This window comes from Heterodontus francisci, chromosome 17 (assembly GCF_036365525.1).
Source record: "Heterodontus francisci isolate sHetFra1 chromosome 17, sHetFra1.hap1, whole genome shotgun sequence".
NCBI lineage: Eukaryota > Metazoa > Chordata > Chondrichthyes > Heterodontiformes > Heterodontidae > Heterodontus > Heterodontus francisci.
Window position 1 is genome coordinate 65706629 of NC_090387.1, and position 144179 is coordinate 65850807.

At 44.3% G+C, this 144179-nt stretch overlaps 2 protein-coding genes across 5 annotated transcripts in view; both read left to right on the forward strand.

The window, feature by feature from the left end:
* The first annotated feature begins 17334 nt into the window (after nt 1-17334).
* Nucleotides 17335-83270, forward strand: LOC137379210 (tubulin polymerization-promoting protein family member 3-like). Of its 2 annotated transcripts, XM_068049926.1 has the most exons (4): nt 17335-17355; nt 22589-22740; nt 55602-55755; nt 83082-83270. In XM_068049926.1, the coding sequence occupies exons 1-4, from the start codon at nt 17335-17337 to the stop codon at nt 83268-83270; spliced, it is 516 nt and encodes a 171-aa protein (XP_067906027.1). The 2 variants fall into 2 exon arrangements, with proteins under 2 accessions (XP_067906027.1, XP_067906026.1); XM_068049925.1 differs by lacking the exon at nt 17335-17355 and having other exon boundaries at nt 22550-22740.
* Nucleotides 83271-107248: 23978 nt separating this feature from the next.
* LOC137378993 (leucine-rich repeat-containing protein 36-like) overlaps nt 107249-144179 on the forward strand; it is a 114284-nt gene continuing 77353 nt past the window's right edge. For 2 of the 3 annotated variants that reach the window (XM_068049558.1, XM_068049560.1), the window contains exons 1-3: nt 107249-107532; nt 116713-116840; nt 124156-124348. In XM_068049558.1, coding sequence (XP_067905659.1) covers nt 107460-107532; nt 116713-116840; nt 124156-124348 — 394 coding nt within the window. In that variant the 5' untranslated portion in view covers nt 107249-107459. The remainder of the gene's footprint in view (nt 107533-116712; nt 116841-124155; nt 124349-144179) is intronic. The other variant, XM_068049559.1, reaches the window with a different exon arrangement.

A 144179-nucleotide genomic window follows, 5' to 3' on the forward strand; every position in this document is an offset into this window, starting at 1 on the left:
AGGAGATCAGACAAATTAGAAAGCTCTATCAGGAGAAAGTTTACTTCAATAATGGGGGCTTGGAAGTACCTCTTGGGCTGCAGCATAACTTGGAAATGGAGCACAGGCAGCAGAGAGAGAAAGCTGTGCACAGAAGGAGGAGGAGGAGAGCTCTCAATGGAAGGCCCTATCCATCAAAAGTCTTTCGGGAGCACTTCCCCTATCTCCACCTCAGCTAGGAGCAGTGTGTGAGGGGCCTGCATTTCACCACGGAGGTGGTATCTGAATTGTGCCATCTCCTACAACCGGACCTGGAGCCGCACAACAGGGTGAGGATGGCACTGCCAGTGGCCATGAAGATCACCATGGCCCTTAATTTCTACTGGTGGCAGCAGGCAACATTGCCAACATTTCGCAGTTCGCCTTGCATCGCTGCATCAGGGAGGTGACAGAGGCTCTGTACAGAAGGAGAGGGAAATTCATCGTCTTCTCACTTATCAGAGAGAAACAGGTAAAGTGAGCACATGGTTTTGCCAGGCCTAACAGGATTTCCAATGGTGCAGGGTGCCATCGATTGCACGCATCTTGCTCTGCAGGCCCCACAAGTTAACGCGGAGATGAACCGCAACTGTAAGGGCTATCTCTCCATTGATGTGCAGTTCACGTGAGACCATGTCCAGAAGATCCGACCAGTGAATGCCCTCTATGCTGACAGCAGCCACAGCGTATTCATCCTGTGCCAGTCAGCCATACCCGCCATCTTTGGGCCACCATGAAGAACCAGAGGCTGGCTGCTGGGTAATAAGGGATACGCACTACACCTGGCTCAAGACTCTGCTCCAGCACCAGACTATACATGGACAGCGCACCTACCGTGAGAGCCATGCAGCCACCAAGAATGTTGTGGAGCAAACCACTGGCTTCCTGAAACAACGGTTCCACTGCCTGGACCACTCAGGGGGAGCCCTCCAGTACTGGTAAGAGTGTACCTCCAAGTTCATGGCAGTCTGTTGCATCCTCCATAACCTTGCTCTCATAAGGGCACAGCCTTTGCCACCAGGCATTCAGAGGCCACCTTGGGAAGAGGAGTAACGGGAGGAGGAGAAAGAGGAGGAGGATGAGGAAGGGAGGAGGCATGATGTCTTGCCTCAGGACGAGTTGTCCGTGAGCAGATACTCAGACTCCGGTTCTCCTGAGATGTCATCCCCACATCACAGTTGCCCCACAATTCGCCACCTTTTATTCCCTCTGCTACAGAACAATCAGAGCGTCCTCTTGGCCAAAATCCTGAAATAAAGCCACCACCAAAGAAAATTCCATAACAACTTTATCCAACGTTTCCAATAATGTATAAACACTGAACTAGTCACCTTATGTATTCCCTTAATTCCTGTCTTGCAAGTGCCTTTGCCTGTCCTAGTGCTCCAGTGCAGTGCTACTCCAATGGCTGCAGCAGGGCTGCTGAAAGGCTGCTGGTTTTAACTGAGGGAGACTGCAGATTGCCTTGAGGATGACCTTTAGCAGCTCTGGGGCTTGATAGCTTGGCTTAGGATTGCTCCACCTCAGGGTGGGTAGCAGCAGTCTGGGCTGGCTCCCTGAGCGGCAACAATAGGGGCACTGGAGCACGAATGCTGTCATCCTGAGAGAGGACAGCAGGTTCGTGCACAATGGAGCCACTGCCACGCTCCTCGACTGGCACCTCAGCAATCCTAATTACCTACGGGAGCACAGATTGCTGGATTGCTGAGAGACCCTGCAAGCCCCTTTGAGCACTGGTATCCTTAGCCATGACGGCAGCAGTCAGAGCCTGCAAGGCACCGAGCAGGACAATAAGCATGGATCTCATGATCTCTGTCCAAACTTCTGCTGCAGCACGTAGATGTTGGATGGCTTCTACCTGTGCTGCAATGGAAGCTGAGACATTGGCCATCAAATGCTGCATCATGGTTGGGGCCAGAAGTGCTGCCATGGAGTTGGTCACTACTTCCACACTGGAAAGGATGAGCTCCAAGCTCTGCATGAAGCCCTGTGCCAAGTTGGAGCCAGACTCTCCCATGCTCCATCAAGCTATCTGGTAGGCCTGCCAATGCAACAAGCATCTCGGTGTACATACCCATCAGCATTCTCCTGTACGCTGCCCCTTATCAGTCCTCATCTGAGTCTTCTGCAGCAGAAGTTGCCTGTGACTTCGCCCTCCACTGAGCTAGCATACGTGCATTCCTTCCCCCCAATCTTACTGCAACCTACTCCTGCCCGGTGACTCACCACATGCTGGTCCCAACTCTATACTACCCTTTAAAGTGTGCAAGGGTGCCAGTATCTGAGCTGGTGGCTGTGAGTGTCAGATCAAGAGATGGTACTTCCTCATCAGACGTTTGCTGTTGCTCTTGCCCTCATAGCAAGGCTACGCTGGTTGGCCAGGCCACAGATTTTGGGTATCTGAAAGTGAAAATGCAGAAGGGGAAGGTTGTGTGGATGCAAGCAGGCTGGGGTGGAAAGCATAGATCCATGGTCACACCATCTACAGCTTGTCCTTCATGCCAGACAGCAGGATGAGGGTGAAGTGAGATCTGAAAAGGGGCATAAGGTAAGAACATACTATCATTCTGAATGTTCTCTGTGGCACCAGATGCAACAGCCTTAGTTACTGTAGGCCCCATGATGCAAAGCACTGTCTCCTCCAAGGGGCTCAGGAGATGTAGATGTGTCTGTAGCCCCACCAGTTCTTTGTAGCTCCCTGTAGTTATGTGTAACCTTATCCTGCAAGAGAGAAGGAAGAATGTCAGTGAGTATGTGTTTGGGTGATGTGCCTGCCTTAGCTGAATATCTGGAGATATGTGGAAGCAGCGAGAGGTGGTTTTGTGGCTGGCAGCATTGGTAAGTGCTTGAGGGTGAAGTGGAGTATCTGAATGTTAGGCATGAGTACTGAATGCAATGGGTAAGTGATGGGCTATGGTGCATTGAGCAGCGTGAATGATACAGTAAGTGATGTCCTTTGAAGGTGTATTCACTGACCTTGATTGCCTGTGTGAGGTCATTGACCTTTTCCCAGCACTGCAACCAAGTCCTTGGGGCCAGACTCCAGGAATTGACCTCCTGACAGGGTATGCCTTGAGGGTCCCATGGTCTTCTGTGAAACATGATTTTTCCCCTCCTTTTGCTCTCCATCACTAAGGCCTCTAACGCTGCATCCAAAATCTGGGAACTCTCTCTCTGGCCTCTTACTCCATTTGCAGTCCTCCACCTTCCACCAAAGCCTTCTTGAGGCTGTTCAAATGGTTCTTGTAGCATGAGTGCAGCTCATGTTTAAGAGGGAAGGTTGCCTTTAAGAGGTACAGGCTAATTCTGTGTTGTGCTAACCAAGCACACACTTGGGCCCACTACTGAGCATGCACCCAGTCAGCACTGATCTGTACGTACATGTAGATGAGCAGGCAGCACGAAGTTTGCATGCTGGCTTCCTCAGTGGGGCCGGGCATAGTGTAATCACGCATCACAAACCTTGCATCCAATGGGCCTAATCAAATCTTTCCCCTTCTGAGTCTACTCTGTCAAAACTTTCCATAGTTTTAAAGACCTCCATTAGGTCACCCCTCAGCTTTCTCTCTTCAAGAGAACAGACACCCAGCCTGGTCATCCTTTCCTGATAGGACTTAGCAGCAACACAGAGCAGGAAGCTGATCTCTCATACATTTGCTAGCTAAGCCAGGAAGCAACATTTTTGAAAGTCAACCAAACGAACAAGTCCTCAGTCTTAATTACAATGGCCTCTTTCCATGCCATTATAATTCTATGACATAATCCCTGCTCCAGTACATTATGCTTCTCACAACTGCTAAGTGAGCTGGTTTAATGACATGACTGAAGCACATCAACATTAAAATATTAATAAACTAGCAGAAACCCGCAAAATATTTGCAATTTAGTATCTTTATTGCAAGAGCACTTCTTTAAATACAGAATTTCTAGTTATTCTTTCATCAAAGATATTAACAGAATCAAAACTTCCCACTTTGGGAAAAAGCTACATCAAGCTGCCCATGTGTAAAAACAGGCCGAGAAATATAAACACAAATGTTGTCAAGAGTCTGACCTTGTGACTTGTTCATGGTCATAGAATATGAAAGTCTAATTGGAAACTGTTGTTTTCTCCTGAGTTGAAAAGGCAGCTTTGTATCTGATGGTCTCAATGTTATTCAAGGAATAAAAACTCTATTTCCTTCATATTGGCCTGTTATAAAAGCTACATATAGCTGTCGACATGCAAAAACAGGGCCAGGAAAATAATGCAAACTTTGTCCAGAGTCTGGCCTCGCTGTGTGCTGATTGCTGTTTTTTATTCTTCACCAAGACCCCCCGACTTTGCCGCCACCACCAGCCGTTTGCACTCAGCAGAAAGTGTAAAGGCACCATGTTCGACTGCGACAGAGCATCTCCCTCGACTCCCATGCCACCCCCTGCTCCCCTCCCATTTCATCCCCCCCCCCCCCCCCACCCCGTCTCCCATGTCAAAATTTCTGTCCCAGCTTTTTAAAAAAAACATCATAACTACCTACCTACAATAAGACATTTCCAGCATCAGCCTGGCATGGCAGGGGTGGGGTGGAGGTGGGGGGGCCGAGGACAGCATGAATTGCGGGTGGGTTGGGGGGAATCAGCATTGGGGGGACCATGCAGGGGAGCGCTCTGTTTAATACGCACTCGAGAATTCAGCCTGCACCTGCGGGATGTCAGTTGGTTAATTAGATATTTTAAAATTTAATTATAACATTTGGGTTCTGAGAGTACCCGATACAGATTCTCCCTGACAGTTATGGAGGTCGGTCATCTTTTCAAAGCTGGCGTGGAAATTTCCACATGTCAGAAACACTTCTTGGTCTTCTCGGCATTTCAAGGTGAAGATTACAACAGGACCTCTGTTGGGTTCTTATCTTACCAAGAATAACACAGGACACCAATTGTAGGTGATTTCCAGGACAGTTTACTGTGAGAACCTCAAAGCTAAAAACAACTGGTTCCAACTGGACACACATCCAAAGATCCCTGGATCAAGGACTGTGCTCCATTAAATACAGACACTGTTGCAATGTAGGGAACTGTTAACCACATGACATAGATTCTTAAAGTGATATCTAAATACACAACAATTCTCCCCTACCAAATCTATAGTTATCTTCATAACAAATCTGGCTACATAATGCATATTTACTTCAAAACCTTTACTTTTGTATTGTTTTAAATTACAGGATATAAATAACACTATATGATGTTTTGTATGCTACTATCATTAACTAGAATATCTTTCTGCTTTATTACATAGGTCGCCTTAAAACCAATATTACCCAAAACTTTAAAAAAAGATAGAAATAATTCTACCAAACTCCATCAATGGAATTGAAGTGGTGCACATAATTATATAACAAAACTGTTTACACATCTCACACTTAGTTTACAAAGAAAGTCTATCAGGAGGTTTTCTTTTCCTGTTAGATCACCCTCCTAGGAGACTCAGTGATGGGTGAACCCTCACATTTCTGACCTATCCTTTCCCTCCAGATTTGCTAACAACTCTACCTCAACCGGCTCTCCAGTGAGTCATTAGTATCAGCATCTAGACTCTTATGAGAAGTGGAAGTGTGTGTAGCAATCATCAGGGTATCTCTTAGGCTATCAAACCTCTCACTATTAGTGCATGTATCATTAGCCTGAGAAAGTGAAACTTCAGGTTCCCTTGTTGGTATGAGCTCTGGCTTTTCTGATATTTCTGACTTTTCTGACATTTCAGATATCCTAGATAAGAGTTGCTCTACATTGCATTTCCAGATTCCTGTTTGCATTTGAACCTTGTAATTGAGTGGCCCTCCTCTGCCGACAATAGTTCCTGGGATCCACTTCTGCTTCCCTATGTAATTCCTAAAAAGAACCAATGCTCCTTCTGAGAACTCAGTTTGCCAATCCCGCGTTGCTTATCTTGACTGCATGTCTGTGCATATCCTAGGCCCAATCATCTGTAGCTGCTTCATCCCTCACCTTCCCTCCATCATAAGGTCAGAGGTGGGGCTGTTTGCTGATGATTGCACAATGTTCAGCACCATTCATGCCTCCTCAGATACTGAAGCAGCAAATGTCCATATGCAGGAAGACCTGGACAATATTCAGGCTTGGGATGATAAGTGGCAAGTAACATTTGAACCACGCAAGTGCCAGGCAATGACCATCTCAAACAAGAGAGAATCTAACCATCTCCCCTTGACGTTCAATGCCATTACCATCACTGAATCCCTCACTATCAACATCCTGGGGGTCACCATTGACCAGAAACTGAACTGGACCACCCACATAAATACTGTGGCTACAAGAGCAAGTCAGAGACTAGGAATCCTGTGGGAAGTAACTTACCTCCAGACTCTCCAAAGCCTGTCCACCGGCGACCTCTACCAACTAGAATGACAAGGGCAGCAAATGCATGGGAACACCACCAGTTCCCCTCCAAGTCACACACCATCCTGACTTGGAACTATATCGCCGTTCCTTCACTATTGCTGGGTCAAAACCCTGAAACTCCCTTCCTAACAGCACTGTGGGTGTACCTACCCCACATGGACTGCAGCGGTTCAAGAAGGCAGCTCACCACCACTTTCTCAAGGGCAATTAGGGATAGGCAATAAATGCTGGCCAGGCCAGCGACACCCACATTCCATGAATGAATTAAAAAAAAAATCTACAAGGCACAAGTCAGGAGTGTGATGGAATACTCTCCTCTTGCCTGGATGGGAGCAGCTCCAACAACACTCAAGAAGCTTGACACCATCTAGGACAATGCAGCCCACTTGATTGGCACCCCATCTATCACCTTAAACATTCACTCCCTCCACCACCAACGCTCAGTGGCAGCAGTGTGTACCATCTACAAGATGCACTGCAGCAACTCACCAAGGCTTCTTCGATAGCACCTTCCAAACCCGCAGCCTCTACCACCTAGAAGGACAAGAGCAGCAGATGCATGGGAACACCACCACCTGCAAGTTCTCTTCCAAGCCACACACCATCCTGACTTGGAACTATATCGCCGTTCCTTCACTGTTGCTGGGTCAAAATCCTGGAACACCTTTCCTAACAGCACTGTAGGTGTACCTACACCCCAAGGACTGCAGCGGTTCAAGAAGGTAGCTCACCACCACCTTCTCAAGGACAATTAGGGATGGGTAATAAATGCAGGCTTAGCCAGCGATGCCCACATCCTAGAAAGGAATAAAATAAATTGCTCTTCATATCGAACATCTATGTTTGGGCAGATGTTGTCTAGGCAAATGCGAAGGGATCTGCCCATGACCAAGGTGTATGGAGATTCCCTTTGACAGAATGAGTAGCAGTTCAGTATGCTAACAAGAACATGTCTACCCTAGTGTGGATTGGACCTCTGTCCTGACTAGCTGCTCACATTCCCTGCTTAAATGCTTGAACAAAATACTCTCCCTGTTCATTTGTACTTGAATGATCTGGCGCACTGAACTTGTGCTTTATACTATTCATGTGCATGGACTGTTGAAATTCTTCCGATGTGAATTGACTACCATCGTCAGACACTGAAATTGAGGTAATGCATATCTACTGAACAGACCACGCAACGTAGCAATGGTGTATTCTGATGTCAAGCTCTACATGATGAACACATCTGGCCATTTCAAAAAAACATCCACTAGTACCACACTGGTACCATGTACGTGACACCTTCAAATGGACCTGCAAAATTAACATGGACACATTCCCAAGGTTTGGAAGCAGGGATCCAAGGGTGTAAGGATTCCTGTGTAGGGTTGTTCTGTATGACTTGGCATGATCCACATGCTTTATCATAGAATTATAGAATGGTTACAGCACATGGTCATCAATCTGGGGCCACCATACATAACTTTGTGCAATGGATTTCATCTTCACGACTTCCAGGTAACCTTCATGTAGCTCAGTTAGAACAGCACTGGGTAGCTAGAGTGGAATGATAATTCTCATTGCCCACATGAGAATTCCTTGCTCAATTATGATCTCTTGCTGACGATTATGAAGAGGTTTCAAATTTCCTTCTTCTTCCAAGAGCTTGTTCGGCCATCCATCTAAGGTATACCTCATGACTTAGAAAGGACTGTGTCCTTGCGCATTTGATGGTGAATTTCTTCCCTGGTGCATAGCAACACATCAACTTGGCATACCGACACATCTGATTCACGGGTCACCTGATCTACACAAGTATCAGGCAACCTTGACAAGCAATCCTCATTGGTGTTTTCCTTTGAGCTGCAGTATTTAATGTCATAATCAAATCCTGCTTGGAGAGCTTTTTGAGCCAGCACATAGAAAGTCCTACAAGAGAAGGGGCGGCACTGGACTTAATCCTAGGGAATGAAGCCAGACAAGTGGTAGAAGTGTCAGTGGGGGAGCTTTTTGGGGAGAGTGACCATAACTCTGTAAGATTTAAGGTAGTTATGGAAAAGGACAAAGAGGGACCGGAAATAAAAGTACTGAATTGGGGGAAGGCCGATTTCAATATGATAAAATAGGATCTGACCAAAGAGCAGCTACTTGTAGGAAAGTCTACACCTTTCAGTGCAGCAGCTTTTTCGGGAGCAGCGTGTGAGCGAGTGAGCAGCTGGGAAAGTCCGTTTGAAAGTAAATTTAATTTCCTTTTGTTTTTCAGCGGAGGCCAGGGGGCTGCTGGGTATGTAAAACACTATATATTTGGGCGGTTTAAAATAACTTTCCTTTCAGTGCAGCAGCTTTTTCGGGAGCAGCGTGTGAGCGAGTGAGCAGCTGGGAAAGTCCGTTTGAAAGTAAATTTAATTTCCTTTTGTTTTTCGGCGGAGGCCAGGGGGCTGCTGGGTATGTAAAACACTATATATTTGGGCGGTTTAAAATAACTTTCCTTTCAGTGCAGCAGCTTTTTCGGGAGCAGCGTGTGAGCGAGTGAGCAGCTGGGAAAGTCCGTTTGAAAGTAAATTTAATTTCCTTTTGTTTTTCGGCGGAGGCCAGGGGGCTGCTGGGTATGTAAAACACTATATATTTGGGCGGTTTAAAATAACTTTCCTTTCAGTGCAGCAGCTTTTTCGGGAGCAGCGTGTGAGCGAGTGAGCAGCTGGGAAAGTCCGTTTGAAAGTAAATTTAATTTCCTTTTGTTTTTCGGCGGAGGCCAGGGGGCTGCTGGGTAAGTAAAACACTATATATTTGGGCGGTTTCTGAACCCGAGACACCACACTTGTAGTGTCTCCCACCCGCCCTCCTCCTCTAACCAAAAAAAAGGACTCGGTGGGGTGTTTATAAGGTAAGGCTTTTTCGATTTCTCTGGTTTTATTGTGATTGGTAAAAACTTTTCGTTCCTTTTTCATTTAACTAAGTTTAAACTTAAGATTAAAAATGGCAGGAGATCTCAGACCCGTATCATGCTCCTCTTGCTCAATGTGGGAGCTCAGGGACATGGCTGATGACCCTGATTCCTTCACGTGCAGGAAGTGTGTCCAGCTGCAGCTCTTGTTAGACCGCATGACGGCTCTCGAGCTGCGGATGGACTCACTTTGGAGCATGCGCGATGCTGAGGAGGTCGTGGATAGCACGTTTAGTGAATTGGTCACACCGCAGATTAGGATTGCTGAGGGAGAAAGGGAATGGGTGACCAAAAGGCAGAGAAAGAGCAGGAAGGCAGCGCAGGAGTCCCCTGCGGTCATCTCCCTCCAAAACAAGTATACCGTTTTGGATACTGTTGAGGGAGATGGCTCACCAGGGGAAGGCAGCAGTAGCCAGGTCCATGGCACCGTGGCTGGCTCTGCTGTTCCGAAGGGCGGGAAAAAGAGTGGAAGGGCTATAGTCGTAGGGGATTCGATTGTAAGGGGAGTAGATAGGCGGTTCTGTGGTCGAAAACGAGGCTCCCGAATGGTATGTTGCCTCCCAGGTGCACGGGTCAGGGACGTCTCAGATCGGCTGCAGAACATTCTAAAGGGGGAGGGTGAACAGCCAGTTGTCATTGTGCACATAGGCACTAATGATATAGGTAAAAAACGGGATGAGGTCCTACATGCAGAGTTTAGGGAGTTAGGAGCCAAGTTAAAAAGTAGGACCTCAAAGGTAGTAATCTCAGGATTGCTACCAGTGCCACGTGATAGTCAGAGTAAAAATGAAAGAATAGTCAGGATGAATGCGTGGCTTGAGAGATGGTGCAGGAAGGAGGGGTTCAGATTTTTGGGACATTGGGACCGGTTCTGGGGGAGGTGGGACTATTACAAATTGGACGGTCTACACCTGGGCCGGACTGGAACCAATGTCCTTGGAGGTGCTTTTGCTAACGCTGTTGGGGAGGCTTTAAACTAATGTGGCAGGGGGATGGGAACCAATTGAGGTCAGTTGACAGTAAGGAGGTAGTAACAAAAGCCTGTAAGGAACTAGATAATGAAGTCAGTGTGACTAAGGGGAAGAGCAGGCAGGGAGCAGATGATGAATATAAAGGGACTGGTGGTCTGAGGTGCATTTGTTTTAATGCAAGAAGTGTAGTAGGTAAGGCAGATGAACTTAGGGCTTGGATTAGTACCTGGGAGTATGATGTTATTGCTATTACTGAGACTTGGTTGAGGGAAGGGCATGATTGGCAACTAAATATCCCAGGATATCGATGCTTCAGGCGGGATAGAGAGGGAGGTAAAAGGGGTGGAGGAGTTGCATTACTGGTCAAAGAGGATATCACAGCTGTGCTGAAGGAGGGCACTATGGAGGACTCGAGCAGTGAGGCAATATGGACAGAACTCAGAAATAGGAAGGGTGCGGTAACAATGTTGGGGCTGTACTACAGGCCTCCCAACAGCGAGCGTGAGATAGAGGTACAAATATGTAAACAGATTATGGAAAGATGTTGGAGCAACAGGGTGGTGGTGATAGGAGATTTTAATTTTCCCAACATTGACTGGGATTCGCTTAGTGTTAGAGGTCCAGATGGAGCAGAATTTGTAAGGAGCATCCAGGAGGGTTTTCTAGAGCAGTATGTAAATAGTCCAACTCGGGAAGGGGCCATACTGGACCTGGTGTTGGGGAATGAGCCCGGCCAGGTTGTTGAAGTTTCAGTAGGGGACTACTTTGGGAATAGTGATCACAATTCCGTAAGCTTTAAAATACTCATGGACAAAGACGAGAGTGGTCCAAAAGGGAGAGTGCTAAATTGGGGGAAGGCCAACTACACCAAAATTCGGCAGGAGCTGGGAAATGTAGATTGGGAGCAGCTGTTTGAAGGTAAATCCACATGTGATATGTGGGAGGCTTTTAAAGAGAGGTTGATTAGCGTGCAGGAGAGACATGTTCCTGTGAAAATGAGGGATAGAAATGGCAAGATTAGGGAACCATGGATGACAGGTGAAATTGTGAGACTAGCTAAGAGGAAAAAGGAAGCATACATACGGTCTAGGCGGCTGATGAAAGACGAAGCTTTGAAAGAATATCGGGAATGTAGGACCAATCTGAAACGAGGAATTAAGAGGGCTAAAAGGGGTCATGAAATATCTTTAGCAAACAGGGTTAAGGAAAATCCCAAAGCCTTTTATTCATATATAAGGAGAAAGAGGGTAACTAGAGAAAGGATTGGCCCACTAAAGGACAAAGGAGGAATGTTATGCTTGGACTCAGAGAAAATGGGTGAGATTCTAAACGAGTACTTTGCATCGGTATTCACCGAGGAGAGGGACATGACGGATGTTGAGGTTAGGAACAGATGTTTGATTACTCTAGGTCAAGTCAGCATAAGGAGGGAGGAAGTGTTGGGTATTCTAAAGGGCATTAAGGTGGACAAGTCCCCAGGTCCGGATGGGATCTATCCCAGGTTACTGAGGGAAGCGAGAGAGGAAATAGCTGGGGCCTTAACAGATATCTTTGCAGCATCCTTAAACACGGGTGAGGTCCCGGAGGACTGGAGAATTGCTAATGTTGTCCCCTTGTTTAAGAAGGGTAGCAGGGATAATCCAGGTAATTATAGACCGGTGAGCCTGACGTCAGTGGTAGGGAAGCTGCTGGAGAAGATACTGAGGGATAGGATCTATTCCCATTTGGAAGAAAATGGGCTCATCAGTGATAGGCAACATGGTTTTGTGCAGGGAAGGTCATGTCTTACCAACTTAATAGAATTCTTTGAGGAAGTGACAAAGTTGATTGATGAGGGAAGGGCTGTCGATGTCATATACATGGACTTCAGTAAGGCGTTTGATAAGGTTCCCCATGGCAGGCTGATGGAGAAAGTGAAGGCGCTTGGGGTCCAAGGTGTACTAGCTAGATGGATAAAGAACTGGCTGGGCAACAGGAGACAGAGAGTAGCAGTAGAAGGGAGTTTCTCAAAATGGAGACGTGTGACCAGTGGTGTTCCACAGGGATCCGTGCTGGGACCACTGTTGTTTGTGATATACATTAATGATTTGGAGGAAAGTATAGGTGGACTGATTAGCAAATTTGCAGACGACACTAAGATTGGTGGAGTAGCAGATAGTGAAGGGGACTGTCAGAGAATACAGCAGAATATAGATAGATTGGAGAGTTGGGCAGAGAAATGGCAGATGGAGTTCAATCAGGGCAAATGCGAGGTGATGCATTTTGGAAGATCCAATTCAAGAGTGAACTATACAGTAAATGGAAAAGTCCTGGGGAAAATTGATGTCCAGAGAGATTTGGGTGTTCAGGTCCACTGTTCCCTGAAGGTGGCAACGCAGGTAAATAGAGTGGTCAAGAAGGCATACGGCATGCTTTCCTTCATCGGACGGGGCACTGAGTACAAGAGTTGGCAGGTCATGTTACAGTTGTATAGGACTTTGGTTCGGCCACATTTGGAATACTGCGTACAGTTCTGGTCGCCACATTATCAAAAGGATGTGGATGCTTTGGAGAGGGTGCAGAGGAGGTTCACCAGGATGTTGCCTGGTATGGAGGGCGCTAGCTATGAAGAGAGGTTGAGCAGATTAGGATTATTTTCATTAGAAAGACGGAGGTTGAGGGGGGACCTGATTGAGGTGTACAAAATCATGAGAGGTATAGACAGGGTGGATAGCAAGAGGCTTTTTCCCAGAGTGGGGGTTTCAATTACTAGAGGACACGAGTTCAAAGTGAAAGGGGAAAAGTTTAGGGGGGATATGCGTGGAAAATTCTTTACGCAGAGGGTGGTGGGCACCTGGAACGCATTGCCAGCGGAGGTGGTAGATGCGGGCACGATGGAGTCTTTTAAGATGTATCTAGACAGATACATGAATGGGCAGGAAGAAAAGAGATACAGAACCTTAGAAAATAGGCGACATGTTTAGAGAGAGGATCTGGATCGGCGCAGGCTTGGAGGGCCGAAGGGCCTGTTCCTGTGCTGTAATTATCTTTGTTCTTTGTTCTTTGTAGACCAGTGGAAGTCATTCAAAAAGGAAACAGTGAGAGTTCAGGGCCAACATGTTCCTGTAAAGGTGAAGGGTAGGACCAACAAGTCCAAGGAATCCTGGATGTCAAGGGATATAGAGGAGTGGATAAGAAAAAAAAAGGAAGCTTATGGCAGATCCCAAGCGCTGAAAACAGCGGAGGCACTAGAGGAGTATAGAAAGTGTCGGGGGCTACTTAAAAAAGTAATTAGGAGAGCGAAGGGGGGCATGAAAAAACACTGGTGGGCAAGATAAAGAAAAATCCCAAGGCATTTTATAAGTATATTAAGGGCAAGAGGATAACCAGGGAAAGAGTAGGGCCCATAGGGACCAAAGTGGCAATCTGTGTGTGGAGCCGGAGGACATAGGTGAGGTTTTAAATGATTACTTTTGATCTGTGTTCACTATGGAGAAGGATGATGTAGGTATAGAGATCAGGGAGGGGGATTGTGGGAAACTTGAACAAATTAGCATTGAAAGGGAGGAGGTATTAGATGTTTTAGCAGGCTTAAAAGGGGATAAATTCCCAGGCCTAGATGAGATGTATCCCAGGCTGCAATGTGAGGCAAGGGAGGTGATAGCAGGGGCTCTGACACAAATTTTCAAATCCTCTCTGGTCACAGGAGAGGTACCAGAGGACTGAAGGACAGAAAATGTGGTACCATTATTCAGGAAGGGTAGCAGGAATAAACCAGGTAATTACAGGCCAGTGAGTCTAACATCAGTGGTTGGAAACTATTGGAAAAAATTCTGAGGCATTAATCTCCACTTGGAGAGGCAGGGATTAATCAGGGATAGTCAGCATGGTTTTGTCAGGGGGAGATGGTATCTAACAAACTTGATTGAATTTTTCGAGGACGTGACTAGAAGTGTAGATGAGGATAAGGCACTTGATGTAGTCTACATGGACTTCAGTAAGGCTTTTGATAAGGTCCCACATGGGAGATTGGTCAATAAGGTAAGAGCCCATGTGATCCAGGGCAATTTGGCAAATTGGATTCAAAATTGGCTAAGTGGCAGGAGGCAGAGGGTAATGGTCGAGGGTTGTTTTTGCGATTGGAAGCCTGTGACCAGTGGTGTACCGCAGGGATCGGTGCTGGGACCCTTCCTGTTTGTAATGTGAATATACATGTGAATATAGGAGGTATGATCAGTAAGTTCGCAGGTGACACAAAAATTGGTGGTGTCGTAAATAGTGGGGAGGAAAACCTTAGATTGCGGGACGATACAGATGGGCTGGTAAGATGGGCGGAGCAGCGGCAAATGGAATTTAATCCAGAGAAGTGTGAGGTGATGCATTTTGGGAGGACTAACAAGGCAAGGGAATATACAATGGATGGTAGGACCCTAGGAAGTACAGAGGGTCAGAGGGACCTTGGTGTACTTGTCCATAGATCACTGAAGGCAGCAGCACAGGTAGATAAGGTGGTTAGGAAGGCATATGGAATACTTGCCTTTATTAGCCGAGGCATAGAATTCAAGAGCAGGGAGGTTATGATGGAGCTGTATAAAACACAAGTTAGGCCACAGCTGGAGTATTGTGTACAGTTCTGGTCGCCACACTGTAGGAAGGATGTGATTGCACTGGAGAGGATGCAGAGGAGATTCACCAGGATGTTGCCTGGGCTGGAGCATTTCAGCTGTGAAGAGAGACTGGACAGGCCAGGGTTGTTTCCCTTAGAGCAGAGAAGGCTGAGAGGGGACCTGATTGAGGTATACAAAATTATGAGGGGCATTATAGGATAGATAGGAAGAAACTTTTTCCCTTAGCGGCGGGATCAATAACCAGGGGGCATAGATTTAAGTAAAAGCAAAATACTGCGGATGCTGGAAATCTGAAATAAAAACAAGAAATGCTGGAACCACTCAGCTTCCGGTTGCTTGCCATTTCAACACTCCCCCCTGCTCTCATGCTCACATCTCTGTCCTGGGATTGCTGCAGTATTCCAGTGAACATCAACGCAAGCTCGAGGAACAGCATCTCATCTACTGATTAGGCACAGCCTGCCAGACTGAACATTGAGTTCAATAATTTCAGAGCATGACAGCCCCCCATTTTACTTTCATTTTTAGTTATTTTTCTCTTCCTTTTTTTTTACATTCTTTTTTACATTTTTTACAATCTTTTTTTTTTGCATTTAGTTCATTTCATCTTAGTTTGTTCAGTTTGCTTACCCACTTTTTTTTTCAGGTTTGCACTTGCTGCTGTTCAATATTCAGTGTATTAACAGCTAATCTGTACTAATGCTTTGTCTTTCGACACACCATTAACACATTGTTTGCCTTTGCTCCGTGACCTTTTGGTCAGCTATGTGGCCTGGTCCAATCTAGACCTCCTTTGTTATCTCTTGCCCCACCCCCACCTCACTTGCTTATAACCTGTGACTTTTCTAATATTTGTCAGTTCCGATGAAGGGTCACTGACCCGAAACGTTAACTCTGCTTCTCTTTCCACAGATGCTGCCAGACCTGCTGAGTGGTTCCAGCATTTCTTGTTTTTATGGCATAGATTTAAAGTAAGGGGCACGAGGTTTAGAGGGGATTTGATGAAAACATTTTCAGCCAGAGGGTGGTTGGAATCTGAAACATACTACCTGAAGGGGTGGTAGAGGCAGGAACCCTCACAACATTTAAGGAGTATTTAGATGAGAACTTGAAATGCCATAACATACAAGGCTATGGGCCAAGTGCTGGAAAATGGGATTAGAATAGATAGGTGCTTGATGGCTGGCACAGAAACAGGCCCTTCAGTCCATCGTGTCTGGCCAGACACGATGGGCTGAAGGACCTGTTTCTGTGCTGTATAACTCTATGACTCTAAATTGCATTCTCTCTGCTGCTAGTTCTGGTCACCTTTTGTGTAGGTCTAGCAAAGCAGTTAGCGGTTTATCATCAGTAATAAGCGTGAACTTGTGTCCATATAAATGCATGTAAAACATTTTCAGTGCAAACAGGATGGCTAAAGATTTCCATTCTATCTGTGCGTATTTCCGCTCAGTCTTTGATAATGGTCTTGACGCAAACTGTATTGGTCTTTCATCCCCATTGGGGTGCTCCTGCCCCAATCGGACTTGCATCAGTCTCAATCATTATCAGCAGTTCTGGGTCAAAGTGTGTCAAATATCCTGACTTTCTAAGTAATTGCTTCGATCACACAAATGCATTCTCTGATTCTTGTGACCACTCATATTTCCAAGTCTTTTCTAGCAGTCAACGGCATGATTTTGTGTGCTAAATTCAGTACATACTTCTGATTATAACTAAGCATGCCCAGGTAGGACCTCAACTGTGATACATCTGTATATCTAGGCATGTTTTCAATTTGCTGTACCCTCTCTTCTAACTTGTCTACCCCTTGTGTATCTATCCTGTGTCCCAAGCAATTAGGAAGGCAAATGGTATGTTGGCCTTCATCGCAAGGGGTTTTCAGTACAGGAGTAAAGAAGTCTTGCTGCATTTGTGTAGAGTCTTGGTGAGACCGCACCTGAAATATAGTGCACAGTTTTGTTCTCCTCATCTAAGGAAGGTTCACCAGACTAATCCCTGGGATGGTGGAATTGTCTTATGAGGAGAAATTGAGGAAACTGGGCCTGTATTCCTTAGAGTTTCGAAGAATGTGACGTGATCTTATTGAAATTTACAAAATTCTTACAGGGCATGACAGAGTGGATGTAGATAGGATGTTTCCCCAGGCTGGTGAGTCTAGAACCAGGGGACGTAGTTTCAGAATAAAGGAGTAAGCCATTTAAGACTGAAATGAGGAAGAATTTATTTACTCAGAGGGTGGTGAATCTTTGGAATTCTTTACCCCAGAGGGCTCTTGAAGCTCAATCATTGAGCATGTTTAAAACAGAAATGGATGGCTATCTGGATACTAATGACATCAAAGGATATGGCGATAGCGCGGGACAGTGGCATTGAGGTAGATGATCAGCAATGATCTAATTGAATGGCGAAGGAGGCTCGCCGGGCTGAATGGCCTACTGCTGCTTCTATGTTCCTATGTTCCAAGAACTCTAACAAGTCATGCATAAATTCGGACTACTCTTTCTTGAGCTTCAAGCCTTGCTTCTCTAAGCGTGTTAACACTCCATTAGGTTTGTCATGTGCTCCTCTTGCAACTGACCTGTAACCAAAATATCATCCAAGTCTTCAGCACCTTGCTCTACGGCAGCGAGGCCTGGACAACGTATGTCAGCCAAGAGCAACCTCTCAATTCATTCCATCTTCGCTGCCTCCGGAGAATCCTTAGCATCAGGTGGCAGGACCGCATCTCCAACACAGAAGTCCTTGAGGCGGCCAACATCCCCAGCTTATACACATTACTGAGCCAGCGGCGCTTGAGATGGCTTCGCCATGTGAGCCGCATGGAAGATGGCAGGATCCCCAAGGACACATTGTACAGTGAGCTCGCCACTGGTATCAGACCCACCGGCTGTCCATGTCTCCGCTTTAAAGACGTCTGCAAACATGACATGAAGTCCTGTGACATTGATCACAGGTCGTGGGAGTCAGTTGCCAGCGATCGCCAGAGCTGGCGGGCAGCCATAAAGGCGGGGCTAAAGAGTGGCGAGTCGAAGAGACTTAGCAGTTGGCAGGAAAAAAGATGGAAGCGCAAGGGGAGAGCCAACTGCAAAACAGCCCTAACAACCAATTTTACCTGCAGCACCTGTGGAAGAGTCTGTCACTCCAGTATTGGCCTTTATAGCCACTCCAGGCGCTGCTCCACAAACCACTGACCACCTCCAGGCGCTTACCCATTGTCTCCCGAGACAAGGAGGCCAAAGAAGAAGAAGAAGAAGAAGATCCAAGTAAACCTGTACCCCAGGTAGTCCTTGAAGAACCAGTTCTATTGCAATCTCCCAAATAGCTGGTGCAATAGTAAAGCCAAATACCAATCTATTCTGTTGGAACAGACCTTCATGGGTGGAAAGGACCAAGTATTCCTTTGACTCTTTATATAGTTATAACTGATTGTAGGCATGCGCTAGGTCTAACTTGGAAAATGCTACTCTTTCATTTAAACTTGACAGTATGTCTTCAACATTTATGTTTGGGGCTGCCTCTGGGCTCAATACCGGGTTAACGGTATTCGTTTAATTGCCACACAGCCAAACTGTACCATCCTTTTTTGGGACCACAACAATACCTGAACTCCATTCACTGGCTGGGATTGTACTGAGGTCCCGACGTCGGGTTTTGTGGCAGGGAGGGGGCCAGAAGATTGTATTGACAGCGGCCTGCGGGAGTGCCGGTCCCGATCTTCCCAGTGCCCAGTGGCGGCGAATCTCCATGGCGGTCCCTTCACAGCTGGGTGACGTGACCTGGCTTTACATATTTAAATGAAGTAAATGAATATATTTGAATAAAATTTTAAGCTACTTATCTTCTGCCCAGGATCTTCCGAGCAGTGGCTGGCACTCATACGCCTTCACTTTTCTGTCCAGGGAAAGCAGGCCACTGATGGGGAAGGGGGTTATTTAGGATTTTTAGTGTGGTTCCGTTCATCATTAATAGTGTAGGGGAGGGTGGGAAGGGGTGTCCTCTGCAATTTGACCAGTTTGTGGGGGGAGAAGGTCAAGTGTTGCAAGTATTTTGTAGGGGAGTGGGCAACTATTGCATTTAATTGTTATGGGGGGGAAGGGGTGATAGTTTTTATTGCGATACATTGTGCGGGGGATAGGACTTCAAAAATTTTCATTTGTGGGCTGCCATTATGTTGCCCGCCAGCGGCGGGAGAAGAGAATTCAAGCCACTGTGTGGGACTGGTGTCAGGACTCCGCATTTTTGCAGACAATCCAACTCCTGTTCCACTTGCCTTTTCATTGCATAAGAAACTTTTTATGGCTTACTTCTGACTGGAAGAGCATCCTCTTTCACAGTCACCTTTGGCTTGACATGCAAGAGCTTACCTAACTTCCCATCAAACAACTTTGAATGTTTCTCCAACTCATACTCACTAAGCTTATGTACTTCTCCCTTCATCATAGACTTCTGATCTACTGACTTGACTAGGCACTCCCACTTTGAAGGAATTATTTCCAACCAATCTCTGCCCAGTAATATGCACTTTGTACACTCTACAACATACAAACTCAGCTCTCCTTTGAAGTTAGCATATCTAACCTTCACCTTTCCAGTGGGCTTGATACTTTCCCCTGTGAAGCTGACAAATGACTTATCCACCTCCAACATAGGTAAATGAGCTAAGTTGGTTTCATAGAAGGCCAAAGGTACCATCGTTACATTTGACCCTGTATCAACTTCCATGGTAACAACCCCACACTCTATCTCTATTGAAGCTCCTATTGCCCCTTTGTTAAAACCTACATCATCATACAACTTCAACATAATATAGGCATTTGCATCTGTATCATCATTTTCGCTCACTACCGCATGTACCTTCATTCAATTTGTGAATGTCTTTATTTGTACTATGTCTCTGTTTACTCTATCTTTGCCTCTGATTAATTGTGTGGTTTTGTTGTGTCTGTGAATCTTTTCTTGGGCTTCGGCATTTCCTCTCAATGTGTCCAGTTTTTGAGTACCAACTGCAAAAAGCTGGTTTGAACCAACAAACATCAGGGTGGTGGTTCTTTCCACATCAAAAGCTTGATTTTTGCTTGTCACTGCTCTCTGCCTTGATCTGAATTCCTTCGTGGCTTTCCATACATGGATTTAACTATGGTGTCTGATGCTTCCTGCGAGCCCAACTCCTGTCCACAGTGGTTCAGTTCTCATCGCTCATTTCTCCCCACATGCAAGTATGAGGTCCACTGCCACTCAAAACGTTAGCCTCGGGTCCTCACTCACTTTTTCCATAAGCTCCAATTTGTCCCCGTAAATGCAGTTTGGAAATAAGTGTTTTAACTGCACAGCAGAATTGCTGGTAGACTGTGCCTGCCCTTGATCTCAACGAATAAATTTTCATCTCTCTGCCACTGTCACTGCCATTTTTTTCAGGTGTTTCAAATCGTCATTCAGTTTGCTGCTGAGTTGCCTGGTAAAACCAACTCTCAGACTATTCCATAGTAGTGTGCTCCTATCAAATTCGAAAGAATAATCACTACCTGCGGGTTGTTTGCATTATTGTCTGCACTAGGTCCCCTCAAGCCATTCATGATGAGATACAACTTGAACCGTTCAATGTAACAATCCCAGTCTTCACTGTCATCGTAATTTGGTGAAAATAGTGGCAAAAACTGATGGATTTGCACCAGTTGCTGTGAACCTGCTGTGCCCTGCATTTTGTCCAATTCCTTATATGTCTATTTTGAATCCCAATTCATCAGCAATTTGTGGGGTTCGTCTCTTATCAAGAATGACACAGGACACCAATTGTAGGTGGATTCCGGGACAGTTTACTGGGAAAACCATAAAGCTAAAAACCAGATAGATACATACTCAAAGATCCCCCCGGCCTGTTGCAATGTAGGGAACTGTTAACCACGTGACATAGACTCGTAAAGTGATATCTACATATAAAACAACCTCCTCAAATACAGGATCTCAAATTAGTCTTTTACAGTTGAAGTCTTGAGTTGTACCAAATTCACCTTTCAGTGCAAAGCTGGAACATATCCACTATATACCTGATCTCTTGCTTGGAGCGAAATCTAAATATTTCCATGCTTGGTTTTTGCCGGATATGGTTTATTGTAGGTAAGTAGATTTATGGCTGAATTCCCGAGTGTGAACTAAACTCACCTCTGACTGTACGTGTGAAAATGTTGAACATATTTGGAGCCAAATCTAAACACTAAAAAAAATTTGCATTTCCACAACTGACCTCCATCGTAGTGGAAAATGGCACCGATAAACTTTCCGCTGTGTGCTGAGTGCTGGCTCCGCCCACCAATTCAACCCACCAACCAATCAGAAAAGTGCGGACAGACAAAAACTGTGTATAGTTTTTATAGGTTAGCTGTTTAGTTGTTTCCATCGTGATGATCTCAAAATCATACAGTGTGGAAGTTTATTGTGTGAAAATGGCATCATCACATTTATGGAAATACCATTTAGCAAATCAGTTTTTAGTATTCAAATTTGGTATAATTCAATGATGACAGTAGACATTTTTATTTATTACATCGCTTTGATGTCACACTAGGTGTTGCCATGGCCACAACAGCATTTGTAATATGAATATTGCCCTTTAAAACATCAAGGGAGAAAAGACATCTTTCTGTAGACGCTTTAGGACATTAGGTGAGCCACATCAGAGCAATTAAAACAAAGAATGATTCAAGTTTATCTGATTTAAAATTAAAATTTTAAATTATAGGTACTTTTACCATTAGTTTTACAGTGTTTGAGAATTCCCATTACACCCCAGAACATAAAAGGGATTGAAAGTAAAAAAAAACACATTCATGTAGCAGCCAGTTTTCTTTTCTAATGCATTACTTTTTTAAAGCCTACTTTTGTATGAAGGGTATGGTAGCATGGTTTTGCTGAACTAGTAATCCAGAGACCTGTACTAGTGATCCAGAGACATGAAGAATTCCAGCAGCCATATCCTAGCTCTTTTGTATGTGTCAGTTGTGACTCCAGCAATTGGAAGGTTTTCCTATTGACCTTAGCTAGGGTTCCTTGGTGCCATGCTCAGATGAATGTTGACTGTGATTTAATATCAAGATCAGCTACTCACCACTTCTTTGATATTCAGCTCTTCTGTCCATGCCTTGATTAAGTCTGTGATGAAAATGATGTACACCACACATAACAGGAATGAAATAAATGACCAGATCATTTGTTCTAGGTATTGTCCATATATAATTATACTGTGGATAAATGTTGGCTCAGACAAAAGGGAGAACTCCCCAGTTCTTCCATAAAGAATGCGTCCATCTCAGAGAGTAGACGGGGCCTTGGTTTAATGTTTCATCTGAAAGTGAGTACCTCCGACAGTACAGCACTCCGTCAGTATTGCACAGAAGTTCCAGACTAGATTATGTACTCAAGTCTCTGGAATGGAGCTTGAACCTACAACCTCCTGACTCAGTAACACTGTGTTACTATAATAGCCGTAAATAGTTATCACCATCTTCAATCATTACATGTAACCCCGTTTCCCCAGCTTATAATAGAGCTCATTGCCTAAACGTTAAACCCTCTCTTCCTATTGTACACAGGACAACTTGAGCAAATTGTGGACCTCAAAAATGGCAGGAACTTCAAGTAATATGGGAGCTCTGCATGAGTCATTTAAAAGGTTTGCAATGCATGGGGATACCAGCTCAAGTGGCAATGAAATGACAGGGAAAAACTGGTCCAAAGTCTGCAAAGATTGCAAAGTCATCGATGGCAAAACAGTCACCTCAACAGACGTGGACATTCTCTTTTCAAAAGTAAAGTAGGTACCAGACAGTGTTTCACACAATAAAACTGCGTGTCTGTAGTGAGTAACAGTTGGGTGGAGGCAGTGGCATAGTTGTAATGTCACGGGACTAGTAATCCAGAGGCCTAGGCTTATGCTGTGGGGACACGAGTTTGAATCCCACCATGGCAGATGGTGAAATTTGAATTCAATTAATATATCTGGAATTAAAAAGCTAATCAAATGGTGACCAGGAAACCATTGTTGATTGTTTTAAGAACCCATCTGGTTCACTAATGTCCTTTAGGGAAGGAAATCTGCTGCCCTTACCTGCTCTGGCCTACATATGATTCCATACCCACAGCAAATGGCCTCTGAAATGGCCCAGCAAGCCACTTAGTTCAAGGTAAATTAGGGATGGGCAATAAATGCTGGCCTAGCAGCGATGCCCACATCCCATGAATGAATTTAAAAAATTACTATCTAATTTATGCCTTCACAAAAAAAAGCATTGTAAGCCAGGTCATTGACACATCAATGCACTAAGACATGAAATGGTGTTACATTATCATGAACTTCCACACAGCAAATTCCCAATCTTAGCTAGGCTATCAGAAAGATAATGATTACTGATCTATCCTCATACAGATCAGAGATCATATTGATGAAGGAGTGCAGTAACAATTCAAATGGCGGGGGTTCTGTACCATTGTTTTTTATTCTTCCATGGGATGTGGACATTGCTGGCAAGGCCAGCATTTATTGCCCATCCCTAATTGCCCTTGAGCAGGTGGTGGTGAGCTGCCTTCTTAAGTCACTGGAGTCCTTGTGGTGAAGGTACTCCCACAGTGCTGTTAGGAAGGGAGTTCCAGGATTTTGATCCAGTGATAATGAAAAAATAATGATATATTTCCAAGTCAGGATGGTATGTGACTTGGAGGGGAACTTGCAGGTGGTGATGTTCCCATGTGTCTGCTGTGTTTGTCCTTCTAAGTGGTAGAGGTTGTGGGTGTACGAGGTACTGTCGAATAAGCTTTGGCGAGTTGCTACAGTGCATCTTGTAGCTGGTACACACTGCAGACATGGTCCCACAGGGGTGGAGGGAGTGGATGTTAGAGGTGGTGGGCTGCTTTGTCCTGGATTGTGTTGAGCTTATTGAGTGTTATTGGAGCAGCACCCATCTAGGCAGGTCTTGCTGTATGCAAGCATGGACTGCCTCAGCAACTGAGGAACTGAGAATGGAATTGAATGTGCAATCATCAGTGAACATCCCCATTTCTGACCTTATGATAGAGGGAAGGTCATTTATGTAGCAGCTGAAGATGATTGAACCTAGGACACTGCCCTGAGGAACTCCTGCTTCCTGATGCTGAGATGATTGGCTTCCAACAACCACAACCATCTTCCTTTGTGCTTGGCATGCCTCCAGTCAATGAAGAGTTTTCCCCCTGATTCCCATTGACTTCAGTTTTACTGGTCTTCCTTGATGCCACATTCTATCAAATGCTGCCTCAATGTCAAGGGCAGTCACTCTCACTTCACCTCTGGAATTCAGCTCTTTTGTTCATGTTTGGGCCAAGGCTGTAATTAGGTCTGGAGTCATGTTGTTCTGGCAGAACCCAAACTGAGCATCAGTGATCTGGTTATTGCTGAGTATGTTATATGTTCGATTCTGTATGCTGCCACCGTATTGAGTCTAGCTAGATACGTTCTTAGACTGTAGTATTTAAACATTAATATTTATTTCATAACAACTATATACACTTCACACTAGCCTGTTTGACTTCTTCAAAATCCACACTGTATCTGTTCTCGAGTCTCTCCCACATGATCTCTTACATCATCATGGTGGGCAGTATTCTTTACACTCACTCAAGATTAGCACTTGCAGACCCCAAAACTACATCTCCCCCAAGACTTCATCCAAATATATATATTTACATACCTTCACATTTTTATTTACATACTACCTCCATCTCCTCCCAGTCCCTGACTTCAAATATTCAATCTGTCAGGAGGCTTCACAACTCCCCCTGATTTTGTTATCATCAGAGGTGGAAGATGGGCAGTCTTTCTCTGATCTCTTGTATCTTGACTTGGACAGCCTTCATTGAGGTTTGTAGTATTCAGTGTTTTCTGAATTTTCAGTTCAACATCTGATTTGTCTAAATGTATAACCAATTGACATCTTTGCTGTAAAGGATAAAATTCCTTCTGTTTCTCCATATAGTACCTTCTTGAGTTCATAGTAGATAAGATCACTGTAGATTCTCCTCTTTCTGGAGAGCTACTCCTTTTCTGTTTTGATCTCGCACCTATACCTTTTGTCCTTCTGACAATTTTGGTAGGTTTCTGGTACGGTATCTCCTATAATAGTTATGGATTAGTTTCTTTTGATTGGACTTTCTTTGTCTTGTACTCTCTGATAATCCCTCCTTTGTAACACTGGAAGTAATTTCTTGGGTAGAATTGGAAGTTGTGTTCAAAGTTTTCTTCCTATTAAGAGTTCTGATGGTGCTAATCCGCATAATAATGGAATAGCTCTGTAGGTCAGAAGTGCTAATTGGAAGTCCTAATTTTTCTTCAACAAAGCTTTAATGGTTCTGACTGCTCGCTTAGCTTCTCCATTTGATTGTGGATACTTAGCAGAACTTGTTAGATGAGCATATCCACATTTCTATGCAAAATGCGTGACGTAATCATTTGCAAATTGTGGTCCGTTATCGGATACTATTTGATCAAGGTATATCATGTGTTGCTGAAACTTCTTGTAAAACTCTGAAGACTGCTTCAGTTGTTGTTGTGTACATTTGTTTAACTTTGATCGATCTTGAGACGTAATCAAGTATAATTAGATAGGCTCTCCCCTCAAAGAAGAACAAATCCATCACCAACCATTCCCACATTCTAGTTGGGAATTGGCTCGAAATTAGAGGTTCTCTTTTCATATACATCACAACTCAAAATCAGTTCTTCGATATCCTATGAGATTCTTGGCCACCTGACCCCATGCTCTACATTTAGTTATGCCTATATGACCCTGGTGTATTTTGTTCAAGATGTCTACTCTGAGTGACTCTGGAATCACCAATCTCTCGTCATTTACCAGCAAATCATCCACTATGGTAAAGTGTCTTCTGTGTTCGAAGAAGATTTTCATCCTCTTATCTTTGGGACTCTGTTGTGGCCAACCTTACTCACAATTTTAGCGGATATAGATGCATTCTTCATCTTGCCTCTGCACCTGACAAATTTGTTGGAGTATATTTGAACTTGCCTGATATTGAAGCAGTGACCTGTGACTATTACTCAATTTCAATAATAAAGTTAAGATTCTGCTGAGTAGGATGGTCGACTGTCGCTTGTGACAAGGCATCTGCTGTCGTTTGTTGCTTGCCTTGAATGTACTGTTTCATAGGTGAACCTCATGAGCCTTGACCGGAATCTCTGGATCTGTGGTGGCATCTAGCGAGTTCCTTTTCATCGAGTAAGGAAACTAGGGGTTTGTGGTGTCTCTCAATGGTAACATTTAATCCAATAATGTTGTCTGAAAATTTCTCACAAGCCCAAGTGACTGTGAGAGCTTCCTTCTCTATCATGGCGTATCTCATCTCCATGTCAGATACTGCTCGTGAAGCGCAATAAACAGGTCTTTGACTTCCATCAGGCTATTCTTGGAAAAAGACTGCCCCTATTCCTGTGGATCTGTGGATGAGGTGTCAGCTGCGATTGTATTTGTAAGTGAAGAGTTATTATGGGGTAAAACATCCGGCAAAATCAGCATCTCCTTGATCCATTGGAATGCTTGTTTCTGATGTGCATCCCAGCACCATGCCTGAGCTTTCCTCAGCAGTTGTCTCAAAGGTTCAGTAACTTGGGCTAAGTTAGGCAGGAATTTTGCCGACTGATTGACCATGCCAAGAAACCGTTAAAGATCATGAGTTGAAATAGGAAGTGAAAATTCGCTAATGGTTTTCATCTTTTGTGGGTCTGCCATTATGCTGCTACTGCTGGCAATGAGTCCCAAAAAAAGAATGGATGCTTTAGAAAACTCGCACTTTTTATTGAGTGTTACACCTTTGTCCTGCAGACAATTCAAAACCACCCTAATCCTTTGGTTATGTTCTTCATTGGACTCCCCATGAATTATAATGTCGTCCATGTGGCAGATTACACTTTCAAGGCCCTGTAGACTATTTGACATAGTTTTCTGTAATATTTCTGATGCTGATATACCAAATGGAAGATGGTTAAAACAAAATCTTCCAAATGGAGTAATGCAGGTCATCAATAACCTTGAATTCTTAGCTAATGGAACTTACCAAAAGCCACCATTCACATCAGGCTTTGTGAAGACAGTGTTTCTGGATAACTTTGCCAAACCTTCGTCCACTGAGGACATCGGATGGACTTGTTGTGCCACCGCCATATTAAGTTGAGTTGAGTCGACACAAATGCAAAGGTGCCCATTTGGTTTAGGAATTGGAACCATTCCTGAACACCATTCTCACTAACAGGAGAAATGACTCCCAACCTGGTCATGTCTTCTAGTAGATGTTGAAATTACTTCATTAGTGGGTGTGAAATCTTCCTTGTGTGAAGAGACAAAGTGGCTTAGTGTTTTTTCGCAATGTAATACTATATTCAGTCTTCAGTCTCCCTGGACCTGTGAGCAATTTTGGGAATTCCTCTTGAAAGTGACTTCTGGATTCATGCTGTTTAACTTCTACTTTATAAGTTGAAGGTCAATACAAGCCCTTCAACTTAAGAGTGAGAACTCCTGATTTCGTAGGATGTACAGTGTTTCTAATATCTGCTTTCCCTTGGACTGAAGTGTTGCTTGTAACTTTCGCTTTACTTCAAGTTCAACCCCTCCTGGGCCATGTAACCGAGTTTCCATTGGTTGCTGACAGTGAAAGCCATGCTGTTTGTCTGATAAGACCATTACACTTGATCCAGTGTCGAGTTTCAAATTAGTGATATGTCCATTGACATATATGTCTGCTGACCAAAATGCCTGATTTTAATCATTGATCTCACCAAGAAATTTTTTTGGTTGGTCTGTTGCAGGAGCTTGTTTAACTTCATTAACCTCTCCATTCTTAAATGCTGTCTCTTTAGAGTTTCAGATTGTTGAGATTTTATTTTGGCACATTTTACTGAAATTCCCTATTTTTCTGCAATAAAAGCATTCTGCTCTATTGGCAGAACGTTGTTCATGCCTCTGGGTACTTTTGACGCCACATCGCTGGCAGCATTTACTGGCATCTTTCGCTTCTCCCCGCACCCCACTGCCAGGTGTAACTTTTCTCCTGGTGTTGCTTTTTCAGCCCACTGGTGAAGGAACTGAGCAGTTGCAGGAGGTTTCCTGAACCAAGATCTTTCTTCACCTCATAGGATTTGTCTGTTGATCTTCCTGTTCTCAGCTTCCCTCACCAGCTGAATAACTTTGTCTCGGTGAGATCTTCTTTAGACTGTAAAATGTCTGATATGGAATCATCCACAGCACCCACAACAATACAATTTCTTATCAATTCATCTTTAAGGTCTCCATACCCACATCCCTCTGCAAGTCTGTAAAGGTCATTGATAAAAGCATCAACCATTTTGCTCGGTTTCTGGACCCTTTTGTTGAATTTTGCTCTTTCTACAATCTTATTACTCTGCAAATTGAGATAGGAATCACAAGATTTTAAAACTTCGTCAAATTTGGCAGATGTTACATTAATACCTTGTCTTGCAATTATGTAATCAGCTATAGTACCAATTGAATATAAGTGTATTCACTTGCTCTGCTTCAGACTTGCTGTCTAACTTAGATGCAATTCTATATCTCAGAAATCTTTTTCTCCATAGTACCCAGTTTTGCATCTGATTGAGTCCCTTGTGACTTTTGAAACTTTCCAGCACTCCCAATTTTTGATCCTGTTTTATTGTATAGACTTTTTTTAGAGGGTTCGCTTTTAAGAAACTCTGTTTTTTCAGGCTAGCTTGCTTTAATGGAGTGTAGCATGTGCTTTCAAGTGTCCCCGGCTCTCTTTAATAGGTTGTTTTTGAGTTTTTCCCTTTGCTTGAGCACGTCACTTTATTTGTTTATTCAGCTTGCCTAATGGAGTTGACACAACTGTTTGAGTGTTCCCTACTGTTTCAATAGACTGTTCTAGGGTTTCCCCTTTCTTTGAGAGATGCAGTTTATTTGTTTTTCTTCTTCAGGCTTGGCTTTATTAATGGAGTCTCCCTGCTGTGTTTCGGGGTTTCCCACAGTTTTTGGCAGTTCGCGTGCTTTTCGGGGTTTCCCGCTTTTCAACCTCGCTTTCAGCCCAAGTGAAGGATTGGATTTGCCCCTTTTTTTTCTCTAGCCCGATGCCATCAGAAATAACTTAAAGCTCATCAAAGGCTTTTTTATTACTGTGATTCCTCAACCGATGGCACCATAACTCACCAATCAGCGGAATTGATTTGCAGGCAGCTATGCTTCCGTTCTGTGGAGCTTCTCTCTGTGTCTTAAGGTCCGGAGTCTTTTTTTTCTCTTTTCAGCTCGTTGCTTTAAATTTTCTCTTCTGGGTGTAGGATCTGACCACTGATCACCATCCCACTGCTGTTCACCATATTATATGTTTGGTTCTGTATGCTGCCACTGTATTGAGTCTAGCCAAGTAGGCTCTTAGACTGTAGTATTTAAATGTTAATATTTATTTTATAATAACTATATACACTACACACTAACCTGTGTGAATCCTTCAAGAGCAACACTGTAACTGTGATCAAGGCTCTCCCACATGATCTCTTACATCATCATGGTGGGCGGTATTCTTTACACTCACCCAAGGTTAACCCTTTGAGACCCTTATACTGTAGAGTAAGTGCTGCTTGATAGCTCTGTTAATGACACCTTCCATTACTTTACTAATGATTGAGGGTAGACTGATGGGGCAGTAATTGACTGGATTGGATTTGTCCTGCTTTTAGTGGGCATGACATACCTGGGTAAGTTTCCACATTATCAGGTAGATGCCAGTATTGTAGCTATACTGGAACAGCATGGCTAGGGCCGCAGCTTGATCTGGAACACAAGTCTTCAGCACTACAGCCAGAATGTTGTCCGGACCCATAACCTTTGCTGTATCCAGTGGACTCAGCTGTTTCTTAATATCACATGAAGTGAATCAAATGGGCTGAAGACTGGCATCTGTGATGCTGGGGACCTCAGGAGGAGGCTGAGTTGGACCATCCACTTGGCACTTCTCTCTCAAGATGGTTGCAAATGCTTCAGCCTTGACTTTTGCACTTATGTGCTGGGCTCCACCTTATTTGAGAATGGGGATGTTCATGGAGCCTCCTCCTCTTGCTCACTGTTAAATTGTCCACCACAATTCATGACTGGATGTGGCAGGACTGCAGAGCTTTGATCTTATCCGTTGCTTGTCGGATCACTAGTTCTGTGCATAGGATGCATGTACCTTCACCAAGTTGGCAGCTCATTTTTAGGTGTGCCTGGTGCTGTTCCTGGCATGCTGTCCTACACGCTTCATTGAATCCCATGGTTTGATGGTAAACGTAGATACTTCACTGCTCTGCCTGTTTACCCCATCTTCCTTTTTGCTTTGGTCTCAATGAATTGTTAACTCTGCTGTTACTCCCATTTCCATTTCTAAACCTCTCCATTCTAATTCTATTTGATTCATAGTCATTATGACATGCCACATGAGAGATTATCACACAAAATTAGGGGTCATGGGGTCGGGTTAATATATTAACATGGATTGATGATTGGTTAATGGACAGAAAACAAAGAGTAGGAATAAACGGGACCTTTTCAGGTTGGCAAGCTGTAACCAATGGGGTGCCACAAGGATCAGTGCTTGGGCCTCAGCTATTTACAATCTATATCAATTGCTTAGATGAGGGGACTGAGTGTACCATATCCAAGTTTGCTGACAATACAAAGTTAACTGGGAAAGTAAGCTGAGGAGGATGTAAAGAGGCTGCAAAAGGATGTCGACAGGTTAAGTGAATGGGCAAGAACATGGCAGATGGAATATAATGTGGAGAAATGTGAAGTTATCCACTTCGGTAGGAAAATAGAGAAGGAGAATATTTTTTAAATGGTGAGAGACTGAGAAATTTTTGTCTTAAGAGGGACCTGGGCGTCCTTGTACACGAATCACAGAAAATTAACATTCAGGTGCAGCAAGCAATTAGGAAAGCAAATGGTATGTTAGCCCCTTTATTATAAAGGGGTTTAAGTTTAAGAATAAATAAGTCTTACTGCAATTGTATAGGGCCTTGGTGAAACCACACCTGTAGTATTGTGTATAGTTTTGGTCTCCTTATATAAGGAAGGATATACTTAACTTCAAGGGAGTGCAACAAAGGTTCACTAGACAGGTTCCTGGGATGAGGAGATTGTCCTGTGAGGAGAGATTGAGTAGATTAGGTCTATAGTCCCTAGAGTTTAGAAGAATGAGAGGTAATCGCATTGAAACATACAAAATTTTTAAGGGGCTTGACAGGGTAAATGCTGGCAGGATGTTCCTCCTGGCTGGGGAGTGTAGAACAGTGGGTCACAGTCTCAAAATGAGGTGTCAGTCATTTAGGACTGAGATGAAGAGAAATTTCTTCACTCGAAAGATTGTGAATCTTTGGAATTCTCTACTCCAGAGAGCTGAGGAAACTCAGACGTTGAGTATATTCAAGACAGAAATCAATAGATCTTTGGATGCTGTGGGAGCCTAGGGATTTGGGAATAGTGCAGGATGTTTGAGTTGAGGTAGATCAGCCATGATCTTACTGAATGGCTGAGCAGTCTCAACAATGGTGTGGTTGCCCTTACTCATTGAGTCATACATGACTGTTATTGTTTGGCAGGAGGCTGTATGCAAATAGAAAGGAGTTGAACAAGATAATCGCAACAAATAAATGTTTAGAAATTTGTTAGAGAAAGAATGTTATCAAGCGGGGAAGATGTAGGTAACTGAGGGTCATTGGCAATGCAGTGTTTAAGTATTGACTGACACAATATTGCTTGCCAAGCTGCTCTCTGTGCCTGCTCAGTAGGTACATTGGCTGATGGTGGCCTAGCTGGGGTTTTTGGTTGAGAAGCCAAATGATGACAAATGTTGGATGACAAATTGCTGAGAGGTCATCTAAGTACTGTTGGGGAGGGTTTAAGCTAATTTAATGGGGCTAAGGAACCAGAAATTAACGGAAAGGAGCAAAAGTGAAATTAGAGGATAGAGGGTTATAAATACAGGGCGGCACAGTGGTGCAGTGGTTAGCACCACAGCTTCACAGCTCCAGCGACCCGGGTTCGGTTCTGGGTACTGCCTGTGTGGAGTTTGCAAGTTCTCCCTGTGACTGTGTGGGTTTCTGCCGGGTGTTCCGGTTTCCTCCCACAGCCAAAGACTTGCAGGTTGATAGGTAAATTGGCCATTGTAAATTGCCCGTAGTGTAGGTAGGTGGTACCTGGAGGGCATGTGGTAGGGAATATGGAATTAATGTAGGATTAGTGTAAATGGGTGATTGTTGGTCGGCACAGACTCAGTGGGCCGAATGGCCTGTTTTAGTGCTGTATCTCTCTATGACTCTATAAATAGCAGCAAAATTAGAAATATCCTAAAACTTACAGGGACCAGATTGAGGACAATAGCAAACAAAAGGCAGTATCAAATTGTGCACACCTCTAGGTCTGTAATATAAATAATAAGGTTGGTGAGCTGCACAAATTACTAGGTGTAGTTATGAAGTGATCACATTATCAGAGACATGGCTGCAACAAAGGCAAGAATGGGTTCTTAATATTCCTGCTAACCAAGTATTCAGAAATGATACAAAGGAAAAAGAGGAAGGGGCATGGCAGTATTGATTAAAGACAATATTTGGCTTGAGTTGAGGAGCAAAGGGGGAACTGTTACATTGTTGGGAGTTTTTAAATAGAGTTCCAAACAGTGGGAAGGAGAGAGATGAGCAAATTTCAAAATTTCAAGTGCTAAGGGTAGGGAAGGAGAGGAATTTCTGATATGTGTACAGGAGAATTTTCTCAATCAATATTTCTCCAGTCCAACAAGGAGGAAGCAGTGTTGGATCTGGTACTGGGAAATGAAGTAGGGTAAATAAATATGTTACAGTAGGAGATCCATCTACAGTGACCACTACTTAATTCAGTATAAAGTAATTAAGGAAAGAGACCAGAAGATATCGAAATTGAAAATGCTCAACTGGCGCAAAGCCAATTTCAGTGGTTTAAGAAGGGACCATTCACAGGTAGATTGGAAAAGGCAATTGTAGAGTAAAGCAGTAACAGAACAATGGAAGGCTTCAGGGAAGAGATGGTGCAGGTACAAACTACGCATATTCTTTTGAAGGGAAAAGGTTGGTGCAGCCAAAATAAATATGCTCTGCTTAACAAAAGAAATAAATATTAAAACAGGAAAAGGAGGCTTAATACAAATGCTAGGAGCAAGATTCGGTTAATAACTAGGAAGATTATGGAAAGTTAAAGAAGGGAATTGAAAATGTTAATACGGAAGGCAAAGAAAGGTTGTAAGAAAAAAATAGCAGGAAACATTACATTGAACCCTAAAATATATTATAAACACATAAAGTGTGAGAAGTTAGCTAGGGAAAAAGTTGGGCCTACTGAGGACCCAAAGGGAAATCTTCATGTAGAAACTGAGGTCATGGCTAAAGTATTAAATTACTTTGCATCTGTCTTCACAAAGGAAGCAGATGATGTGAATGTTACACTAAAAGAGGAGAGGGAATGTATGGGCAGGATAATAATAGGTAGAGAAGACATACTAGAAAGATTAGCATTACTGAAAATTGGTAACTCACCCGGTCCAGATTGAATGTATTCTAGGTTGCTAAAATAGGCAAAGGTAGAAATAGCAGAGATAAAAGCAAAATACTGCGGATGCTGCAAATCTGAAATAAAAACAAGAAATGCTGTAACCACTCAGCAGGTCTGGCAGCATCTGTGAAAAGAGAAGCAGAGTTAACGTTTCAGGTCAGTGACCCTTCTTCGGAACTGAAATAGCAGAGACATTGGTCACAATCTTTTAATACCTATTGGATGCAGCAGTAGTGCTGGAGGACTCAAGGGTTGCTACAAGTATACCAATATTGAAGAAAGGGGAGAGGGATAAACAGGAAACTACAGACCAGTCAGCTTAACATCAGTGGTGGGGAAGTTACATGAAACCATTATCAGGGACAAAAGACTTTGGAAGGAATGGGCTAATCAAGGAGATCCAGCATGGGTTTATTAAAGGCAATAATGTATGACTAACTTGATTGAATTCTTTGATGAGGTAACAGATAGGCCAGAAGTTTCTGCACCGCCCCCCCACCCTACCCTTCCAGGGAGCAGGCTGGGAGGTAGGAGGAGTAAAATCAGGATGGCGGGGAGTTGGGTGGGGGTGGTGCTGCGTCCATTATCTAACCATCTCTGCTGGTATTTTACCAGCAGTGGGAGAGGTGGTGAGCGCCCTGCCTGCCCTTAGGCCAACTGATGGCCTTAAGTGGCCAATTAATGACCTCTTCCCACCACCACTGGCATTTTAACAGTGGCGGATGGGCGCCGCCACCTAGGGAGCTGCCCAGTAAAACTTCATGGCCTCCTTGCAGGCTGAGGGCTACCCATCTGATTGGGCACCCTGTGCCCCATGGAGAGGCCCCCCAACAGCATGGGCTGCCCCTGCTAGCAGATCCCGCTCCAGAAAGCTTGTTGTGGAAGGATAAGCTGGAGCCTGTCTTTACTTGGGCATACCTGGGATTAATTTGCTTATGATTGCTGTTCCAATTCCGTCTTCCACTGTAATAGTCAGACCTGCTAACGGCGCTTTCATCCTCATTCCTCCTGTCTTTAACTATTCCATTGTACTTATGCCTGCATCCAGTATCTGGACCATTTTGAAATCCAGTAAACATTGGGTCCTCCAGTCTTTGCGTCACTGCAGAATGCTCTGTTTGTTCTACCAGGCCTGCAGGAAATGACTGTTTCCTCAGGAATTTCTTTAAGGCAGCAGACATCTGATCTAAAAGGGGGTCTTTTGCCAAGAACTGAACCACAGTTAGAACTAAAAGCCTGTCCATATGTGACACCTTAGCACAATCTAGCAATCTAAATGCTAGCACTGAACCAGGGATCTCCAGATTGAAGTTCCTCAATTTCCTATACAGTCTGTTAAAGTGCATGATATATTCCTCCATTGAATAAACATCTGTTTTCCAAAATCTTTCAAAGTCTGACCATGCCTCATACGTGTTCAATAAGTTATCTTTCTTGTAAATTTCAGTCAAGAATTCTGACAGAAGATCCAAACCTTCATCAGTATCCCAACAGAAGAGCATCCAGTTCACAAAACACTTTACTTCTGATTTTCATTTTGGTAGGAAGTGACAATGCCAAGGCCGTACCTTGTTTCCTCTTTGGTAGGGATGTAACCCGAATCCACATACCCACTTCATTCTTCCACTGGTCATATGGTTCATACTTAGAGGACATAGGAGGGTAATCATATCCTGACAATTTACACTTGCTTCCTGCCATTTTTTCCACAATAGTCAGTGGGATTTTAGTTTTCTATGTAAAAAAAAATTCCTAATCTCCAACCTTCAGCTTTAGGCAACCATCCTCTGCTACCATGTTAAATTCCAGAAAGCTTGTTGTGGACGGATAATACTGGAGCCTATCTTTACTCTGTTTCATATTTATTGTACAGAGCAAAAGGGTAATAAACATGTAGCTCCTCACTCAAACCCTCCACCAGTCTCAGTAAGAGTCTCCTTATAAGTGCTCAAGTAAGACCCCAGTTAACATCCTCTACCTGCATATAATTAAACAATTGATACACAATCAACACCCCTAAACATGCCATTCCAAATAACGTCATGGCTTCCACGGCCAGCAAAAGTGGGCTCGCACACTTTCCAGTCAGTGGGCACGGCTACTGCCTCCTCATTAAATCCTGACCATAATGTTGATCAAGGTGGTTCAGTAGATGTATATGTGGACTTTCAGAAGGCATTTGACAATGTGCTGCACAGAAATTTTATTAAGAAGGTGGAAGTCCATGGAATTAAAGGGTAAGTGGTGACATGGATACAAAATTGGTTCAGTGACAAGAAGCAAAGGGTGGTGCTAGATGAATGTTTTTCAGACTGGGAGGTGGTTTGCAGTGGTGTTCCCCAAGAATCAGTTTGGGGTCCAATACCCTTTGCAGTTTTTGTAAATGGCTTTAACTTGGGCATAGGGAGCAGCATTATAAAGTTTGCAGATGATAAACAACTTAGTAAAGAAGTAGCTAATGATGAGGATGGTTGTAGGCTTCAGATGTCATAGACAGGATGGTGAAATTGGCAGAAGCATGGCAGATATAGTTCAATGCTGAGAAGTGTAACATGATGCACTTTCGAAGAACTAATATGGAAAGACAATATAGTATAAATGACATGATTTTGAAACATGTAGATAAACAGAGAGATCTTAGTGCCCAGATCCTTAAAGGTGGCAGGGTAAGTTGATAAGGTTGTTGAAAAAAGCATATGGGTTGCTTGGGTTTGTAAACAGATGAATAGAATATAAATGCAAAGAGATGCTAGAACTTTATAAGTCACTGGTTAGGCCTCAGGTGGGGTATTGTGAACAATTCTGTGCACCACACTTCAGGAGGGATGTAAAGACCTTGGAAAGGATAAAGAGATTTACCAGGATGTTACCAAGGGATGAGAGACTTCAGTTATGGGGAAAGGTTGGAAAAGTTAGGACTGTGTCAGGAAAAGTCTTCTAACTATTTTGGTACAGGGGTAATTATTATCTTGTTCTGATCACCAACAAACAAACGGAGCCATTCGAATGTTGGAAGTAGTATAGAGAATAGCGATGAGGTTGATCCATGATATTAGGGGTCTGCGTTGTGAAGAATGACTGGGGAGATCAGTTTTTCAGCTTGAAAAGGAAACATCTGAGAGGATTATTAACAAAAGTATATAAAATAGCAAATCAAAAAGATTAATTAATTTAATACTTCATACTAAGCTTGTCAAGGGGTAATTACCTTAAAGTAATTAAAGGTACTTTTAGGATTGACATCTGGAAATTCTTCACATAGAAAGTGAGCAACAATGGGAATGGACTTCTAGATAGAGTGGATGGGAAAACCCTGTAGTATTGAAAGAATTGAAAGATTTGCATTTAGAGTCATAGAGTCATTCACAGCACAGAAGAAGGCCATTCAACCCATCGAGTCCATGCTGGCTATCCGTGGAGCAATCCAGTCAGTCCCCTGCTCGATCCCCATAGTCCTGCAAGTTTATTTCCTTCATGTGCCCATCCAATATCCTTTTGAAATTATTGATTGTCTCTGCTTCCACCACCCTCGTGGGCAGCAAGTTCCAGGCCATTACCACCCACTGTGTAAAAAAGTTCTTCCTCACATTCCCCCTGCATCTCTTGCTCAAAACCTTAAATCTGTGTCCCCTAGTCCTTATGCCATCAGTTAATGGGAACAGTTTTTCCTTGTCTAACATCGAAGCCTGTCATAATCTTGTACACCTCTATCAAATCTCCCCTCAATCTCCTTTGCTCCAAGGAGAACAACCCCAACTTTTCCAACCTAACCTTGTAGCTAAAACCCCCCACCCCTGTAACCATGCTGGTAAATCTCCTCTGCACCCTCTCAAGGTCCCTCACATCCTTCCTAAAATGTGGTGACCAGAACTGGATGCAATACTCCAGTTGAGGCCTAACCAGAGTTTTACAACAGTTCAGCATAACTTCCCTGCTTTTGTACTCAATACTTCTATTTATGAAACCCAAGATTCCATATGCTTTGCTATGTTACGGCCACGTGGTGAAATTTGGCTGGTTCCCACTGTTCAACTCCCGCCTGACCGCAGCAAATGTTTTTTGTTATTAGGGTTTAACTCTTTTGTGTTTTATTTGTCAAATAAACAGACAGTGATAGGTTCTCTTGTAGGTTTAAAACTGACGATTAATTATTTATTGAACAATATGTCCAAAAGTGACACAACACCACTCACGCACGCATTCACTCTCACACGCACCCTCAAGAGAAGATAGATAGAAAAGTATAAGGTAAGAGGTGTATAGAATTCAGGTTGTAAAAGTCTGTTGTTTCAGGAAGAACCTGTGGGAACCTCCTCGGAAGGTGTATTTTTAAAGCTGCAGGCCTGTTTGCTAGTTGTCTGGTATTTGTTGGGCCGTTGAGGTCTCCTGGCATTCACTTTGAAGATACTGCTGATGTCTTAGGTCAATTCTCACCAGTAGAAAAGTCATTTCTTGTCTCTGTTGTTGCTAGCTCCCAGTTATCTCAGCAGGGTTCAACTGTGTTGGTTGGAAATGATTTTTCCCTCTCTCAGCCTTGCTGGAATTCAAGATGGTTTTTGTTGCACTGCGTGGCTGAGGAGAGACCTTACTGACCTTGCTGTCTCTAGTCCTGTCCTGCAAAGACTCCACCTTTGTTCCTCAAAACAGTTATCTTTTAAGGCGAATATTTTTACAAGGTTGGCTTCACCCATGTAACTTCAGGTTTCAGTCCTGGCTGGGCTGTATAATGGCCTTGACGATGGTCCCATTCTGAGGAGATGAGGGTGGTTCACATTCCATTGCAATGAAGGTTATTCAGAGATGAGAAGTCTGTGAAGGGCCTTGTCTTATTGTGTTTGAGTATAGCTTACATCCTGGTATGATTATCTGTCGCGCTTCCATACTGATGGGACTTAATTGATTTTCAGTCTTAGTAGACGCGGACGTGGATATGACGGCAAGCGATGCTGAGGATCAAGTGTTTTTTCCTTCATTTTGTTGACAGCGCATTGTCCACTTTTTAAAAGAAAAGTCAATTTTTATATCTCTTCAGTTTGAGTTCTTTAGTTTCAACTGCTGTTTGTTTTTTTTTGGTTTAAAAAGAAAAAAAAGTAAGTAAAAAAAGTGGGGCGGTACAGTGGCCTCACAGTTCCAGTGACCCGGGTTTGGTTCTGGGTACTGCCTGTGTGGAGTTTGCAAGTTCTCCCTGTCATCGTGTGGGTTTCCGCCAGGTGCTTCCTTTTCCTCCCACAGCCAAAGACTTGCAGGTTGATAGGTAAATTGGCCATTGTAAATTGCCCCTAGTGTAGGTAGGTAGTAGGAGAATGGTGGGGATGTGGTAGGGAATATGGGATTAATGTAGGATTAGTATAAATGGGTGGTTGTTGTCAGCACAGACCCAGTGGGCCGAAGGGCCTGTTTTAGTGCTGTATCTCTCTATGACTCTAAGAAGGAATTGTACACATGGCACTCACAACTGCTACAGCTAGCATTGTTTGCTTTTATGACCAACCGCTCCAGTCAAAGCTTCCAATCAAAATATACGATTCTGATTGTGGTGGGAGAAACGCACTGTTAATTCAATCCCATCTCTCCACAGTCGCCTAACATATATTTTAAACTTAGCAAATTAAAGAAAGATCCATCCAAATTATACCCTCTATTAACCCCCGAATGAGGCTAACCAAACCAGGTGCCTTTAAATCAACAAATTAACTTTGTAATTAGGAAAACTAAATTCTTAAACACGACTAAGATATCAACAACATTTAAAATAGAAAAATAGAACAGTCCGTAGTCTAATTCAGAAGTCGAAATAGTTGCTCCTTCTCCAGCGATGAATTTCAACAATTAACAACTTGCAAACACTTTTTTTTTAATGAATCAATTTGGCTTTAGAATTTATTTTGAGGGATAAAAGACTGTCACAGTCTAACTTTCCTTCGTTCAATTTAAATTATCAGAGAACTCTGTTTTGGCTTGGCTTTTTGAATTTTGAGAGAGAATAATAAATAAACAGACTAAATTCTCTTCTTCAGTTTAAATGGTCTGAGAGCGCTCCTTTCAGGTGCTAACATATAGCTGTCAGTCTGTTTCTCAGTTAGAACAGTCTGTTTCAACTAAAAAGCCAGTTCAAAAGATAATTGCAAGATTGGAGATCCGGTCCTTGGTCTCTGAATGGCTGTTGCCAGGTAACCAGGATGCATTTTTGAAGCGGGTTGGTTCCCTCTCCATATGGTTGTATCCAATGGCAACCAAAATGCACTTTCTCTAACTCCTGGCGCTTGCTGGATCTTAAAGCAGTACAGCCCCTTTTCCAGCCTTAAAGGCACACCACATTCTTCCTGAAAAATAAACTATAGGATCATAACACCTCCGACCCTGGTGGAATGAAACGCCAATCCTGGAATGCGTTTCATTACAATGGGTAAAAAAAAACAAATTTGGAAAGAAAACACTAACACTTTTTTTTTGCATTTACAGGCATACACTTTTCTAAAATGTTAAGACTACAGCAACAAGTTCCACCAGAACATATTGGCTTTAAATTTTTGAAAGGTTAACCTATTTCAAATTTACAAGCATAGTCTTCCAATTGTTTCATGTTTTCCTTCCAAGGGTCCCTATTGTCCATCACCTCAGCCAGCTAGGAGCACTGAACGCTACTGGGTTCACTATTCTTTGAGAAGTTTCTTGAGTACCCCTTAACCTATGTGGATCACTGGACGCTGGAAAACCTTGTCCGGTATAATAGAAGCTGATTTTTTCTTACCCTGGGGTGTCAAAGGAACTTGACAGTATCCTCCAACACCTGTCTATTTAAGACACATGGTGTTGCCCACTCTGTCCATACAGTCCTTTAAATGAAAATTTGGGTAGAAATCTGCCTTCTTTATCGTAGTGGCTTTTCTCTCGTCTATGCCACTTTGAGCCGCCCCACAAGGTTTAGACATCAGGCCCATCTGCGAATTCCACCTGTCCTGACTAGGTTCAACTAAGCTGCTCTTCAGCATGCATTGTACCTCTGCATCCACTTGGGCCTGTCTGTCTGGACCTAAACAACAAGGATGATGTTTTAAAGGAATGGTTCCCCCTATACCCACATCATGTGTGGCTAAGGTTGTACATCCTGGCTTATCCCTACAAACTTTCTGAAAAGTTGTGAAAACCCTGGTTAGGACTTCATGCTGTTTTGCCTCTAAGTGTAAAAGCCTATTGTTTAATTTTCCTGGCCATTCTGTGTTCACTAATCGGATAGTTGGAGGTTCAATCTGAGAATTTCCTAGGCCTGCTTCTGCCTCATCCTCACTATCCTTTTCCTTCTCAACAGCCCCGATTACCTGACATACCTGGACTGGCTTATTCTCCTCCCTGCGGTAATATTGTTTGAGCATATTAATGTGATACAACCGGTTCCTTTTCCAGCAATCAAAGGTGTCAATCAAGTAATCTACTTTACCCACTCTTCTGATCACTCTATATGGGCCACTGAATCGTGCTTTTAATGGTTCTCCCTGTGACGGTAACAACAATAATACATCATCACCTGGTTTTATGGTAGGTTGTGGTTTTTCCACCATTTGACAGGTGTGACACACCCTAGAAAATTGTCTCACATCCTTTGTAAGACCTGGTCAGTAATAATGTTTGCTTATGTGTGATTTGGTCTTCTGAATTCCCCTATGTCCTGCAAAAGGAATGTTGTGTTCTAACCTTAATAATCCTTGTCAATATTTAGGCGGTACCTATCTATTCAACAACTTCTTTTTATTCGTTCATGGGATGTGGGCATCACTGGCTATGCCAGCATTTATTGCCCATCCATAATTGCCCTTGAGAAGGTGGTGGTGAGCTGCCTTCTTGAACCGCTGCAGTCCATGTGAGGTAGGTATACCCACAGTGCTGTTAAGAAGGGAGTTCCAGGATTTTGACCCAGCGACAGTGAAGGAACGGCGATATAGTTCCAAGTCCGGATGGTGTGTGACTTGGATGGGAACTTGCAGGTGGTGATGTTCCCATGCATCTGCTGCTCTTGTCCTTCGAGCTGGTAGAGGTCGCGGGTTTGGAAGGTGCTCTCTAAGGAGCCTTGGTGCGTTGCTGCAGTGTATCTTGTAGATGGTACACACTGCTGCCACTGTGTGTCGGTGGTGGAGGGAGTGAATGTTTGTGGATGGGGTGCCAATCAAGCGGGCTGCTTTATTCTGGATGGTGTCGAGCTTCTTGAGTGTTGTTGGAGCTGCACTCATCCAGGCAGATGGAAAATATTCCATCACACTCCTGGCTTGTGCCTTGTAGATGGTGGACATGCTTTGGGGAGTCAGGAGGTGAAATACTCACCGCAGGATTCCTAGCCTCTGACCTGCTCTTGTAGCCATGGTATTTATATGGCTACTCCAGTTCAGTTTCTGGTCATTGGTAGCCCCTAGGATGTTGGTAATGGGGGATTCAGCGATGGTAATGCCATTGAATGTCAAGGGGAGATGGCTAGATTCTCTCTTGTTGGAGATGGTCATCGCCTGGCACTTGTATGGCGCAAATGTTACTTGCCACTTATCAGCCCAAGCCTGGATATTGTCCAGGTCTTGCTGCATTTCTACACGGACTGCTTCAGTATTTGAGGAGTCACAAATGGTACTGAACATTGTGCAATCATCAGCGAACATCCCCACTTCTGACCTTATGATTGAAGGAAGGTCATTGATGAAGCAGCTGAAGATGATTTGGGCCTAGGACACTACCCTGAGGAACTCCTCCAGTGATGTCCTGGAGCTCAGATGATTGACCTCCAACAACCACAGCCATCTTCCTTTGCGCTAGGTATGACTCCAACCAGCAGAGAGTTTTTCCCCTGATTCCCATTGACTCCAGTTTTGCTCGGGCTCCTTAATGCCATACTTGGTCAAATGCTGCCTTGATGTCAAGGGCAGTCACTCTCACCTCACCTCTTGAGTTCAGCACTTTTGTCCATTTTTGAACTAAGGCTGTAATGAGGTCAGGAGCTGAGTGGCCCTGGGGGAACCCAAACTGAGCATCACTGAGCAGGTTATTGCTAAGCAAGTGCTGCTTGATGGCACTGTTGATGACACCTTCCATCACTTTACTGATGACTGAGAGTAGACTGATGGCGCAGTAATTGGCTGGGTTGGACTTGTCCTGCTTTTTGTGTACAGGACATACCTGGGCAATTTTCCACATTGCCGGGTAGATGCCAGTGTTGTAGCTATACTGGAACAGCTTGGCTAGGGGTGCGGCAAGTTCTGGAGCACAGGTCTTCAGTACTATTGCCAGAATATTGTCAGGGCCCATAGCCTTTGCAGTATCCAGTGCCTTCAGTCGTTCCTTGATATCACGCGGAGTGAATCGAGTTGGCTGAAGTCTGGCATCTGTAATGCTGGGGACTTCAGGAAGGGGCTGAGATGGATCATCAACTCGGCACTTCGGGCTGGAGATTGTTGCAAATAATCCAGTCTTCATCGGCAGGCCTATGAGGCAGTCTCCATTTCCTCCTCAAAACCCCATTTGCCATATAATAGCCTTCCAGAACTCCTTTCGCCTCAGCCTCTGTCAGAGCCATCTGTGCTATTCGATATATCTCTGGATCAGCTTGCAGTGCTGCAATAATAGATGATCTGTTAAACAACTCATTTGGATTATCTAAATGCCCAAATAAGGATTCAGATACTTGATTATCTATTTGTGGTGCTCCTTTTACCTCCAACAGTGGATCCTGTTTAGCCATTGCTTGGGTAACTACACATGCAGGAAATTTTCCTGGAACTTGTTCCTTTAATTGCTCCATTTCCTTAATTTCACTTGGTTCCTTTGTAACCATAGGAGAAACTGATACTTTTGATCCAGCCAAATTTCCTAGGAGTAGATCAATTCCCTTTACTGGTAAACTGTGGACAATACCTACAGTTATTATCCCAGATATTAAGTCACTCTCTGGACATTCTTTATACAAAGGTACAGGTATATACACCCCGCCAATTCCATTAACTAAAACTTTAGCATTCAAGGGGCTCTCTGGTGGAAACCTTACATCTTTCCCCAGCAAGAGTGTTTGGGTTGCTCCTGTGTCCCTGAGTATAATGACAGGTTTTCCTGCCTCACTACAGGATACAGAGTTACTCTCCCCTTTCACAAAAATTCATTATAACTCTCAGGTATTTTATTCTTAACCTCTACACTCCTTTTAGTTTTAGTATCTGGTTTCACATTCACAGCTGTCGTTACAGCTATAGTCTGGTCTGCTATACTCTCAGTCAGAGTCTTTTCCTCTGCACTAACTTTGCGTACCCCAACAAGTCCTATGGGTTTACTTCACAATTTCCAGTACTCTGAACGAAGATTACCCATTTTGTTGCAATGATAACCTCATTTCTACCCTCAGCACATTCCTTTCTGACCTCAGGAGGTGATCCTGGGGCATTCCCAGCTGTTCCTTCTTGTCCCCAGCTACTTGCCTTCCTTTCACTCTCCCACTTTCTATCCTCGGGTTTATGGGAGTGGTGGACAAAATAGGTTGACTTATTCACAAGCTCAAAATCATCAGCAATCTCTGCTGCTTGCCTAGCTTTCTAAACTTTCAGGTTATCTATATGAGTTCTCACTACTGAAGGACTGGATTTTTTAAACTCTTCTAAGAGAAACAATTCTCGAAGGTTCTCATATGTGGTTTCTATCTTTAATGCCCATATCCAACGGTCAAAATTCATTTGCTTCACCCTCTCAAATTCTAAATATGTCTGCCCAGCCAATCTCTGTAAATTCCTCTATGCTATATGTTTATGTTTATATGCTATGTGTTTAATTCTTTCGAACTCAATCTAAGTATGGGTGGGTCTTTTCCTGATATCTCTGAATTTCTGTCTATATGCTTCAGGTACTAACTCATATGCATTTAGAATTGCAGTTTTAGTTTGTTTCTAAAACCTTATCCACCACTGATGTTAAACTAACTAGTCCGTGGTTGCCAGGACTGTCCTTACACTCTTTCTTGAATAAGGGTGTCACATTTGCCACTTACCATTCCTCTGGCACCTCGCCTGTATCTAGGGAAGATTGCAAGATTATGGCAAGCCCTTCAGCTATCCCTCCCTCCATTTCCTTTAGCAATCCATACGGACCAGGTGACTTATCTACTCTATGCATAACCAGTCTTTCCAGTACCTCCTCCCTCTCAATTTTTACCCTATCCATTGCCTCTACTCTTTCCGCTTCTCCCAATATTTTGTCGGATTCCTCTTCCTTAGTAAACACTGATATAAAGTACACATTAAGTATTCTAGCCTTGCCCTGGGCCTGTAAGCATATATTACCCTCTTTGTCTCTAATAGGCCCCATTCTGCCTCTTACTACCCACTTCCTATTTACATGCCACTTGGGTTCTTTTTTTATGTTAACTGCCATTCTACTCTCATATTCTCTCTTTGCCAGTCTTATTTTCCTCTTCACCTCCCCTCTAAATTTATTGTATTGCCCTGGTTCTCATTTGAAGAATTCATCTGACATGCATCATACACCGTTTTTTGTTTCGTTGTAATCTCTATCTCCCTCATCATCCAAGGAGCCCTGTTTTTGGTTCTACCTTTCGCCCTTGTTGGAATATACCTAGCCTGTAACTGAAGCATCTCTTCCTTAAAGAACCCATTGTTCCATTACAGTTTTTCCTGTCAGTCTTTGGTTCCATTTTACCCAGGCTAGATTCCTTCTCATCACATTGAAATTCACTATCTTCCAATCTACATTATATTGTTTCTTGCTTTTCTGCATTACTAATCTAAACCTTATGAATACAATGATCACTCTTACCCAAGTGTTCCGCCACAAGCACTTGATCCACTTGGCACACCTCATTTCCCAGCACCAGATCCATCAATGCCTTCTTTCTAGTTGGGCCGAGAACATACTGATCAAGGAAGTTCCCCTGAAATCATTTCAGAAATCCCTCCCCCTCCTTATCCTTTACTGTAACGTTATCCCAATCGATATTTGGGTAATTAAAGTCCCCCAATATCACCACTCTATAATTTTTGCACATCTCTGTGATTTCCCTGCAGATTTGCTCCTTGATCTCTCTCACTATTTGGAGGCCTATAGAATATGCTGAGTATGATCATCCCCTTTTTGCTTTTCAACTCTACCCACATGGATTCCGTCCTTGCCGTTTCTAAAAGACATCCCCTTTCCAACACTACAATGTCTTCCCTAATCAGTATTGCCACCCAACTCCCTTTTATCCTTCTCTATCTTTTCTGAACACTTTATATCCTTGTATAGCCATCGCCATTTTTAAACCACGTTTCCATTATTACCACTACATCATCACTACTTCATATTCCCACACAGCTATTTGTGCTTCTAGCTCACCAAACTTATTCATCATAGTTTGTGAGTTTACATACGTGCATTGCAATCCTGTTTTGCATTCCTCGTAGTCCTTCTCAGTCCGTACCAATCTAATGTGGAACTATTCCCTTCTCTGGTACTGTCCAATACTCTCACATTATGCACCTATTCCTCTTTTCTACTTCTATTCCCCTATTAATTTAGTTTAAATCCCCCCCAACCAGACTATTGAAGCTCCCTGCAAGGACGTTGGTCCTAGTCCTGTTGAGGTACAATCCATTCCCTTTGAATGGAACTTCAAAAGAACTGGTCCCAATGCCCCAAGAACGTGAAGCCCTCCCTCCTCCATCTTGCTTCAAGCAACGCATTGATCCACCTTACCTTCCAATTTCTACCCTCTCTAGCACATGGCACTGGGAGTAATCCAGAGATTACCAATTTTGAGGTCCTACTCTTTAATTTCCTCCCTAGCTCCTGAAAATCTGACCGTAGGACTTCAACAGCTGCCCTCCCTACGTCATTGGTACCAACATGTACCACAACTTCTGGCTCTCTCCTCTCCCCCTGCAGAATATTCTGCACCCTCACCATGATGTCCTTCTGCACCAGGGAGGCAACACACCATGCCGGATTCCCGATAACGGTTACAGAAATGCTTGTCTGTTCCCCTGACTATAGAATCTCCTATAATAACTGTATTTCTACACTTTGTTGCTCCCTCCTGTACAGTCCCTTGTCCATTGGTGCCATGGTCTGGACTACATTGTTTCAAGGTATCGCCACTCCCAGCAGTCAGCAATGCTGAGTGCCTGAGAGTGGCACACACCCCAAAGACTCCTGCATCTCCTGCCCCTTCCTACTCTTCTGGTTGGCCATTCACCTACCATCCTGAACTCCTACTACCTGTGGGGTGACCACCTCCTGGAAAGTATGATCCAGGAAACTCTCCTGCTCCCTGATGCTCTGCAGTGACTCCAGCTGCCTGTCAAGCTCAAAATTCCTGAGCTTGAACTGAAGGAACTGGACACACTTCCTACACATGTGATAGAGCCTTCCATAACCACTGGATGTCTCAAAGCACTTTACAGCCAATGAAGTACTTTTTGAAGTGTGGTCACTGTTGTAACGTAGGAAATGTGGCAGCCAATTTGCACACAAAAGCTCCCACAAACAACAATTTGCTAATGACCAGATACTCTGTTTGTGTGATGTTGATTGAGGGATAAATATTGGCCAGGACACCTGAGATAACTCCCCCGCTCTTCTTTGAAATAGGTGCCATAGGATCTTTTACATTCACCCAAGCAAGCAGATGGGGCCTCAATTTAATATCTCATCCAAAAGGCAGTACCTCTAACAGTACTGCACTCCCTCAGTACTGCACTGGAGCCTTGATTTTTGTGTTCAAGCCCTGGCGTGGGACTTGAACTCAGAGCCTTGTGATTTAGAGGTGAGAGTGCTACCAAGTAAGCCACACTTGACATGCTATTATAGGCACCGCAGGGTATTTCTTCATGGGTGGGTCAAATGGCTTTGCTCCTCCATAAGAATTTTAAACACTACCTATCTGTTAACATCAGTAAGCCAAAGGCTTTGATAAAGTACATAGCCAGAAAGAACAGGAGCAAATTAGTTGGGCAGTAAATGCGGAAAATATTAAAGTAAAATAATCCACCAATGCAACCTGAAAGTTTTGTCTTTTTTTGATTAACATGTCCCTATGCAAGATTTATATACATCACATGACGAGACCAAATATTTGTAGCCCTAATGCTTTATGCTGTTTCACTGCATTGCTCTCCCTTTTTGAGATCATGCTAACTCAAGACCACTTGCTACAGTCCTGAAAGTTTTTTCATCATTTCAAGCACCTTGTTCATCATAAATAGATAATCATAATCTATTTCTACTGGATCTTTTGCTTCCACTGCAGCTACTTTCAGACATTCTGTCACTATGTCATATTCTGGATGCTTCATGTGCTGATTCTGTCCCCCACCCCTCCCGCACTTGTGGGGTAGGTTTATAACTTGTCATCTGGACTAAAATTGACATTCAGCATCAGCCATCCTTTAGAGCAATGAAAATTGGGTTGTTTCAAGAATGGGCGGCTGATCCGTCACACCAGTCCTCCGGGCAGTGTGTTGAAAATCCACACCATGCCTACATCAACCTGATTTACATTGGACCGGATTTTGTACTCATCCCAATGGCAGATTTCATGGCAGGGGGCCAGAGAAGCGGGGCAGAATCGCCCACCACGGAACCCAACGCTGGGAATTCTGGTTCCAATTCTCCCGGGGGCGGGATAGACCGATGACAGCCTTCCCGCCCAGAGGCCAAATAAGGACCTCTTCCCACTGCCGCTGGGATCTTACCAGTGGCACGGGGGCCTCTGCCACATGGGGAGGGCACCTTGGAAAATGAAGTGCCCTCCGTGCAGGCTTGGGCAGGGGTGGTACCTCCTTTGTGGGCAATTTGTGGCCTACGGAGGACACCCACTGGGATCCCCCCTTCCTGGGCCAAATGTCCAACACCCCACACCTCCCCGCTTGCCGGGGCCTTCCAGAATGACCCCGGTAACCCTGGCACACTTACCTGGGGACCGGGTTTCCAACGCTGGGCCTGAATCCGAGGCCTCAGCAGTAGCAGCAGTGGCCACCATTCCCGGTGGCAATGCCAATACTGCTGATCTTCTTGCTCTATGATTAGCCAGCAGCTCCTTGGGCAGGGTGTCCGTCCCTATTGTGTTTAAAGGGACGAGGATCCCACCTCCTTAAACTTTGACCCCAAAAGACCAGAGGATCGCTCCAGGGGGTCAGAAAAACTGCAGAGGTGGGGTTCCCCCTGACTTTTCCACCTGACGCCGGAAGCCCCACCTCCTGCATAAAATCTAGTCCATTATATGTGAGCACCAGATGCATCTCGTGGAGCGATGCTGTATACAGTATCATGATCCTTCTTTTTTTTCTCTGCGGGAAATATGTGGTGTGTCTGTAAGACAGCAAATTATCAGTACTGCTTTTAAGAACAAGCAGCACCGAGAAGGTGCATTCTCATTCTGAGACTACAATTCAAAGGGTGCATTGGATATAGCCACTTGGACTGAGCATTGAGAGATATATTTGTTGGAATTTAATTTTGAACTGGCTTATAGTGAAAACAGTCTGTTTTAACAGAGGAAACAGACAGACAGTTGTGTGTTAGCACCTGAAAGGAGAGATCTCTGATAATTTAAATTGAAGGAAGAATTTAAACTGTGACAATGTTTTTTAAGCCTCAAAATTCTAAAGCCAAATTGATTCATTTAAAAAGTGTTTGCCAGTTGTTAATTGTGGAAATTCATCACTGGAGAAGGAAAGCATCACTTACTGCTGGAATTAGACTATGGACTGTTCTACAGTTGAAAAGCCTTTTCTCCCCATCGGATGGCTGTGAGGACTTCAAGCAACATTGGACTGTAAATTTGCAAGGACTCTAATTTTTTCTATTTTAATTGTTGTTTATGTCTTAGTAATATTTAAGAATTTAGTTTTTCAAATTAAACAGTTAATTTGTTGATTTAAAGACACCTAGTTTGGGTAGCCTCATTCAGGACTTAATAGGGATGGTAACATTTGGCTGGGTCTTTCTTTAATTGGAAAGTTTAACATAATATGTTAGGCAATCTGTGGAGGGAAGGGATTGAATTAACAGTGCGTTTCTCCCACCACAATCAAAATCCTATATTTTTATTGGGGGCTTTGACTGGAGTAGTCAGTTGTAAAATATTAATTGGGGGCTCGTCCGGGATTTGAATCATATATTAATTGTGTTTTCCATCTGGGATTTGAATCATATCTTAATTGGGCACTCACTTGCATTTGAATCATATCTTAATTCGTAGGCTTGCATCTGGGATTAGAATCAGACTAACTTGGAGGGCTTGCATTTGGAATTATATTAATTACTCATCACTGGGATAACATATTTAAATTTGGGTCTTGCCTTTGGCATCATATTAATTGCTCCCGAGTCTGGGGTCACATCAATTGGAAACTCGATTGTTGGGATCTAAATCTAACGCCAATTACAAAGAAATTAAAAGAACCAGGTCTCTTGTATAATAAGGTACAGTCTATACCATCGTAATGGCATTAGTGGTTGTGGTAGAATTTTTGGGAAAGCAGAATGTTTCCCTAAGTGACTTGATAACTTTAAGTAAGAACAAATTAAAAGAATTGGCAGTGAAATTGGGGTTGGAATTGAAATTAGGTGCCAAAAAAGCAGGGATAATTGGCATGATAGCCAAACATTTGGAATTAGTAGAAGATGATGATGATAAAGATGAAGGGCAATACGAGGAACAAGAAAGGGAATATGAGAGACATGAAGGTAGTAGGTCCAAGAGTGATGCAGTGGTATTGGCTAGGATTCAGTTAGAAATGAAAAAAACTTGAAGCAGAAAAAGAATTAAGAAAACTTGTATTGGAAAAAGAGGAAAAGGAAAAAGAAAAAGCAATAGCATTAAGAAAACTTGAATTGGGAAAAGAGAAAAGGGAGAACGTGAGAGCATTTTGGAGAGAAAGTGAAAGAGAAGACAGGGAATTTAAGTTAAAAGAGATGGAACAAAGACAAAAGGATAGTCTTGAATCCAGGGAAAATTCGGGTCAGGAAGAATTTGAGTTCAGATCAGGACCCAGCGAGAAGTTGTTTAAATTTATACAGGCTCTTCCTAAGTTCAAGGAATGGGATGTAGAGGCATTTTTCATATTTTTTTTTAAAATAGCCAAACAGATGAAATGGCTGAAAGAAAGCTGGACATTGTTTATTCAGGGCAGGCTGGTAGGCAGAGTTCATGAAGCTTATGCCATGCTTCCTGAAGAGGCTTATGCAGTTTAAGAGATGGCAAAAAAGGCTATTCTCGCTGCATATAAGTTAGTCCCTGAAGCTTACCGTCAGAAGTTGAGGAACTATGGAGATTGGCTGGGCAGACATATTTAGAATTTGAGAGGGTGAAGCAAATGAATTTGCTTTGGATACAGGCATTAAAGATAGAAACCACATATGAGAACCTTCGATAATTGATTCTTTTAGAAGAATTTAAAAACTCCAATCCTTCAGTAGTGAGAACTTATATAGATAGCCTGAAAGTTTTGAAAGCTAGGCAAGCAGCAGAGATTGCTGATGATTTTGAGCTTGTGAATAAGTCAACCTATTTTGTCCAGCACCCCCATAAGCCTGTGAAGGATAGAAAGTGGGAGAGTGAAAGGAGGGCAAGTAGCCGGGGACAAGAAGGAACAGCTGGGAATGCCCCAGGATCACCTCCTTAGATCAGAAAGGAATGTGCTGAGGGTAGAAGTGAGGGTCACAAGCCAAAGTGTTATCATTGCAACAAAACGGGTCATCTTCGTTCGGAGTACTGGAAATTGCGAAGTAAACCCATAGGACCTGTTGGGGTATGCAAAGTTAGTGCAGAGGAAAAGACTCTGACTGAGAGTATAGCAGACCAGACTATAGCTGTAACGACAGCTGTGAATGTGAAACCAGATACTAAAACTAAAAGGAGTGTAGAGGTTAAGAATAAAATACCTGAGAGTTCTCTTGAATTTTTGTCAAAGGGGAGAGTAACTCTGTATCCTCTAAGTGAGGCAGGAAAACCTATCATTATACTCAGAGACACAGGAGCAACCCAAACACTCTTGCTGGGGAAAGATGTAAGGTTTCCACCAGAAAGTGCCTTGAACACTAAAGTTTTAGTTAATGGAATTGGTGGGGTGTGTATACCCATACTTTTGTATAAAGAATGTCTAGAGAGTGACTTAATATCTGCGATAGTAACTGTAGGTGTTGTCCACAGTTTACCAGTAAAGGGCGCTGATCTACCCCTTGGATATGATTTGGCTGGATCAAAAATATCAGTTTCTCCTATAGTTACAAAGGAACCAAGTGCAATTAAGGAAATGGAGTATTTACAGGAACAAGTTCCGGGAATACTTCCTGCGTGTATAGTTACCCGAGCAATGGCTAAACAGGATCCATTGTCGGAGGTAAAAGGGGTACCACAAATAGATAGCCAAGCATCTGAAACCTCATTTGGGCATTTAGATAATCCAAATGAGTTGTTTGACAGATCGTCTATCATTGCAGCACAGCAAGCTGATCCAGAGATATACTGAATAGTATAGACGGCTCTGTCAGAATCTGAGGTGAAAGGAGTTCTGGAAGGTTATTATATGGCAAACGGGGTTTTGAGGAGGAAATGGAGACTGCCTCATAGACCTGCTGACAAAGCCTGGACAGTTGTTGAACAGATAAGTAACCACCTAAATATTGACAAGGATTATTAAGGCTAGCACACAACATACCTTTTGCAGGACATAGGGGAATTCAAATCACACATAAGCAAACATTATTACTGGCCAGGTCTTACAAAGTATGTGAGACAATCTTGTAGGGTGTGCCATACCTTTCAAATGGTGGGAAAACCATAAAACCGGGGGATGCAGTATTAGTGTTGTTACCATCACAAGGAGAACCATTCAAAGCACGGTTCAGTGACCCATATAGACTGATCAAAAGAGTGGGTGAGGTAGATTACTTGATTGACACCCCTGATGGCCAGAAGAAGAACCCACTGTGTCACATTAATATGCTCAAACAATATTACCGCAGGGAGGAGGAGAAGCCAGTACAGGTATGTCAGGTAATCGGGACTGTTGAGAAGGAAAAGGATAGTGAGGATGAGACAGTTGTAGGCCTAGGAAATTCTCAGATTGAACCTCCAACTATCCAATTAGCAAATACAGAATGGCCAGGAAAATTAAACAATAGGCTTTTACACTTAGAGCAAAACAGCGTGAAGTCCTAATTTTTCATAACTTTTCAAAAAGTTTGTAGGGATAAGCCAGGATGTACAACCTTAGCCACACATGATGTGGGTATAGGGGGAGCCATTCCTTTAAAACAACATCCTTGTTGTTTAGGTCCAGACAGACAGGCCCAAGTGGAAGCGGAGGTACAATGCATGCTGAAGAGCAGCTTCGTTGAACCTAGTCAGGACAGCTGGAATTCTCAGATGATCTTGATGTCTAAACCTGGTGGGACGGCTCAAACTTGCATAGACAATAGAAAAGTCACTGTGGTAAAGAAGGCAGATTTCTACCCAAATTCTCATTTAAAGGACTGTAAGGACAGAGTGGGCAACACAATGTGTCTTAAAGATTCAGATGTGTTGGAGAGATACTGTCAAATTCCTTTGACACCCCAGGGTAAGAAAAAATCAGCTTCTGTTACACCAGATAGGGTTTTCCAGTGTCAAGTTATGCCACATAGGTTAAGGGGTACTCGAGAAACTTCTCAGAGTTTAGTAAACCCAGTAGTGTTTGGTGCTCCTAGCTGTGCAGTTCACCTGGCTGAGGTGATGGAAAATAGGGACACTTGGAGGGAAAACACAAAACAATTGGAAAACTATGCTTGGAAATTTGAAATGGATTAATTGGGACAACGTTTTGAAAATTTAAAGTTGAAATTTTCTGGTGGAACTTGTTGCTGTAGTCTTAACATTTTAGAAAAGTATATGCCTGTAAATGCAGAAGAAATGTGTTAGCATTTTTTCAATTTATATTTGTTTTACCCATTGTAATGAAATGCATTCCAGGAATACCATTTCATTCCTCCAGGGATAGGGGTGTCATGATCCTGTGTTTTTTTTTTCTCTCCGGGAAATATTTGGTGTGTCTTTAAGACCACAAAGGATCAGTAATGCTTTAAGAACAAGCAGGCCTCAGGAGTTACCAAGAAGTTGCATTCTCATTGCCTTGGATACAGCCATTTGGTGACTGAGATTCAAAGGGTACATTCTTGTTACCTTGGATACAGCCACTTGGACTGAGCATCGAGAGATAAATTTGTTAGAATTTAATTTTGAACTGGCTTGTAGTACAAACAGCCTGCTGTTCTAACAGAGGAAACAGACAGACAGCTGTGTGTTAGCACCTGAAAGGAGAGATCTCTGATAATTTAAACTGAAGGAAGAATTTAAACAGTGACTATATTTTTTAAGCCTCAAAATTCTAAAGCCAAATTGATTCACTTAAAAAGTGTTTGCTAGTCGTTAATTGTGGAAATTCATCACTGGAGAAGGAAAACATCACTTTCTGCTGGAATTAGACTATGAACTGTTCTACTGTTGAAGAACCTTTTTTCCGCATCATACGGCTGTGAAGACGTCAAGCAACATTGGACTGTAAATTTGCAAGGACTCTAATTTTTTCTATTTTAAATGTTGTTTATGTCTTAGTAATATTTAAGAATTTAGTTTTTCTATTTAAACAGTTAATTTGTTGATTTAAAGATACCTGCTTTGGTTAGCCTCATTCGGGGGTTAATAGATGGTACAATTTGGCTGGGTCTTTCTTTAATTGGAGAGTTTAACATAATATGTTAGGTGATCTGTGGAGGGATGGGATTGAATTAACAGTGCGTTTCTCGCAACATAATCAGAATCGTATAGTTTGATTGAGGGCTTTGACTGGAGTGGTCGGCCGTAACAACAGCAAGTTAATGGGCTGTATCTTTAACTCCCAAAAATGGGTAGGTTGAGGTCTGGACAGAGGGTGGCACAGTGGTTAGCACTGCAGCCTCACAGCTCCCGCGAACAGGGTTCAGTTCTGGGTACTGCCTATGTGGAGTTTGCAAGTTCTCCCTGTGACTGTGTGGGTTTCTGCCAGGTGCTCCGGTTTCCTCCCACAGCCAAAGACTTGCAGGTAGATAGGTAAATTGGCCATTGTAAATTGCCCCTAGTGTAGGTAGTGGGAAGGTAGGGAATATGAGATTAATGTAGGATTAGTATAAATGGGTGGTTGATGGTTGGCACAGACTCAGTGGGCCGAAGGGCCTGTTTCAGTGCTGTATCTCTCTATGACTAGGTTAAAGTTCAAAAATTTGGAAGCGGGAACCCAACCCACCCTGAATCCATTCAGTTCTGATTTTAACAGAGGCAGGATGGAAGGTGGGAATCTAATCTGCTGGTAGGAAGCAGGTTGGTTATTTACGTATTTTAGTGAGGCTGCATGCCTTAATTTTAGCAGTGATTCTATCTTTAACCTCAGGAAGCTGGGTTTCCCAGGCCTTGGGAAACCTGACAGGTGAAAGGAGGTCAGAAGGACTTAATCCATGAGATAACTGCCTTTACATCACTGCTTGTGGGCCAGGAGGAGCAAGATTGTTTCCTCCAGGCCCAATAAGCTATCTAATAAATGCCTCCTGCAATCTGTCTGCTCTCCCCACACTATCAGAACCCATAACGAACTTCTGTCTCTCCCTCTGGACCACCATGTACTCCATCCCCTGATTAGAATTCTTGGACCCCACCCCCCCCCCCACCCCCAATAATCTCTCACAAACCCCCACCAGAACCACTTGCTGTCAGCCATTCTCAGGTGCAACCTTGTGTTGTAGGATTTCCTGCCCGCTAGGCCTTCATTCAGGCTGGCTGTGGGCAGGAAACTGGCAGAAAAAAATCTAAAGCCGTCCCGCAGTTAAAATCTGCAGATGTTCGGGATGCTCATACTTCCGGGATTCCCAATTCCAGAAAAGCATCCCAGGCATGGAATGCAAAAGATACCAAAAATGTGCCATAGGTCACATGCTGGTGCTAAGAATAACGTTAGCCCAGCTTGTATTATTTAGAAGGTGAATAGAGGGGGTTAATCAACTCATATTTTAATTTCAGATCCAAGTCAGCTCGAGTAATCAACTTTGAAGAGTTTAAAATGGCTCTGGCAGAACTCGCTCCAAAGAGATTTAAAGGCAAAAGTCAAGAAGAGGCACTCGAATCAATTTATGCTCTGATTGCTGGAAAAGATCCATCCAATGTTGGAGTGACGGTAAGCATGTTAAGCCAATCTGAATCCATACCTCAGATCTGGAATCACATCATTTGTGTTTAAAACTTCCATTCAGATTCCATCAGTTTCCTTTGTCTATTTTCAGTGTACTGAGTTGCTCAACTTTGATTTAATATTCCTGAACTCAGAGGGTTGGATCTTTGGGTCCAGGCACCAGCCATGTTCACAAGGGTGAGGGGAGGGTGGGTTCCCAGATTAAGGCCAATTAACACGATTGAGGAGCTTATTAAGAGCTCATTAATGGGGGAGTGTTGAGATTTTTGTTGGGCCGCATGGACTGCACACATTGTCTGGAGCAGACCAGGTGAAGGGAGGTGGGTACACAGCGGGGAGCCAGTCATGGCTGCCCCAGGGAATTACCTCAGCCCAATAAAAGGGCAGTAAGTGATTGGGCAGTGTGAAGGGTCATCACCCTCCTGGCATCATGGGGGCATATGAGAGGGGGCAATGCTTCAAGGAAAATTGGGCCAGAGGCCAATTGAGGAGCTTAAGTGGACTATTAATTGCCAATTAAAGGCCTCTTTCTGCCACCGCTGGGATCTTTCTAGTGGCGGCGGGGACCTCCGCCACACAGGCCAGACGACTTGTGAAACGAGGCCCCCTCCCTGCAGGCTTGTGGGGAGGAGGGTCCCTCCTTTGTGGGCAATTTGTGGCCCATGGAGGAATCCCCACCGGGAACCAATTCACCCCCCCAGGGCTCCCTTTTCCTGGATCGCAAGACCACCCCTAAGCTCCCCCATGCTGGGGCCATCCAGACTGGCCCTGGTGACCCCACCTCACCCACCTCTTGTCTGGGGTTCCACCGCTGGGACTGGGTCCGAGGCCTCTGCAGTACCAGCAATGGCCACCGCTCCCAGTGACGCTGCCAATACTGCTGAGCTGCCGGCCCTCTGATTGGCCGGCAGATCATGGAAGCAGGATGCCCTTCTTTACAGGGACAGGGGTCCCGTCTCCTAAAACTTACATTTAAAAACACCGGAGGATTTCTCCGAGGGGGGGGGGGGCCATGAAAATGCAGAGGTGGGTTTTCCTCTACCTTTTCAGCCCGGCTTCGGGAGCCCTGTTTCCTACACAAAATCCAGCCCAACATCTCAGTTCCAGACTTTCACTGGGCTCTGGTGTATGGTCTTTTCATTCATCAGGGATCAGGGAGGTAAAATTGGTCTGACCACCAATCTGTGCTCACCATACAGCTAGGACATGAGCATATGTACAGAATCATACAAACTAATGTTTTCTACCATGATAGCTTCAGTATTCCTTTAGTTTTTAGCAATCAATAGTTCTGTTTCTATTTCAAAAACCAGAGGACTTTATAGATAGCTACCAGAAGAGTAAGGCTTACTATTGGAACTGTGTTATAATTGTATATTATTTGTGTTTAATTTTATGTAGGTCGTGGGCATTAACCAGGGTTTCACTTGAGCATGTATAAAGAGACACTACTTGAAATTGCGATGTGGTTGAGTTAGGAGGTATATGCTTGTAATGTTTAACTCTGTAAATGTAAGACTGAGTAAAGATTGGCTCCACTACTGACTATCTGGCAAATCACACTGTGGCCCATGATACCTTTGAGATACCCTCCAGCCAACAGATTAGGGTTTCTCCAGTCCCTCTCCACTTGCTCCTGTGCAGTTTGCAATGATTTACCAAATGTTCCTGCCTGCCACTGAATCACCTGGAGTGTATTGCCACTGTGGGAGTGTAAGACTCAGGGTCCCTATGGGTTGCTTGATTCAGGGCAGACTATGGGCTATGGACTATGTCCACCAAAGCTACTAAGTATCATCACCTCATTCCATGACAATATGAAAGGCACAATTCAGCATAGCGGTGCCTCATCAGACCCCTTTCCTATCCTGAGTGGCGTGAAACAGGACTGTGTTCTTGCACCTACACTGTTTGGGATCTTCTTCTCACTGCTGCTCTCACATGCGTTCAAGTCTTCAGAAGAAGGAATCTTCCTCCACACAAGATCAGATGGCAGGTTGTTCAACCTTGCCCGTCTTAGAGCGAAGACCAAAGTACGGAAAGTCCTCATCAGGGAACTCCTCTTTGCTGATGATGCTGCATTAACATCCCACACAGAAGTGTGTCTGCAGAGACTCATCGACAGGATTGTGGCTGCCTGCAACGAATTTGGCCTAACCATCAGCCTCAAGAAAACGAACATCATGGGACAGGACGTCAGAAATGCTCCATCCATCAATATCAGCGACCTCGCTCTGGAAGTGGTTCAAGAGTTCACCTACCTAGGCTCAACTATCACCAGTAACCTGTCTCTCGATGCAGAAATCAACAAGCGCATGGGAAAGGCATCTGCTGCTATGTCCAGACTGGCCAAGAGAGTGTGGGAAAATGACGCACTGACACGGAACACAATAGTCCAAGTGTATCAAGCCTGTGTCCTCGGTACCTTGCTGTACGGTAGCGAGGCCTGGACAACGTATGTCAGCCAAGAGCGACCTCTCAATTCATTCCATCTTCGCTGCCTCCAGAGAATCCTTGGCATCAGGTGGCAGGACCGTATCTCCAATGCAGAAGTCCTCGAGGCGGCCAACATACCCAGCATATACACTCTACTGAGCCAGCGCCGCTTGAGATGGATTGGCCATGTGAGCCGTATGGAAGATGACAGAATCCCCAAGGACACATGGTACAGCGAGCTCGTCACTGATATCAGACCCACCGGCCGTCCATGTCTCCGCTTTAAAGATGTCTGCAAACGTGACATGAAGTCCTGTGACATTGATCACAAGTCGTGGGAGTCGGTTGCCAGTGATCGCCAGGGCTGGCAGACAGCCATAAATGTTGGGCTAAAAAGTGGCGAGTCGAAGAGACTTAGCAGTTGGCAGGAAAAAAGACAGAAGCACAAGGCGAGAGCCAACTGTGTAACAGCCCCAACAACCAATTTTATCTGCAGTGCCTGTGGAAGAGTCTGCCACTCTAGAATTGGCCTTTATAGCCACTCCAGGCGCTGCTTCACAAACCACTGACCACCTCTAGGCGCTTACCCATTGTCTCTCGAGACAAGGAGGCCAAAGAAGAAGAAGAAGATGGGCTCTGCCAATACCTGCTCTTTCGCACTAGAAGTTCAAAGAATTTACCTTAGAATGTAGTCAACAAGACACCCCTTGAAACAGAGCTTATATGGCAAGTTGTTCCAGCGTGTTATGCTGATCTTTTTTTTGTCCTTTCAGGGAATGTGGGCATCCAGCATTTATTGCCCACCCCTAATTGTTCTTTATGAGACAGTGAAAATTAGTAAGTGAATAGCGAGATTAAAGAAAAAAGCATGTGATGATATAAGGCATGAGCTTGGGGGAGGCTTCTGACTTCCCCTCCACCACTCCAACCTGCACCCCAGCTCAGTCCCTCTGTTATGTATATGCTCAGAATTCTGAGTGCCCTCTCTTCATAAAGAGTCAGAATTCTTTGGTGAGGTGAACTCCTTCCAGTGGCATTCACAGCTGCCTGTTATGTGTGGCCATCTCCTGCAACTTTATTTTAAAAGTACTTATGTTGGAATCAGGAATATGAGATAAGGTGTGTGTAGCATTTACCTAATGTGAATCTCTGAACATGCTGCTTACGTGCATCTTGTATTGGTTACATGTTTGGTGTTATTTATGTTGCCATATGTAATGGTACACTGACCAAATACATTGGCACAACAGCAATACAGAGTGCCCCACAGAAACATGGGCCTGTCTGTACATTTGGAAAGTAGATAAATAATAAGCGATTGTTATGCATTGATCCTTTATAATATCCCACCAAGTGCACAAAGAAGTACTATTATCACATTGTGATGGAAACCACACCCGCCTGACATATTAATTTCATCATATGGAACATTATTATTTGAACGTTTACTGGACATTGAAATAACTTGTTTAAAAAGACCACAAAACAATGGCTGAAAACATGGCTGCATATTTGCATTCTAAAGGACAGTTGCATGGAGAAACAATGGGAGAACTCCCTGATCCAATTCGCCAGATGGGTTTTGTCAATAGTGATGATGAAGAGACATTGAGGGTCATTGAATGTGTAAGAGCCAGCATTCCAGCACCACCACCACCTCCCCCCCCCCCACCCCCCGCCAACTGAGAGTGTCTGGTAAGCTGTGAGGAATCCACAAAGCTCACACGCGAGGCTGTCTCAAGCAAAAAGGCTTGTCACATGACTAACCTGCTGGCCAACCTGGAATTAATTGAATTGAACACAGTTTTTGAAAGAGACTGCAATTGAAGTTCAAGAAGAGAGCACTCCCTCTCTCTGTCTCTCTCTCTCTCACGCAAAGTTCCAGGGACCCACAGAAGTAACTCAAACCTCAAGACTGATGACTCCTGCAGCCTTCTGGTGCCAGCTAAACAAATTTGAAAGTGTGCACTGGGCCCCAACAAGAACTGCAAGACTTAACTTCAATCAGAGACTTTACATCCAAACCAGAACCAGTAACTGAATTCCATCTATTACTTAGAACCTTTCCCTCTTAATTCTTTCTCCTCCTCTGTCTCTATTTGTGTGTGTATTTATCGCGTATGCATGCTAGCGTGGTCGCGTCGTGTATTCTTAGTAGTTTTAACTGCGTTAGAGTTTTAAGGTTAATAAACTTACACTTTTCTTGTTTAAATCTGTGAAAACCTGCCTGGTTGATTTCTTTGCAATTACAATTAGAGAGCAGTGAGCAAGGACTCACTGAGGGGAAGCTAAAAACAGTGTTTGAAAAATTAAACCCTGTTATGGCCAAACCAGGAAAAGGCTAAGAGGGGAGCCCTAGACTCCTGCTTCACCTGGTCATAACAGAAATTTGGGGGCTCGCGTCCGGGTTTGGACCCTCAGACATATGAGAAATTGGAAGGGGGAAGTCAAATTGATCCAATCAAAAAGAGAAAAGATTTCAATACAGGTTTTCTTGTGGTTGTGTGTGCTAGAATACTAACATGTCTGCAACTGAAGCTAGTAACTGCCCAAGCCAGGGTGAAGTGACTTGGAATAAGTTAAAGGCATTGTCTATGGAAGAGTTGAGGGATATGGCTGAGCAGTGCGGGATCACAGTCCATGCCAAAGCTAGGAAATTAGAACTCCTAAGACAAGTGGCCAACCATATTTCCCTTGAATCTGAAGAAGCAGAGACAGGGTTAGAAATAGACTCGAACAGTGTATTGCCAGCAAAGATACAATTGGAACAGAAGAAACTTGAATTAGAAGAAAGGGAAAGAGAGAGAGAAAGGGAGAGACATGAGAAAGGAAAAGAGAGAGGAGAGAGAGAAAGAAAGATAGGAGAAAGAAAAAGAGAGAGCGGAGAGGGAAAGAGAAAGAACCTTCTTGAAGGAACGGGAGAAAAGAGAACTGAGGCAGCTTGAGTTAACTAGGGGGCGACAGAGCAACCCCAGTGAAAGCACATAAAATGCAAGTGATGCGGGGCTGTGTATGGAGTTTTTAAAATTTTCCCAATTGATTCCAAAATTCAATGAGGGAGACGTGGAAGCATTCTTTTCATCTTTTGAAAAACTTGGAAGGCAGTTAAAATGGCCAGTTGAGACTTGGACTGTCCTGGTGCAAAGTAAGCTAACAGGAAAAGCCCATGGGTCTTATCCCCCGTTGCCAGATGAGAGTTCATCAAATTATGAACTGACAAAAAAATGCTATCCTCGGGGCATATGAGCTAGTACCGGAAGCCTACCGCCAGAAGTTCAGAACCCTCAGGGAGCAAGCTGATCAAACTTACTTGGAGTTTGAAAGAAGTAAGCAGCTGGTTTTTGACCAGTGGTTGATGGCTCTTAAAGTGCAGCCCAGCTATGGAAACCTCAGAGAGGCAATTTTGCTAGAGGAATTTAAAAACTCTCTCCTCCTCTCCGTAAAGACCCATGTGGAGGAACACAAAGTTCATAGAGTGAGGCAAGCCGCAGTTCTGGCTGATGAGTTTGCTCTAATATACAAGTCGGTTCCCCAGGGAAAACCTTTCCTAGTCACTCCCACAAATCTGGAAAGGACAAAGGATGGGAAGGTGATTGGAACCCAAGCAGTCCTGGGAGAGAGAGAAAAACAGGAGACACATGAAGCCCTTCTCCAGCCAAAAAGGAAGGTGCTGTAAGTAGGAGAGAGACCTGGAGACCTGTGTGCTTCCATTGTAATAAAGCAGGTCATCTGAGAGCTGACTGCTGGAAACTACGAGGAAAACCTGTAGGGTTAATCAGGGCACATTTGCTCAGTGAAGGAGAAAGGACCCTGATGGAAAGCACAGCTGAACAAACCGTGCTTTAACTGTAGCAGTAGTAAGGCCCAGAAAACATATTGCTGTGGGTGCAGGAAAATTTAATAGGATCCCTGAAGGTTATCAGGATTTTGTGTCTAAATGGAGAGTAATCCCATACCCCTCGAGTGGGGCAATCAAGCCCATAGTAATCCTCAGGGATACAGGGGCCACCAGATCCCTTTTACAGGGAAAAGGTCTGACCTTTCCCCCAGAGAGTGCAGTAAATACCAGAATGGTGGTAAATGGTATTGGAGGGCAGAGTACGCCTGTACCTTTACACTGGGTGCACTTGGAGTGCGACCCAGTTTCGGGACCAGTGACTGTAGGGATTGTCCCTAGTTTGCCTGTGGACGGGGTTGACCAGCTCCTAGGTAATGATCTGGTGAGGGCGAAGTTGGTAACTTCCCCACTCGTGATAGAGAGACCGCAGGAGGTCAGAGAGACAGGGCAGTGGCAGGAGACAGTCCCCTGCAGTTTCCCTGAATGTGTAATGAGTGAGGCCATGATCAAACCAGCTCCCCCAGTGCAGACTGAATTGGCACTGCAGGCAGATGACCATGAGGTCTGTCTATCTGAGACTTTCTTTGGAAAGTTAGAGGACCCAGGGAATGAATTAAAAGAATCTTCCCTAGTTGAGGCTCAGCGAGCCGACCCAGTACTGAGAGAGTTAGTACAGGCTGCCCAGTCTGAAAGTGAACCAGAGGGACCCTTTGACCGCTACGATTTAAAGAATGAGGTACTGATGAGGAAGTGGAGTTCGCCTCACAGATCTAATGACAAAGAGTGGACAGTGGTTCACCAGTTAGTGGAGCCGCAGAGGTACCAGAGAGAAATATTAAGAAGGGTCCACGAGACTACAATGGCTGTACATGTCAGTATATGAAAGACCAAAGCCCGTGTAAGACAGCAGTTTGACTGGCCAAAACTCCACAAAGATGTGGTGGTGTACTGCAGGAGTTGCCACATGTGCCAGGTTGAGGGGAAAGACCAACCTACAATGAAATCTGCACCCCTAAGTCCTGTACCGGTGTTTGGAGGACCCTCCAGCAGAAGGCTGGTGAATTGTAAGGGATCCCTGCCGAAAAGAAAAGGGGACAGACAGGTACAGTGCTGGCAAAAAGTTAGAGAGGAAAGGGGAAACAGGGACAAAGAGGAAAGGTTGAAGGAGGTCTGACAGGATTCCCAAATGAAAACCCCTACTGTCCAGTCAGCCAACCTTGAAATGTTGGAAACATTAGACCCCACATCCTCCTATGTAAATGCAGACACCAGAAGCACCCCAACAGAATTGCTAACAACATTTACAGAAACCTGCAGAGGCAAAGAGAGTCCTCAAGAGGACAGAGAAACTGTGAGGGTGATGCCTTACCTAGTGAAAGTGCCAAAGGGGAGTGCAGTAGAATCTGGGCAAATACCTGCAAGCAGGAGTGTCCCAGAGGACAAAGGGAAGTTCAGCAGAGAATCCTCCCCCACAGTCTGGAAAGAAGGGAACCAACCATCTCGTAAAAGAAAAGCCCTTGCATGACTCATCAGGGCACTGAAAGAGAGATCAGAGTGGATCCACCCACTGCCGACTCTCATGAGCAGAACTGCAAACCAGGGCTAACTAAATCTGACCCTCCCCCTGCAGACCTCAACAGGAACAAAGCCGCCCGAAGCAGTCATGGAAATGTGCAAACTGCAAAACTCCCCAAAAATCACATGTTTATTCAGATGCCCATTCCCAACATATTGCAGGCTGATAGTGAAGAAACTTTAAACCCCTTGGGCAACACATAACTATCTCAGACCCACCTCAAGAAAAGGGGCAGTTTAAAGCAGCGCTGCTAAAAAGGAAAGACAGACTGTAACAATTTTTAAGATTTCTGAATGAATGAGAATGAATGAGAGGAATGCATGTTTGAGTTTTCCAGTACTTTCTCTTCTTTCTATTTTTATAATGAAATGCTCCCCTAATGTCGCATTTCATTCTGCTGGATGTGGAGGAATGACGGAAACCTGCCATATAGACATATTAATTTTGGCATATGGAACATTATTATTTGCACGTTTACTGGACATTGAAATAACTTGTTTAAAAAGACCACAGAACAGTGGCTGAAAACATGGCTGCACATTTGCATTCTGAAAGGACAATTGCATGGAGAGACAGTGGGTGCACTCCCTGATCCAATTAGCCAGATGGGTTTTGTCAATAGTGATGATCAAGAGACATTGAGGGCCATTGAATGTGCAAGAGCCAGCATTCCAGCACCCACCCACCGCCCCCTACTGAGAGTGTCTGGTAAGCTGTGAGGAATCCACAAACCTCACACGCGAGGCTGTCTCAAGCAAAAAAGCTTGTCACATGACTAACCTTCTGGCCAACCTGGAGTTAATTGAATTGTGCTCACAGAACAGTTTTTGAAAGAGACTGCAATTGAAGTTCAAGAACAGAGCACTCCCTCTCTCTGTCTCTCTCTCTCACGCAAAGTTCCAGGGACCCACAGAAGTAACTCGAGCCTCAAGACAGAAGACTCCTGCAGCCTTCTGGTGCCAGCTAAACAAGTTTGAAAGTGTGCTCTGGGCCTCAAAAAGAACTGCAAGACTTAACTTCAATCAGAGACTTTACATCCAAACCAGAACCAGTAACTGAATTCCATCTGTTACTTAAAACCTTTCCCTTTTAATTCTTTCTCCTCCTCTGTCTCTATTTGTGTGTTTGTTTTTCACATATGCATGCTAGCGTGGTCGCATCATGTATTCTTAGTAGTTTTAACTGAGTTAGAGTTTTAAGGTTAATAAACTTACACTTTTCTTGTTTAAATCTGAGAAAACCTGTCTGGTTGATTTCTTTGCAATTACAATTAGAGAGCAGTGAGCAAGGACTCACTGAGGGGAAGCTAAAAACAGTGTTTGAAAAATTAAACCCTGTTATGGCCAAACCAGGAAAAGGCTGAGAGGGGAGCCCTGTACCCCTGCCTCACCTGATCGTAAAAATGTATTGTGTGCAAGATAACGGCATTAGGCAAAGTGTGAGCGTACTTACCCTGGCAGCTTGTGAAGTGCATCTTGTATATGGTACACACTACAGCCACTTTGCACTGGCGATGGAGGACGTTTAAGGTGGTGTATGGTGTGCCAATCAAGCGGGCTGCTTTGTCCTCGAAGGAATTGAGCTTTTTGAGTGTTGTTGGGGCACATGTCATGCAGGAAAGTGAAGAGTATTGCATCACACTCCTGACTTGTGCCCTATAGATGGCTTTGGGGAGTCACTCGCCACAGAATTCCCAGCCTCTGGCCTGCTGTTGTAGCCACAGTATTTATATTGCTGATCCAGTTAAGTTTCTGGTCAATGGTCGTCTGCACGATGTTGATGGTGGGGGATTCAGTGATGGTAATGGAGTTGAACATTAAAGGAAATGGTTAGATTCTCTCTTGTTGGAGTGATCATTGCCTCGCACTTGTGTGGCGTGAATGTTGGGCTAAATTTTATGCAGTCAGCAGGGGTGCTGACGCCAATCAGAAAGGAAACAGGAACTTCGCCTCGGCCATTTTGGGGACCCCTGGCTGCATTTTATGCTGTTCAGGTAATTAACTGCCTGGCACTGAGGTCCTGTCACTTTAAGGATGGGGATTCCATCTCCATGCGCTGCAGCCAATGGGGGACCAGCAGCTCAGCAGTCCCAATAGTTCCACCAGGAGTGGTGGCCACTGCTGGTACTGCAGGAGCAGCCATGGAGCCTCAGAGAGGAGCTGTGGGGGGAAGGGGGCTCACACGGGCCAGTCAAGCAGCCCCCGGCAAGGTGTGGGGGTGGGTTGTTAGGGCGGGGAGGGGTGGTGTTGGCACAGGGGTGGCCTTTGCTGCTGGGAGCCCTCAGTGGGCCTCAGATTGTCCAAGCAAGAGGACCCCACCACCACCAACCCTTGCATACACCACCTGGTGTTACTGAGCAGCCTGGCCATGTAGTGGAGTCCCCCACCAGCGCCCCCACCCCCCGTCCACCACTGGTAAAATGCCAGAGGCAGTGGGATGAGGCCCTTAAGTGGCCATTAATTGGCTACTTAAGAGCCTCAATTGGCCTCTGAGTGGGAAGGTCGTCCTCGGCCTTGCCTGTCCCTGTAAATTGAATGACATCAGGAAGGCAAAGGGCACTCCAATCCCATCTTCCCTCACAGTTTTATGGGCCCTCCCACCTCCCTGCCCATCTCTAGATTGCTGATAAAATTCAGCCCTTATTTGCCACTCATCAGCCCAAGGCTGAATGTTGACCAGGTCTTGCTGCATGTGGACATAGACTGCTTCAGCACCTGAGGAGTTGCAAATGGTACTGAACACTGTGCTATCATCAGAGAACATCTCCACTTTTGATCTTACGATGGAAGGAATCTCATTAATGAAACAGGTGAAAATGGTTGGGCCTGGGACACTATTCTGAGGAACCCCTGCAGTGATGTTCTGGGCCTGAGATGATTGGCCTCCAACAACCTCAACCATCTTCCTCTCTGCTATGTATGACTCCAACCAGTGGAGAGATTTTTCCCTGATTCCCATTGACTTCAATTTTGCTAGGACTCCTTGAAGTCACACTCAGTCAAATGTTGCCTCGATGTCAAGGGCAGTCACTGTCACCTCACCTCTGGAGTTCAGCTCTTTTGTCCATGTTTGGACCAAGGCTGCAAAAAGGTCTGGAGCTGAGTGGCCCTGGCAGAACTCAAACTGAGCATCAGTGAGCAGGTTGTTGCTGAATAAGTGCCACTTGATAGCACTGTCGACGATACCTTCCATCACTTTACTAATAATTGAGAGTAGACTGATGGAGTGATAATTGGCTGGATTGGATTTGTCCTGCTTTTTGTGGACTTGGCATACATGGGCTGTACTGGAACAGCTTGTCTAGGGGCATGGTTAGTTCTGGAGCACAAGTCTCCTGTACTACAGTTGGGATGTTGTCAGGGCCTTTGTCATTTCTGGTGCCTAGGACAATACCGGGTAATCCCTCCAGTTTTATTCTTATTCGACTTTTCTGTAGTGGTTTGGTACAACTGAGTGGCTTACTAGGCCATTTCAGAGGGCAGTTAAGAGCAGGGGTCAGCAAGATGTCTGTACACGAGCACTAATGTCCCTGGTAAAGATTTTGAGGCCCATGACTGGTAATTTCAGGAATAAGAAATTTTCCATTGACTTCTTCTTTTCAGCCAAGTCCAACTTTAAAAATCTTCACAGCTGTCAGTTTCACAGCTGACAGGAGCAGGAACAGCGGCTTCCAAACTCAAGACAAGTTTGGGGGTTTTTCAGTGGGTTCCGATTTTTTTTTAATAAGCCCACCGAAAACCCTGAATTTGTCCCGAGTTCGGAAACTGCTGCTCCTGCTCCTGTCAGCTGTGAAACTGACGGCTGTGAACGTTAAAAAAAAAACTGACCAATCACAAAGCTGATCTGGGGAGAGTTCCCGCTCTCTGCAACTGTCAGAAAGAGAGAGTGGGGGGGGGAGAGAGAGAGAGAGAGAGAGGAGGGAGAGAGAGAGGGGGGAGAGAGAGAGGGGAGAGAGAAAGAGAAAGAGGGAGAGGGGAGAGAGAGGGAAAGAGGAGGAGGGTGAGGGAGAGCGAGAGAGGGAAAGAAGGAGGAGAGAGAGAGGGAGAGGGAGGGGAGAGAGAGGGGGGGAGATGGAGAGGGGAGAGAGAGGGACAGGAGAGAGGGAGGGAGGGGAGAGGGAGAGAGGAGAGAGAGGGAGAGGGGGAGATAGAAAGACGGGAGAGAGAGGGGGAGAGAGAGGGAGAGAGAGAGAGGGAGGGACCGAGAGAGAGGAAGAGTGGCGAGAGAGAGGGGGAGAGAGAGAGACGGGAGAGAGAGAGAGGGAGAGAGGCGAGAGAGAGAGGGGAGAGAGAGGGAGGGACAGAGAGGGGAGAGAGAGGGTGGGAGGGAAGAGAGGGAGTGGGAGAGACGAGAGAGGTAGAGAGAAGAGAGAGAGGGGAGAAAAAGAGGGAGAGGGAGAGAGAGAGGGACAGAGAGAGAGAGGGACAGTGGGGAGAGAGGGGAAGAGAGGGGAGCGAGAGAGGGAGGGGGGAGAGAGAGGGGAGAGTGAGCGAGGAGAGAGAGTGAGGGGAGAGAGAGAAGGGGAAGGAGAAACAGAGAGAAAGAGGGAAGAGAGAGAGGGGGGGACAAAGATAGAGTGGGAGAAGAGAGGGGGAGAATGAGGCAGAGGGAGAGAGAGGAGGAGAGAGGGAAAGAGAGAGACAGAAAGAGAGAGAGGGAAGGAGGGACAGAGAGGGGGGGAGAGAGAGGGTGAGAGGGAGAGAAAGGGAGAGAGAGGAACAGAGCGAGAAGGGGTGTGAGAGAGGGGAGAGAGAGGGAGAGGGGGCGGAGAGAGGGAAAGGGACAGAGAGAGGGGGGAAAGAGGGAGAGGAGAGAGGGAGAGGGAAAGGGCAGAGACAGGGAGGGGAGAGGGAAAGAGAGAGGGGGAGAGAGAGAGGGAGTTAGAGAGTTGGAGGGAGGAGAGAGAGAGAGGGAGGAGAGAGTTGGAGGGAGGAGAGAGTTGGAGGGAGGAGAGAGAGAGAGGGAGGAGAGAGTGGGGGAGAGAGAGGGGTGAGAGAGAGAGGGGAGAGAGAAAGGGGAGGGGGGAGAGAGAGAGAGGGACATGGAGGAGAGGGGAAAGGGTTTGACACAGAGAGGGAGAGAGAGGGAGAGAAAGATCACACCTGACAAATGGACATCTATCTGGATTCTCTGCATCACTACATCAAGTGTGCGGGCAGACATTGACTACTTGTGCAAGCAAAAACAATGCCTAGTACTCACTGAATAGGGAGAAATGCATTTTAAATCGGATTGTGTTTTGATGGCTTTAGGTTGGCTATACATTTTATAAAATATTTATTGCCCCCATGTCTGTGGCTGAGTCAGTAATTTTATGTCAGTGGTGCAACATATTCGTGCCTATCCCTGGTTGAGAATCAGCTGTGGATCTGGAGTCACTGTAAGAGGATCCGTTCCCGTACACCCTTACTACAGTTCTTGGACTTCGGGATTTACAAGAACAAAATTGCACATGACACAGGGTTAGGCTGAACCACAAATTTGTTTGTTTAAAAAAACACAAAAACCCTCCTGTTACAAAGACCTCTAAACTAATTTAAACCTTTCTGGGAAAAAACCACAGGCAAAATCCCATGTTTCTGCCCCAAATTCACTCAATTCAAAACCCAAACCCTCCCAAGATTTGGTTGCTGCACTTAAAATTGTTTTAAAACTCTCAGCCTCAAATACCCCTTGGATTTGGCTGATAACTTACAATCCTCCACACGGTTGGTCCTTCCGTTGAGAATTTGTAGGTTCACGAGCCAGGTTGACCGTTCCTGACCCTCTTTCTTGACTGCAGCCCCCACAGTACAAAACCCTTCATTGTTTGTAGGCCTGGACCTGAGAAGACCAGTCTCTGTCCTTCTTCACATAACTGCAGCTCCAAACCCTTCGATCTTGTCCTTTTTATGATGATCCTTATCAAAATATCATAATCACATCTCCTGAAGTCATCCTGCTGGATGGTCAGCACTTAGCACCTTTTAATCTCTTTCCTCTGTTACCTGCCTGGTCCAGACAGATCCATTTTAGTGCTGATGTGATTTCCCTGACCGAGAAGAATGAAATTCACCAAGGTGAGGTAACCCAGGCTCCAAAGCTAATATCCATGAACGAGGTTTCTCTCCTGTCTTGACAGGAGTGAATGCTGTGCTCTGGGGCCAGTTAGTTGTAACAATGGCCTCCCCAATCACTGAACATGATGGCAGTTATGCTGTGTCACTGTTATGATAATGTCCCAAATTCCAGTCCTTTAACAGTATCAGTTCTGTTGTGATGTTGGGATGCTGGAAAATTGACTCATCGGAATGCAGCCTGCCTCTGTGTGCTTTGTGTTGAGGTTTGGCTATTATTCACAGTACTAGTGTCTGTGGGGGTGGGGGTTCCTTCCCCATACTCCGCAAAGTCCAGTTTTAAAGTCCAGTTGCCGGGGGGGGGGGAGGAATTCCGATCCCACATCTCCCCCCTTTAATATCTCTTTTTTACAAGAGATATTACCTCCGAGGAAATCTTCTGCTGCATTACGAGAATTGTGAGCCTCAGCCAAATCACTACCTATACATCAGAATTTATTATCAGAACCTCTTCTTAACCATTTCCCCATGTTTTGCCTTTTGGTTTTTCATTTCAGTTTGCACGACAACCTTAATACATACAATATTATAATCATTTGTGCAATCCAGTACATGTGCGAAACAATTCGAATCCAGGAGGGAATTTCAATATTGAAACCAATATCCCACCAGGGTGGGGAGGCTATTTCCCTAATATCCTCCCCCGTGTCTCTGTTCCTCTGTTCAAGAGTGTAATAGTGCTTTTGAGACAGTTCCAACTCCTTCACCAATTTCGTGAGGTGCTCGGGCAGGGATGGAATATCATATCCAAAGTGGGCTATGTATTCTTGGAGGTTTGAGAGGGCAGTGCCTACAGTGAGGTTCACTGAGGTGTGATCCCAGATAGCGATTATCCTTTTCTGCAATATCTGAACCTCCATCAGGGGCTTAAAACAGAAGGTTGGTTCCTGGATGAGGCACCAGGTGTCATTGTTTAGCTTAAACCGGCTCGCACTGGTGGTAAGATAATATGTCCCATTGCCCTCGTCTGCCACCTGAGGTGGAACATAGTCCTAAACCATTACCTGCATAGTGCAGTTGATGAGCTGTGTACCTTCTGATGTGGACCCGCATACCGGTCGGTTGAACTAGTTCAGATGGTATGGGGACAACACCATATGTGTGCCCCTTTCCTGAGACCCCTTTAGGTCTGTACCAGACATGGAGTTCCCCCATTTAAACACAGAGGGAGGGGCCTTTTGATGCCACACATGTACCCCATTTCGGATGACCCCAACATTCTCCACCCAGTATACTGGCATCGGCCGTTGTCGCTGGTCCATCAATAGCATCCTAAGAACTACCCGCATTATAGTTTGGTTATACCGGCCACAGTCAATTGGAACTGGGTACGCAACTGGGACGGGTTCATGAGGTTGTCGTGGGTGCTCATGGCCCTTAAATGTCTGTTGTTGACCCATGATGGTACGCGACCCTGTTTCAGATCCACCAAATTACTGCGCCCCTCACTGAGCAGCGACGCATTGTACATAACGCAGGCATCATTCTGGGCGGCCTGGTCTGACGCGTTCCGGTCCTCTTTTATTAGTTTGTTTATAGTCTGGGCATGACTTTCCAGCTCAGCTATTATTTCTTTCAGGTGGATTGTCATGTCTTGGTTTTCTCGTAACTCCTGCCCTTCAACCTCATTACCTTCCCCTAGTATCTTCTTTAACTGATCCCGCAAGGTGTTGACCTGCAGTTGGAGTTGGGCACTATCTAAACTATTGATCAGTGATGCCCCTGTATTAAACACTGTGGCTGCGTCATTGATCAACTCTCTCTTCCTGAACCGGTGTGCCTGTTACTGCCCAATTCATACAAATCCTCCCGATTTTTGTCCCCGTAATCTAGCTCATAGAACTGTCGGAACATTTCCTTTAACAACTTCTCATATAGCTTCTCCATCTCTGCTGGGCACCACCAGGGAAATCGTACCTCCATCACATTGAGGACAACAGATGCTGTCCCATAGTGCACATCATGGTACAACACCTTCCCTGTTGGAATTAGCACCAGCCTGTTTCTGGGTCCGGGTGTCGTTAGGGGACACTTGACTTCTATAACCTGGGCCTTTGGGGCCCTGGATGGGGGCTGTTTTCCAAGTGCTATCAGTTCGGTAGCATTGACGGTGTTTGGGGGATCTGGGACCACACAAGAGTCTAGTCTCTGAGTCCGTCCAGTCCAGATCCAGAATCCTGTCATTGGTGTTTGAAAGCAACAGCTGCCCCCTTCTGGCATTTACTTCCTGACCCCCGCACACACATATAAATGCCTTGCTCCTCCTTCCACCATTTGTCCCAACACAATTTTGCTCCCCCCTTTGTCCAAGTGACCTGTCTAAACGAGTTGTTTCCCAATCTTTCCCAGTCCCCGAATACATTACCCTTAGTCCGATCCATCTTTTGCAACCACCACCACCATCCCACTGAAATGCTCCCCCTGCACTCCAAGCACACTTGCCTTCCCACTTTCACCTGTACCTTGCTGGCTGTAATATTTAATCTTGGGCAGGACACTGATACTTCACCAAACTAGTATCCGGTGGAGTTGGAGTATTTGGTTGAATTTGACCCGAACCAACCTGGCCATTTCCCTCATAGGAATATATGGTTGCCCCATCTGTGCACCTTGTCTCACCCCCTTGTGTTACAATGGGTCCAGCTGCCCCCATACACCCGTAGGTGAAAGACATCTCAGTGTCGCCCCGATCCATCTGTCTGGCTCCCACCAGGATGGTCACCACACTCAGCCATTGGGTACACCCCATCTCGTGTCCTTGGATCTGATTTGCTTCTACAGAAAAGAGAAAAGAAAGAAGAATAGCACTACTCTGTGAGGGCTCCTCCCTCCTCAGGTCAGACTTTGGTTATGTACAAATTTACATGGGGTACCCCAATTACCGCGTTCCCCCTTCCTGTCTATCAGGGCGGGGTCTCTTGCAGCTCAGGGTTGATGTGCTGGGAGGCGTCCAAGGCACCCTGGGTGTCTGAATGCTCCTCCTTACCACCATGCTGTCTGATCCTCGTCCTCATCCCAAAACATGGGGGAAGGACTCACATTCCTCAGGCTCATGATTGTACCTTTGGCTCTGATTTTGTTTTACTTTCCTTTCCTCAGGGTCATAGAGTTTACATTGGTTAATATGGAACCATTTTGTCCGTTTCGGGAGCCGCACTGCGTATACCATGGGGCTTGCCTTGTCCACAATACTGTACGGCCGCATTAGCAGCGGATCGAAAGCTCCTACCCGGGAATAATTCCTCACCATGACCTGGTCCCCGACCTTCCACTCCTGTACGCTCTGTGGCTCCAGCAGCATTTTGTTCTTCTGATGCTGGCTCCCCATATTATTCGCTGCCTCCCAATGTATTTCCCTCAGGGTCTCATAAAGATCCTTTACAAACCTATCCCGATTGATCTCTCTAGTCTGGGTTTCAGTCAGGACTGGTACCAATACATGAATCGGGGTCCGCTTCGCCCTCCCGGTCATCAGTTCATGTGGAGAGTGTCCTGTGCTTTTAGAGAGGTTGGCCCTGATGTTCGTTAAGATTAGGGGCAGGACCTCGTCCCACTTCTTTGGGTGCTCCCCTATCTCTTTCCTGAGCCGTTCCTTTAGAGTTCGGTTCATCCTGTCTACTATACCTGACGACTGAGGGTTGTGGGCGACATGCCATTTCCCCTGTATCCCTAAGAGCTTCAGGGTGGCCTGCATAACATGTCCTGTGAAATGACTCCCCTGATCTGACTCCACTCTCTGAGGCAGTCCCCATCAGGAGAACACTTCCTTTACCAGGATCGTAGCGCTGACCAATGCCATGGCTGTTCTACACGGGAAAGCTTCCATCCATTTGGAAAAAATGTCTATCAGCACCAAGCACTATTTGTTGCTAGATTTAGTGGTGGCCCAATGAAGTCTATCTGTATGGATCGCCAAGGCCCTTCTACCCTTCTAACGTGTCCCAGCCAGGCTTTTCTGTGCTGGGGATCTGGGTTATTAGCAGCGCACACCAAGCAGCTATCACAGTTTTCCCTTACTTCTTCCCTCAGATAAGGCCACCAACCTGCCTCCTCTACACTCCTCCAGGTCATCTCCGGTCCTGGAGGTCCAGCTCCCAGTCCCCCATGGGCTAGCTGTATGAATTCCTCCTGGTATTGTGCAGGCACGATCCACCTTTCTCCTTTAAACAGCATCCCTTCCTTAACCACTCATTGGCTGTTCCAAAAAGGACCCTCGATTGGCTCCCCCTCTCCCTTTTTATTGATCACTGCCTTCAGAACCGTATCTTGCGCTTGGACCTAGGACAGGTCCGGGGGCAGATTTACCTTCGGTGCACCCTCTGTTCTTCCTACAGTGGCAATCTGTCCCAATGGGTACGGGTCGCAAAACACTCCCTCCCAAGCCCCCTGCCTTGCCAATTCGTTGGCCTTCTGGTTGCCTACCCATTTAGGATCTGTCTTTGAGTGCGCTTTCACTTTTTGGATATAGTATTCCCCTCTGCTGCCCGTGACATTCAATATTGTTTTTAGCAGTGGGGCCGTTACCAATGGTTACCCGTCTGCGGACTTGAATCCTCGCCTGGCCCATATTGTCAAATATTCAGTACAAGTGAACATTGAATCTGAGCATATAGTATAGGGAGTTGGGAATTCCTCGGGGTGCCTGACCACATAGGCAACAGCTGCCAGCTCGGCCTGCTGCGCGCTCATTGTAGAGGGGAGTTTTATAGCCTTCTTTATTCCAGCATCGGGGTCATAAATTCCACACCCTGTCCTATGGTCTCTGTTTGTTACTGAGCTGGATCCATCCACATATATGTCTCTCCCTGTCAGCTGTTCCCCAGCCCGGAACCCCACATCTATATCCCATACCCCTTCTACTGAGCACATGTGATCTGTCCCCGGATAAATTATATTCAGGGCTAGCTTTGGTTCTGCCAATGTTTTCACCCCCAGGTTCATTTGGGAGAGCAACAATGTCCAGCGGGCAATGCGATTGCTACTCACTGTCCCATCTTTTATTCTACCGTCCAGCAACATCTGTGTCAGGGTGTGACAGGTTAATAAAATCACTAGGGATGACCCTGTAAAAGACTGAAAGCGTTTCACGGCCCAGTATGTCGCCAATAGGTGGCGCTCACAATTTGAATAGCCTCTCTCTACATCTGTCAGGACTCGGGAGGCGTAAGCCACTGGTCTCAGCCTATCGTGTCGCTCTTGGTGTAACACCGCACTCAAACTATCCCCGGTGGCCGCTACCTCCAAGTAAAAGTCCTCATTTCCATTTATTGCCTCCAGTGCAGGGGCAATTTGGATGCTCTCCTTCAGGAGGGTAAATGCCTCCTGTCAACTCTCATCCCATTCCCATTCTACCCCTTTCCTAAGGAGTCTAAGTAAAGGGGCTGCCGTTGCCGCGTAACCTTCGATGAACTTCCTACAGTACCCTGTTATTCCCAGAAAAGACCCTACCCCGGATACATCCTTTGGGGTAGGTAGTTCCTGTACTACTCTCCTTTTGGCTTCATCTATTGCCCTCTCCCCTGCTCTAATCATTAGTCCGAGAAACTGCACCTCCTCCTGCCCAATCTGGGCCTTCTTGGGGTTCACCTTAAACCCCGTCTCCTTTAACAGCTTCAACAGTTCATCCAATAATGACCCATGATCCTCTGTACTACCCGAGAACAGTAGTAGGTCATCCACGTACTGTATCAGCTGGCTGGGCTGGCTAAAACTCTTCAGGTCATCAGCCATACACTGATGGAAAATCGAGGGGCTGTTATGAAACCCCTGTGGGAGGCACGTCCATGTGTACTGTTGCCCCTTAAATGTGAAAGCAAATTTATATTGATCTTCCTGTGTTAGTGGAATAGACCAAAACCTGTTCGCCATACCCAATACAGTGAAGGTTGTCGCCTCCGCGGGGATATTCCCTATTAAATCCGCCACTGCTGCTACATTGGGTGCACAGGCGGGGATATTTTTATTGAGAACACAGTAGTCCACCGTGGCTCTCCACGACTGATAGGGCTTCCTAACCAGCCACAGGGGCGAGTTTACGTGCGTCACTATTGTTCTAAGAACGCCCTGCTCCACCAGGAAGTTCAATGTAATTTCCAAATCCCTCTCTGCCTCCTTGGGGAAACTGTATTGTTTCTGGGGTGACGACATCGGATCTCCCTGTACCTTCACCTCTACCCCTGCTACCCTACCACAATCATGTCGGTGGGTTGCGAATACGACGAGATTATCTTGCGCACACCTCCGATACATGGCCGGGGTGTTTTGGACGAACTGTTCTAAATCGTAGCTTCCCCTCCACTGCATGGTGCAGGCATTACCCTTCACTTTGTTGTCCTTGGGGACTACAAAAATCTCCTCTGGCTCTTCTGAGTTCACTGCCCCCCATAGACAATGGTTTTTCATGTCTACAATGAAATGATGGGCCAACATGAGGTCAGCCCCCAGGACCCCTGTGCCAGCCTGTTCCCATTGCAACAGGATGCATTTCCACTTAGTGGCAAGGGGTCCTAGCTCTATCAACAGGGGGTTCGACACTGTTCCAGCCTTTTCTTTTCCTGTGAAGCCCATTAGTTTAAACGGATTCCCACTCGACCAGGGAGAAGTGGTCGGATTAGGTGAGTGGACTTCCGTGCTGGAAGCTCCGGCATTCACTAGACATTCCCCCAAATGTCCTGTACTTTCATTTTTACGCAGGGTCTCCCCCATTCATCATATTTGAGTGGATTCAAGTGCTCAGGCTGGGCACGGCTTAGTCATTGGGAAGGAGTGGGGGTGTGGGGCCTCTCACTGCTCACTGCGGCATCCAGTTTTCCCTGTCCTTTGCCCATAACTTGTTATAATGTGGTCATCAGAAGTTTTACTGGGTCATCTACACCCTCCTTTTTTGCCTCCACTTCCCGAGGCTCTGATTCTGGGGAACCCCCATTTACCTTCTCCTTCTCCACCTCTACTTTTCGCGGCTTTGGTCCTGAGAAACCCATATCCTCGTTTCCCCCCTTTGAGGAAACTATAATCCCTAAGCCAGTGTCCCGTCCTTCCGCAGTTAAAACATGCCCTGTTCCCACTACCTCCTTCTTGCTTCCATTCTCTTTTGCCACCCCTGCTTCCCTTCATCTCATTCACCTTCCCCTTCTACTTGGGCTCCTCCCCTCAGTCAGCTTTAAATGGTAGGGTCAGCTTCCTCAGTACCCCTGCCTCAGTGTTTGTCAGGTCTTCGGGGTCAAACCATGCCTCTGCCATTGTTCTGATCCGTGGCAGACTGTGGGCTACTAGGGTCCTCAGCCAATGGTTTCTGGAGGCCCCTACCAGTTGCAAACAGCCCTGGTTCCCCCCTGTAGCCTTCAAATACACCGGCCATAATCTGTCCGCAAATGCATCCGGTGCCTCACCCGCTAGCTGCCAGGTCTGCTCGACCTGTAAGAATGGGCTGCCCTGACCATGTCCCAATGCAACCAAAATCTCATCCTTCAGACCATTGACATTGACCCCTCCCATCTTAGTGGCTGCGGATAAGCTTTGGTACACCTTCCTGTCTAGAGAGAACAAGATCAGCTTTTTAATCTCATCCTCATTGCAATTGTTGACCCCCCCCCCCATCTGCTCTATGCTAGTGAAGTGGACAGAGGCGTCCCCTCCATTCTTCAGCTTCGGCTAGCATTTCCTGCAACTGTAGGGTAGTATAGGGAACCACATAATCACTCTGCAGTGGCGCCGGACTGCCGCCTGCTGTGGGCGGGCCAAACTTCTGCTGTCACAGGGGGCACATCAGTCTTGATGGACCCAGTGCCTCGGGAGCTGGCCGACTCCCGCTGTACTGGATCCCGTCATCAGACTCTTTCCCCTCTTCATCCCAGTCTATACCATCTTTTCCTGGTGCCACGAGACAAACCATACCCCTTGCATTTGATAATGCTAGTTAGCTTCCAAATCTTTTCCCTACAGGGTCGATGGTCAGCCTCTTCGTAGGCCTGACTCTGAGTTACCCTGTAAGCTGCCTTAACATCTTTCAATCGCCCCTCAGCCTTGCCAGCCCTCTCCACATTCCTGGTACTTTCTTCACGTTGTGCCTGGCACTCTCTCCTACTCTCCATAACCTGACATTGTAAATACTCTACTGCACTTCTTGAAGTCTCCTCCTGCGTTTTCCTGCCTTTCACTGCTTAAATCTGCCACCAGTTGATCCACCACGGCTTCTCTATCACCTGCTCTGTTCTCTAACTCCTCCTTTTCCTCCTGTACCTGCTTGAGTTTCTCTGTTAAAATCTGAATCAGCCTTTGCATATACAATAACCAGACTGCCTTTTCCTTTGATTTCTTGTGTGCGCTACTACCTGCCCATTCCATTGCATGCTCCTCCGGACAATCAGCACACATCAGTTCCTGCACCCATGATGCAGAAAAGTTTAATTTGCTTCCCACATACTTGGATATCCTATCCCCCATTGAGGATTTCTTGCCCTTGGTCCAGTCCATAATTTGTCCTTAACCTTAAAGTCCCTTCGTGGTCACCAATTATGTAGAATTAGAACATTACAGCGCAGTACAGGCCCTTCGGCCCTCGATGTTGCGCCGACCTGTGAAACCATCTGACCTACACTATTCCATTTTCATCCATATGTCTATCCAATGACCACTTAAATGCCCTTAAAGTTGGCGAATCTACTACTGCTGCAGGCAGGGCATTCCACGCCCTTACTACTCTCTGAGTAAAGAAACTACCTCTGACATCTGTCCTATATCTATCACCCCTCAACTTGAAGCTATGTCCCCTCGTGTTTGCCATCACCATCCAAGGAAAAAGACGCTCACTATCCACCCTATCTAACCCTCTGATTATCTTATATGCCTCTATTAAGTCACCTCTCCTCCTCCTTCTCTCCAACGAAAACAACCTCAAGTCCCTCAGCCTTTCCTCGTAAGACCTTCCCTCCATACCAGGCAACATCCTAGTAAATCTCCTCTGCACCCTTTCCATAGTTTCCACATCCTTCCTATAATGCGGTGACCAGAACTGCACGCAATACTCCAGGTGCGGTCTCACCAGAGTTTTGTACAGCTGCAGCATGACCTCGTGGCTCCGAAACTCGATCCCCCTACTAATAAAAGCTAACACACCATATGCCTTCTTAACAGCCCTATTAACCTGGGTAGCAACCTTCAGGGATTTATGCACCTGGACACCAAGATCTCTCTGTTCATCTACACTACCAAGAATCTTCCCATTAGCCCAGTACTCTGCATTCCTGTTACTCCTTCCAAAGTGAATCACCTCACACTTTTCCGCATTAAACTCCATTTGCCATCTCTCAGCCCAGCTCTGCAGCCTATCTATGTCCCTCTGTACCCTACAACATCCTTCGGCACTATCCACAACTCCACCGACCTTAGTGTCATCTGCAAATTTACTAACCCACCCTTCTACACCCTCTTCCAGGTCATTTATAAAAATGACAAACAGCAGTGGCCCCAAAACAGATCCTTGCGGTACACCACTAGTAACTAAACTCCAGGATGAACATTTGTCATCAACCACCACCCTCTGTCTTCTTTCAGCTAGCCAATTTCTGATCCAAAGCTCTAAATCACCTTCAACCCCATACTTCCGTATTTTCTGCAATAGCCTACCGTGGGGAACCTTATCAAACGCCTTACTGAAATCCATATACACCACATCCACTGCTTTACCCTCATCCACCTGTTTGGTCACCTTCTCGAAAAACTCAATAAGGTTTGTGAGGCACGACCTACCCGTCACAAAACCGTGCTGACTATCGCTAATGAACTTATTCTTTTCAAGATGATTATAAATCCTGTCTCTTATAACCTTTTCCAACATTTTACCCACAACCGAAGTAAGGCTCACAGGTCTATAATTACCAGGACTGTCTCTACTCCCCTTCTTGAACAAGGGGACAACATTTGCTATCCTCCAGTCTTCCGGCACTATTCCTGTCGACAATGACGACATAAAGATCAAGGACAAAGGCTCTGCAATCTCCTCCCTAGCTTCCCAGAGAATCCTAGGATAAATCCCATCTGGCCCAGGGGACTTATCTATTTTCACATTTTCCAAAATTGATAACACCTCCTCCTTGTGAACCTCAATCCCATCTAGCCTAGTAGCCTGAATCTCAGTATTCTCAACAACATTTTCTTTCTCTACTGTAAATACTGATGCAAAATATTCATTTAACACTTCCCCTATCTCCTCTGATTCCACACACAGCTTCCCACTACTATCCTTGATTGGCCCTAATCTAACTCTAGTCATTCTTTTATTCCTGATATACCTATAGAAAGCCTTAGGGTTTCCCCTGATCCTATCCACCAATGACTTCTCGTGTCCTCTCCTTGCTCTTCTTAGCTCTCCCTTTAGATCCTTCCTGGCTAGCTTGTAGCTCTCAAGCGCCCTAACTGAGTCTTCACGTCTCATCCTAACATAAGCCGCCTTCTTCCTCTTGACAAGCGCTTCAACTTCTTTAGTAAACCACGGCTCCCTCGCTCGACAACTTCCTCCCTGCCTCACAGGTACATACTTATCAAGGACACACAGTAGCTGCTCCTTGAATAAGCTCCACATTTCGATTGTTCCCATCCCCTGCAGTTTCCTTCCCCATCCTACGCATCCTAAATCTTGCCTAATCGCATCATAATTTCCTTTCCCCCAGCTATAATTCTTGCCCTGCGGTATATACCTGTCCCTGCCCATCGCTAAGGTAAACCTAACCGAATTGTGATCACTATCACCAAAGTGCTCACCTACATCTAAATCTAACACCTGGCCGGGTTCATTTCCAATGTGGCATCACCCCTGGTTGGCCTGTCTACATACTGTGTCAGAAAACCCTCCTGCACACACTGGACAAAAACTGACCCATCTAAAGTACTCGAACTCTAGTATTTCCAGTCGATATTTGGAAAGTAAAAGTCCCCCATAACAACTACCCTGTTACTCTCGCCCCTGTCGAGAATCATCTTCGCTATCCTTTCCTCTACATCTCTGGAACTATTCGGAGGTCTATAAAAGACTCCCAACAGGGTAACCTCACCTCTCCTGTTTCTAACCTCGGCCCATACTACCTCAGTAGACGAGTCCTCAAACGTCCTTTCTGTCGCTGTAATACTCTCCTTGATTAACAATGCCACACCCCCCCCCCCTCTTTTACCATCTTCTCTGTTCTTACTGAAACATCTAAATCCCGGAATCTGCAACATCCATTCCTGCCCCTGCTCTACCCATGTCTCCGAAATGGCCACTACATCGAGATCCCAGGTACCAACCCATGCTGCAAGCTCACCCACCTTATTCCGGATGCTCCTGGCGTTGAAGTAGACACACTTTATACCAGGTTCTTGCTTGCCAGTGCCCTCTTGCGTCCTTGTAACCATATCCCTGACCTCACTACTCTCAACATCCTGTACACTGGCACTACAATTTAGGTTCCCATTCCCCTGCTGAATTAGTTTAAACCCCCCCGAAGAGCACTAGCAAATCTCCCCCCCAGGATATTGGTACCCCTCTCGTTCAGGTGAAGACCATCCTGTTTGTAGAGGTCCCACCTACCCCAGAAAGAGCCCCAATTATCCAGGAAACCAAAACCCTCCCTCCTGCACCATCCCTGCAGCCACGTGTTCAACTCCTCTCTCTCCCTATTCCTCGCTTCGTTATCACGTGGCACGGGCAACAACCCAGAGATAACAACTCTGTTTGTTCTCGCTCTAAGCTTCCACCCTAGCTCCCTGAATTTCTGTCTTAAATCCCCATCTCTCTTCCTACCTATGTCGTAAGAGGTCAGTTTCCCCCCTTACTGATGATTCTTGACTTTAGGATTTTATAAAGGACAAAATTGCACGGACGCAGGGTTGGGCTGAACCACAAAGTACTTTATTTTTAAAAAAAACAACACCCCTCCCAAAACCCTGTTACAATGACCTCTAACTAATCTAAAGGACACCACACGACACCTTGATTGGTTAGTCCGATTTAAATCCCTTCACGATTTAACCTCAGCGCTCACCCAAACACAAGTCACCACAACTTATAAAATAAACCTTTTGAAAAACCACAGGCAAAACCCCAAATTCACTAAGGGGGAAATGGACCTCTTACATCACTTCTAGGTCAGACCAGGTAGGGACAGCAAATTTCCTTCCCTGAAGGACATTAGTGAACCAGATGTGTTTTTATGAAAATTCGGTAGTTTCATGATCATTAATAAGACTAGCTTTGTAATTCCAAATTTATTAATTAATTGAATTTAAATTCCTCCAGCTGCCATGGTGATATTTGAACTCCTATCTCTGGAGCATTAGTCCAAGCCTCTGGATTATGAGCCCAGTAACATGAACACTATGCTACCATTCCCCTCCAGTTTAATTAATAATCTTTTGTGTGAAACTTTATCAGATTCCATTTAAAAGTACATGTCATAGGTTTACCAGTCATCATGGGTTGTTACTTCCTCAACAAAAATCAGTTCTCTGAGTTTAGCCACGTTTCTAATAATCCACCAATTTGTAGTTCCTGACCAGCGCAACAGCACCAGTTCTGTCATCTTATTGCAAAAGCTTCTTGCATTCATATCGAAGCAACTCAGTGTAGATTTGCCTTCTTTGATGCCCCTCAAACCTGTGGTTCCTGGGCTTTCTGTGCTGTATGTATCTCTCAGGGCTACAGTGTCAGAACCCACAAGCAGGTCACCTTTCCTTGCGGATCTCTCCTCCCTGGGATCTGGTTATCTCCCAGACTTTGTCTGACATATCTAGTTGAAATGGTTTTCTGGTACTGCCTTAATGTTGCTTGTCACTTTTTTTGTTCCTATTCAAATAACATCAAACCTATCATTCCTGTATCAATACTTTTATTCTGATAGAATACCTGGTTATTCATGAAGATACCATTGTTGCTTTGGTACCAGGTTGCCAGCCATTTATTTATATCCTTAACTTTATTCTGAAACACTGGAATTGTACCAAATGTTTTGAGACAGTCCTCATGCATGAGTCTTTTAAGGCCCCTGTTATTTCTTTCCATGTTGATTACCTCTGTGTGAACTATCAGCATAGGGCTTGGACCTCTTCAGTATCCCTTCTAACCTTTCCGTAGATGTGTACTAGCTCACCATCCTGTGCTCCTTGCCTTTCTGGCACATATGGTTGGTGCAAGCATTTATTTTTTTTTCTTCATGTGCTTTGTAGTGATAAAGTTGTTGAATCCATAGCATCTTCTATTGGCACAACACAAGTTTATTATAAAAATGATTGACTTCAAGTTTTGTAAGCAGAATAGATAGCTATCTTTATCTATATCTTCGAGTCTAATAAAACACGTCATTTCTCCTTTTAGGTTGCATATAAAGGAGGTGCTGTTGATAGACTAACAGACACCTCTAAGTACACCGGATCCCACAAGGAACGCTTTGATGAAAGCGGCAAAGGCAAAGGGATGAGTGGCAGGGAGTATGTATCAGAAAACACAGGCTACGTAGGGAATTACAAGGGAGCTGGAACCTACGACGATAAAGTGAGAAAATAAAAAATGCATAATGCCAACTGAGACATTTCCATTAAAGGACTCGATGACCCTTTGTTAATTTGCTCAAGGTCCTCTAGCGTTTTCAATAAAACAATTAAATTACATCTGTATTTTTACTTCTAACAACCTACTTTCTGGGTAGAAAGCACAACTTGTGATGTAAGTCGTAACTTTGAACAGCAATTGCACAACTAGGTGAGGGTGGCGCAAAGCTTCAGGTAGGCACTGTATTTTTCAATTGATGGGAGTGGAATAAAACTGAAATTGTGAGGAGAATTTTCTTGTGGTAATTTTAAACACAGACTTTATAAAATAATGCCTAGTATGCTCTTCTCAGTCTACAGAAAACATTCCTCTCTAAAATTCTATCCTCAAGCAATTTATATAAAAAGTAAACTGCTCTGGGTACACACATTATCATAGAAAATGCAAGTTTAACTTTGACAGCAGTTTTTTTCTAATGTTCGTCAGGGTGGGGAATGGAGCACTTTCCTGTTTACGCACAGTAGCAGCGCAAAACATTTCCAGATCTGGTTTGGCGCAGCTCCCTCTACTCTGCCCAGTTATTGGTTTGAACTCTTGCTGAGCAGTATATCTATAATGCATTTAAAATATTATATCTGGGCACACATCCTGTCTACATAACTTTATTTCCTCCTGCGATGTTTTCATCACACTTTTGCGTTAATTTTTGTTATAAATTCTTATGTCCTCATTTTTAATGGAAACTGCCTATGTAAACTTGTCTTGTAAACTTAATTACACCTCCCCACCAGTGGTGATGCTGTAGTGCCCCAGCTTTGCATCGTCCAGTTCCCCAATGTCTATTGCAGTGAAACCTGGATGCTTCAACCAATCCTACTTCTCTACTTGCTAAATTGTCATAAATCCCATCCTTACCTTGCTTGTATAAAACAAGTACAGTTTCAATCCATTAGACTGGCCTGTTGAAGTTGTATTCTTATAAGTTAACTTTCAGTCCTCAAAGTTGATTCCAAGCTTGTGCTTTTTTTTTGCATAGAAGCATAGATCTTTATGTGAAATTTGCTCCCTGTATCCGTTTATTTTGCAGTGGAGGACACAATCATTGTACATTTATACTATTATCCACAGGCCACACTGCAGCAACTTACCAAGGTTTCTTCGACAGCACCTCCCAAACCCACAGCCACCACCAAGGACCAGGGCAGCAGCTGCATGGGAATACCATCACCTCCAAGTCGCATGTCATCCTGACCTGGACATTCTTTCATGGTCGCTGGGTCAAAATCATGGAACTCACTACCTAATAGCATGTGAGAACACCTCACCTCACCACAGTACTGCTCCCAGCTCATCACTTCAGTGTTTATCTCAATTCCTCACCAATCCCAGTTCCTCACCTCAGCATCCATCCCAGTTCCTCACCATCCCAGCTCCTTATCTGAGAGTCCATCCCAGTTCCTCACCAATCCCATCTCCTCACTGCTCCCCACTCCTCACTAATTCCAGTTCTTCACCAATCCCATCTCCTCACCCCTCCCAGCTCCTCACTTCAGCACCACTCCCAGCTCCTGCCTTAATGCCACTCCTGGTTCTAGTTGTTTTCCTTCCCTGTGCCATTTCAAACATCTACTTCCTGTTACTGCTCCCCAAGCAATTGAACAGTGCTGCATGCTGTGGGTGAGAATTCTTGCAAGCTCCGGAATTTCTACCCACAATATGCAGAACTTGTTGGAAGAGTCAAATTGTAAAGAACTAAGAATATCAGCATCAACTTAAGACCTGGGGTTGAGTGTCAATTTCAGTTGGAGATGGGGGTAGGGCACTGTCATACTGAACCGATGTGGAGGGGAGAAGAGTCCTAAGTTGAAGGAGATAGAGAAAAGAGTACGAGTGTGAATCAAAGGTTGATGATTGCCTACACCAACTGAGGAGGAGTAGAAGAGAGAGATGGAACAGTATGCTGACTTGAATTGAGAGACATGGAAAAGATTACTCGCTGGGTAGGAGGGAGCAAAAAATATCACAACAATTTGAAGGAACCAAGACAATAGAGTGCTGGTGTGAATTCTAGATGAGCTGAAGAGTAGCACTTCTGTAAACAGGGGAAAGAAGAGAAGAGTACTTCCACGTCACTATGATAACAATATCAACAATTTGGTTTAGTAACGAAGTGTACTAATACATGTCCAAAGTAGCCAGTAACTTCTCCACAAGCAATTAAGAGAAATCCCTGCAATTTTTACCATGCTCTTCTATCGAAGTGCAGCTAAAGTTATGACTAGCCTATATTCTGCAGCACTTTCAGTTTATCTATGTGTTATAGGTTATATTCAGGGTCGCTTTTGAGTTGATAGATTTTTGGAGCTGTTGGCCAACTTCTTCTCACTTGCCAAGTTGGTTTATATGGAGAAATGAGTCTGTAATAAAAGAAATTTCATACAGTCACACAAGCTGATATTCCACATGTGTTTGTAAACACATTTCAATGACAGAAGCTGTCATGCTGGCCTATGGTTTCACATTCAGAATAAGGTGCAATCCTGAATTTGAACAAATGTGCTTTTGTGGAGTGTGATATGAATTCCTCATGTCTAGCCACATATAGCTACACAAATTCCCATGACTGTTCATGGGTAAGTCCTAGCTTTCAAAGTTTCATGATTCTTTTTTCAAGTCTCAAAGTGACATGGAAAAATCTTAGAAGAATTAAACATTGCTGCTTCGTCTGATGTAGGAAATATTCTGTTAATGTAGGCTCAGACACTGGTAAAGCTGAATTCAAACCAAATTTTCATCAACATTTTTAACTCAATTCACCAAACTTAGATGGATATTCCCTTACCGATTGGTCACGAAGACCCTTCCCAACTTGCTTAACACACCTCCAACTCGGTTGGATTTAATTTAACTTGACCTGTGGCTCAGAGGTATCACTCTTGCCAATGAATCAGAAAGTTATGAGTTCAAGTTCCACTCCAGAGATTTAAGCAAAAAATCTAGGCAGACACTCCGATGCAGTACTAAGGGAATCCTGAGCTTTACGAGGTGCTGTTTTTTGGATGAGACATTAAACCGGATATAAAAGATCCCATGACACAATTTCAATGTAGAGCAGAGGTGTTCTCCTAGTGTTTTGACCAATATTTATCCCTGAACCAATATCACGAAACAGATTATCTGGTCATTACCACATTGTTGCTTATAGGATTTTAATGTGTGCAAATTGGCTGCCGTGATTCCTACATTACAATTGTGACTAAACTTTGACTGTAAAGTGCTTTGAGATGTCCTGAGGTTATGAAAGGTGCTATATAAATGCAAGTCTTTCTTTAAGGTTAAATAATACACCAACAATCAGTTACGCAAGGATGTCTCTATTTTGTCCGAGATTAAGCAATACATATTTCTTTTATCTTTGATCACTGATGTATTTTATTCCCATGTTAATGCTACATATAAGAACTGTATCATTAGATTCACTGATGGCCTAAGGGGTAAATATCCCATGAAGTGTGTTACTGAGCTACATAGACCAAAAAGGTTTCCTGGTTTAATCTAAAGTAGATTATGTCAGTAAAATGAGGATGCCAGAATTCTTCAGTTTCAGGATAGTGAGAAGAGTAAAAAGGGCCAGTGTTACTCCCGATCGGTAGCAATCCATGCAGGAAGTGAACATGTGTGATGCTGGTTGAAGGTAAGATCAATCCATGGTAAACTGGATACCTGACACTCACTGCCCAGAATCATACATTAAGAATGGCATTTAAACCCAGTATTTGAGAGCCACTAGGACTCAGAAATGTGATCCAAAGCAAGTCACTGTCTCAGGAGGCATGGGACAGGAGAGAGAACCAGCATGGAAAATGAAACTGATATTTGAGCATAACAAAAATTTTCACCTAGCTTATAAACAATGGAAACAGTTGCAGTGTTATGGGGAAACAGCAGGGGAGTGGGACTAATTGGAAAACTCTTTCAAAGAGCCAGCACAGTCATGATGTGTCGAATTGCCTTCTTCTGCGCTGTTAGATTTGTCAGGATGATTACATTGGAAGTTTGACCAGACTACAATTTATTCTGCATAGTAGTTGAAAGCTGTTTGCACGGTGCCCCAGTACCTCAGAGATACAAACACACATTCAATATAGAGCCTGGTTTATGTTAACTTATTCCTGATCAATAACTCTCTCTGGCACGAATGGAAATCCATGGTATTTATGAAGTTCTTTGTGAAGTTCTAAAGCTGAATGCAATCACACAGGAAATAAGAACATAAGAAAATAAGAAACGGGAGTAGGAGTAGACCATTTGGCCTTTCAAGCCTGCTCCGCCATTCTATACAAACATGACTGATCTTCTGCCTCAATGAAAGATCAGTCACATTCAGCAGCAGGCTCTCTGGGAAATACCCATATTTCCATGGAGATTAACAGCAACATTTTCAAACAAATGGCTTTCGTAGACATAGACTGCACTCAAGCACATTTTCATTACAGCACTTATTTTCTAAAAGAACAGCTTGTCTCTAGATTTAATCAGTAATACCTCTTATCACATCTATGCTCAATTCAGTACATTTGGCAGAAGACATTTTACGTATTACCGTGATTTGACAGACAATAAAAAAAGCTTCAGTCAACTCAAATATTTTGAGTTTCCGAGACCATTCAATTACGATTTACTTTAGACTCTGGCTTGACAAACAAACCAGTATCGGATTAAGTCAATGAAGAAGCGTGTTTCTGGTTGTTCATATAAATTACCCTATGACCTACAAATTCTTCGGTATGTTAAATGCATTGCTTCCATTATTTATGATCTAATACACACAACGTGTGACATACAATTTTGCTCGCTTTCATTCAGTAGACTATTTTGAATGCAATGATAACACAGATCAGGCACTGCCAAATCAGCAAACTACCCATTTAAGTACTTTAAATAGAGCAAAGTTTCTTAATCAAGCTGCTGTGTGAGAAAATTTGTGTGGAAATGTGGAGTAAGACTGACAAAGTAAAGTAAGAGTTCACGTCGGTGCCCTCAAAACACTGGTGGATGGGGAGAACACAGAGCAGAAACTGCACATCATTTAAGACAATTGTCCAAGAAACAACAATTGTCTCTGAAGCATGGCAAAAAATAGCCAAGTCAGTCAATGTAGTATTATATATCTACCAGACACTGGAACAGACTAGAAAGAGGAGATCTGACTTTTAGAAATTTCAGCTCTACTGCACATACTCTTTTGGGTTTAATGTCAATTACCACTCCAGTACGGTACTCTGGATCCTCACACTTGCTTGTACTACCCAGTATCTACTTATACAACAGTATAAGCCAGGGGAATAACAATGAGACCCCCTTGTAAATATGTACTGAATATCATGATCGTTGCCCGTGCCCTAATGTGCACTTTTCGAATCTTCTGAAAGGTGGATTGATCAACATTTTAGTGAGATGAGGCCAGATGCATATCATTAACCTGCTTTATTTTACAGTCAGCAAGTGAACACATGGAATAATCATTGCAGCAAAACTCATCTTTAACTTAATTTCAGCCCCTCTTTGTAGCAAGAAAATAATGAAACAAGCGAGCTATCTGTGGGATAAGTAATACTTTCTTTTGGTTAACCCTTTCACTGACTCAAATCAAAGCTTGCTCTGAGCCTGGCTGGCCCTCCTTTTTAAGGTAACCTAGTGTGGTCAGGGTGTCCAAATTGCAGATCAAGGGTAAAGTCTGGCCCCAAGTCATGGCCATCAAGCTTTAAAAGCCCAGGAAACTCAATCCCAGTTGCAGATTTATCCTGTTTGAATTTTGGAGTTGTGGAAAAGATTGTTCATAGAACTGTTTCCTTACAGGTAGATACATCCAAAATCCAACACTAAGATCTGTCAGTAACAGTAACTTGAGATAGGAAAATTAATGGAAACTTGGACTTTATGATGGTGAATTTGTATAGGCATTGTCCTGAGCTCCTGCTCTAACTTTGGGGCACAATTGGTGGAATCCATGGAGAGACAGTAGATGTTCAGAACCTATGGCTCCAATACACGCATGAGTAAAAGTTTATACAGGCCTATTGCTTCAGAAATGTGTTCGGGATTCGGGGTGGCACAGTGGCGCAGTGGTTAGCACCGCAGCCTCACAGCTCCAGTGACCCGGGTTCAATTCTGGGTACTGCCTGTGTGGAGTTTGCAAGTTCTCCCTGTGTCTGCGTGGGTTTCCTCCGGGTGCTCCGGTTTCCTCCCACAGCCAAAAGACTTGCAGGTTGATAGGTAAATTGGCCATTATAAATTGCCCCTAGTATAGGTAGGTGATGGTAGGGGAATATAGGAACAGGTGAGGATGTGGTAGGAATATGGGATTAGTGTAAGATTAGTATAAATGGGTGGTTAATGGTCAGCACAGACGTGGTGGACTGAAGGGCCTGTTTCAGTGCTTTATCTCTAAATCAAAATCAAATCAAATCCACGCCGCTGAAAACAAGTTATTTGTTCCAGAATTTACATAGCTCGACTGTGCTGCTAAATAACTTCACTGGCTATGATGCCGTTATATCAATTTTAAATTAGCTTGACAGGCATAGAAAGTGTGTGCATCACGAGATATGATAATTCCATATTTGTCTGTTACTTTATTTAGCATTTAGCAAGGCATAAATAAAGCTTGGGTTGTGTATTAGTAACAATGGCAGCATCTATGACAGGGGAGGAATTTTGGGTGACACTAAAGTTAAAATGAACATTAATGCACATACTTGAAATTCCTGTTTGATAATGCAGATTTTGACCATGTGATAATACCAGAGGAATTTCTAGGCCTATTTGAGTTATAACTTGTGGGTTAGTGAAAGTATGTTAATAATCTTCAAGAGAACAAAATAAACAAGTTGGGTTGTTCTGGTTGTGTATGCAATGATTTCCATTGTATTGAATATCATCATGCTATCACTTTAATGTAGTTCACAGTGCAACGGACAATGCAGCATTTATGCCAACTGGAAATAAGAGGATAAGATTTTAAATACAGGCAAGAATAGGTTCACATCTGATTACACAAACATGGAAGTATTATTAAATGAGAAAGTTACACTCCAGCAAGCAGAATTTATGGGGGAGAGATTTAACTTTTTAACCCATCAGGAAGGGTTGTGGGAAGGGTTGTGGGGTGGGGGCCCAATATCACATGGGAAACCCAAAAGTCCGGTTTTCCTCGCATGCTGTGGGATTTTAACTCCACAATGTGCATATAACATTACTGACAGGTGCCCTACCTGGTGGTCAGCCTGATTGACAGACTTGGCCTCAAATTGGCAGGGACCAATGGAGAAGAGGCCATGTAGTAGGTAGATCCAAGCCCCGACCCCGGGGTGGGGGAGGGGGGTGGGTGCGGGGATTAAGGGGTGTGGTATGATCCTGGGGGGTCCGATCACTGAGTGGGTCAGAGATCGGAAACCTGAGGGATCGGAGGTCTGGGGAGTAGACGGGGGCATGGGGAGATTGGAGGCCTCGGAGGCAATGGCTGGACACCTCAAGGAGAGCGAGAATATCAGAAGGGTCGCAGGGGGCGGTGGGGGGCTGTCCGATTGTGGGAAGTTAGTGAGGCAAGTATGTTGGATCCAGCAGGTAAGTGGAAAGGCACTTAACTCCTGGATCAACAGTCCTTGCCTTCCTTTAGCTAGGAGATTTCCTGAAATCTAGGAAACCCAGCCGGCCAGAGTTAAATTTGATATGGTGGATAAATAAAAGGCATGCAGCCTCATTATAATATTTAAACAGCCACTCACTCCTGGGGTTAGTCGCCCACCCCCACTCCTGCCTCCAATGAAACCAGAAATGGACAGGTCGGAGGTGAATTGGGGGTCAGGATTCAGATTTTTAACACATTAACCTCCCAGCCAACCCCCAGACCAACCTTTTTTGAGGTTAAAATTCTTCCCTATACTTCTCAGTTTCAAAAGTACAGGTTTAAGGGGTATATTTTTTCCTGTCTGCACAAAGCAAGGGAAGTGGCAGTCTAGGCAAGATTTCCCTCTGCCTTTCTGTTGGTTTAACCGTCTCCACGAGCTGGCTGTAAAATACTTTAGGACACCCAGCACTCTAGAATCTGACCATTTACAATCAAGGGTGCCTTTCAGCCAACAATGGCAACAGAAAAAGAGCTGCTTATGTAGCATCTTATATATGGGCAACTGTTAAGGTGTCACAATGATGACTATTACTTTCTTGCCACGGGCTTTTCCTTTTATCTGTTTTCGGCACTGTGTTGGCCCATGTGGTAGGGCTGACCACTCAACCTGCTAATGAACAGAAAAATGGCAGACTGTGCCACCATGGGAACATGACATGAAAATGGCATGACACCTGATTTATATTGCAGCACTCTGGGCAAATGCAGGACTACATCTAGCAGCAGCCCCGTAATACAACAGAGACATAAATTGTACTGCTAAAGCTCAGTGACCTCTCTCCTAAAGAATTCTGCATAACATCCATGAATAAACTATTGACTGACTGATAGTAGCCATCAGTCTATAAGAGATTGACACATTCACACATAGAGAACTGGCACAGGAGCATGAACACTACAGTACTAAAAATTCTGTTTGCTTTCTTCTGATTTGAGTCATTAGCTCACTGACATCTCTCATTGAAAACTACTGTGCACTGGTATCAACTGGCAGCAGTGAAAATTAATTTCCTTCAAATAATTTCAGTGTCAGCCTTGACTAAGTGGTAGCACTCTTGCCTCTGAGTCAGAACACTTGTACAGAATTTTCCATTCCTGCTGGAAGTGAGACCGGTATGGGTAGGGGCGGTGGTGGGGAAGGCCTGAAAATTGGCATCGGAGATTGGCATGGTGGTTTGCTGGCATGTTTCCGCCCTCTGGGCTATTTTGTTAAAGGCAGGGTCGAGCAGGTTTGAAGGGCTAATTAAGTTTAGTTTAGTTTAGAGATACAGCACTGAAACAGGCCCTTCGGCCCACCGAGTCTGTGCCGACCATCAACCACCCATTTATACTAATCCTACACTAATTCCATATCCCTCCCACATCCCCACCTGTCCCTATATTTCCCTACCACCTACCTATACTAGGGGCAATTTATAATAGCCAATTTACCTATCAACCTGCAAGTCTTTGGCATGTGGGAGGAAACCAGAGCACCCGGAGGAAACCCACGCAGACACAGGGAGAACTTGCAAACTCCACACAGGCAGTACCCAGAATTGAACCCGGGTCGCTGGAGCTGTGAGGCTGCGGTGCTAACCATTGCGCCACTGTGCCGCCCCAATTAAGGCCAATGTTCTGAGGCCGACTGGAAAAGTCCAATCTCCTGATGGCATACAGGGGAGACCAGTGCTCCATCTAACATTTCTGACACCCCTGTGGCCACGATTGCGAGATGGCCACTGTTTCACTGTAATTTATTGCCATGAGCAGTATTGTTGCCTGCTGCCTCCTGTAATCTGTATCTCGTAAATGCATCGTGTGAAGGGCCAGCAGAGATTTTACCAAAAAACTACCACTGTAATTTGTTAATGCACTTATCCTGTAGTCTTTCAGTTCCTGGCCTTGCACATTTTTGACCTGCTGGTATGTGCACATTATGGCTGCAGTTGTGTAAAACATTAATTTGACAGGTACAAACCACAGTGATATGGCAATACCTGGGACAGATGTTGGCTACACTAGATTTTGACCTACACAAAATTCAAGTGACTCGTCTTTTGTGAGGGTATGGCATTCATTATGGTTACTTAGCATAGACGTGATTGCTATACTCATGGAAATATGCCAGTTATGTTTAGTGCTGTGAGCAAAAATGGACGTTCAAGTTCCTTGTTCTGGTTACCCGAGAACGTTTTAAATGTAGTGACAGATAAGAATATGAAGTGGTGTCAGATGGCCTCAATTTGGCAAATTGAACCATGCTTTTAATTGGAACATCTGTTACTTAGTGTAATTTCCAAGTATTATCCCCAGTCCTAATTAAAATAATTATACTCACAATGGCATGGGCTGATTAAAAATATGCATTGACTTTCAGGTTTAGGAATCAACATGGTCCGTGTTCAATTTGTGCGCTGGTCATTGTGTAAATTTTGTTGCAAAATCTGGTGTTGTAAAATGTATGACTGGCTTTGGATTTATGGATTAGAAACTGGACTGAAATAACGACATTCGAGCTGCTGTACATAGTTTTAAGATGTTCTTTGCACTTTTTAATTTGCACTATGGGTAGGTAGAGGTTTTTAATCACCATTCTCACTGATGATGTGGTTTTTGTATGTCAACGCTTGCCTGAAATACTTAAGTGTAAGTTCTCGACCATCTAAACTTTGGTTGTTTTGAGGGAGTACTTGGAGCTTCAACACTTGGAAGTTCAGTTTGAAGTTGACTCAATTGATAGTTTATTAATATTGAAGATTCTTGGTTTAAGTATAAATCTTCTGTATTAATTTGCTTTCATATCTAATGGGTTATTGGCTCTCCATATGCATCTCTGGCAATTTAAGTAATCTTATTATAGTCCAATAGGAAGATACCTTTTTAATGGCTCATTCTGACAGCCAGATTTGGACCATCTGGCAATCTTGTTTTGGAGTTCCACTGGTTGTGTGAGACCCTCACACTAAGAGCTTGGTGGCATGCATATCCCACTGACACACAAAAGTTTTAATGGTATTCTACCAATGGGTTTTGTAGAACAAAATAAAGATCTCAAGTATTTGATCTGCTTAGGACAATCAACTCATTTTAGTACTGAATGAATTGTCACAATATGGGCTATTTGGTAACATTTTCAAAATCTAGTACATGGTGTCATAGTCTCAGGGTAAGGGTTGACTATTTAAGGCTGAGATGAGGAGAAATTCCTTCATTCAGAGGTTTGTGAGTCATTGGAATTGTCTACCCCAGATGGCTGGGAATGCTTGGTCATTAAGTATATTCAAGACTGAAATTAATAGATTTTTGGGTATTCAAGGAGTCAAGGTATGTGGGGATAGGGCAGGAAAGTGGAGTTGATGTAGAAATTCAGCCATGATCTTATTGAATGGTATAGCAGGCTTGAGGAACCATATGGCCTACTCCTGCTCCTAGTTCTTATGTTCTTATAACCTAGGCTGACACTTCGGTGCAATATTGACGGAGTGTGGCACTGTTGGAGGTGCAGTCTTTTGGAACAGGATGTTAAACTGAGGCCATATCTGCCCTTTCAGATAGATGTAAAAGATCCTACGGCCAGATAGGAAGAAGAGCTGGATACTTCGCCCCAGTGTCCTGGTCAATATTTATCCCTCAACCAACATAACTATAAACAGATTTTCTGGTCATTATCTCATTGATGTTTGTGAGATCTTGCTGCGTAAAAATAGACTGCTGTGTTCCCTACATTGCAACAGTGACTTCACTTTGAATGTACTTAATTGGCTGTAAAGCACTTTGGGATATGCACTATATAATGCAAGTCTTTCCTTTCTCTTTATGTGACAGCTCTTTGACCAATCATAGACACCCTTGGATTAAATGGTAATTAACATATATAAAGAAGAGAATTGAGTCTTTGTCTACCAGAAATACACCTTGTTCTAGCCGTAGTCCCAAAGTACCATAGGCATCTCTCTCCATTTGAGAGAGATAGTTGGTAATGTATAATTTGAGGGTCACCACTCCTCAAGCGTGGGGCAAGGTGAAGAGGCAGGCCTCCATGAACTACCACAGCTGGTACAGCGACTGAACCCGCGCTGTTGGAATCTTTCTGCATCACACAGAATTACACATTATTATTTGGGGTTTCTACTTTATTACCTGTCATCAATGTTTGATCGGAACTATTCCAGGATGTTCTCACTCATTGTCAGATGGATTCTTCAGCTTGTAACTGGTTTCTGGACCTGCCATATAAATACCATGGCTACAAGAGCAGATCAGAGGCTAGGAATCCTGTGGCGAGTAACTCATCTCCTGACTCCCCAAAGCCTGTCCAACATCTACAAGGCACAAGTCAGGAGGGTGATGGAATGCTCTCCACTTGCCTGGATGAGTGCAGCTCCAACAACACTCAAGATCGACACCATCCAGGAAAAAGCAGCTCACTTGATTGGCACCCCATCCACAAACATTCACTCGCTCTACCACCGACACACACTGGCAGCAGTGTATACCATCTACAAGATGCACTGCAGCAGCGCACCAAGGCCCTTGGACAGCACCTCCCAAATCTGCGACCTCTACCACCTTGAAGGACAAGGGCAGCAGGTGCATGGGAGCACCAGCACTTGCAAGTTCCCCTCAAAACCACACACCATCCTGACTTGGAACTATATCGCCATTCTTTCACTGTCGCTGGATCAAAATCCTGGAACTCCCTTCCTAACAGCTAAGGACTGCAGTGGTTCAAGGTGACAGCACACCACCACCTTCTCAAGGACAATTAGGGTTGGACAATAAATGCTGTCCTAGCCAGTGATACCCACATCCCATGAATGAATAATTTTTAAAAATTGAAATATTATTAGAGGCCTTCATTGTCTGTCATTCAACTGTTGTTTATGCAAAGAGGCGGCACAGTGGCGCAGTGGTTAGCACCGCAGCCTCACAGCTCCAGCGACCCGGGTTCAATTCTGGGTACTGCCTGTGTGGAGTTTGCAAGTTCTCCCTGTGTCTGCGTGGGTTTCCTCCGGGTGCTCCGGTTTCCTCCCACAAGCCAAAGACTTGCAGGTTGTTAGGTAAATTGGCCATTAGCAATTGCCCCGAGTATAGGTAGGTGGTAGGGAAATATAGGGACAGGTGGGGATGTGGTAGGAATATGGAATTAGTGTAGGATTAGTATAAATGGGTGGTTGATGGTCGGCACAGACTCGGTGGGCCGAAGGGCCTGTTTCAGTGCTGTATCTCTAATCTAATCTAATCTAGATGATGTGGAGAGTAATTTTGGGAATAATAAAAATTTGTAGACAACATGAAGTATTGTGTGAATGAGATTGGTAACATTCACAGGCATCTGAATCAATAAAATGGATGGGTGAAGTCATGGTAAAGGATTTTGATGTGGATAAAGTGCACATTGCTGCAGGAAATCTGGAATGTGGACATTAAACAAATCATGAAATGAAGACGAGGACAAGGAATTTGTGTGTGATAATTTACTATTTGCTGAAAGTATTCAATCAGTGTGAGACTTATTAATAAGGCTACTAATGCAGAAGATGCATCATAATGGATTTTAATTATAGGTTGACTAGGTTATTTGAATCCAGTAAACTCATTGGTAAAACAATATGGAATATTGTGCATAATTTGGAAGTGCTATCTGCAAAAAAGTAGTGCTGCAATACAGGCACCAATGAGGAATAATGAAGATGGTTCTGGGACTTTGACCTCTAAGTTTTGAAGAGACATTTGAAGAATTGAATTTGTTTTATTGGAAAGGTAATGAACATGACTCAGGTCTTTATGACAATGAGATACATGGATAATATAAAGGTAAGCAGGTTATTTAACAGAATTTCATCACAGATTTAGAGGATATAAACATTAAATTAATATCAAACAATAAAGAGAATGAGAAGTTTTATTTCTCCACTGAATAGTGTATATGTGGATGACCCACAACCTATGTTAGTGCTTTGTTGATGAACTAAGTTCGAAAAGAAGCTGGATAAGTTCTGAATACGAGGAGGATTGCATGTTTTAATGATGACGGGCAATTAAAAACTGCATAGAAAACTGCTGGGGCTATCGTTGTGTCAACTGTGGAATATCATCAATCAGATCTGTCAGTGTAATTAGATTAATTTTTGGAGTTTTGCTTGATAACCTATGGGAAGAGAGGGGCAGAGTCAGGCAATGGAATTTCAGAGATTTTTCTTCCTGGAACTTTGCATCTGGTTGGTCGCCTTCCTTTGAAGATTAAAAGTCTAATTCTGCGATCCCACCATACTCCTGTCAGAAGCAGAGTTTGAAAGGGGCTGAGGGTAAAACCAAAAGTATAACGGGACTATAAAATTATCCCTGAAGTGAATTATACAGTATATATGACACAGAAAATTGTACATAACCTGTGGAGGAAATGAGCTTTAAGGATCAAATGGCCTTTTCTTGGTTCCATGCGTTATGGCCTTAAAACGAGCATTGCCAACTGCTCTCATAAATATTGGTACTTTTAATATCAATCAACCACATTCATGTCTGTCCATTGCAGACCGAAAGCTAGGTCAGGAAAAATCATAATACTTATCAAGTTGCTCAAGTCCACCCTTCAAATAGAGAACTGTGACTTTATTGTTAACTATTAAGAAGTCGAACAATATTGTTCCAGGGTAATAATTTAAGAGTGCTGCATTTGTGCAGTTAATGGCTTCTCTTTGCAGTACCAACATAGTTTTAATGTGTTCATAGTATCATAGAAATTTACGACGCAGAAGGAAGCCATTTGGTCCATCGTGTCTGTGCCAGATGAAAAAGAGCTATCCAGCCTAATCCCACTTTCCAGTTTTTGGTCAATGGCCTTGTAGGTTACGGCAATTCAAGTGCATATCCAAGTACTTTATAAATGCACTGAGGGTTTCTGCATCTACCACCCTTTCAGGCACTGAGCTCCAAACCCCACCTCCCGCTGAGTGAAAAAAATTCTCCTCAACTCCCATCTAATGCTTCTACCAATTACTTTCAATCTATGCCCCCGGTATTTTTTTGTTCGTTCATGGGATGTAAGCATCGTTGGCAAGGTCAGCATTTATTGTCCATCCCTAATTGCCCTTGAAAAGGTGGTGGTGAACCGCCTTCTCGAGCCATCGCAGTCTTTGGGGTGTAGGTACACCCACAGTGTTGCTAGGAAGGTAGTTCCAGATTTTTGACCCAGTGACAGTGAAGGAACGGTGATATTGTTCCAAGTCAGGATGGTGTATGCCTTGGAGGAAAACTTGCAGGTGGTGGTGTTTCCATGCATCTGCTGCCCTTGTCCTTCTAAGTGGTAGAGGTCGCAGGTTTGGAAGGTGCTGTCGAAGGAGTCTTTGTACGTTGCTGCAGTGCATCTTGTAGATGGTATACACTGCTACCACTGTGCGTCAGTGGTGAAGGAAGTGAATGTTTATGGTGGTGGATGGGGTGTCAATCAAGTGGGCTGCTTTGACTTGAATGGTGTTGAGCTTCTTGAGTGTTGTTGGAGCTTCAGTCATCCAGGTATCTGGGTCTAGCTGAGCAGAGCTTGAAGAGTACTGTGCCCTCCGACAAGGACTCTCCACAGCTGTCCCTTTCTCCAGCACCTGCTCCTGCTCATCTGTGAATGTGCTCCTCACCATGTGCCACGTTGTCTACCTGAGATGCTGGACCCACCGAGGTGTGTGTATCTGCATTGGTGGAGGGTGTGCAGGAGTCATGTGACAGTTCATCTTCAGATTGCTGGTCCTCCTTCAGGTCTTCTCTGGCTCATCCCTCATTGTCTCCATTAGCACTGTCATTGCACCTATGGGAGATGAAAGACATGAGTTAGTGCTGAACTTAGGTGAAATAGAGTTCCAAGTTCGCTTATTACAGACCATGTCCTTTAATGTACAGGTGACAGCAATTCAACATGAGTGACGGTTAAGTGCCAAATGGCAGTGTAATATCTAACAGTGTCACCAGGTCTCCGCGCCACCCCCATCTCTCCATCACCAACAGCCTGAACTGCTGTCACCTGCTGATCTCCAGAGCTTCCTCCTCCTTCACGGTCAGGGTGGGCATGGCTGCAGCTCCATCCCCAGTTCATTGCCTCTCTCTGGAGTTGTGGGCTCTCCCCCTGAAATGAAGAATGGCAAAGAGTTAGGAGTGTGAGAAGTGAACTGATTGCTGGGGATGGTGGTAGACATTTTGAGGAGGGCAATGTGAGAAATGGGAGCAAGAGGGCAATTGGATGAGAGTGAATTTGAGTGTTGTCGGTTGAGATGGAGATTTGAGGAGGAGGCTGGAGAGAAAGAATTTGTGTGACAGCAAGATGTGTTGGTCAGAGGAGTGCTGTGCAGGAGAATACTTGGGAGTTGAGAGAGTGATGCCTGCCAGCTGAGAGTTGCAGACCTCATGAGGTCATCAAACCTTTTCCGGCACTGGATCCAGGTCCTTGGCCACCACACTTTGGCTACTAAGAGTCTCTGAAACTTGAAACTATGGCCTCTTCCAGCCATCCTTAGGGAACAGGACTCCTCTCCATGCCTTCACTACAACAATCATCACTTCAAGGGATGAGTCTGTGAACCGGGTGTGGTGGGGAGGGGGGCAGCCTTTTCATGTCTTCCATCCACTCTGCAGGTCTTTCCTCCCTCACGCTGGATTGTATGCTGCAATAACCGCTGCCATTTTGAGTCCTACCAGGGTCTAGAGATCCTTAATTGCTGCTTTAAGTGTGCCGTCCTGTCTGCCCTCCCTGATTCATCAAGGAACCTGGAAGAGTGGTGATAATTATATTGCTCTGGGAAAGAGCAACGGCAAGGGGTGCAAATTAGTTAATTGGGTTCCTGCCCCAAAAATGATTCCGCATTCCGGCAGGGCCTAAGTTCACACAATTATGCACCTAGTCTGTGCTGAATTAGATCTCAACTGCAATAGGGGTAAGAGTGCTCCATTTAGTCTCAGCACCCTGTGCTAAGGAAGAAAAAAGACATCCATGCACTTGCTATCCAGTAGAATCTTGCTGGAAAGCACACGTGCTGATGTTGACTCAGGACAGGATCGATTCACTTACTGAGATTCGTTGCTGGGCTTATCTGGAATGACCAAATAAGAAAGAAAAGATACCAAACAGCAGCTGGAATCCATGAAGCAGGAGTCAACTATGTAGTGGCGGGAGGGGTGGGGGGGAGAAGTTGGAAGGGGCAATGCTAAAAATCATGCATCTGCTAATTTTGCATGAGGAATTAGATTGCTTCAGCAATATTCACAAGATGAAGACTATTGTGTTATTTTGAGGTTTATTAATCCTACCATTCTGATATTTTCCCAGTTTAATTTCCATTCCAGCAACACATTTAATTTTTCAGTGTTATACGTGGCTTTAGCTTCAGACGCAAGGGACATTACAGTCTTGAGAACTTTTCTTCTGCAGACAGGAAATCTGTTTCCAATTGCACTGCCCCTCCCCCACCCAAGTGCCATTAACAGCCCCAAAACCATGTATATTGGGGTGGGCCTTGGATGGCCTACATTTCCCACTGGTTTGTTCCTCCAGTGCAATATCATCTGTGCTCCTTAACAAAGCAGGTGCACTTGGGCATGGACTTCCCGTCTGCGGAAGAAAAGTTCTCAAGACTGTAATGTCCGTTGTCAGAGAATTAGTATTTTTTGAGCATTTCGCTTAGTCATTGCTGTCTTTTTGTGGATTTCACTGTTCCCTTCTCCTTTACTCCATTTGCTGCTAATATTGACATTTTCTGTGTCTGCACCTCCTGTTCAGGGGAGTTACCTATGAACAGTCTGCCATTTGGGAATTACACTCTTGTCTTCAGACAGCTGGAGGCAAAAGAGTACTACAAGCATGGGCAGAGGTTGGTGTGCTTACATCAGAGGAGGGTTCAGCAGACACACCCCTAACCAAGCAGTCAGGTGTACAGACAAGGACACAATTATTTGAGCAGGTACAAGCAGCTTTGTCTTTGGTGCTTACATTTTACCAGGGAGACAGTCTCACCACTGTGCTAGCTATCTCCTGAAGTCAGACTTTTATGTTTTGTCCACACCTGAGACTCCTCTGCCACGGTGCACAAAGGCACCACTGCCTTGAATTCCTATTCAGCTGGTTCCTTTCTAATTGCTTTGGGTGAGGTCTATCAGATCAGCCAGTCTGCAGTGGACTGTGGAGACATTGGCTCCTTTCACAAGTGCAGTGACATTTATGAATAGGAAGGACCAACATTCCTTAAACAAGCATCAGAACTACATCATGCAGGTGAATACCCTGAAAGGCGCACGACATAAGTCAACAGTGCCATCATTATTTCAAAATATATTTGCTCAAAATGGATAGGACAACCAGGAATACTCTGTTGTAGTTGCTGATAGCAGTTTAGAATCTCAGATCTGAAGCATAAAACATTAGAAGTGCAGCAGGATACAGGTTTGTAACTATCTCTGTAACGCCCATCAGCCCTACAATCCTTCTCCAATTCCAGCCTCTTGCGTATCTCTGGTTTCCCTTGCCCCACCATTGGCAGCTGTGCCTTCAGCTGCCTGGGTCCTGAGTTCTGGAATTCCCTCCTAAACCTCTCCGTTGCTGTCTACTCCTTTAAGACACTTCCTTAAATCTACCTCTTTAACCAAGTTTTTGGCCACTTGCCCTAATATATCTTTATGTGGTCTAGTGTCAGATTTTGTTTGATCATGGTCCTGTGAAGTGTCTTGGGACATTTTACTATGCTGGAAACACCATAAAGATCCAATAAAAACAGAAAATGCTTGAAATACTCAGCAGGTCTGGCAGCATCTGCGGAGAGAGAAACAGAATCGACGTTTCAGGTTGATGACCTTTCATCAGAATGATGAATGATGAAAGGTAATGCCTAAGTTCTGTTATATGGTGATCTTGATTCTGTTATTAACAGGGGGCGTTAGGGCTCAGAGTGGTTCTACTGATAAGTGACAAAAAGTGTTATTGATAATTATCCAGTAAAATATAAGGACCCCAAACAAAGCCTTTGCATGGGAGGGTCTTGTCCCCGGCAGGACAAATAACAAGTTGAATTTGAAAATAAAACATTGATAAACTAATTAACCCTAATTAACTAATTAATTAATAAGTAGTGGAGTAACTAAACCAGAGAGAAGAGATCGCTGGATTTAGCATTTAATATTTATAGTTGAAATCTAGCGCTAGGGACCATATAGTTAATTGTAATTTAATTTAATAAGGATCTAATAAGTATTTATTTTAAATTAATTTATTAATTAGTGCTAGAAATGTCAGTTAGAGGGGTGAAGTGTTTCACCTGTGAGATATGGGAGATCCGTGATGCTTCCAACGTTCCAGACAACTACATCTTAATTGCAGCTCCTCACAGACCTCATGGATCGGTTGGAGCAGCAATTGGATGCACTTAGGAGCATGCAGGTGGCAGAAAACATCATAGACAGGAGTTTTAGAGACGTGGTTACACCCAAGGTGCAGGCAGATAGATGGGTGACCGCTAGAAGGGGCAGGCAGTCAGTGCAGGAATCCCCTGTGGCTATCCCCCTCTCTAACAAGTATACCGTTTTGGATACTGTTGCAGGGGATGGCCTATCAGGGGAAAACAACAGCAACAGCCAGAGCAGTGGCACCATGGCTGGCTCCGTTGTTCAGCAGGGAGGGACAAAGCGCAGAAGTGCAATAGTTATAGGGGACTCTATAGTCAGGGGCACAGATAGGCGCTTCTGTGGACGTGAAAGAGACTCCAGGATGGTATGTTGCCTCCCTGGTGTCAGGGTCGAGGATGTCCCTGAACGGGCAGGGGGCATTCTGAAGGGGGAGGGTGAACAGCCAGAGGTTGTGGTACACATCAGTACCAATGACATAGGCAGGAAGAGTGACGAGGTCCATTCAGGGGGAGTTCAGGGAGGTAGGTAGTAAGTTAAAAAACAGGACCTCTAGGGTTGTAATCTCGGGATTACTCCCTGTGCCACGTGCCAGTGAGGCTAGAAATAGGAAGATAGTGCAGCTAAACACATGGCTAAACAGCTGGCGTAGGAGGGAGTGTTTCAGATATCTGGATCATTTGGATCTCTTCCGGGACAGGTGGGACCTGTACAAGAAGGACGGGTTGCATCTAAACTGGAGGGGCACAAATATCCTGGCTGCGAGGTTTGCTAGCGTCACTCGGGAGGGTTTAAACTAGTGTGGCAGGAGGGTGGGAACCAGAGCAGTAGGTCAGCAGGTGAAATAACTGAGGGGGAACTAGTGAATAAGACCAGTAAGACTAAGAGGAAGAGCAGGCAGGGAGATGTTGCTGAGCACAGCAAGACTGGTGGTCTGAAGCGCATGTGTTTCAATGCGAGAAGTATAACAGGTAAGGCAGATGAACTTAGAGCTTGGATTAGTACTTGGAACTATGATGTTGTTGCTATTACAGAGACATGGTTGAGGAATGGACAGGATTGGCAGCTAAACGTTCCAGGATTTAGATGCTTCAGGCAGGATCGAGGGGGATGTAAAAGGGGTGGGGGAGTTGCATTACTTGTTAAGGAGAATATCACAGCTGTACTGCGGGAGGACACCTCGGAGGGATCATGCAGCGAGGCAATATGGGTAGAGCTCAGGAATAGGAAGGGTGCAGTCACAATGTTGGGGGTTTGCTACAGGCCTCCCAACAGCCAGCGGGAGATAGAGGAGCAGATATGCAGACAGATTTTGGAAAGACGTAAAAGCAACAGGGTTGTTGTGGTGGGTGATTTTAACTTCCCCTATAGTGACTGGGACTCACTTAGTACTAGGGGCTTGGATGGGGCAGAATTTATAAGGAGCATCCAGGAGGGCTTCTTGAAACAATATGTAGATAGTCCAAGTAGGGAAGGGGCCATACTGGACCTGGTATTGGGGAATGAGCCTGGTCAGGTGGTCGAAGTTTCAGTAGGGGAGCATTTTGGGAACAATGACCATAATTCTGTAAGTTTTAAGGTACTTGTAGATAAGGATAAGAGTAGTCCTCGGGTGAAGGTGCTAAATTGGGGGAAGGCTAATTATAATAATATTAGGCAGGAACTGAAGAATTTAAATTGGGGGCGGCTGTTTGAGGGTAAATCAACATCTGACATGTGGGAGTCTTTCAAACGTCAGTTGATTGGAATCCAGGACCGGTATGTTCCTGTGAGGAAGAAGGATAAGTTTGGCAAGTTTCAGAAACATTGGATAACGAGGGATAATGTGAGCCTCGTCAAAAAGAAAAAGGAAGCATTCTTAAGGTCTAGAAGGCTGGGAACAGACGAAGCCCTTGAGGAATATAAAGACAGTAGGAAGGAACTTAAGCAAGGAGTCAGGAAGGCTAAAAGGGGTCATGAAAAGTCATTGGCAAACAGGATTAAGGAGAATTCCAAGGCTTTTTATACATATATAAAGAGCAAGAGGGTAACCAGGGAAAGGGTTGGCCCACTCAAGGACAGAGGAGGGAATCTATGTGTGGAGCCAGAGGAAATGGGCGAGGTGCTAAATGAGTACTTTGCATCAGTATTCACCAAAGAGAAGGACTTGGCGGATGATGTGTCTAGGGAAGGGAGTGTAGATAGTCTGGGTCATGTCGGTATCAAAAAGGAGGAGGTGTTGGGCATCTTGAAAAACATTAAGGTAGATAAGTCCCCAGGGCCTGATGGGATCTACCCCAGAATACTGAGGGAGGCAAAGGAGGAAATTGCTGGGGCCTTGACAGAAATCTTTGTATCCTCATTGGCTACAGGTGAGGTCCCAGAGGACTTGAGAATAGCCAATGTTGTTCCTTTGTTTAAGAAGGATAGCAAGGATAATCTAGGAAATTACAGGCTGGTGAGCCTTACGTCAGTGGTTGGGAAATTATTGGAGAGGATTTTTTGGGACAGGATTTACCCCCATTTGGAAACAAATGGACTTATTAGCAAGAGGCAGCATGGTTTTGTGAAGGGGAGGTCGTGTCTCACTAACTTGATCGAGTTTTTTGAGGAAGTGACGAAGACGATTGATGAAGGAAGGGCAGTGGATGTTGTCTACATGGACTTCAGTAAAGCCTTTAACAAGGGGCCTCATGGCAGACTGGTACAAAAGGTGAAGTCAGATGGGATCAGAGGTGAGCTGGCAAGATGGATACAGAACTGGCTTGGTCATAGAAGACAGAGGGTAGCAGTGGAAGGGTGCTTTTCTGAATGGAGGGCTGTGACTAGTGGTGTTCTGTAGGGATCAATGCTGGGTCCTTTGCTGTTTGCAGTATATATAAATGATTTGGAGGAAAATGTAACTGGTCTGATTAGTAAGTTTGCGGACGACATAAAGGTTGGTGGAGTTGTGGATAGTGATGAGGATTGTCAGAGGATACAGCATGATATAGATCGGTTGGAGACTTGGGCGGAGAAATGGCAGATGGAGTTTAATCCGGACAAATGTGACATAATGCATTTTGGAAGGTCTAATACAGGTGGGAAGTATACAGTAAATGGCAGAACCCTTAGGAGTATTGACAGGCAGAGTGATCTGGGCGTACAGGTCCACAGATCACTGAAAGTGGCAACGCAGGTGGATAAGGTAGTCAAGAAGGCATACGGCATGCTTGCCTTCATCGGTTGGGGCATAGAGTATAAAAATTGGCAAGTCATGCTGCAGCTGTACAGAACTTTAGTTAGGCCGCACTTGGAATATTACATACAATTCTGGTCGCCACACTACCAGAAGGACATGGAGGCTTTGGAGAGGGTACAGAAGAGGTTTACCAGGATGTTACCTGGTCTGGAGGGTATTAGCTATGAGGAGAGGTTGGATAAACTCGGATTGTTTTCACTGGAACGACGGAGGTGGAGGGACGACATGATAGAGGTTTACAAAGTTATGAGTGGCATGGACAAAGTGGATAGTCAGAAGCTTTTTCCCAGGGTGGACGAGTCAGTTACTAGGGGACATAGGTTTAAGCTGTGAGCGGCAAAGTTTAGAGGGGATGTGCAAGGCAAGTTTTTTACACAGAGGGTGGTGAGTGCCTGGAACTTGCTGCCGGGGGAGGTGGTGGAAGCAGGTACGATAGCGACGTTTAAGAGGCATCTTGACAAATACATGAATAGGATGGGAATAGAGGGATACGGACCCCGGAGGTGCAGAATGTTTTAGTTTAGACAGGTATCAAGATCGGCGCAGGCTGGGAGGGCCGAATGGCCTGTTCCTGTGCTGCACTGTTCTTTGTTCTTAGGGCCTGGATGGCTGAAGGCATAGCCGGCAATCATGGAGAGGAGTAGGTGGGGAGGATGCATAAAAGGTCAGAGCTGGAGGAATGAAGAGTTCTTGGAGGGTTGTCGGATGTTACAGAGATAGAGATGGCGAGGCATGGAAGGATTTGAACACAAGGTTGAGAATTTTACAATTGCAGTGTTGGTGTACTGGGAGTGAATGAGCCAGTGAGCACTGGGGTGATGGGTGAATGAGACTTGGCATGGGTTAGGATGCCAGCAGCAGAGTTTTGAATGAATTGAAGTTAAGTTTGCCAACTCTGGTTGGACATATTCCTGGAGGATTAATCACATGACCTCAAGATTCCAAATGCGTGCTCCAGCCCACCCCCGCCACATTACCACCATTGGTCGCTCAACATATCCAATCTCATGGGGTTCTGCCTTCCCGTATCAATTGGGAAATAAACAGATTCTTCCTTACTTGGTTAGATAATTCTTAACTCTCAGACAAACAGCCTTTGTCCCCGAATAAAAGCAAAAGCGTTCAAAGAAATTGAAAAATAACATTCTTTTAATGCCTTTATCATTTTTCTCCCTGGTTGCTCAGAGCAGTGTCCTGAAGACTTTGCAATTCTAGCTAAGTTTATAGAGGATGGAAGATGAGAGGCTGTTTGAATAGCCAAATCTGGAGGTAACAAAAGCAGGGATGAGGTTCACAGCAGCAGAAGCCCTGTTGCAGAGACTCCCTTCGTCCTATAAAGATCGTCTCGTCTCTCTTTGTACTTAAAAGTAGCACCAAGAGTGAACAGGATTGTATCTATTTGTTGACATCCATGCAACTTTGAAATCTCAAGCATGTTTCATTTCCTTTCTTCATCCAATACCTGTGGCCTTCATTTAACGCTGGTCTACCGCCCAGCGTGTAACTGCGTTTGGGGCATTGTTTTGCTGTGTCTAACTATATATTTTTTGCATTATTGGCGTCATAATATGCTGCTGGTTCAGTAAAAGTGCAAAAAGCTGCCGTCAGTGCGCATGCCGCCTGTGGCCCAGGAGTGTCCGTGCGGAGCGTCTTCTCCTCGGTCGGCGGCTCCGGCTCAGCATCGCTTCGTGCTTCACTTCTCCCGCTCACCTCCAGAGGGCGCGGGCGAGCTCGGGCGCTCACTCACTCGGTGGCCCAGCAACCGAATACGTCCAAAGGAGCTTTCATTGCCATTGTCTGGCTACGCTCTGGGAATGTTTGAGTCCGCAGCGGAGGCACCGGTTTGAGGTCGATTGTTTGCAGGAAATCTAAAGAGGGAAGAAGTGAGAGAGAGAAGGAAACTAGCACAAATAAGGAGGGGTGGGTTTAAGAAAGGAAAATGGCGGCGGTGGAGTTGGTGGCAACTGAAGAATGGATCAGGGACAAGGCCCAGCTGAGCAACCACAAACTGGGTAAGAGATGGAAATCGGGGGATGGTTGATGCTGGTGGCTTTTAGACTAGAGAGCAAGGTGTGGTTAAGCTGAAGGAGTAACTTGTCACTCCTCCATGGCAACCACCATTATTCCCACTCAAATGGTCACTTTTTTGTTTTTGACTTCCCACCATTACCTTCTCAGTGATGCCCCCTCACACTGGGATCAGACGTCAGCTTTCATCTTTTCAGTACAGCAGGTGAAGCTGGAGGGGATAACTTCAGTGTCAGTCATGGCTCACTTGGTAACCCAGAAAGTTGTGGGTTCAAGTGCCTCTACAGGACTTCACAAAAATCAAGGCTGACACCCCACTATAGTAACAATTTAGTAAGGATTTAATAAGTATTTATTTTATATTAATTAATTAATTAGCGCTAGAAATGACAGTTAGTGGGGTGAAGTGCTTCACCTGTGAGATGTGGGAAGTCCGTGACGCTTCCAGCGTTCCTGATGACTACATCTGCAGGAAGAACCGCATGGATCGGTTCGAGCGGCAACTGGATGCACTTAGGAGCATGCAAGTGGCAGAAAGTGGCATAGACAGGAGTTTTAGAGAAGTGGTTACACCCAAGGTGCAGGCAGATAGATGGGTGACCGCTAGAAGGGGCGGGCAGTCAGGGCAGGAATCTCCTGTGGCTATCCCCCTCTCTAACAAGTATACCGTTTTGGATACTGTTGCAGGGGATGGCCTATCAGGGGAAACCAACAGCAGCCAGAGCAGTGGCACCACGGCTGGCACTTGTTCAGCAGGGAGGGACAAAGCGCAGAAGAGCAATAGTTATAGGGTCTCTATAGTCAGGGGCACAGATAGGCGCTTCTGTGGACGTGAAAGAGACTCCAGGATGGTATGTTGCCTCCCTGGTGCCAGGGTCAAGGATGTCTCTGAACGGACAGGGGGCATTCTGAAGGGGGAGGGTGAACAGCCAGAGGTTGTGGTACACATCGGTACCAATGACATAGGCAGGAAGAGTGATGAGGTCCTGCAGGGGGAGTTTAGGGAGTTAGGTAGAAAGTTAAAAAACAGGACCTCTAGAGTTGTAATCTCGGGATTACTCCCTGTGCCATGTGCCAGTGAGGCTAGAAATAGGAAGATAGTGCAGCTAAACACGTGGCTGAACAGCTGGTGTCGAAGGGAGGGTTTCAGTTATCTGGACCATTGGGATCTCTTCAGGGACAGATGGGACCTGTACAAGAAGGACGGGTTGCATCTAAACTGGAGGGGCACAAATATCCTGGCTGCGAGGTTTGCTAGCATCACTCGGGAGGGTTTAAACTAGTGTGGCAGAGGGGTGGGAACCAGAGCAGTAGGACAGCAAGTGAAATAAATGAAGGGGAACTAGAAAATAAGTACCAGTAAGACTATGAGGAAGAGCAGGCAGGGAGATGTTGCGGCGAACAGCGGGACTGGTGGTCTGAAGTGCATTTGTTTCAATGCAAGACGTATAACAGGTAAGGCAGATGAACTTAGAGCTTGGATTTGTACTTGGAACTATGATGTTGTTGCTATTACAGAGACTTGGTTGAGGGAAGGACAGGATTGGCAGCTAAACGTTCCAGGATTTAGAAGCTTCAGGCGGGATAGAGGGGGATGTAAAAGGGGTGGGGGAGTTGTATTACTGGTTAAGGAGAATATCACAGCTGTACTGCGGAAGGACACCTCGGAGGGGTCATGCAGCGAGGCAATATGGGTGGAGCTCAGGAATAGGAAGGGTGCAGTCACGATGTTGGGAGTTTACTACAGGCCTCCCAACAGCCAGCGGGAGGTAGAGGAGCAGATATGTAGACAGATTTTGGAAAGATGTAAAGGTAACAGGGTTGTAGTGGTGGGTGATTTTAACTTCCCCTATATTGACTGGGACTCACTTAGTACTAGGGGCTTGGATGGGGCAGTATTTGTAAGGAGCATCCAGGAGGGCTTCTTGAAACAATACGTAGATAGTCCAACTAGGGATGGGGCCGTACTGGACCTGGTATTGGGGAATGAGCCCGACCAGGTGGTCGAAGTTTCAGTAGGGGAGCATTTTGTGAACAGTGACCATAATTCCATAAGTTTTAAGGTACTTGTGGATAAGGATAAGAGTAGTCCTCGGGTGAAGGTGCTAAATTGGGGGAAGGCTAATTATAACAATGTTAGGCAGGAACTGAAGAATTTAAATTGGGGGCAGCTGTTTGAGGGTAAATCAACATCTGACATGTGGGAGTCTTTCAAATGTCAGTTGATTAGAATCCAGGACCAGCATGTTCTTGTGAGGAAGAAGGATAAGTTTGGCAAGTTTTGGGAACCTTGTGAGCCTCGTCAAAAAGAAAAAGGAAGCATTCGTAAGGGCTGGAAGGCTGGGAACAGACGAATCCCTTGAGGAATATAAAGAAAGTAGGAAGGAACTTAAGCAAGGAGTGAGAAGGGCTAAAAGGGGTTATGAGAAGTCATTGGCAAACAGGATTAAGGAAAATCCCAAAGTTTTTATACATATATAAAGAGCAAGAGGGTAACCAGGGAAAGAGTTGGCCCACTCAAGGACAGAGAAGGGAATCTATGTGTGGAGCCAGAGGAAATGGGCGAGGTACTAAATGAGTACTTTGCATCAGTATTCACCAAGGAGAAGGACTTGGTGGAAGATGAGCCTAGGGAAGGGAGGGTAGGTAGTCTGTCATCTCATTATCAAAAAGGATGAGGTGTTGGGTGTCTTGCAAAGCATTAAGGTAGATGAGTCCCCAGGGCCTGATGGGATCTACCCCAGAATACTGAGGGAAGCAAGGGAGGAAATTGCTGGGGCCTTGACAGAAATCTTTGTATCCTCATTGGCTACAGATGAGGTCCCAGAGGACTGGAAAATAGCCAATGTTGTTCCTTTGTTTAAGAAGGATAGCAAGGATAATCCAGGAAATTACAGGCTGGTGAGCCTTACGTCAGTGGTTGGGAAATTATTGGACAGGATTTACCCCCATTTGGAAACAAATGGACTTATTAGCAAGAGGCAGCATGGTTTTGTGAAGGGGAGGTCGTGTCTCACTAACTTGATCGAGTTTTTTGAGGAAGTGACGAAGATGATTGATGAAGGAAGGGCAGTGGATGTTGTCTACATGGACTTCAGTAAAGCCTTTGACAAGGTCCCTCATGGCAGACTGGTACAAAAGGTGAAGTCAGATGGGATCAGAGGTGAGCTGGCAAGATGGATACAGAACTGGCTTGGTCATAGAAGACAGAGGGTAGCAGTGGAAGGGTGCTTTTCTGAATGGAGGGCTGTGACTAGTGGTGTTCTGTAGGGGTCCTTTGCTGTTTGCAGTATATATAAATGATTTGGAGGAAAATGTAACTGGTCTGATTAGTAAGTTTGTGGACAACATAAAGGTTGGTGGAGTTGTGGATAGTGATGAGGATTGTCAGAGGATACAGCAGGATATAGATTGGTTGGAGACTTGGGTGGAGAAATGGCAGATGGAGTTTAATCCGGACAAATGTGAGGTAATGCATTTTGGAAGGTCTAATACAGGTGGGAAGTATACAATAAATGGCAGAACCCTTAGGAGTATTGACAGGCAGAGAGATCTGGGCGTACAGGTCCACAGGTCACTGAAAGTGGCAACGCAGGTGGATAAGGTAGTCAAGAAGGCATACGGCATGCTTGCCTTCATCGGTCGGGGCATAGAGTATAAAAATAGGCAAGTCATGCTGCAGCTGTACAGAACTTTAGTTAGGCCACATTTAGAATATTGCGTGCAATTCTGGTCGCCACACTACCAGAAGGACGTGGAGGCTTTGGAGAGGGTACAGAAGAGGTTTACCAGGATGTTGCCTGGTCTGGAGGGCATTAGCTATGAGGAGAGGTTAGATAAACTCGGATTGTTTTCACTGGAACGATGGAGGTGGAGAGGCGACATGTTAGAGGTTTACAAAGTTATGAGCGGCATGGACAGAGTGGATAGTCAGAAGCTTTTTCCCAGGGTGGACGAGTCAGTTACTAGGGGACTTAGGTTTAAGGTGAGAGGGGCAAAGTTTAGAGGGGATGTGCAAGCAAGTTCTTTACACAGAGGGTGGTGAGTGCCTGGAACTTGTTGCCGGGGGAGGTGGTGGAAGCAGGTACCATAGAGAAGTTTAAGAGGCATCTTGACAAATACATGAATAGAGGGATACGGACCCCGGAAGTGCAGAAGGTTTTAGTTCAGGCAGGCATCAAGATCGGCGCAGGCTTGGAGGGCTGAATGGCCTGTTCCTGTGCTGTACTGTTCTTTGTAATGGGGGAAGAGTGCACTGTCAGAGGTGCTGTCTTTCAGATGAGATGTTAAACCGAGACCCCTCAGCCCTCTTGGGTGGATGTAAAAGATTCCATGGCACTATTCCTAACAGCACTCTGGGTGTACCTACACCCCAAGGACTGCAGCAGTTCAAAAAGACGGCTCACCACCACCTTCTCAAGGGCAATTCGGGATGGTCAATAAATGCTGGCCTAGCCAGCGATGCCCACATCCCATTAACAAATAAAAATAAAGTTGTCCCTGGTGTCCTGGTCAGTATTTAGCCTTCAACCAACATCACAAAAACAGATTCTCTGGTCATTATCACATTGCTGATTGTGGGAGCTTGCTGGCATAAATTAGCTGCTATGTTCCCTACATTACAACAGTGACTGCACTTCAAAAGTACTTAATTGGCTGTAAAGCACTTTGGGCCATCTCAGTAGTCATGAAAAGTGCTATATAAATGCAAGTACTTTTGCTTTTTTATCAAATTAGAAATCAGGAATATATGTTCTGATCGCACAACAGATCCTCCCCCTTAATGCTTTATTTTAATTTTTTAAATCTTGTGTGATTAACTATATTACAGATACTTGCTGTGGTGCATTATTTCCCCGTTGAAAAGAGTGTTTTTGGATAACACTGATTATGACAGAGTTGCTCTCAATGGCATAGTAGGTACCCTATTCTCAAATTGAATAGACACTTGAGCTCTGAAAATTGCTTTGCTGATGATGAAAATACATTAATAAGCCAGTGACGTCCACATCCCAAGAACAAATAAAAAAACTAATGTTGTGAGACATAGAAGGAAGTGGGGGAACAAAATGAAATTTTTTGGGTTTGATTTGCATTAAGAAAAATCTGAAGTGTCCTGTTGAATTGCATGATCTGGACTGCTTTTTACCCTAGTGGTTTTTAAGGCAGAAATATTACACAATTTAAATGGGAATAGTTTAAGGGGAGAAAGAATATTAAAGGCTTTAGGAACGGAGCAGAGAAATGGATTAGACTAGATAGCTCTAGTTGAAGAGCTAGCAGTAGCACAGATGTGATTGGCAGAAAGGGTTCCTTCTGTATTGTAATTTCTATGCGCAATCAGATTCATGCTGGAGAAACTAGTTTAGCCAAGAACACTAAAAGGGCATAATTTTTTAACCTGGATATGTGCTCATTCTTGGTCCATAAGATGCATTACTATAATTGACTTTTTCTTGTGATTATGATTACATTGGGGATGAATGTGACTGTTGGATATTTTTATAGTACAGAATGTGACTCATTATGGAATACGTAAGTATTCTGCTTTTAATGTTGAATGTAAACCTATAAACCATTTACATTTTCCTTAATTGATGCTTCCCTTGCACATCTTACTTTCACTTTGTAATTCCCAATGGCAAATGGTCATTGCTCTAAACTTTGGAGGTGGCTTGTACCAGTGGCTGCTTTGTTAGTTAAGCTGCTCAGCCTCCCAAGAAAGATTGTTATTCAAAAGACAAAAATGATGATATCAGCCTATTAAGACATTTTGATTTTAATCAAACTAGCAAAATCCAAGGAATTCGGGGCAGTATTTCTTAATTGTCAGAGATGAGAAAAATAAACCTGCAAGTGCTAAAAATGGACAGCAGGTGATTCAGCATCTTAAACAAACTTTTCAAATAGGACCCCCTTACTCAAAATTGTATGGTCAGCAAGGAAAGTTACTTTAGAGGACTGACCAAAACAGACAGTGCAGGTAGTGGTCAAGAGTTGGAATGAAAACTTTTTCAGAAAGGCCATTGATCAGCGCAGGCTTGGAGGGCCGAAGGGCCTGCTCCTGTGCTGTAATTTTCTTTGTTCTTTGTTGTTCTAATATTGTAATTCTGCTGTCAACAGTATGCTGAATACAAAATTACAATTTAGTTACCAGAATAGTAGCATTTCTGCAACTTTTGCAGAGACATGATCCTCACTGCTGTCTGTCTGAGCATAATACAGTGTGTGTTCTCCAGATCCATACAGCCCATTAGTGAGTGATGGATGCATTCAGTCTAGCCACTATTGCATCAGTTGCTCCAACTGCATGTGGGTGGGAGCAGCTGGGTCAGTAGCAGTAATAAAATGAAATTTAAAAATATTTTCTTCACACTAAACTAAACTTAAAAAAAAACTAAACTAAATACACAGGAATGTTGCCATTTTTTTTTTAGAACAGTTGAGTTATTTTCAATGTAAAAATGCTTACCAATACTCGAGCTGTGCTACATTTCCTGAAGAAGTCTGATCAAAAATATCATATTTAAAAAGAGTTAAAAAGGAATATGATTTAATGTTCATTATGTTTCTGTTTGTTTCTTCAGAGCACATAGTGTTGAATGTGCTGCATAGTCAGGGTTAATGTATTTGTGCCATTTCTTGCATTATTTTATTTCACTACTTAGTTTTTTTTCCCCATTTGTTGCTAAATGGTAATTTTCCCACAGATGAAAATGTTGACCAGGAGAATAAAGATTTCCATGTACTCTAAAAACATAAAAGAGAAAATTTGAAGATGCCAAATAAGAAAGCAGCGATGAAATTCTTCGTTATGTGATGTGGGCATTTTCCGTTGTCTAAATTTGTACTAAAACACTGATAATAGATTGTTTTGGTTTTAAGACTACTCTTTTTGTCTTTATATTTTTATGATTAGTTCTCTATAAACAATGTATGTCTAAGAGGGGATATTCTTATGGAAATCCACTGAAATTCTTTGCACCATATTACGTAAATTGTACTGTAAAGTGGTCTTTGCTAAAGATTCCAAGATCTCTAGCATAACTGCTAAACAGTAACTCTTGTTTAATCTGACATTTTTGTGCCTTGTCGGAGTCACTACTGTTTTGTTTACATGGAGACATAGGAACAGGAATAGGCCATTCAGTTTCTTGAGCCTGTTCCACCATTCAATTAGATCATGGCTGATCTGCACCCGGACTCCATTTACCTGCATTTGCTCCATATCCTTAATACTCTGACCTAACACAAATCTGTCTTGGTCTTGAAAGCTCCAGTTGTTCCAGCATCTGCAGCCCTTTGTGTGAAATTTCTAAATTTCTACTACCCTTTATATGGAAAAAGTGCTTCCTGATTTTGTTCCTGAATGGCCTGGCTCCAATTTTAAGATTATGTGCTCTTGTTTTTGATTCTCATACCAGGGGAAATGTTTTTTCTGTATTTACCATGTCAAATCCTTTTAACGTTTTACCTCAATTAGATCACCCTTAATCTACGATACTCAAGTCAAGTTTCTGCAACATAGCCTTCTAATTTAACTGTCTGAGTGCTGGTATCATTCTGGTGAACGTGGGCTATATCCACTCCAAGTAGTATAATATATTCTTCCTGCAGTTCGGTGCCCAAAACTGAAAGCAATATTTCAGGTGAGGTTTGACCAAGGATCGGTACAAATTGAAGCATCATTTCCTCCCTATTGTACTCCAACTCCCTTGAGATAAAGGCCAACATTCCAATAGTCTTTTTGAATACTTTTTGTTAAACAGAGTTCATTAATTCCAAATGTAGCTGTAATACCTAATATGCAGAAAGCTTTATGACATCTTTTATAAGTAGTGTCCAAATTATGGCAGGCAACTTGTTAGTAATAAGTGACATTTTTGGAAAGCTTTGAAGGTCCTTATTAATGAAATTGTAACATTGCAGTGGTATTCATGTATTGTATTTTGGTTCTTTGGTTTTGCCCAATCTTGCAGTAATTCTTCAATAATGTTAGAAGAAAATGATGGACTTTGGAAAGTGACCTTTAGGTTGCTTTGTTTCTTTTACACCCACTAATGGGTATATTCACTTTAGCCTGGTATACAATGCCTAATGCTTTCATCAAACAGTGCTTTCTCACAATCAAAATGGCTCAGTCACTGTCAAGGTTCACACGTGAATAATGACCTGTTGGGTGAGGTACAACGGATGCCCAATACCCAAGGAATCACACCCAAGCAGGAGTCAACACCCACTAAAATGGAGGGGTCGAGATTGGAAAGAAATATAGTGATATTAAAATATATGTACAATATTTGGGAAAAAGTATATGTCTCAAATATTTTGTACATAGAATTGCTGGAAGGGCGAGCTGATAAAGGCACAGCCAGGGCAGTAGGGCAGCTTGTGAACAATGGGAGCAACAGTGTATTCCTTTAACCAATGAGATTAAAGGGTTAAGAAATAAACACAGCAAGGACTAAGGAGAATGAATTAGCATGGGTGATTTCAATGCCAAATATAGAGAGGGAAAGAAAGTTTGGATTAAGAGGGAAAGAAAAAGAGACAAATGAAAAGTTTTTTAAAAAATTGACATTTAAAAATAATTTGCAACAAGTCACTGCCTGAGGGAATGAGACTCCACACTTTTAATTGTTCAGTTTCTGGTCTGGAGATGTTGATTGATAGTCATTAACAATTAGCACATTGTTAGTAGGGTATTGGTGCTATTAATTATAAGATATAACTTTCTGTGGTGAATTTAATGGGTAATTATTGTGCAAATGCAGTAATTTCATGAAACTCAGGTTTTGGACGAGATGCTGTTTTCACAATCCCAGCAGTGGAGTGCAGCAAATCATCCATCAACTTGTGGTGATTTGCATTTCACAGGGTATCTCTTCCTCACTGCAAGTTGCTGGCCGATTTGCACATTAATAATGGCATACATCATTCACGCTGTTAATTTGTCAGAAGATTTCAGCCCATTTATTTTTTCCTCAAAAGGCTGATTTTGAGAGTACATTGGATAACTCTTCCTGTTCAGAGTATTCAGTGAATAAATTGCGATAATGGTGTTTGTACAGAGATGGAGCAGACAGTCCAAATTGTAACGAAGAAATTAATAATTAGTAAGTGAGTAGAAATTATTGCATTTGAACTTTTTGCTTTCTTCGTAGATGAAGTGGAGTCTCTCTCACTGCAGGGTACCTACAGTGACAAAATTGTCTCTCTTGGGGATGCTTTTCTGTGCTTCAAGAGACTCAAGTCTCTGGATTTGTCGAGAAATTCCATTGTCAGCCTGGGGGTAAGTCTCCTGTTCATTCTTAGTACATACAGTCCTCCAGTTTCAGGATTGAAATATGACTTATTCAGATTTATTTTCCTAATGATCTACATAATTATTAATGGAGTTCAGTAGCAAACGTTGGGCTGAATTTAATGGGCTCACCGGAGATGGGTTGGGAGGCAGGGGAACCCCATAGAATTACAGCAGGGGAGTGGAGCGCCCATCACCTTCCTGTTGCACTGCATTTAAATGAGCCAGTTGAAACCCTTAAGAGGCCTATTATCAGCCATTTAAGGGCCTTTTCCCGCCACTGCTAGAATTAAGCCACGCGGGGAGGTCGCCCAGTAAACTGAGGTGACCTCCCTGTGGGCTTTGTGGGAGTGAGGAAGTCCTCCTCTGTGGGAAATGTGTGGCCTGCTGACAGCCCCTGGTGGAAAACAACCCACCTCCCTGAAGACCCCGCAGGAACCCATAGCAACACTTCTAATTTAGAAGGAAGTGAGTGGAGTCAAAGGAGAAGTTGTTCTATGTGAAAACAAGTTTAGCCAGGATGGTGGCGGTGGATGGGGACTGGTTGGGCCTCTGTTCAAGGAATAAGTGGAGGGCCCTCAGGCTGTCCTGATGGGGAATGGAGATATGGGGGGGATAGGATATCGATGGTGAAAAGTAGATGGTTAAGGCTAGGAAACTGTTAAGTAAGTGAAAGACATCAGAAGAGTTGTGGGTATAGGTGGGAAGAAGAAAATAGAGTTGAGATAGGAAGAAATGAATTCTCTTGGGCAAGGGAAGGCTGAAACAATGGATCTACCAGGGCAGCCAATAGATTTTCCTGCACGTCCCGCAATTGTCACATCCCTCTATTCATTAGACCTCTCTGGAATATATGTCACTGAAGTACCCACTCTGGGCAGTTGGCCTTTGAATGTGATAGCTCTGTCGTGATCGCTCACATTACCACTATCCAACCCTTGATCTACCATATTCTGTTCCTCAGAATCGTCTTCACAAAACACATGAGCATTTTTGAGGTACAAGGTGCATTGTTTCCTTCTATCAACTGCTCAGATTGAGATTTTGTAATTAATCCCTATTATTGTGAAGAATGAACCGTAACAGTTTGATTGCCATGTTTGATAACTACTATCTTACTGTCATGACCTATTAAATTACCAGGGCCTTTCCATTCCCTATGGCCCTCTCTTTTACAATACACCAAATCTCCTGACTTAAATTCTGTCTCAGATGGTCTTATACGATGCCTCAGAGCTCTATGAACTTTCTCCGAGACCTCAGCTTTAATGCAAGTCCATGTCCCTCCATGTTAAACATTCAAATGTGCAGAAAAAAAGAATTAATTTTAGTACTTTATAGAGCAGGAGGACTGTCGCACAGCACAGAAGGCAATTTGGGATTTTGCCCATATTGATGGGGACTGTACCCTCCAACCATCTGAAGCAAATTCTTTGCATGAACAGCCCATGCAGTTTTGTTGATCAGCTAAATTTTTTGCAGCATTTCATTAATCACCGTGTGATTTCACAGAGCCCACTGCTGAAAGGGCTTTCAGCTGCAGTATTCATGACCATAATGTTCATGTATTCACTCGTGTCTCTGAACTCGTCATTGGCAAATTCCCCTCCATTATCAGTCAGAAACTTAGCTGGTGCCCCAAGTCCAGTCCCTATCCATTTCTCCATGATTTTGTCCATAATCACCCTTTTGTCCTTGCTATGTATTAATGTAGAAAGACTAAATCTGGTTGCCAAGTCTATAAAATGTCAAATAAAAGTATTTCCATCTTTGTCCATACCTTTAGATCCATGGCAACTACCTAGTTAGTCATGTGTCAATAGAAGGCTTAGAATAGGATGTGACAGCGTCCTCCGATACTTTTTACAGATTTCACACTTCTCACTAATCCCTTCTATTAGCCTCATATACTCATCATCAATCACACCTGCATCCTTTAGCAGGGTTTTTAATCTTTGACAAGAAGGGTGAGCAAATTGTCTTTGCTTTTTTTCTCTGATGCCATTACTACTTCTTTAACACTGACAAGAAACATCAGGTTTTGTTAAGAGGATACAATAATGCCCTGACTGGGTAAACTGCAGATCCTCTGACTTTCCAAGAACAATTGCCTTATCATACTGCATGTCAAGTTTCATTTGTGCTTTTTTCAGAGAAGGTTTACTCAACAGCACTAGAGACCACATCAGGACTGATAAAATGGCTTACTCCAGCTATTTTACATGGAATTACAACTCTCTTTAGTGACCTCAATGTGATGTCATCACCAAGCCTAAAGCAAGTAGTACATTAATACTCCTTAATCTTGCGTCGATCCTCACCACTGAGTGAATCCAGATAATAATCTGTTCCACATTCTGTTGAAGTACAAGCACTATCAAGCACAACACAGGTGAACAAATCTGTGGCTAACACAGTCATCACAGGACTAAGACCCCTTGTGACTAGTACAATTTGTTCAGATCCATCATTATCTTCATCTTCTGCCTCGGAATTCGCTGTGTCATGTAATTTCTAGGACCCTGCCTCTTAGCTTTGGGCAACTCATTGCATAGTGATACTTCGAGTCTCAACTGCAGCACCTATTAACTGTTCCTTGGGCATTCCTGAGATTCATTCACTTATTATTGCTGTTCCAATTATGTTTTCTGCTGTAACAGCTAGATCTGCTAAAGGTGCTTTCATCCTCATTTTGTCTGTCTGTAACTATTCCATTGTACTGATGCCTGCATTCAATAGCAGGACCATTTTGAAATCTGGCAATCATTGAATCCTCCATTCTGTGTCACCACAGAATGTCCCATGTTACGGCCAGGTGAGGAAGGGGTCTCAGGCTCCCCTGTTGCCCCTTCCTCTTATTTGACCACAGCAGGGTTTATTTCTTTTAAACAGTGGTTGTGCTTACCACCTCCATGAGTGTTTTACCTTTTTCTTTTACTGTGATCGTGAAAGAACCAATTGGACAGGTTTACTTGAGTTTAAACAAGAAAGAGGTAAGTTTATTATACTTAACGCTGTAACCCAATTTAAAAATACTAAAATACGCTACACATTCGCGCACACATTCACACGAGAATCACAACACACAAATAGATTACAGCGGGAAAATAGATTTGGTGGTTGGATTAAAGTCCAGAATAAACAAAACTTAAATACAGTCTGTAAAGTGGATGATCCAGTAGTCCTCGGCTGAAGCTGTATTCTTGAAGTTCTTGGTTTGTCAAAGTGTATTTTGGCTGGCTATCTGTGCTCAGGGTTTTCTTGAAAACAGAATTTGTAGTTGGTTCTCTACCTCTAGATTCTGGCTGTAGCAGTCTGTAGGCTTGGAGGGTCCCCAGTCACAGAGGGTTTTTACTTGATGTTTTCTGGGGGGAGAAAGAGACAGGGAAGTAGAAGCCTTCTCAGCTACTGTCTACTCGGTTACTGCCTGTCTGTTTGTCTTTGTAACAAAACCTGTTTCTTCAGAGATGACAGGCGGTCATATGGTTCTTCGCAAACCCCTTTGTTTCTAATGAGGTTTCTCTGGAACCTTCTCGTGAAATTCAAGGTTCTGCAACCCCAGGGGTTGGCTCTTTCAAAGTCAAAGGGTGGGATGGCCTTGACTATCATGCTAATGAAGCCATTCTAGGTAATTCAATCACTTAAAGCAAGCCATTGTCCTGGTTGGGCTTCTTGTTAGACTTCTTGTCTCCAGTCCAGTCTCCTGGTCTTTTCAGGTGTAAATGGCAGTGGCCATCTAGGCTGCTAGTTTTTTTTTTAAAGTTACTTGTAGGGTTTTTAAAAAAATAAAAAGTCTAAGGTAAGTTTCCAGCCAATGAAATTAATATGTCCCATTTGGCATATAGGGTTTTACTGACACCATATGCTCCAACAAAGCTGCATGAAATGACTGTTTCCCCAGGATTTTTTTTTAAGGCAGCAGGGAGTCTTTTTCCAAGATCCAAACCCCAGTTAGAACCAGGAGCCTGTCCATATGCGACACCTTAGCACAGTCCAGCAATTTAAATGCTAGCAGTGAACCAGAGATCTCTAAATTGAATTTCCTTAATTTTCTATACAGTCTGTTAAAGTCCATGATATATTCCTCCATTGAATAACCATCTGTTTTCCGAAACCTAGCAAAGTCTGACCATGCCTCATAGGCATTTCATAGATCTTTCTTGTAAATTTCATTGAAGAATTCTAATAGAAGATACAAACCTTCATCAGTATCCAACTGATGAGCATCCAGCTCACAAAATACTTTAGTTCAGATTTTACTTTTGGTAGGAAGTGAAAACGCCAAGGCCATATCTTGGGCTGGATTTATTTCCCCACCCCCCCCATGTGCGGGGTCCATTGCGGCGGGGTGGGGGTGGGGGTGGGGGGGGGGGGGTGCCTGAAGATCCCTCTGAATGAGGCCCGGCACCGACCCCAATGCTACGATGACCCAGACTGATCCTCGTGCAGGCGGCAAGGCCTCGTGGTGGCAAACCCGCCGCTTGGTGACGGACCCTCCATTTAAATATGGAAATAAATTTACATACCTGCATTAATGGTAATCACACATTACCACGAAATGACACGAAAATTGGTGGTGTTGTAAATAGTGAGGAGGAAATCCTTAGATTACAGGGAGATATCGGTGGGCTGGTAAGATGGACGGAGCAGTGGCAAATGGAATTTTATCCTGAAAAGTGTGAGGTAATGCATTTTGGGAGGACTAACAAAGCAAGGGAATATACAATGGATGGTGGGACCCTAGGAAGTACAGAAGGACCTTGGTGTACTTGTCCATTGATCACTGAAGGCAGCAGCACAGGTAGATATGGTGGTTAGGAAGGCATATGAGATACTGGCCTTTATTAGCCGAGGCATAGACTATAAGAGCAGGGAGGTTATGATGGAGCTATATAAAACACTAGTTAGGCCACAGCTGGAATACTGTGTACAGTTCTGGTCGCCACACTATAAGAAGGATGTGATTGCACTGGGGTGGGTGCAGAGGAGATTCACCAGGATGTTGTCTGGGCGAGAGTATTTCAGCTATGAAGAGAGACTGAAAAGGCTAGGGTTGTTTTCCTTGCAGAGAAGGCTGAGAGGGGACATGATTGAGGTGTACAAGATTATGAAGGGCATTGAAAGGTTAGGTAGGAAGAAACATTTTCCCTTAGCGGAGGGGTCAAGAACCAGGGGGCATAGATTTAGGGTAAGGGGCAGGAGGTTTAGAGGAGATTTGAGGAAACATTTTTTCACCCAGAGGGTAGTTGGAATTTGGAACGCACTGCCTGAAGAGGTAGTAGAGGCAGGAACCCTCACAACATTTGAGAAGTATTTAGATGAGCACTTGAAACGCCATAGCATACAAGGCTACGGGCCAAGTGCAGGAATATGGGATTAGAATAGTTGGGTGCTGGATAGCCGGCACAGACACGATGGGCCGAAGGGCCTGTTTCTGTGCTGTATAACTCTATGACTCACTGCCGCCTTCTGTCCCAGTGCAATCATTGTGCCGCTGGCCGGCGCTCCCGTGCCTTCATATCCCCGTCTGGTGAAACGAGGCGCCGCACTGGTTGGGAGGGGGAAGCAGGTAAATGTTTCTGTGTGGGAGGCGGGGGAGGGGTGGAGGGGGTGCGGCGGTAACTTATTCTCATTGGTGGAGGGGATGGTGGGAAGGGGTAAAGTTTATAGCTTATGCATTTTGGGGGAGGGAGGGTGCAAGGTCAGGTGAACCAGGTAGTTTTGGGGTGGAGGGGGCAAGTAATAAATTTAATGGTTATGGCGGGGGTTGGGGGCGGGGGTTTGGGCGCGGGGTTGGAAGAGGGCCATAAACACTGTTGTTGTTTTTACAAATCTTGCTTCAAATCTTTAAATATACTGGAAGGGCTCAAAGCCCTTCAAAAATGGCGTCAGGCCTACAGGCAGCTGACTCCATTACCGGGGATGGACGGGCCACCCCTCCAGATGATTGGGGGAGGGCGTCCACCCTGTCCATTTAAATGAGCCACCGACCTCTTACATTTATTCACAGAGTGAAAGGTTAGAAACCTAACTCAAAACTCCCACTCAGTTTCATTGTCTCCTTATATGTGCACAAGACCAGTTAACACCATCCACCTGCATATAATTAAACACAATTGACATACAGTTAACATGCCAAACAACAACAGCACCACCCTTGTCAGCAATGTTGGGGTTGGACCTGAGAAAACAGAGCACTGGAAATTCAGAGAGAAGTAGGTTAGATTTAGTGAGGGGTGCAGAGAAATTGAGGTGGCTGATGTCACACTGGCAGTTCTCAATGAAAAGATCAGGAGAAGTTAAGAATGCAGAGGGAGGGATCCAGGTGGGACAAGAGTTCTGAAGACGGGAGAAAGGGTCTGCTGCGCAGGGGGGAGATTCCTGGCCAAAGAACTGGATGCGGAAGAAAGCAACGGAAAAATAACTCAACATTGTGTGAAGCTCAAAATTCCTTTGAGGTAGGGATGTGAGGGGATGAATCTGGACTTTTGCCAAGGACTGATTATTCTGGATCAGAGAGAAGAAGGTCAAAGAGGATAGTGAAAACATCCCACCAAACAACAAAAAGCAAAATACTGCAGATGCTGGAACTCTGAAATAAAAACCGAAAATGCTGGAAACATTCAGCAGATCTGGCAACATCTGTGGAGAGAGAAGCAATTAATGTTTCAGATCTGTAACCTTGATAAAAGGTCACAGTGAAACTATCCCCTCTGAACTAGTAAGGGTAGTGGTCATCCCCTCTGATCTGTTTTTATTTCAGATTTCCAGCATCCACAGTATTTTGCTTTTGTTCAGAGACATTAAGAGGTGACCAACAAATATTCATCCCCATTATGGTCAGAAGCATTCCATTCATGTGAGCACAACATGGGGTATGAGTGAGGGTGAGTGGGTATTGGTTTGTTTGACAAGCCTGCTGGCAAACCCCAGAAGAGAAAGGTGTCGAAGACATTGCTTCTAGGTTTCCTATGGTACCAAATTAGTAAAAACGAAAGGAAAAACCAGGTTCAAGGGGCTAGTCAGGTTTTGATCGAAAGCACTGCAAGAAGTAGCTCTTGGCCCGGAGCTGAACTCTAAAATTTAGGGAGTCGGATCTTGGAAATAGAATTTGTCATAACCTTCCTTTTCTCTTTACAGGCGCTGACTGATTTGTTGTCTATTTTCAGTGTTTTTTAAACTTGCTTCTGTTGCAGTCAATCTCACATGTTAAGAGCAAAACTTGTAGAAGTACAGTATTAGGGTGGAAGGTGTCAATTATTTTATGAATGACTACTTTGTCTTACACATTTTTAATTTGTAGGGTTTGGAGGGCTTACATTCGTTGGAAAAATTAAACTTGTATTATAATAATGTGCCATCCTCGAAGGAGATTTCCAGCTTGCGTTATTTAATCAACTTGAAAGAACTTGATTTGCGGCTGAATCCAGTTACCAGGAATGAGGAGAACTACAGACTATATGTAATACACCTACTACCAAATTTGAAGAAGTTGGGTAAGCATGAGTTATCAAAGAGCATCAGATTGCCTAATAAATAAAACAAAACAGACTTAGACTTTTACAGTTATGCTACTGTTTGGAGGGTATACCTGCGAGGATTGTTGCTCAGCGCGCAGACCTGAGTCTAATTAACCTAGCTGAATTTTTTGAGGCGGTTACTCACATGTTACAAAGGGAGTGTCTATGCATGTTATTTATATAGACTTCCAGAATGCATTCAGTAAGGCTCCACACAAAAGACTGTTAGCAAAAATTGGTTCAGGGCCAGGAAACAAAGGGTAGTAGACGACGGATGTTTTTGTGAATGGAAAGCTGTTTCCAGTGGTGTTCCACAGGGCTCAGTGTTGGGTCCCTTGCTGTTTATGGTATATATTAACAATTTGGACTTAAATGTGGGAGGCATGATTGGGAAATTTGCTGATGACACAAAAATTGGCCGTGTAGCTGATAGTGAAGAGGATAGCCACAGACTCCAGAAAGATATCAATGGTTTGGTTGAGTGGGCGGAAAAATGGTAAATGGAATTCAATCCAGAAAATTGTGAGGTAATGCATTTGGGGAGGGCAAATAAGGCGAGGGAATACACAATAAACGGGAGGGTATTGAGAGGGGTAGAAGAAGTGAGAGACCTTGGAGTGCATGTCCACAGGTCCTTGAAGGTGGCAGGATAGGTAGATAGAGTGGTGAAGAAGGCATATGGAATGCTTTCCTTTATTGGCCGAGGTATAGAATACAAAAGCAGGGATGTAATTCTGGAACTGTATAAAACACTGGTTAGGCCACAGTTGGAGTATTGCGTACAGTTCTGGTCATCACATTACAGAAAGGACGTAATTACTCTGGAGAGAGTATAGAGGAGATTTACAAGAATGTTGCCAGGGCTCAAAGGTTGCAGCTATGAGGAAAGATTGGATAGGCTCGGGTTGTTTTCTTTAGAACAGAGGAGGCTAAGGGGTGACTTAATAGAAGTGCACAAAATTATGAGGGGCCTGGATAGAGTAGCCAAGAAGGACCTGTTTCCCCTAGCGGAGAGGCAGTTACTGGGGGCACAGATTTAAGGTGATTGGTAGAAGGATTGGAGGGGACATGACGAAAAACTTTTTCACCCAGAGGGTGGTGGGCGTCTGGAATTCACTATCAGGGATGGTGGTGGAGACAGAAATCCTCAATTCTTTTAAAAGGTACCTGGACTTGCACCTGAAGTGCTGTCACCAGCAAGGCTATGGACCAGGTGCTAGAAGGTGGGTTGAGATTGGGCGGCTAGTTTTTTTTTCGTCCGGCACGGACACGGCAGGCTGAATGGCCTCTTTCTGTGCCGTAATGGTTCTATGGTTCTAAAATGAAAGTGCATGGAACTAGAGGCAGCTTATTGATATGGGTAGGGAATTGGTTAGGAGGTAGGTGGGGATAATGGGTATGTACTCCAACTTGTAGGATGGAACAAGAGGTTGTCCCCAGAGATCTATACTGGTGCTTCAGCGTTTCCCTATATCAGTAAATGAAGGCCTAAAGAGCCATATATCCAAGTTTACTAGTGACATTAAATTAGATGTCACAGTGAGTAGTGCATTTGAGAGTAGAAACTTGCAAAGAGACATTGATTAGATTAAGTAAATGAGTTCCATCTGCCACAATTTTTCACAATGTCGGGAAGTGTGAAATCATGCACTGTGGACCTAAGAAAGATAGATCAGAATATTAACATGAGAAGCCAGAAACTGAAGGAGCAGAGAGATTTAGGGGTCCATATCACTAAACTCTAGTGGACAAGTACCAAAAAAGTTAACATCAGTTCAACATCGGTAGCTTTGTAACTTGATTGGTACCAGATTACCTCCTCCTGTGCAGAATGATTCTATGAAAATGGCGAATGGAGTGTTGGCGTTTAACTCGAGGGGGCTGGAGTAAAAAAGTGATGCTAGAACTGTTTAAAACTCTGGTTGGACTGCATCTGTAATAATGCAGTTCAGTTCTGTGCACTGCAGCCCAGGAAAGGTACATTGGCCTTGGAGGGGATGCAGACAATTCCACCTGAATAATTGCAGCTCTAAAATGATTAAACTATGAGGACAGTCTGCATAGATTAAGCTTGTATTCCCTTGAGTGTAGAAGATTAAGGGGTGATCTAATTGAGGTGTTTAAGATGTTTAAAGGCTTTGATAGGATAGAGAGAGACTATTTCTTCTGGTGTGGGAATCTGGAACTAGGGGCCATAACCTTGAAGTTAGAGCTGGGCTGTTCAGGAGTAATATCAGGAATCACTTTTTCACGCAAAGGGAATTGGAAACCTGGAACTCTTCCCTCCACAAAACTGTTGAAGCTGGGTCATTGGAGCTTTCAAAACTGAGATCAATAGGTTTTTGTTAGGTCAGGATATTAAGGGTTGTGGAACCAAGGTGGGTAAACGGAGTTTTGAGGTGAAGATCAGCCATGATTTATTTGAATGGCAGAATAGACCTCCTGCTTCTATGAGTTGTGCCGGTTATCTGTTCCCATATAGGGGAAAGCAGAGATCCACTCATCCGTGCTGAACTGCCATTTACATTTTAATATTATTGAACTGCTGATGCCGTTGTGCCTCTGCTAATGTCAAAAATAATGTTTAAAAGCTCCCAGGAATAATAAGCCACCACCAAAAACAATTTTAATCCTAAACTTGACAACATTTGCAGTTCTGTGACAGCTGATAAGCTTGTGCAGTGTGACGACCTTCTCAAGGTGCTCTTGTGTCTTTTACTAAACTCAGAAGTGCCATCAATTTAAGGATGTCACAAAATGTACTCCCAAGCTATGCTGTAGATCAGGGGTCTCCAATCTTTTCTTTAGTGAGAGCTACTTCTGATAAATGAAAAATATCACGAGCCACTTAAACATATATTGAAAAATATGGATAGATAAATGTAAATTAAATATTTAGCTATTATAATTACATTATAGTATTTAATATGAAGGAAAACTGATGTTAACTTTATTTCAGTATGATACTTGACACTGCATGCAAGCGTGGTCAAGAGATCACTGTACTTGTCAGTGTCCAGAAGCCCAGCAGCGGTTTTATTGAGTGGTTGATGTCCATTTAGCAATGTCATTTCCCCTGGAATCTACCTCCCTTGACGGTCTCACATTGGAAATTGTTGGGCTCGCCTGGGCACAGAAGTACTTGGGATTAAACTCAGCAGCTTTTCCTCCACCTGCACTCCAGCTCAAACTAATGCAACAAAAAAGACCTACACAGGAGGCCAGGAATTGAATTCTGCATCTAACTACCACCCTGATGCAACATGAAAGGTCACAGAGCTGAAGCGTTAACTCTGTTTCTCTCTCCACACATGACATCAAGGCAGCATTTGACAGTGTGGCATCAAGGAGCCTTAGCAAAACTGGGACAACATAGGGAATTGGGGGGTGGGGAGGAAGCTCTCCGCTGATTGCAGTCATGCCTAGCACAAAGGAAGATGGCTGTGGTTGTTGGAGGTCAATCATCTCAGTCCCAGGACATCACTGCAGGAGTTCCTCAGGGTAGTGTCCTTGGTCCAACCATCTTCAGCTGTTTCATTATTGACCTTCCCTCCATCATAAGGTCAGAAGTGGGGATGTTCGCTGATGATTGCACAATGTTCAGCACCATTCGCGACTCCTCAGATAATGAAGCAGTCCATGTCCAGATGCAGCAAGACCTGGACAACATCCAGGCTTGGGCTGATAAGTGGCAAGTAACATTTGCGCCACACAAGTGCCAGGCAATAACTATCTCAAACAAGAGAGATTCTAACCATCTCCCTTTGATGTTCAATGGAATTACCATTGCTGAATCCCCACTATCAACATCCTTGGGGTTACCATTGACCAAAAGCTGAACTGGACCAGCCAGATAAGTACTGTGGCTACAGGAGCAGGTCACAGGCTGGGAATTCTGCAATGAGTAACTCACCTCCTGTCTCTGTAATGCCTGTCCACCATCTACAAGGCACAAGTCAGGAGTGTGATGGAATACTCTCCAGTTGCCTGGATGGATGCAGCTCCAACAACACTCGAGAGTAGAGACATGTTGTCGAAGCTTTTCGTTTTGCACTCATCAGGACAATTGCAAGAATAACCAATGTAAGGGAAAACTCTGATTGGTAGAGGAGTTGCCATGGTGAATGTACTAGTTTACAATGACTGACAGTTAACTGCCAAGCTTTGTTTAAAATTTAAACCAGGTAGCTTGACTCTGACCAATCAGAGTCAAGCTGCCTGGTTTAAATTTTAAACAAAGCTTGGCAGTTAACTGTCAGTCATTGTAACATAGTACATTTGCCATGGCAATGCCTGTACCTATCAGAGTTCACTTGTCAATCAATCCGCATTCTCTTCTCATGCAGTATAAGTTGTTGTTTCCCCTTACATTGGTTATTCTTGCGATTATCCTGATGAGTACAAGATGATAAGCTTCGACAACATGTCTCTAATTTCAGCAATACTCAAGTTCTGTACTAATAAACACTGAAGATGCTCAACACTATCCAGGACAAAGCAACCCACTCAATTGGCACCCTATCCTCCACCTTCAACATTCACTCCCTTCACTACTGACACACAGTGGCAGCAGTGTGTACCATCTACAAGATGCACTGCAGCAACTCACCAAGGCTGCTTCGACAGCGCCTTCCAAACCCGCGGCCTCTACCACCTAGAAGGACAAGGGCAGCAGATGCACGGGAACACCATCATCTGCAAGTTTACCCACCAACCTGACTTGGAACTATATCGCTGTTCCCTCCTAACAGCACTGTCGCTGGGTCAAAATCCTGGAACTCCCTTCCAACAGCACTTCTGGTGTTACTATACCCCAAGGACTGCAGCGATTCAAGAAGGCGGCTCACCACTACCTTCTCAAGTGCAATTAAGGATGGGCAATAAATGGTGGCCTACCCAGCAATGTCCACATCCCATGAACAAAAAAAAAATGCTGCCTGACCTGCTGAGTATTTCCAGCACTTTCTGATTTGATTTCCGATTTCCAGCATCTGCAGTATTTTGCTTTTATTCCTATTGGGGGTGTTTGAAGCCTACACCAAGTGTTTATGAAAACTCCACATCCACCTGCTGGCTCCGTTCCTTCCCGTCTACGTCCCAGCTCCATTCCTCTCCTGCACTTGGCGGTTTCTCCCCCGTTGCGGATCCAACACGCCCATCTCCGTCCAGCTCCAGCACCCATACTGCGCATGCTCCAGTCGCTGTCTGCACTGTGCATTGTCCAGTCAGCGCTGGCGAGCTACTAGTAGCTCATAATCGACGTGTTGGCAACCCCTTGTTGCATTTCAAAGTATCAGATTTGCACTGACACAAAGTAGAATTGAGCTATAAGTAAATGTGGCTGTGAGGTGACAGTAGTAATGTGATTAGCACTAAAGATAAAAATGATCTGAATAATTTCTGCTTCAATCGGAAATTCTGCACAAGTGGGCTGGAGGTACTGATTTGGTACGCCTGATTTTGGAGACCCAACAATGATGGGTGGAATCCCAAATGCATGCAAAATGTTTGTATGTTTTCTGATTTTTTTTTTCAATAAATATTGTTACGACCGAGGCAGGAGGAATGCATTGTTTATTCTAGTCCCGCTTCTCCACAGGCCACAACATATATTTAAATTTTCCCACTTGCCAAAATAGTCAATCGTATACTGTATACTCTATTTTACCCCAGAATAAAACACACCAACCAGGTTTCTTTAATGAACTACAAAATTATCTGTTTCTAATAACCAAGTCATAACCAATAATAAAGTAAAACATACACTCACATTGCAATATTAAAGCCCCTTATCCTCGCCCACACATACATACATACACACACAAATACACACCAGTTAACCGGGGGAAAAAGATAAAAGGGATTTCTGTTTACAGCTGTTACAAAGAAATAGAAGGAATAAACAAAAACACTTAGGCTGAAAAGAAGGTATTGTCATGCAGGCCCCCACCTGCCAAGAATGAGGCACATTAATTTTGACACATGGACATTAAATTTCAAATTGTTGCTGGGAAGAAGAGAAGGCCTGTGACAAGGGGTTGCCAGGCCCCTGGCTGATAAGACACATTTACATATTAACAGACAGTGCTTGTAGATAAAGGAGCTATTCCCTGCTCCAATTCAATCAACAAACAGACGTGGTCAGACCAGTTTGTCACATGACTAACTGGCTGTTGCAGAGTTTTGAACTGAGAGCCTGCAAAAAAGCAGAATGCTCCTAGACTGAAGAAGACCTCCTGCCTGTCTGCCTGCTCCCATCTGTTTCTTAAGGAACTACAAAACTCTTCAGATATTGCCGCAAACTTTTCCACTTTATTTCTTCTGCCCGTTTCTGTCTCTATCAGCATGTGTTTCGCTTATGCATGCTAGCGTGGGCGCGTCGTGTATCCGTAGGCGTTAATTGAATTAGAGTTAAGTTTAAGTTTAATAAATTTCAATCTGTCGTCGTTAAAACGTGAGAAGACCTATTTGTGCTGGTTTATTTGCCTTATAATTGGAAAGTGGCGAACAAGGATTCACCCAGGGGGAGCTAAAAACACGGTGTATTTAAAATTTAACCCTGTTACCGTAAAACCAGGTGAAGGCTGAAAGGGAACCCTAGACCTCTTCTCACCTGGTCATAACAGAAATTTGGGTGCTAGCGTCCAGAAATTTACCCACAGACAAGTGAGAGAAATTGGAAGTGGGAAGCCAAATTGTTCCCAATCGAAAAAGAGCATGATTTTAATTCAGGTTTTCTTGTGGTTTTGTGTGGTTAAATACTAACATGTCTGCAACTGAAGCTAGTAGCTCTCCAAGCCAGGGTGAATTAACTTGGGATAAATTAAAAGCACTGTCTATAGAGGAGTTGAGGAAAATGGCTGAGCAGTGTGGGATCACTGTATGTGGTATGGCTAGGATGTCTGAACTCCTAAGACTAGTGGCCTACCATTTTTCCCTTGAATCTGAAGAAGTAGAAGCAGCATTAGAAGCAGCCTCCCAACAGGGTATTGTTATTAGCAAAGGTACAATTGGAACAAAGGAAACTTGAATTAGAAGAAAGAGAAAGGCAGGAGAGGGAGAAAGAGAGAGCCTTCCAGAAGGAACGTTAAGAAAATGAAAGGCAGGACAGGGAGAGAGAAAGAATGTTCCAGAAAGAATGCGAAGAAAGAGTTGAAGCGGCTTCAGTTAACTAGGGCCGACAGAGTAACCCCAGTGAAAGCATAGCCAATATGGAGGAGCATAATTCAGGGTTGGGTACAGAATTGTTAAAACTAGCTCATCTTATCCCAAAATTCAATGAGGAAGATGTAGAAACGTTTTTTTGTGTCTTTTGAGAAACTGGCAAGGCAGCTAAAATTGCCAACTGAGACCTGAACGCTTATACTACAAAGCAAGCTAACTGGAAAAATCCATGAGGTTTATTCCCTGTTGCTAGATGAGAGTACATCAAATTATGAACTGACCAAAAATTCTATCCTCGGGGTTAATAAATTAGTATCCGAAGCCTATTACCAAAGTTTAGAACCCTCAAGAAGCAAACTAATCAAAATTATCTGGAGTTTGAAAGAAGCAAGCAGCTGGCTTTTGACCAGTGGCTGAGAGCTCTTAAAGTACAGCTCAGCTATGAGAATCTCAGAGAAGTAATTCTGTTAGAGGAATTTTAACACTCTCTTCCACTTTCCATAAAGACCCATGTAGAGCAGCAGCGGGTTCAGAGAGCCCAGCAAGTGGCCGTTCTGACCAATGAGTTTGCTTTAATTTATAAGTCGGTTTCCCAGGGGAGAACCTTGCCTAGTCACCCCCACAAATCCAAAAAGGACAAAGGGTGGGAAGGTGATTGAAGCCCAGGCAGTCTTGGGAGAGAAAGGAAAGCAGGAGACGCAGGGGCCCTCCTCCAGCCAAAAAGGAAGGTACTGCGAACAAGAATGAGACCCTGTGCTTCCATTTAAAAGCTGACTGCTGGAAACTAAAGGGAAAACTGGTAGGGTTAATCAGGGCATACCCGCTCAGTGAAGAATGGAATCTGATGGAAAGCACAGCAGAACTAGCTGTGGCTTTAACTGCAGTCAGAGTGAGACCCAGGAAGTCTATCACTGCAAGTGCAGGAAAATTTAATAGGATTCCTGAAGACTATCAGGGTTTTGTGTTTGAAGGGAAAGTAATCCCATACCCCTTGAGTGAAGCAAGCAAGCCCATAGTAATACTCAGGGACACGGGTCACTAGATCCCTTTTACTGGGAAAAGGCTGACCTTTGCCCCGGAGAGTGCAGTGAACACCAAAGTAGTGGTGAATGGTATTGGAGGGAAGTGTATGCCTGTACCTGTACGCCGGGTGCACCTGGAATACAACCTAGTTTCAGGACCAGTGACTGTCCCTAGTTTGCCTGTGGACAGGGTTGACCTGCTCCTCGGTAATGGTCTGGAGGGGGTGAAGGTGGTGGCCCCTTCCAGTAGTGAAAAAGACCTCAGGAGGTCAGAGAGACAGGGCAGTTTTGGGAAACGGACCACTGCAGTTTCCCTGAATGTGTAGTGGATCGGGCCCTGAACAAACCAGCTCCCCCAGAGGAGACTGCATTGGCACTGCAGATAGATGACCATGAGGTCTGCCTGTCCAAGACTTTCTTTGGAAAGTTAGGAGACCCAGGAAATGAATTAAATAGATTTTCGCTAGGTGAGGCTCAGTGAGCCAACCTAGTATTGCGCAAGTTAGCACAACCTGCCCAGTCTGAAAGTGAAGCAGAGGGAGTCCCTGATTGCTACTGTTTAAAGAATGAGGTACTGACGAGGAAATGGAGTTCTCCCCTCAGACCTGAGAGCAAGGAGTGGACAGTAGTTCACCAGTTAATGGTGCCGCAGAGGTACCGGAGAGAAGTATTAAGAAGGGCCCACAAGACTACAGTGGCGTATATACAAAAGACCAAAGCCCGCATAAGACAGAAGTTTGACTGACCAAAACTCCACTATCTGAATGCACGCAGCATTTGTAACAAGATAGATGAGTTGACAGCACAAATAGAAATAAATGAATATGACTTGATAGCTATTACAGAGACGTGGTTGCAGGGTGACCAAGACTGGGAGCTCAATATTCAAGGGTATTTGACGTTCCGGAAAAATAGGCAAAAAGGAAAAGGAAGCTTTGCTGGGGTAGCTTTGCTAATAAAGTAAAGTATCAATGCAGTGGTGAGTAGTGATATTGGTGCAATAGATCATGATGTGGAATCAGTTTGGGTGGAAATAAGGAATAGCCAGGGGAAGAAGTCACGGGTGGGAGTCGTCTATAGGCCCCCGAAGTGTTGCCTCACTGTAGGACTATAAATCGGGAAATAACGGCAGCATGTAAGAAAGGCACTACAATTGTCATGGGTGATTTTAATCTGCATATTGACTGGATAAATCAGATTGGCAGAGGTAACATGGAAGACAAATTTGTACAGTGCATCAGGAGTGTTACTTAGAGCAATACGTTGCAGAACCTACCTGGGAACAGGTTATTTTAGATCTAGTAATGTGTAATGAGGTAGGATTAATAAGAGATATCGTAGTTAAGGATCTTCTAGGGGGTAGCGATCACAACATGGTAGAATTTCAAATTCAGTTTGAGGGCGAACAACTCGGGACTCAAAGCAGTGTCCTCAACTTAAACAAGGGCAATTACAGAGGTATGAAGAAAGAGTTGTCTAAAACGGGCTGGGAAAATAGACTAAGGGGAAGGTCAGTGGATGAGCAGTGGCAGACATTTAAGCAGATATTTCATAATGCTCAGCAAAAATTTATCCCAATCAAAAAGAAGGACTCGATGAGAAGGATTAACCACCTGTGGTTAACAAAGGCGGTCAAGGAGAGTATCCAATCAAAAACTAAGGCATACAAAGTGGCGAAAGCTAGTGGTAGGCCAGAGGATTGGGAATGTTTTAGGAACCAGCAGCAGATGACTAAAAAGCTAATAAAGAGGGAGAAAATTGATTATGAAAATAAATTGGCAAGAAATATAAAAACAAACAGCAAGAGCCTCTACGGGTATATAAAAAGAGAGTAGTTAAAGTGAGCGTCGGAAACTTTGGAGGATTCAACTGGCGAATTGATAACGGGTAACAGGGAAATGGCAGATAATTTAAACCAGTATTTTGCATTGGTCTTCATTGTGGAGGACACTATAAACATCCCAAAGATATCGGATAAGCATGGAGCTAATGGGAGAAAAGATCGTGTAACAGTCTCTATCACGAGGGACAATGTATTTGACAAACAAATGGGACTAAAGGCAGACAAGTTGCCAGGACCTGATGGCCTGCATCCAAGGGTTTTAAAGGAAGTGGCTGCAGAGATAGTAGAGGCATTGGTTGAAATATTCCAGAACTCACTGGATTCCGGGAGGGTCCCAGCGGATTGAAAAACCGGTAATGTGACGCCCCTGTTCAAGAAGGGAAGGAGACAAAAAGCAGGAAACTACAGGCCAGTTAGCCTAACATCGGTCGTTGGGAAAATGGTAAAGTTCGTTATTAAGGAAGAAATAGCAGGACATTTAGAAAAGCTTAACGTAAACAGAGTCAACATGGTTTTGTGAAAGGGAAATCATGTTTGACAAATTTGCTAGAGTTTTTTGAGGATATAACAAGCAGAGTTGATAAAGGGGAACCGGTAGATGTAGTGTATTTGAATTTCCAGAAGGCATTCGATAAGGTGCCACATAAAAGATTATTGCACAAGATAGGAGTTCACAGTATTGGGGGTAATGTATTAGCATGCATTGAGGATTGGTTAACTCACAGAAGACAGAGAGTCGGGATTAATGGGTCTTTTTCAGGTTGGAAAGAAGTAACTAGTGGAGTGCCACAAGGATCAGTCCTAGGGCCTCAATTATTTACTATCTGTATTAATGATTTGGAGGAGGAGGCAGAGTGTAATATATCAAATTTACTGAGAATACAGAAATAGTTGGGAGGGCATGTTGTGATGAGGACATAAGGAATCTGCAAGGGGATATAGATAGGTTGAGTGAGTGGGCAAAAACTTGGCAGAGTGTAATGTAGGAAAATGTGAGGTCATGCACTTTGGTAGGAAGAATCAAAAGGCAGATCATTATTTAAATAGAGAGAGACTCCAAAAAAGTGCAGCACAGAGGGATCTGGGTGTTCTTGTGCATGAAACACAAAATGTTAGCATGCAAGTGCAGCAAGTAATTAAGAAGGCAAATGGAATTTTGGCCTTTATTGCTCGAGGGTTGGAGTTTAAAAATAGGGAAGTCTTGTTACAACTGTAAAGGGTGTGGTGAGGCCATACTAGAGTACTGTGTACAGTTTTGGTCCCTGTCTTTAAGAAAGGATATACTGGCATTGGAAGCAATTCAAAAGAGATTCACTAGGCTGATTCCTGGGATGAAGGGGTTGACTTATCAAGAATGGCTAATCAGGGTAGGCCTTTATTCATTAGAGTTTAGAAGAATGAGGGGTGATCTCATTGAAACGTAAAAGATTCTGAGGGAGCTTAACAGGGTAGATGTTGAGAAGATGTTTCCACTAGTGGGGGAATCTCGAACTAGGGGACATAGTTACAGAATAAGGGGACATAAGGAATTTCGTCTCTGAGGGTAGTGAATTTCTGGAATTCTCTACCCCAGAGAGCTGTGGAGGCTAGATAGATTTTTGAAATATCGGGGAGTTGAGGGCTATGAGGAGCTGGCACGAAAGAGAAGTTGAGGGCTGGGGCAGATCAGCCATGATCTTATTGAATGGTAGGGCAGGCTTGAGGGGCCAAATGGTCTACTCCTGCTCCTATTTCTTATGTTCTTTTGTTCTACAAAGATGTGGTGGAGTACTGCAGGGGTTGCCACATGTGCCAGGTTGAGGGGAAACACCAAGCTACAGTGAAACCTGCACCCCTGAGTCCTGTACCAGTGTTACAAGGACCCTCCAGCAGAGGGTTAGTAAGGGATACCCGCCGAGAATAAAAGGGAACAGGCAGGCACAAGGCTGGCAAAAGTTTAGAAAGGGAAGAGGAAAAAGTGACCAAGAGGGCAGGCTAAAGGAAGTCTGGGAGGAATCCCAAATGAAACCTCCTACTGTCTGGTCAGCCAACCTCGAAAAATGTGAAGAGTTAGACCCCACATCCTGTTATGTAAATGCAGACAGTAGAAGCACCCCACCAGAGTTACTAACAGCATTTACAGGAACCTGCAAAGACAAAGAAAGACCTCTAGGAGGCACAGACCGTGAGTGTGATGCCTGATCTAGTCGAAGTGCCACAGGGCAGTGCAGTAGAGTCTGAATACATACCTGTAGACAGGAGTGTCCCAGACAACAAAGGGGAGATTCACAAACAATCCTCCCCCACAGAGAAAAAGGGAACCACCCATCCCCTAAAGTCAAAAGCCTTTGCATGACTCAGCAAAGCACTGAAAGAGAGTTCAGGAAAGACCCGCCCACTACTAACTCTCTTGAACAAAAACTCCAACTTAGGGCTAAATAAATCTAATCCCCCCCCCCCCCCCCCACACCCCTGGCAAACCTCAGCAGGCACAAAGGCCCTTGGCAGTCATGAAAATGGGCAAAATGAAGAAAAACTTCCCTAAAGAACCACATATTTACTGGGATGCCAAAAAGGGGGCACTGGCACCAAGAAAAAACAGGCAGTTTTAATACGTTTTCGGATTTATGAATGAATGAGAGAAATGCATGGTTCTTTCTGTATCTTTCATTTTTCTCGACTCTTTTAATGAAATGCGCTTTACTCACATCACATTTCATTCCCCTGGGTGTGGAAGTGTCATTGCAGGCCCCCACCTGCCAGGAATGAGGCACATTAATTTCGCCACATGGACATTAAATTTCAAATTGCTGCTGGGAAGAAGAGAAGGCCTGTGACAAGGGGTTGCCAGGCCCCTGGCTGGAAAGACACATTTACATATTAACAGACAGTTCTTGTAGGCAAAGGAGCTATTCCGTGCTCCAATTCAATCAACAAACAGACGTGGTCAGACCAGTTTGTCACATGACCAGCTGGCTGTTGCAGAGTTTTGAACTGAGAGCCTCCAAAAAAGCAGAATGCTCCTAGACTGAAGAAGACCTCCTGCCTGTCTGCCTGCTCCCATCTGTTTCTTAAGGAACTACAAAACCCACTGAAGACACATGAATGCCAAGAGAGAAAAGTCTCCTACAGTGAACAATGTTTAAGAAGAGTACTAGGCCCCAACGAGAAACAAGATCTACCTACTATCAAGGACTCTACAGTGAGCTCGAAGACCCATAACTAAAACTCTTCAGATATTGCCACAAACTTTTCCACTTTATTTCTTCTGCTAGTTTCTGTCTCTATTGGCATGTGTGTATCACTTATGCATGCTAGCATAGGCACGTTGTGTATCTGTAGGCGTTAACTGAATTAGAGTTAAGTTTAATAAATTTCAATCTGTCGTCTTTAAACCTAAGAAGACCTATTTGTGCTGGTTTCTTTGCCTTATAATTGGAAAGTGGTGAACAAGGACTCAAGGGGGAGCTAAAAACTGTGTTTAAAATTTAAACCCTGTTACTGTAAGACAAGGTGAAGGCTGAAAGGGAACCCTAGACCTCTTTCTCACTGGTCGTAACAGTATGGAAAGATGTCCTTTCTTTTGGTCCCAAAGGCATGTTGACAGCTGTCACTGGAATCTTCCTAGAACAGTGCTTTCAGGCGATGTTGAAGATCAGTTTGTGTAGGCTTTCCAAGAGATGCAGATACAGAGGCTCCAAATAGGTCTTGCAGTAGGAATGCAGCAACCAGGTTTCAGTTCACACACACATTCAACATGCAAGGTTCCTTCAAAGATGCAGGGTTTCTTCAAATACAGGAGGAAATAGGAATCTGAAACTGGACGTAGGATGGGTTGTCAAGAGAGAGAGTGAGTTGAGCTGCTTTTCTTCTGTTGCAGGCAGAAACACCAATTGGCTTTTTAACAGTTCAAATTGAAACCAAAACTTTCCAGAAGTCCAGTTCCTGACATCTATCAATCTTGGCTTGTCACGTCTTTGTAAACATCTCTCCAGACAAAAACAACCCCTGCTGGGTTTTTATTTGAAAACAGATGCCTTCCAGTAACTGTTTACAGTTCAAACTCAATCCAAACCTTCTGGTGACCTCCCGTTGAAAAAAAATGCCCAAAGTTCCAGCATCTACGGAATCCCTCTCAGTTTCAAAACACAAATTTTCAAAATGTAACAAAAAAGTGGAAAAACCCGTAACACCTCTGCCCTTGGAGAAATGAAACGCCATTTTTAAATGCATTTCATTACAACGTATAAAAACAGAAGTTGAAAACATTTTAAAACACATATTTTCACACTCATCCCCATTCACTATTTACCTGTAGTTAATACAGTTTTGCTTTGTACCATCTTTGCACTCATATAATTCAAACGAAGTTATATTCGTGATAAAGCATCTACAGTAACATTATTTTGACCTGCAATGTGGATAATCTTTAAGCGATTTGGCTGTAACAGTCAACTGCATCGAAACAGCCTGGCATTCCGGTTTTTAAATTTTTCCACAAAGTTTATCACCAAATCAGCCAATTACAACCTTCCAAACAGAGGCCCCCGGTTGTTCCAAGTGTTCCTTCCAAGTGTCACTACAGACCAGCACACCAGCAAAGTAAACTACACAATTAGGAACACTGGCTACCACTGGATTCTCTGGTGTCTGAGAAGTTTCTGGGTCACCCCTTAGCCTGTATGGTATCACTTGGCACTGAAAAAATGTCCAGTGTGACAAAAGCTGATATTTCTTTAACTTGGGATGTTAAAGGAACTTGTCAGTATCCCTTTAACAAATCTATTTTTACAAGAAACATGGCAGTGCCCACTCTGACAATACAGTCTTCCAAGCAAGAGATTGGATAGGAGTCTGCCTTTGTGACTGCAAGAACTTTTCTGTAGTCTATGCAAAGTCTAGTTGAACTGTCAGGTTTAGGCACTAATACTACTGGCGAACTCCAGCTGCTTTGACTGGGTTCCATTAGGTGATGTTCCAGCATATATTGGTCTTCTTGTTTGACCTGGGCCTGTTTCTCTGGACTTAAGTGGTAAGGATGCTGTTTTATAGGAACGGATTCCTCTAAAGCCACTTCATAAACCCAGCAATTACAGGCCAATCAGTTTAACTTCGGTGGTGGGAAAACTTTTAGAAAAAATAATTTGGGACAAAATCAATAGTCACATGGACAAATGAGAGTTAATTAAGGAAAGCCAGCATGGATTTCTTGAGGGAAAATCATGTTTAACTAACTTGCTGGAGTTTTTTGAGGAGGTAACAGAGAGGGTTGATGAGGGCAATGCTGTTGATGTAGTGTACATGGACTTTCAAAAGGCATTTGACACAGTGCCACACAACAGACTTGTGAGCAAACTTGTAGCTCATGGAATAAAAGGGATGGTAGCAACATGGATACAAAATTGGCTGAGTGACAGGAAACAAGGAGTAGTGGTTAATAGATGTTTTTCGGGCTGGAGGAAGGTTTGTAGTGGAGTTCCCCAGGGATCAGTGTTGGGACCCTTGCTTTTATTGATATATATTAATTACCTAGACCTTGGTGTGCAGGGCACAATTTCAAAGTTTGAAGATGATACAAAACTTGGAAGCATTGTGAACTTCAAAAGAGCATGGACAGGTTGGTGGAATGGGCAGACAGGTGGCAGATGAAGTTCAACGCAGAGAAATGTGAAGTGGTTTATTTGGGTAGGAAGAACATAGAGAGACAATATAGAATAAAGTGTACAATTCTGAAGGGAGTGCAGGAGCAGAGGGACCTGGGTGTATATGTGCATAAGTTATTGAAGATGGCAGGACAGATTGAGAGAGCAGTCAATAAAGCATGCAGTGTCCTGGGCTTTATTAATAGGGGCATAGAGTACAAGAGCAAGGATGTTATGTTGAACTTATATAAGCCACTAGTTCGGCCTCAGCTGGAGTATTGCATCCAGTTCTGGGCGCCGCATTTTAGGAAAGGACTGAGGGCATTGGAGAGAGTACAGAAAAAATTCACAAGAATGGTGCCAGGGATGAGGAATTTCTGTGATGAATTTAGATTGGAGAAGTTAGGACAGTTTTCCTTGGAGAAGAGAGGGCTGAGAGGTGATTTGGTGGAGGTATTCAAAGTCATGAGGGGTCTGGACAGAGTAGATAGAGAAAAACTGTTCCCACTCATGAAAGGATCGAGAACGAGAGGGCACAGATTGAAAGTAATTGGTAAGAGAAGCAAAAGTGACACGAGGATACTTTTTTCACGCAGCAAGTGGTTAAGGTTTGCAATGCGCTGCCTGAGAACGTGGTGGAGGCAGGTTCAATTGAAGCATTCAAAAGGGAATTAGACAGTTATATGAAAAGGAAGAATGTGCAGGGTTATGGGGGGAAGGCAGGGGAATGGAACTGAGGGAGTTGCTCTTTTGGAGAGCCATTGTGGACACGATGGGCCGAATGGCCTCCTTCTGCACTGTAACGATTCTGTGATGTGTGGCTAAGGTTGTACATCCTGGCTTATCCCAACAGACACTCTTAAATTCTGTGAGTAGCCTTGTTAGGTCGTCTTGTTGTTCTGCATCCAAATATGAAAGCATAGTGTCCAATCTCCCTTGCAATTCAGTGTTAGCTAACTGGATAGTAGCAGGTTCTATTTGAGAATTGTCTAGACCTCCTTCTGCCTCATTTTTCACTATCCCTTTCATTCTTCACTCTCCGTATTACCTGACATACCTGTGCTTGCTTATCCTCCTCCCGACGATAATATTGTTTTAACATTTTGATTTGACACAGTCGATTCTTTTCCCAGCGACCTGGGGTGTCAATCATATAATTTACCTTATCAATTCTCTTGACTACTTTATATGGACCACTGAACCATGCTTTTAACGCTTCACCCTGTAAATGGTAACACTTCATCCCCTGGTTGAAATGTTCGGGTCTTGGCATGCTTATCTGCCCATTTCTTCACAGTTGTTTGGGAGGCTTTAAGGTGTTCCTGAGCCACTTGCAAGCTCTCGTGAGCCGTTCCCAGAACATGGATACATAATCTAGTACAGAAGATTCATCCTCTGTTCTAAAAACCTTTCTTTAATTAGTTTTAGAGGACCTCTTATCTCATGTCTGTAAACTAATTCAAAAGGACTAAAACCTGTAGAGTCATTAGGTAAATCCCTTGTGGCAAATTAAAGAAATTCTAGCCCTTTATCCCAGTCATGGGGATATTCATGACTTTAATGCCAGGGTTGGGGCTGACCATGACTCATGACCCTCCTGCCTTGGGCACTATGGCATTGGAAGGATGAATGAGAATGGACAGAGACTGCTTGAGTTGTGTACCTATCACAACCTCTGCATCACCAAATCGTTCTTTCATATTAAACCCTGTCACCGGGTTTCATGGAGGCACCCAAGATCGCGTCGTTGGCACCAGCTGGACCTCATCGTCACAAGGCGAGCCTCCTTAAACAGTGTTCAAATTACACGCAGCTTCCACAGTGCGGACTGCGACACCGACCACTCCCTGGTGTGCAGCAAGGTTAGACTCAGACCAAAGAAGTTGCATCACTCCAAGCAGAAGGGCCACCCGCGCATCAACACGAGCAGAATTTCTCATCCACAGCTGTTACAAAAATTTCTAAATTCACTTGTAAAAGCCCTTCAAAACACTCCCACAGGGGATGCTGAGACCAAGTGGGCCCACATCAGAGATGCCATCTATGAGTCAGCTTTGACCACCTATGGCAAACATGCGAAGAGGAATGCAGACTGGTTTCAGTCTCATTTTGAAGAGTTGGAACCTGTCGTAGCCGCTAAGCACATTGCACTGTTGAACTACAAGAAAGCCCCCTGCGAGTTAACATCCGTAGCACTTAAAGCAGCCAGAAGCACTGCACAAAGAACAGCCAGGCGCTGTGCAAATGACTACTGGCAACACCTATGCAGTCATATTCAGCTGGCCTCAGACACCGAAAACATCAGAGGAATGTATGATGGCATTAAGAGAGCTTTTGGGCCAACCCTCAAGAAGATCGCCCCCCTCAAGTCTAAATCAAGGGACACAATCACTGACCAACGCAAGCAAATGGACCACTGGGTTGAGCACTACCTAGAACTGTACTCCAGGGAGAATGTTGTCACTGAGACTGCCCTCAATGCAGCCCAGCCTCTACCAGTCATGGATGAGCTGGTCGTACAGCCAACAAAATCGGAACTCAGTGATGCCATTGATTCTCTAGCCAGCGGAAAAGCCCCTGGGAAGGACGGCATTAACCCTGAAGTAATCAAGAGTGCCAAGCCTGCTATACTCTCAGCACTACATGAACTGCTTTGCCTGTGCTGGGACGAGGGAGCAGTTTCTCAGGACATGCGCGATGCCAATATCATCACCCTCTATAAAAACAAAGGTGACCGCGATGACTGCAACAACTACAGTGGAATCTCCCTGTTCAGCATAGTGGGGAAAGTCTTTGCTCGAGTCGCATTAAACAGGCTCCAGAAGCTGGCTTTCGTGCAGAGAGATCGACCGTCGACATGCTGTTCTCCCTTCGTCAGATACAGGAGAAATGCTGCGAACAACAGATGCCCCTCTACATTGCTTTCATTGATCTCACCAAAGCCTTTGACCTCGTCAGCAGACGTGGTCTCTTCAGACTACTAGAAAAGATCGGATGTCCACCAAAGCTACTAAGTATCATCACCTCATTCCATGACAATATGAAAGGCACAATTCAGCATAGCGGCACCTCATCAGAACCCTTTCCTATCCTGAGTGGCGTGAAACAGGGCTGTGTTCTCACACCCACACTATTTGGGATTTTCTTCTCCCTGCTGCTCTCACATGCGTTCAAGTCTTCAGAAGAAGGAATTTTCCTCCACACAAGATCGGGGGCAGGTTGTTCAACCTTGCCCGTCTAAGAGCGAAGACCAAAGTACGGAAAGTCCTCATCAGAGAACTCCTCTTTGCTGACGATGCTGCTTTAACATCCCACACTGAAGAGTGTCTGCAGAGTCTCATTGACAGGTTTGCGGCTGCTGCACCGAATTTGGCCTAACCATCAGCCTCAAGAAAACGAACATCATGGGACAGGACATCAGAAATGCTCCATCCATCAATCTCGGCGACCACGCTCTGGAAGTGGTTCAAGAGTTCACCTACCTAGGCTCAACTATCACCAGTAACCTGTCTCTAGATGCAGAAATCAACAAGCGCATGGGAAAGGCTTCCACTGCTATGTCCAGACTGGCCAAGAGAGTGTGGAAAAATGGCGCACTGACACGGAACACAAAAGTCCGAGTGTATCAAGCCTGTGTCCTCACTACCTTGATCTATGGCAGCGAGGCCTGGACAATGTATGTCAGCCAAGAGCGACGTCTCAATTCATTCCATCTTCGCTGCCTCCGGAGAATACTTGGCATCAGGTGGCAGGACTGTATCTCCAACACAGAAGTCCTCGAGGCGGCCAACATCCCCAGCTTATACACACTACTGAGGCTGCGGCGCTTGAGATGGCTTGGCCATATGAGCCGCATGGAAGATGGCAGGATCCTCAAAGACACATTGTACAGCGAGCTTGCCACTGGTATCAGACCCACTGGCCGTCCATGTCTCCACTTTAAAGACGTCTGCAAACGCGACATGAAGTCCTGTGACATTGATCACAAGTCGTGGGAGTCAGTTGCCAGCAATCGCCAGAGCTGGCGGGCAGCCATAAAGGCGGGGCTAAAGTGTGGCGAGTCGAAGAGATTTAGCAGTTGGCAGGAAAAAAGACAGAGGCGCAAGGGGAGTGCCAACTGTGTAACAGCCCCGACAAACAAATTTCTCTGCAGCACC

Excerpts from the sequence above, each read along its gene's own strand:
- LOC137379210 (XM_068049925.1), top strand. The coding sequence starts at position 22,550 with ATGGCAGGAACTTCAAGTAATATGGGAGCTCTGCATGAGTCATTTAAA. Across the intron at positions 22,741-55,601 it reads ATTCTCTTTTCAAAAGTAAA|ATCCAAGTCAGCTCGAGTAA; the intron begins GTAGGTACCAGA and ends TTTTAATTTCAG. Across the intron at positions 55,756-83,081 it reads CATCCAATGTTGGAGTGACG|GTTGCATATAAAGGAGGTGC; the intron begins GTAAGCATGTTA and ends TTCTCCTTTTAG.